Below are 138,660 nucleotides of genomic sequence, written 5' to 3' on the forward strand. Positions count from 1 at the left end.
TCATGTGATTTTCCGACTTTGAGCCCCCTGCAACCAGAGACCTTTCTGTCTCATGCCTGAAGGAAGGCAAGGAATTGGCCATGGAAAAACCTGGGAAATTCCTGGGGGAACTCCCCGAGACAAGACTGCGCCTGGCAATTTGTAAGAAGGGGGCTGGTGCGACCTGAGCAGAGAGCTAACAGGAGATGAGGGAAGGCAAGGGAGATGGGGTGGGAGGTGGGAGGAGTCTTGTGGGACAATGGGAACTCAGGGGAGGCGTTAGAGCAGCGGAGGTGCATCGCGCACTGGGATTTAGGTCCTAGCAAGGTCGCTGGGGGGATGCCTTTTAGGGAATGGACTCTGTGGTCAACTACTCCTACCTGAACTGCCCCCGAAGCATTTGCTTTTCCCTCTCCACAGTCAGGACCAGTGTAACCTTAGACCCCTAATACTGCCATTTTTACTGCTGAGGACACTGAGAAGTAGTAAATGCAGAAAATCTAAAGTATAGTGCCTAAGACAAATTGGCGCCTCGAACCTAATTCCTAAATAAAATTAATAAATAATATTGCAGAAGTGGGGAGCAGGTCAGCCAATCCAGGAGGAGGCACTGGCAGGAGCAAGAGACGGAATTTGAACCTACTCGCGGTTATGAGCCTACTCGCGGTTACGTTTTTGCCAAACTCAATTCCTGGTCTCTCTCAGCCTCGGTTTCCCTACCTGGACTGCGTGGTGTGTGTTAATTTCTCTGCCCCATTTATCTCCCCTCTCCCAGCCCCGCCCCTGCGCCACCAGTGGGACGCAGAGACTCAGGACTAGGAAAGCACTTTTAAAGCGCTAAGGGATTGCGAAGAGCTACGGAGAGGCTTCCTCGGGGCTCTGCTGGGTCCACCTCCCCTCATGGACCGCGGGCGCGCTCTGGCGGCCGGGCCGCTCCAGGCTGAAGCCGCCGGACCACGTCTGTAGTCGCAGCTGCCATCTTTCATCCGGGCATCGGCCATCTTGGTAAAGGCAATGTTCTAGATTTTCGCTTCTGCCCGCCCCTCCTGGTTCATCAATATATTAAATGAGCGTAGGGAATGAGGGCGTATTAAGTGTCCTCTTTTTGAAGAGACAAAGAAGTGGCTGACTACCCTAGCTTGGGTCCGAGGCCCAGCCATCTTTTTCTTTACCAAAATGGCGGCGGTACCGAGGCGCAATGAGTGCGCGCCGCCAGGAGCTCAGCGCGCAGGCCCCGCGGTGACGTCACGGAGGCGCGACCGGGCCGGCGCTGGGGTAAGAAGGTAGGAGCGTCTGCGGCGCGGGCGGAACGCGGGTTCGGGGAGCAGAGGCGCGGGGCGGGGGCTGCTTGGTCTGGGACCATCCCCTGGGAAGGTTGGAGGAGGGGTGCTGGGAGGCGGGAGCACTTCCGGCGTCCAGTCTGAACCGCACCTAGTTGGGGGCAATGCCCATTTCCAGACTAGACGACTGAAGCCCGACGCGACAGCATAGTGTTCGAGGCCACCTGGCCCCGGACTGCCCCGGGCAGCTTCCGGTCTCGAGAGGGACAGAGTCCGGTGCGAGAGGGACAGAGTTGGGCCCCCGGCCTCTTGTAGGGGGATTAGTGGTGGGAGACCTCAAAAGGGATAGCCGGGAGGACTGGTTGGAGGAGGAATTGTTGAATTTTGTATTCTGTTATTTTACCTTCACATCCGTGGGGTCTTAATCCCCGTGGGTCTTGATTCGCTTCTAAGTGTGCCCCTCGCCCAGCCTGAGCCACTCCCTGGGTCCCGCCTGGGCTCCCAGCTCCTGCCATCTGGGGAGTCCACCTCCTCACCAACCCCAGAGGGCTTGTGTGACCCATAGATTGGGCCTCCCGGCTCTAACGCCCTCCACACCTTCCCATCTCCCTGGAATACAAATCACCCCCTTTTCCAGCCTATCTCCTGCATCCCGCATGCGGGCCGGGCTCTCCCCCACTCATTCAGACTTTTCCTTAGATGTCTCTTTTAGGAAGCCCTTTGACCCAGGTTGGATCAGAAGTCCTCTCCGGGCTTCCCCAGCGCCCTGCGTGTCCTTATTAGGACTCTGATTGCATGTGTTGGCTCTTGTCTGGAAGTCCTATGCAGGCAGGAAGCTCATTTGTGCCACCTCTTTCCCCAGTATCGCACACGTATTAGGTGCCCAGTACATATTTGTTGAATGACGTGTGTGCAAGTGAGTGAGTGTTTACCACACAGAGAAAAGTGTCTGTATTTGTCAGCTTGGGCTGTCATAACTAATACCACAGACTGGGTGGCTTAAACAGCAGAAAGTGCCAGGCACTGTGGCTCACGCCTGTAATCCAGGCACTTTGAGAGGCCGAGGCAAGCGGATCACTTGAGGTCAAGAGTTTGAGACCAGCCTGGCCAACATAGTGAAACCCTGTCTCTACTAAAAATACAAAAATCAGATAGGCATGGTGGCACATGCCTGTAGTCCTTGCTACAGGGGAGGCTGAGGCGGGAGAATCACTTGAACCGGGGAGGCGGAGGTTGCAGTGAGCTGAGATCATGCCACTGCACTCCAGCCTGGGTGAGAGAGCAAGACTCCGTCTGAAAATAAATTAAGAAGAGTGCTGAAGTCTCATGCCCTAGATGGCACAACACTGGCATCCTCAGCACCCTGGTGGAGTGCTGTTAATTTCTCAGCTGGTGGCCTTCCCCCCATTCACCTGAAAACAGGCTTTTGAGATAAGGCTCCAGGCTCAGCCCTGTGTGACCTGGCCAGAGACCTCGGCTTCCCCTCCTTAGAATGGGGATAAATGACAGTCTGCACATTTACGGTTTTGGGGACATTCCATTGATTTGGTCCTTGTAAAGCACTTCGCCAAGTGCTAGACATTTGGTGAATGGTGGCACCTACCATTTGCGTGTGCCTTGTCATTTCCTGGCTTCCCGCGTGGGCCTCACACCAGGTAGGGACCAGGTGCCCACGGGCCCGCAGCTTTAGGATTATTATAACATCTCCCAGTGATGCAGGCCCCAAGCCATCAGGAGCAATTTATGGTGGCTTTATTGTTAACCCAGCTCTAGGAAATTTAGGGACTGAAGCCTTCCAGGTGGTAGACAGGGGAGGGGACCCACACAGACCGCCACATGGTCACAGAAGCATGACTTGTAAGAGATCTAACGGGGCCAGGTGCAGTGGCTCACGACTGTAATCCCAGCACTTTGGGAGGCCAAGGCGGGTGGATCACATGAGATCAGGAGTTCGAGACCAGCCTGGCCAACATGGTGAAACCCCATCTCTATAAAAATACAAAAATTAGCCGGGCGTGGTGGCAAGTGCCTGTAATCCCAGCTGCTCAGGAGGCTGAAGCAGGAGAATTGCTTGAACCAGGTGGGTGGAGGTTGCAGTGAGCCGAGATTGTGCCACTGCACTCCAGCCTGGGTGAAAGAGCGAAACTCCATCTCAAAAAAAGCCCCAACGTGGAAACAGCCCAAATGTCTAGCTGTGGACAAATGGATAAACAAAATGTGGCATATCCATGCAGTGGAGGAATATTCAGCCATAAAAAGGAAAGAAGGGCGAGGCGCAGTGGCTCAGGCCTGTAATCCCAGCACTTTGGAAGGCCGAAGCAGGAGGATCACTTGAGCCCAGGAGTTCAAGGCCAGCCTGGGCAACATAGTCAGACCCTGTCTTAAAAAAAAAAAAAAAAAAAGGCTAGGCATGGTGGCCTGCACCTATAGTCCCAGCTACTTAGGAGGCTCAGGTGGGAGGATCGCTTAAGCCCAGGAGGTCAAGGCTGCAGTAAGCCGAGATTTCGCCACTGCACTCCAGCCTGGGTGACAGAGTGAGACCCTGTCTCCAAAATAAATAAATAAATGTACTTTCACACTGTGGCCTTTTGTGTCTGGCTTCTTTCACTCAGTATTGTGTTGAGGTTCAACCACATTGTATCATGTATATATTGGTGCCTCGTTTCCTTGTTTCCTTTTTTTTTTTTCTTTTAAGAGACAGGGTCTTGTTCTGTTGCCCAGGCTGGAGTGCAGTGGCACAATCATAGCTCACTGTGGCCTCAGCCTCCTATGCTCAGGCAGTCCTTCTACCTCAGCCTCCCAAGTAGCTGGAACTACAGGCATAAGCCACTGTGCCTAATTATTTTTTATTTTGTAGAGATGGAGTCTTGCTATGTTGCCCAGGCTGGTCTTGAACTCCTGGCCTCAAGCAGTCCCCCTGCCTCAGCCTCCCAAAGCACGGGGATTACAAACCTGAGCGATTGCACCCGGCCTATGATTCCATTGATATGGACTGAAATGTCCAGAACAGGGAAAGCCATAGAGACAGAAAGCAGATTGGTGGTTACCAGGGGCTAGGGGAAGAGGAATAGGGAGTGACTGCTGATGACGATGTGGCCTCTTTTGTGGGGATGCAAGTGTTCTGGAACTAGACAGAGGTGGTATTTGCACAATGCTGTGAATATACTTAAACACTGAATTGTACACCTTTTTTTTGTTTTGTTTTTTGGGATGGAGTCTCGCTCTGTCGCCTAGGCTGGAGTGCAGTGGTGTGATCTCAGCTCATTGCAACCTCCGCCTCCCGGGTTCAAGTGATTCTCCTGCCTCAGCCTCCTGAGTAGCTGGGATTATAGGCATGCGCCACCACACCCAGGTCTTTTTTTTTTTTTTTTTTTTTTTTTGAGAGGGAGTCTCACTCTGCCGCCCAGGCTGGAGTGTAGTTGCACTATCTCGGCTCACTGCGACCTCTGCCTCCCAGGTTCAAGTGACTTTCCTGCCTCAGCCTCCTAAGTAGCCGGGATTAAAGGCATCCGCCACCACACCCAGCAATTTTTATTTATTTTTAGTTGACACGGGGTTTCACCATGTTGACCAGGCTCGTTTTGAACTCCTGACCTCAGGTGATCCACCCACCTTGGCCTCCCAAAGTGCTAGGATTACAGGCGTGAGCCACCGTGCCTGGCCGGAATTGTACACCTTTAAATTGATTCTTTTTCCTTTCATTGAGACGGAGTCTCACTCTGTCGCCCAGGCTGGAGTGCAGTGGCACGATCTTGGCTCACTTCAACCTCCACCTCCCGGGTTCAAGCGATTCTCCTGCCTCAGCCTCCTGACTGGCTGGGAATACAGGTGCACACCACCATGCCCAGCTAATTTTTGTATTTTTAGTGGAGACGGGGTTTTGCCGTGTTGGCCAGGCTAGTCTCGAACTCCTGACCGCAAGTGATCTGCCCGCCTCGGCCTCCCAAAATGGTGGGATTACGGGTGTGAGCCACCAGACCTGGCCTAAATGAGCTCATTTGGTGTCATGATGTGAATTAATAAACTTTTACAAGGAGAGCGCTAAGTCCAAAGCCCTTGTTTTATACAGAGAAGGCCACGGAGGCCCCAAGAGGGTCCTGGCTGCCCAGGTGTGAGCCTGGGGGTGCTGAGTGCCGATGTCCCCACTGGCCCCTGCTCCCCCATCCCCATCCTCTTCCCACAGCCTGCTGAGGGATGCCCAAGAAGTTCCAGGGTGAGAACACCAAGTCGGCAGCGGCCCGGGCACGGAGGGCAGAGGCCAAGGCGGCCGCTGATGCCAAGAAGCAGAAGGAGCTGGAGGATGCCTACTGGAAGGACGACGACAAACACGTCATGAGGAAGGAGCAGCGCAAGGTGCGTGCACCCCGAGTCCCCGCAGCCCGCATGCCCTGTGGCCAAGGCCAGTGGTCCTAATGTCAATGTGGGTGAATAGCAAGAGGCCCCTCTGAGCTTTGATCTGAAAGGCCAGGAGGGACCGGGCGCTGTGGCTCACGCCTGTCATCCCAGTACTTTGGGAGGCCAAGGCAGGCAGATCACCTGAGATCAGGAGTTCAAGACCAGCCTGGCCAACATGGTGAAACCCCGTCTCTACTAAAAATACAAAAATTAACTGCGTGGTGGCGCACACTTACAGTTCCAGCTACTCTGGAGGCTGAAGCAGGAGAATTGCGTGAACTGGGAGGCGCAGGTTGCAGTGAGCTGAGGTTTCCCCGCTGCACTCCAGCATGGGCAACAGAGCGAGATTCCATCTCAAAAAAAAAAAAAAAGAGGCCGGGCGCAGTGCCTCATACCTGTAATCCCAGCACTTTGGGAGGCCGAGGTGGGCGTATCACCTGAGGTCAGGAGTTCAAGATCAGCCTGGCCAAAATGGTGAAACCCTGACTCTACTCAAAATACAAAAATTAGCCAGGCGTGGTGGCAGGCTCCTGTAATCCCAGCTACTTGGGAGGCTGAGGCAGGAGAATTGCTTGAACCCGGGAGGCGGAGGTTGCAATGAGCTGAGATCGTGCTGTTGCACTCCAACCTGGGCAACAGAGTGAGACGCTGTCTCAGAAAACAAAAAGCAAAACGCCAGGAGGCACTGGAGATGGCAGAGGGGAGGGAGGCAGAGGAAATGGTGTGTGGAAAGGCCCTGGGGTGGCACGGTCTTGCTTGTTTGTGGACAGTGAGGCTGTCATTGCTCTGTGGACATTTGTCTCCTTTGAGTAATGCCAGGGTTGGGCTAGATGGTCATTCTCACCGTGGAGCTACTCTGCCCCTGAGGACGCTTGGCAACACCTGGAGATGTGTTTGGTTGTCATAACTCGGGGAGAGGGGGTGTTGCTGGCATCTAGAAGGTGGAGGCCAGAGATGCTGACACCCTAGAATGCACAGTACGCCCCCACAGCAAAGAATGAGCCAGCCTCAGATGTCAGCGGTGCTGAAGCTGAGAAACGCTGTGATCAGGCCCCCGTTTCCAACCTGTTGACCCAGGTCCACAGGTTCTTCTAGGTGTTTATTTTATTTTTGTTGTTGTTGTTGAGACGGAGTCTCCCTCTGTTGCCCAGGCTGGAGTGCAATGGCGCGATCTCAGCTCACCGCAACCTCTGCCTCCCGGGTTCAAGTGATTCTCCTGCCTCAGCCTCCTGAGTAGCTGGAATTACGGCCATGTGCCACCATGCCCAGCTAATTTTGTATTTTTAGTAGAGACGGGGTTTCTGCAGGTTGGTCAGGCTGGTCTCGAACTCCCAACCTCAGGTGATCCGCCTGCCTTGGCCTCCCAAAGTGCAGAGATCACAGTCATGAACCAATGTGCCCAGCCCAGGTGTTTATTTTTTAAAAGCCGTGGTTTGGCATGGTATCTCATGCCTGTAATCTCAGTACTTTGGGAGGCTGAGGTGAGAAGATTGCTTGAGGCCAGGAGCGCAAGGCCAGCCTGGGCAACATAGCAAGACCCCATCTCCCCAAAACATGTAAAAATTAGCCATGTATGGTAGTGTGTGCCTGTGGTCCCAGCTACTTGGGAGGCTGAGGTGAGAGGATCACTTGAGCCTGGGAGTTCAGGTCTGCAGTAAGCTATGATCGTGCTACTGTACTCCAGCCTGGGCAACAGAATGAGACTGTGACTCAAGATGGATCAAAAAGCCCAGGGCCAAGCACCATGCTTCATTGGTGTCTGGGTTGTGGTTTAGGGCTGATGCTGACGTGCTTGGTCCAGTAGGTGGCGCCAGTGACCCATGCTAGCCGCAGCTCCTGGTTTCCACACCCTGGGTAGCTGAGACACCGGCCCTGTAGGCAACCCCCCAGATTAGGGGCTACTATCCTGACAACATGCCCAGTTCTTGGGGGGAATCTGGACATTTCCACCTGTTTTACCCGTCATCTTTTTTTTTTTTTTTTTTTTTAAAGACGGTCTTGCTCTGTCTCCCAGACTGGAGTGCAGTGGCACGATCACAGCTCAATGCAGTCTTGACCTCCCGAACTCAAGCAAGCCTCCTGCCTCAGCCTCCCAAGTAGCTGGGACTATATGCTTGCACCACCACCCCCAGCTATTGTTTGTATTTTGTGTAGGGGGTGGGGGTCATCTCACTGTCTTGCCCAAGTTGGTCTCAAACTTCTGGGCTCAAGCAATCCTCCCACCTCAGCCTCCCAAAGTGCTGGGATTACATGCATGAGCCACTTCGCCTGGCCTCCCATTGTCTTTCTGTGAAGGGGTAGAGCCTGCCTTGTTTTTAGCACACATTCAATGTCCCTGGCTTCCTTCCAGCCCCACCTCTACCCACCCTGCTGTACTGGGTCCATGGAGATATTTATAGTTTGGGGATTGGGGGATCATCAAAATTTTGACACTATAGAAAACTCAAAAGGAAAAACGATGTCTGTCAAAGATCCAGTATCCATTCGGGTGTGGTGGCTTAACGCCTGTCATCCCAGGACTTTGGGAGGCCGAGGCAGGCGGATCACCTGAGGTCAGGAGTTCAAGACCATCCTGGCCAACATGGTGAAACCCCATCTCTACTAAAAATAAAAAAGTTAGTTGGGCGTGGTGGTACGCACCTGTAGTCCCAGCAACTCAGGAGGCTGAGGCACAAGAATCACTTGTACCTGGGAGATGGAGGTTGCAGTGAGCCGGGATCGCGCCACTGCACTCCAGCCTGGGCGACAAAGCAAGAGTCCATCTCAAAAAAATAAAATAAAAAAAGAAACAAAAAGATCCAGTATCCAGACGGGGAGAATCCAGAGACCTTTCCACCCATAGTGTCAGGATCATTGGCCTAGTCCTCCCTATGGCCTGCATCTTGGCCACTGGGGTTGGCCCCAACCTCTGGATGAGGAAATTGAGGCAGAGAAGGCAGAAAGCCCAGATCACATGGCTATGAGGAAGAGCTGGAGCCAGACTGGCACCTTCTCGTTTGTTAAGAGGCTTTTTTTTTTTTTTTTGAGGCAGAGTTTTACTCTGTCGCACAGGCTGGAGTGCAGTGGCGTGACCTTAGCTCACTGCAACCTCTGCCTCCCAGGTTCAAACAACTCTCCTGCCTCAGCCTCCTGAGTAGCTGGGATTACAGGTGTGCGCCACCATGCCAGGCTAATTTTTGCATTTTTAGTAGAGATGGGGTTTCACCATGTTGGTCAGGCTGGTCTCAAACTCCTGGCCCCAAGTGATCTGTCCACCTCGGCCTCCCAAAGTGCTGGGATTACAGGTGTGAGCCACCGCACCTGGCCTTGTTTTTTTGTTTGTTTGTTTGTTTTAAGACAGTCTCTTTCTGTTGCCCAGGCTGGAATACGGTGGCGTGATCTCAGTTCACTGCAACCTCCACCTCCTAGGTCCAAGTGATTCTTTTGCTTCAGCCTCCCAAGTAGCTGGGATTACAGGCATGGCACCACGCCTGGATAATTTTTGTATTTTTAGTAGAGATGGGGTTTCACCATGTTGGCCAGGCTGGTCTCCAACTCCTTACCTCAAGTGATCCGCCCACCTCGGCCTCCCAAAGTGCTGGAATTACATGCGTGCGCCACTGCCTCTGGCCTGTTAAGAGGTTTGATTAAGGGACAGCAAAGCGTGCCTGTCCTAGGAGTGTGGGTCAGAAAGCATGTACCTCTGAGCACACCTGTATTGCATGCATCCGGGACAAGGTATGGAGCGGGTTGGACAGGCAATTGGGGCCAGGTGATGAATAGCTTAGACTTCACTTAGGGGCCAGACAGGAAGCCACTAGACCCTATCATTGAGCACGAAGGCCACCACTGACAGTAGGTTAGCAAATAGGTGTGGCTGCGTGCCCATAAAACTTTACCAAAGGGGCCGGGCATGATGGCTCACACCTGTAATCCCAACACTTTGGGAGGCCAAGGCAGGTGGATTACGAAGTCAGGCGTTCGAGACCAGCCTGGCCAACATAGTGAAACCCCATTTCTACTAAAAATACAAAAAATTAGCTGGGCGTGGTGATGGGCATGTGTAATCCCAGCTACTCTGGAGGCTGAGGCAGGAGAATCGGTTGAACCTGGGAGGCGGAGGTTGTACCACTGCACTCCAGCCTGGGCGACAGTGCAAGATTCTGCCTAAAAAAAAAGGCCGGGTGCGGTGGCTCACTCCTGTAATCCCAGCACTTTGGGAGGCCGAGGCAGGCAGATCACAAGGTCAGGAGATCGAGACCATCCTGGCTAACATGGTGAAACCCCATCTCTACTAAAAATACAAAAAATTAGCCGGGCATGGTGGTGGGCACCTATAGTCCCAGCTACTCAGGAGGCTGAGGCAGGAGAATGGTGTAAACCCGGGAGGAGGAGCTTGTAGTGAGCCGAGATTGTGCCATTGCACTCCAGCCTGGGCGACAGAGCAAGACTCCGTCTCAAAAAAACAAACAAACAGAAAAACAAAAAACCTCTACCAAAGCAGGCAGTTGTCTAGTTGGCTATAGTTCGTCAACCCTTGCTCTCTAGAACATTCTCAGCCCCCGTGAGTTTCCCTCATACCCCTCCTGGTCAGTCCCCCACCAGTGATACCTCTCCTCACTTCAAACATCATGCATTGGCCAGGCACAGTGGCTCACACCTGTAATCCCAGCACTTTGGGATGCCAAGGCAGGCAGATCACTTGAGGTCAGGAGTTCGAGACCAGCCTGGGCAACATGGTGAAACCCCGTCTCTACTAAAATTACAAAAGATTAGTCAGGCGTGGTGGTGGGCACCTGCAATCCCAGCTATTTGGGAGGCTGAGGCGTGAGAATTTCTTGAACTTGGGAGGCAGAGGTTGCAATGAGCTGAGATCGCACCACTGCACTCCAGCCTGGGTGACTGAGAGAGACTTTGTCTCAGGAAAAAAAAAAAAAAAAAAGGACCCTGTCTGAGGCAGAATGTGTGTGTGACATGCGTCAGTCTGGGAGCCTCAGGACGTTGCCTCTGACTGAGGGGGAAACTGAGGCTCCTCAGCACAGCAATGGGAGCCCAGTTTGTGCGCTCCAACAGCCTTGACTTTAACCGCCCCCTCCACTTTCCTGCTGTGCAGGTGGGGGTGAGGGTCAGGCCCTGGCAGTGTCCTTAGGTGCGTCCACCCCTATTCTGTGACATTCCCTTCTGTCAAATCTATCTGGAGATGCAGTGGTAGTGTCCCAGGGGGACACTGCAGGTGTGCGGATTGTCCCTGGGAAGGCTGAAGGTGTGAGAGTCAGATGATGGAGTCTCAGGCAGTGAGGGGGCAGGCAGGGGTGTCTGAGACCAGGGCCCTGCGGGAGTGCCAGGCAGCGGGCAGAGTACTGCCCTGAGCCTCCAGCAGCACTATATATAAACCATGGACTCGCTCGGCCCCCTGGGGTCCATGCAGGCCAGGGCAAGGGCAAGTACTGTAGCCCAGATGTCCCTCATCCAGCCAGCATCAGGGCTTCCTTGGGCGGCCGATGTGGAATCAGTTTCAGCCTCAGTGACCCACCGCAGGGAAACGTGGACAGTGCTGCCCGACTCATAAGGGCAAAGCCCCTGCCCTAGCCTGAAACGGGTCCAGGCCTCCCACGGCTCTTAGAATCCAACATGAACCCCTCCCTGGCCCCCAGAGGCTCCGCATGGTCCAGCCGTCTCCCTCCCGACCTCTTCCCCCTCCCCCTTCACTCCCACTCCAGCCTCTAAGCTGTTCCAGTTATAACAAATGGCTTCTGCCTCGGCGTCTTTGCACTGATACCCCTGCCGCTAAGGACGCTCCTGTTCCCCAGCTCTCCCCCTTGGCCGGCCCTCTTCGGACCTAGGAGCGTCACTTCTCCTTCAAGAGCCACCCACCCGCCCTGTCCAAGGTTCCCCTGTTGGCCTCACATCCCCCGCCCAGGGCAGCACCGGGACCTGTCTTGTTCCTGGCATGTCCCCTGCACCCAGCACAGAGCCTAAATCCTCGTTGGCTGAGATGAAAACTCGAACCCCAGGCTAGTGGGTGGCGCGGGGGTGTGGGGTCCTCTGCCTGACCATGCACGCGGCCCCCGCAGGAGGAGAAGGAGAAGCGGCGCCTCGACCAGCTGGAACGTAAGAAGGAGACGCAGCGCCTGCTGGAGGAGGAGGACTCCAAGCTCAAGGGCGGCAAGGCGCCGCGGGTGGCCACGTCCAGCAAGGTCACCCGGGCCCAGATCGAGGACACGCTGCGCCGAGACCATCAGCTCAGGGAGGCCCCGGACACAGGTCGGGCGGCATCCCGCTCTGGAGCTGCACTTTTGCTCACTGCAGAGGCAGTGGACCTTGAGTCCATTTGACCCCTCCTGGCCCCCAGAGAAGCTGCCAGGGCTCCACGTGGTGCAGGGTGGGTGGGTAGGCAGCCTTCTGGTAGGCCTGGCCGTGAGCAACTTCAGGGCTTGTGCCCCCGGGGGTCCTCTTGTTTGCAGGGCTGCCGGGAAGTAAGGCAGAGAACTGGGCGCCGGGAGGGTGGGACCTGTCCCAAGAGGGCTTATCAGCTGAAGTCGCGATTCCATACCCCCTCATCTCTCCCGCCTTCCTCCCGCCCCTAGCTTCTCCTGCCAGTCTCTATCTCATCTCCTTGGAACTGTGCATCTTTGCTTATCTCTCTCTGTCTCTGTCACCCACCCACCCGCCCAGCCGAGAAAGCCAAGAGCCATCTGGAGGTGCCGCTGGAGGAGAACGTGAACCGCCGCGTGCTGGAGGAGGGCAGCGTGGAGGCGCGCACCATCGAGGACGCCATTGCGGTGCTCAGGTAACGGGGCGGGGCTTGGGGCTTCCCAGGGATGGAGCTGGTCTTCGGGGGCGGGGCTGCCGGGGGGCGGGGCCGGGCTTTTTGGGGCGAGGCTGCGCCCAAGGCCCCCTGACGCTCATGTCCACCCCCAGCGTGGCGGAGGAGGCGGCCGACCGGCACCCAGAAAGACGCATGCGGGCAGCCTTCACTGCCTTTGAGGAAGCCCAGCTGCCGCGGCTCAAACAAGAGAACCCCAACATGCGGCTGTCGCAGCTGAAACAGCTGCTCAAGAAGGAGTGGCTCCGCTCTCCTGACAACCCCATGAACCAGCGGGCCGTGCCCTTCAATGCCCCCAAGTGAGCCCAGAACTTGGGGAGCCAGTTCACCCACGGGTGGTCCAGGTCACAACTCTGCACGCCCTTAGGCCAGGTCAGCAGCGAGGGTCACAGAGCGTTCCGGGGGCCAAGGCGCCGGGCCCCGGGGCCATGCTCTTATCACCAGCCACCCGTCCTCCCGCCAGAGGGTCCCTGCCCCGAGTGACACCCCATCCCCTCCCATCCCCCAGCGCGTGTGTGTAGAACCTCAGGGCTGAGTGCCCAATAAAGGTGGCGGCAAGGCTGCGGTGAGGCACTTGAAGCCTAAGTGAGTGGGTGGGGAGAGGCGGGCGGAGAAGGGAGAGAGGGAACAGCTTTGGGGACCTGCTGTGAACCGCACTGGGATCATAGCTAGGAAAGACAAGAGCCCCCAACAGCGTGCTCCTTCCTGCTGCCAGCTGTGCCTCATCAGCTCCTGCCAGCACCCCTCCTTGGCTGTGCCACTTGTCCAGTGAGGGACCTGCTGCACTGTCCCCTACACAAGCTCAGACAGGTGGAGGTGGAGGCGCTGGCCACACTTAAGGGGCAAAGCCAGAGAAGAGCTGGAGCCTGTCTGCCTCCTGAGATTCCAGTTCAGGGTGGGCCCTAGGACTTGACTGGGGGTGCCATGCTGTGTTTGGGGTCAGGAAATGCTGGCTGCTCTGCTGTTATTCCTACAGGGAAGGCATCTGGGCCAAATCCTTCTGTGCTGAATCCTGGGCAGGCTTCCCAGTGGAGGATTTCTTCCTTAGTGGGGGATGAGTCAGATCTCATCGCAGAGGGAGGAGGAAGGCACTGGGCCGGGAAAGGCCTGGAGGCTGCAGTGAGCAGGTGGATCTGAGTGGGTGTGAGCAAGCGTCCCGTTGGAGACTGCACATCTGGGAAGGGTGGGGTGGGATTTGAACCTAGTTCTGTCTTCCTAGAACTTAGCCAGCCCGGAAGAATAGAGGAAGGGCAGCTGGGAGATGGGCCTATGAGGCTGTGTGGGCTGAGCAAATTGCTTGGACTCATGAGGGCGGACAGGGGAAAGAGGTGCCCCCAGAAGTTGCAGTGGCCAGGGCCGGGTGCAGTGGCTTATTCCTGTAATCCCAGCACTTTGGGAGGCCAAGGTGGGTGGATCACCTGAGGTCAGGAGTTCGAGACAAGCCTGGCCAACATGGTGAAACCCCTCTCTACTAAAAATACAAAAATTAGCTGGGTGTGGTGACGCATGGTTATAATCCCAGCTACTGGGGAGGCTGAAGCACAAGAATCGCTTGAACCTGGGAGGCAGAGGCTGCAGGGAGTCAAGATCACAGCACTGCACTCCAACCTGGGCAACAGAGCAAGACTGGCAAAAAAAAAAAAAAAAAAAAGTTGCAGTGGTCGGATCATCTGCAGCACTTACCCAGTGGGCTTGGGTAGAGGTTGGAGCAGCCCCTGGTGCAGGAAATGGCCATCAAGGCCCCACTGTGTCATCCATAACAGTTGGAGGAACTGAGGCACAAGGGTAGAGGGTAGGGTTGAAGGGCTTACCAGGCCACTGCTATGGCTCTTGCCCAGGTGACACCCACTTCCTATGCCCACAGGGCTGTTCCCTGACTCCCCATTACCCTCTCAGCTCAATACTTCCAGCCTCCTTACTCTTGGCTTCTCAAGCCTTCAACACAGCAGGCTTGATCCCTCCACCAAGAACGCCATCCTGCTGGGTGAGGTGGCTCATGCCTGTAATCCCAGCACTTTGGGAGGCCGAGGTGGGTGGATCACCTGAGCTCAGGAGTTCGACACTAGCCTGGGAAACACGGTGAAACCCTGTCTCCACTAAAAATACAAAAAGTTAGACGGGCATGGTGGCAAGTGCCTGTAGTCCCAGCTACTCAGAAGGCTGAGGCAGGAGAATCGCTTGACCCTGGGAGGTGGAGGTTGTAGTGAGCCACTGCACTCCAGCCTGGGCAACAGAGTGAGACTCCATCTCAAAAAAAAAAAAAAAAAAATCACTGTCCTCCCAGATCACAAGTCTTAGGTGCATGCAGGTCCCCACAGAGGTCCTCAGCTCTGTGTAATCAGGGCTGGAGGGCTGGGCAGGCTGGAAGGGGCTAGGCTCTGCCCAGAGTTGGGAGATAGAATGTATCATGGAGGACAGGCCTTTCAGGATGCATAGGAGCTCTCCACATAGACAAGGGACAGAAAAGTCAAAGAAATCACACGTGCAAAGGTCTGGAAGTCACACCGCTTCCTGTTCAATGGAGGGCAAAAGGTGCCAGGAATAACTAGGTACAGGTGAGGCACCGTGGCTCATGCCTATCTATAATCGCAGGACTTTGGGAGGCCACAGTGGAAGGATCTTTTGAATCCAGCAGTTTGAGACCAGCCTGGGCAAGAAAGCAAGACTTTTTTTTTTTTTTTTTTTTTTTTTTTTTTTGAGACGGAGTCTTGCTCTGTCGCCCAGGCTGGAGTGCAGTGGCGCAGTCTCGGCTCACTGCAAGCTCCGCCTCCCGGGTTCACGCCATTCTCCTGCCTCAGCCTCTCCGAGTAGCTGGGACTACAGGCGCCCGCCACCGCGCCCGGCTTATTTTTTTTTTTTTTATACATTTAGTAGAGACAGGGTTTCACCATGGTCTCGATCTCCTGACCTCGTGATCCGCCCGCCTCGGCCTCCCAAAGTGCTGGGATTACAAGCGTGAGCCACCGCGCCCGGCGCAAGACTTTGTCTCTACAGAAAAAGTTTAAAATTAGGGCGTGATGGCATGCGCCTGTGGTCCCACCTTCTTCGGAGGCCGAGGTGGGAGAATCCCTTGAGGTTGAGTTAGAGGTTGCAGTGAGGAGGTTGCAGTGAGCCATAACTGTGCCACTGCACTGCAGCCTGGGTGACAGAGCGAGACCCTGTCTCTAAAAAATAAACTGGGTACAGCTGAAGTTAACATAAAAACTAACCAACATATGTTGGGCACTAGCTTAGTTTGGAGGTCCCCCAAGAACCAACCCTGAGACAGTGACTGTAGGAAATGTGGGATATCTGGGAGAGACCTTTGGTGAAGGTTAGGGAAAGGAGAGGAAGGTAAGGCATCCCGCAGGTGGCACCAACAAGCAGAGTCCCCCACGTGGGAGGAGACAGGCACTGGCACCACTGGGTGCCAGGCCTTGGCCAAACGGGTGGCAGCAGCCCCTCACTGAGCCCCGGGGACAGCCCCTATGAGATATTGATCCTCTTTGTATATAAGAAAACTAAGGCTGGGCACAGTGGCTCACGCCTGTAATCCCAACACTTTGGGAGGCCCAGGTGGGTGGATCACCTGAGGTCGGGAGTTCAAGACCGGCCTGACCAACATGGAGAAACCCCGTCTCTACTAAAAATACAAAATTAGCCAGGCATGGTGCTGCATGCCTGTAATCCCAGCTACTCGGGAGCCTGAGGCAGGAGAATCGCTTGCACCCGGGAGGTGGAGGTTGCAGTGAGCCGAAATCATACCAGTGTACTCCAGCCTGGGCAACAGAGAGAGACTCCACCTAAAAAAAAAAAAAAAAGCCGGGCGTGGTGGCAGGTGTCTGTGATCCCAGCTACTCTGGAGGCTGAGGCAGGAGAGTCGCTTGAACCCGGGAGGCAGAGTGAGCCGAGGCCACATCATCGCACTCCAGCCTGGGCAAGGAGAGCAAAACTCTGTCTCAAAAAAAAAAAAAAAAAAAAAAAAAGGAAAAGAAAAAGAAAACTAAGTCACCTACCTGTGTCACATAGCCGGGAAGCACTCAGAGCCGCCAGGAAGGCAGCAGGGGTAGTTTTGGGGCCCAGAATCGGGGCTGAAGATGCCAGCCAGGAAATGAATGGAATAGCCCATATAGCTCCGCACAAATGGAGGCCTGGGTTCGAATCCCGCCTCTGACTCTTCTGAGACCTTAGACAAGGTTCTGAATGATCTAAGCCTCAGTTTGTCCTGTAAAATAGGACTAAAAACCGCGCCCAACCCCAGGCTATCTGGAGAATCAAGGAGATGGTACCTGGGAAGGGTACGTGGGGAAGGGCTTGGCCCACAGGACCATGTTAGAGTCTTTGTGGCTGGGGATGAGAGAAGGTCGGGGACCAATGGCAATCGATCCGAGGGAAGAAGCCGACGGGAGGGCCAGCCAGCCACGACTGGGCACACAGGGCCTTGGACGCCAGGCGAAGGAGTGGGGCTTCACCCCAGGACAATGGGGAGCTCCGGCGGGGTTATGAGCAGGGCAGGGAGCGGATCAGAGCGGCGCGCGGCAGGCTTTTCTGGGCGCCTGCACAGGGACAACTGGTGGACAAGAGTGAGGATGAAACTCAGGACAGGAGCTGAGAGGGTGGTCGTCAGCTCTCGGGCACAAAGACAAGGTGATGACGTTTGTTCCCTGTTACAGAAAGGCCCTTACTCGCTTCGGCCCCTAGCCCGGGCCCCGGCCCCAGCCCCTCTCCCGGCCCCGCCCCCACCCCCACCCCCACCCCCGCCCCCGCGGAATCCCGCGCCCGCGCGTGCGCACTGGCAGCAGGGAATCCCCAGCTCCGCCGCAGAGAGCGGGAGGGGGCGTGAGAGGGGAGTTCCGTGCGCGCCCAGCCCGCCCCGCGTGCGTTGCCAGGACGCCCGGGCGGGGCCGCGGGGCCGCCGGTCGCTCACTGCGCCTGCGCGGGGGTGCTCGCCATTTGCGCCGGGGCTTTCCCGTCGCGCCCCAGCCGAAGAGGGGATGCCGCGCCCAGCGCGCATGCGTCGGCCCCACCCGACCCCCCCCCGCCCCCAACCCACCCACCCTGAGGGCTGGGGATTCCTCACCCGCCGCAGTGCGCATGGGGGCGGGGCGGGGCGGGGAAACCGGCTCAAACCGGAGTGGGGTTTGCCGAGGAGGTGGCGGGGGAGGGAGCGAGAGCGGGGTCTTCCGGAGGTTCCCACTCCGGCCCCCGCCGTTGCCTTAGCAACCGGGCGCGCGGGCGGCAGTGCGCGGGCGGCGGCGGCCTCGGGGAAGCCGGGTGGCTCTGCGCCTGCGCGGGGCTCCGCGCCTGCAGCCGGGGTTCCCCCTCGAGCACCGGGGGGACGGCGGGGGAGTAGAGGATGGGCGCTGGGAAGCGGGTGCTGGGGAGGAAGAGACCGTGGGGGAAGAGACGGCGCGGGAGGGGAGGAGGGGTGGGTGCCGAGGAGGGGGCGGTGGGGGAAAACGCAATGGGTAGGGACTATAGGGAGGGGTGCAGGGAGAGGCGAGCCTGGGGATGCGGGCCAGGGAGGGGGTGACGGGGGAGAGCGTAGAGGGAGGGGGACGACAAAGGCGGAGGGGGATGGGAGGGGGAGCTTAGGGAGTAGAGAAGGGATATGGACAAGGAGAGGGGTACATTGGGGCAGTGGGGGCGATGGGAGGGGGCGCTGGGGGACACCTTAGGTACCTGCAGTCTCCCGCCCAGCAGATTGCTCTGCGAGGGTGGGGGTTGCTGTGCCAGAAAGTCAGGATCTTCGAGTCCGAGCTTAAGGTTTCCAGATTTAGAAAAAAAAAAATTAAAAAAAAAAATACAGGGCGCCCACTTAAACTTGACTTTCAGATAAACGAGCAATTTTTTATTGTAAGTATGTCCCATTCCGTGTTCTCTACTTTATCCCGCAGCCCTAACCTTGGCTATTGTCGTTCCCCCCCACCCCCCAATTTACACACCACCTGTCCCTATCCTTTTCGAAAGCTGTGCGGACCCTCGCGGAAGACGCCTTTGTCTCCCGCCTGCCTAGCGCCCCACAGCCCGGCGTGTGGGGTGTACCCCCGGACCCCGCCATCCCCTCCCCCAGCCATCTGCCGTCCTCCTGGCCTTGAACAACAGCCTGAGTCGAGTCCGGGCTAGGCAGGGGAATGCGCAAAGGTGCAGCACGCACCCTCGGGGATTTTCTAAGCGCTCCTCACCCCCCACGACCTCCAAACCCTCCGCTATGGGCCTGGCCTGCCAAGGCCACATCGCCCCGCGGGTCCCAGACACCCTCACCTTCTCCTCCAGGAACCTCCAGGGCTCTGCTTTCGGGCAGCCTCCCTCGCTCTCTGGGCACAAAAGCACACAGTCACGTAGTAGGTGCTCACGAAGAAAACATTTGAGGGTGATTTTATGGAGGCAAGTGTAGGTGAGGGAGTGTTGCATTTCTCGACACGGACAACTGCGTCCTCATCCCATGGGGACATATACCCTCTCTGGGCCTTTGTCCCCTCCAACAAAGCAATTTCCCTTTTATCCTTCCCTTTGGTTTCAAAAAGTGTAAGATAACAAAACACTTTGTTTTGTTATCAAAACAAAATCAAAGGGGGAAAGGTCAGCCCCCCAGGGGTCCCTGGCCCTCGGCTGCCCCCAGCGTCTCCCCCAACACTTCCCCAACTTGCCACGTTCGCTCCTTTTACTTATTCTCCATCGGAACAGTGGAACATTTGCGCCTCCGGCCTGGCTTCTGCTCAACCGGCCAGGAGCTCGGTCCTTGCGGATCATTTTCCCCAGGGGCATATTATTCCGGAAACGGGCTAAGCGGTCCCGGGTTGGGGACACGTTGGCTCCTGTGTTTTTAGTTTCGCTGGCCTAGGTGACGTCCCTGCAGAAGACGGCTGTGGATCTGCTGTGGCGTGTCTTGGAGGCATTTCTAGGGCGGCTAGCTGGGCAGAGGGTGGTGCTGTCCCATTATTTGGAGCTAGGTAGCTCCTGGGGTGGTGCTGGGTCGGGAGCGGCCCTCTCCTCCCATCAGCCAGGACCAAGTTGCACCTGGCCCCTCATTCCCAGGGGCGGAGAGAGGAGAAGATGAAAGAGCAAGCAAGTTCACACCAGGGGTTGAGGGCAGTGCGAACAGTAAACCAGGGCGAGGTGCCCAGAGAAGGGGCGACTCTAGGGAAGAGGTGACCTTGGATGGAGCCCTGAAGACCACAGGTGGGAACAGGGGGTAAGGAGAGCCAGGAAAGGGCGATCCCGGCCCAAGAAACCGCAAATGCAAAGGCTCTGAGGCTAAACCGGTTAGGGGGAGACGCTGGGCGTGTCCAGAATGTGGTGGGCGGTCCCGGGAGACCGCCGAGGGATTGGAACAAAGGGTGGGCGTTGGGGGGGCAGACTGCGCCGGCCTGTGAGGAGTCAGGGTGCTCCTCTTGGTTCAAGAAGAGAAGGGAGGTGGGGGGAGGGCGGTCATGCGGGACGGGGACGTGACCTGTCACACGGGTTAGGACTGAAGTCTGTGGCTGCGTCAGGGAGAAGGACTGAGGCGGGGACAGGAGGAGCCGCGGGACTGGGGAGGGTTTTCGGGCTCCACTGGGCGATTGTGGGGTCCACGGGGTGTAGGGGAATCCCCTGATCATGGGTGTCCTTGTCACCTCTGCAGCCTGACTCTCCTTCACTGTGTCTGACTAAAGCATGGGTCGCAGCCTTCCCCAACAGGGGCGGGAAGTCCCCCCCAGGGAGGGTGCTGGGTGACACCCCTTGTCCTCGGCTCCTGCGAACCCACCGGCTCTCTGCCTCCACAGTGCAGACCCGAAGGCCTCCTCCCCTTTGTTCTTTTTCCCTCCACACGGTCACGGTCACACCGGCGGCTCCCTCTGAGCGCATCTCACACACAATGGGGGTGGGGGGTGCGCTCCCAATTTCCCCTCCCCTCAGTATCGGCGTCCCCGAGCCCCGCCCGCGCCACGGAATCCCGGCCTCCAGACCCCGCCCGGGAAGCTGGTTACCTTTCCAGAGAGGCTCCCCGCCGGGGGGCTAGGGAGGGGGGAGGGCTATTTTTAGAATGAATGGAAGAAAAGAGAGGAAAAAAAACAAAAAACAAAAACCAGAATGGAGGTTTGTAGAAGCCTCCCTGCTTCCAAGAGGAACCCCCCTCCCTGTCCCCCGCCCCAGACCAAGGCTGAAGGTGGGTGGGGGTTCAGAGACGGGGCGGGGCAGGGGACTTCGAGGAGGAACACGGTGGTCTGAGCTGGAGCCACGCTTTCCTTTGGAGGGGGCAGCTGAAGGAGAACAGCAAGACATATCCGGCGGCCCCACGGACTCGGAGAGCTGGAGGGACCCCGGAGGTGGGCACTTGTCCATTCGCTGAAGGGAAACTGAGGCTCAGAAAGGGGCTTGGCAGGGCCGAGGTCATGGGAAGGGCTTGCCCCTGGACTTCTCCCTCCCATCCGCTACCGAGCCAGACCCCGGGAGCCACACTGTTCTAAGGTGGCAGAGTGACCTTCACAACTCTGCCACCCAAGCCCGGGCCAGTCAGGCTCAAGGGGTCCCTAATCGCGCAGGTTAGGGGGAGGGTGTCACCAGCCCAACAATGAAATAGAGAAGTTTTCTGTGGTTTGGTTCTGGCCACCCAGGCTCCCCTTTCCTAGCTGGGACCTTCCAGCCCGGTCAACGTCGCCAGCTGCCCGAAGCCTCTGGGTCCCCCGATCCTCCCCAGTGGCGTGGTGGGGAGGCTTTAATTGTCTGCCTTCCTCTCTCCCTGTCTTCTTTCCTGGATCTGGGAGAGCGGCCCCCTAGAGTGAGGGGAGCAGCCCTGTTCCGTGCTGCTGGGACACTGGGCCCTGGCCAGGGGCTTCCGCTCTCCGGGCCTCAGTTTCCTCGTCTGTAAGATAACACCTTGGGCCAGAGGCGGCAGAGGGTCCTCCCATCTCTTTGACCGTTTTCTAAGATTTGCTGTCACGCCCCTGGGTGGAGGGGGGAGAATGGGCTTTGGCGAGAGACCTGGAGGGGGATTCCATTCCTGCTTTAGAGGAGACGCCTTGCGGGGGGGAGGGCCCGGGCTGTGGCCGCGACGGACTGCCTCCCTCGGCCTGCGGGGTCCGCGCCCCCTCCCCGGGCGGCGGGGCGGGGCCCAGGTCGGCGGGGAGGGGGTCGGCTCTGCGGCGGCGCGCGCACACCCTCCCGGCTCACACGCCCTTGCCCGGCCGTGCACTTGTCTTCGCGCTCGGGCTGGGCGCAGGGACTCCGGCTGCGGCGGCCGACTCCGGCCGGTGAGTGGCAGTGGGGGGCACGGCGGGGAGCGTTCGGTCCCGGCGGCGGTCCCCTTCTCTTTGGTGGGCGGATTGGTCAAAGCTTGCCCGACTCCGGGAATTCAAAGGGGAGCTGCGGGAGGAGCGGGGCATCCCTTCTTCAACCCCCGTCTCCAACACCGATCCCGGGAGTCAGCTCCTGACCCCACCCCCATGCCCTGTGAGGAGGGGGTTCCTGCTTCCAGGTCTGGGGATGCGCAGACATCGCCCTCCCTCCGCGAGGTGAAGGTGGGGACATGGGGATCCTCCACGCCTGCACCCTCCTCAGTGGTGGGGGGAAAGGAGCGCTGGTTCCCGTTGCCCCCTCCTCCCTTTCTGTCCCCTCAGGTTTCTCCCATTCTCCTTGCGTGGTGGCGGGGATTCCCTGTGCTGGCCCCGCTGCGCAGTAGGAGGGAACCCCCCACCTGCCAGCCTACTGTGCGCTGGGCTCCGGGTTCCTGTTCTTTTCCCTAAGCTCCCTCCCTTCCCCCCTCCCCTCTCCCGGACAGGAGGAGGGGCTGAGGCCCAGAGAGGGTTACCACTCGGCCAAGGTCATCCAGCTGGGCTGGGGCAGAGCAGGTTTCTGGTCAGATCCACGAATCCCGGGACCCAGCTGGTGAGGTCAGCTCTGGGATCCTCTGCCCCCGCCGCCGTTTAACCCTGAGCGTGGGGTGCCAGGGCCCCAGAACTGGGGGGATTCCTTACTTTCTCCAAGTTTCTCCTCCGGCTAGAGACCCAGACAGGACTGAGCCAAGAAGCCCCGGCCTCGCTCTCTTCCGGGGCTCCCAGATCTCACCTCCTCTTGTCCCCCCTGTGCCCCCCCTCCCAGCCTCCTCAGGCTGCCCAAGACCTCATCAAAGGAAATCCCTGGGGGGAAGGGGCTTATAGATGGGGAAGTCAAAGCTTCTGGAGCCACGGAGGAGAGAATTTTTACTCCGACGGAGCAACCCGCTGAGTGACCTTGGACAAGGCCCTGCCCTCCCAAGGCTAGGGTCAGCACCAAGTCCCCCTGGCTGGAACAGGTGGCCCCTGAGCCATCCAAGGTGACCATTGCTCCGATCCCAGGTGCTGGTGAGAGAAAGGGCAGCTGGGAGTTTCCCCTTCAGTCCTGTTCTGGGGTCTGGCATTGCCCCTGCCCACCATGGGGTGTCCTTTTCTGCCCCCTTCTCCAGGATCGGACTTGGGTACCATGTGCTTCTATAAGCCGTCTGCAGACAGCTCTAAATAGATGGAGGGAGTACCCCAAGGGAGCTACAGGCCCCCAGGGCAGCTTCAGAGCTGGGGAGCAAGAGTTCAGCTGGTCTGCCAAGCAAGGTAGTTCACAACTGTAATCCCAATACTTTGGAAGGGCGAGGCAAACTCAGGAGTTCGAGACCAGCCTGGGCAACATACTGAAACCCTGTCTCTACAAAAAATAAAAAAAATTAGCCAGGTGTAGTGGTGCACACTTGTAGTCCAAGCTACTTGGGGGCCGAAGGTGGGAGGATCGCTTGAGCCCAGGAAGTTAAGGCTGCAGTGAGCCATGTTCATGCGACTGCACTCCACCCTGGGTGACAAAATGTCACCTCCCTGAATGTTACCCACCTAGATCTCCCCATGGTGAAGGAACTAGGGGCAATGTGAGGGGGTGAGCAGGAACAGCATTGGGAAAGACAGATAAAGCATTCAGCGTCTGGAGCCCAGTGAAAGGAGGAGTGGCCTTAGGGAGGGGACATGGAAGAGGTGGGGCTAGCCCAGGGCCCCATTGGAGCCATAAAGCCACTGATCTTAAGCTTCCTGAAAGCTTAGGAGATGACCCAGCTCAGCAACACCAAGCTGGAGCACAGATCTGTTCTAAAGACCATTGTATGTAATAGGCTGAAGCAGGTGGGTCACCTCTGGCCAGGACTTCGAGTCCAGCCTGGCCAACACAGCAAAACCCCATCTCTACTAAAAATACAAAAAGTAGCCAGGCATGGTGGCAGTCACCTGTAATCTCAGATACTTGGGAGGCTGAGGCAGGAGAATTGTTTGAACCCTGGAGGCAGCAGTTGCAATGAGCTGAGATCACATCACTACACTCCAGCCTGGGTGACAGAGCAAGACTCTGTCTCAAAAAAATAAAAAATAAAAAAGACCATTGTAGTCCGGGAGCTGTCTGCACCCTAGTCTTTTGGGTCCCCGCCTCCACCCCGCACCCCCTGTCTGATCATTACAGATCTCAAAGGGACAGGAAAGGCAGCAGCAGCCACCCTTTCTCCCAGTCAAGTGGTCACCAGCAGGACTGAAGGGGACAGCCCCTTTGCAGTGGCCCGGCGAGGAGACCCCTGCACCCTAGGGTGAGTGAGTCCCAGACTTGGGTCGCCTTTGGGGGTGGGGGTGGCTCAGGGGTTGGATAGAAAAATTGGTAACTGGGCAGACTAGGTGGCTCACGCCTGTAATCCCAGCACTTTGGGAGGCTGAGGCAGGTGGATCACTTGAGGTCAGGAGTTCGAGGCCAGTTTGGCCAACATGGCGAAACCCCGTCTCTACTAAAAATACAAAAATTACCCGGGGATGGTGGTGGGCACCTGTAATCCTAGCTACTTGGGAGGCTGAGGCAGCAGGACCACTTGAATCCGGGAGGCAGAGGTTACAGTGAGCCAAGATCGCACCACTGCACTCCAGCCTGGGTGACAGAGCAAAGCTCTGTTTCAAAAAAAAAAAAAAAAAAAGGTGACTTGAGGAAAAAGTGCCAGCTTTTGAAATAATAACAAGCTGGGTACAGTGGCATGCACCTGTGGTCCTAGCTACTCGGAAGGCTAAGGTGGGAGTATCAAGAGTCCAGGAGTTCGAGGCTGCCGTGAGCTATGATTATGCTTGTGAATGGCCACTGCACTCCAGCCTAGGCGACAGAGCGAGACCCCCATCTCTTTAATTAAAAAAAAAAAAAAAAAGGCCGGGCGTGGTGGCTTACGCTTGCAATCCCAGCACTTTGGGAGGCCAAGGCAGGCAGATCACCTGAGGTCAGGAGTTCGAGACCAACCTGGCCAACAGGGTGAAACCCCCATCTCTACTAAAAATACAAAATTAGCCAGGCATGGTGCTGCATGCCTGTAATCCCAGCTACTTGGGAGGCTAAGGCAGGAGAATCGCTTGAACCCAGGAGGCGGAAGTTGCAGTGAGCTGAGATTGCGCCATTGCACTCCAGCCTGGGCAACAAGAGTGAAACTCCATCTCCAAAAAAAAAAAAAAAAAAAAAGATAGAAAGAAAAATAATAATAATATAATTATTATTATATCATGTATATCATGATGATGATAGCAAGGACTATGCTTTCTAGAGCCTCCAGGGAGTTACTCTCCACTTTCTTTGATCACTGGAGTTGGGGAACCTATTCAGAGAGGCCAGATGACCTAGAAGTGGGGTGTTGAGCTAGGTTGGAAGAGCTCTGTCCCACCACTCCCGCCCCCCTCCCCCGCCACACACAGTCTCTACCTCCCGGCTCTCGTGGTCTCACTGGAGATAGCCCCCAGGGTAGGCCAGCTTGGTGGAAGGCAGTTCCTGTGCTCCTTTCTCCAGTGAACTTTTTTTTTTTTAGTTTAGTTTTGTTTGTTTGTTTTGAGACAGAGTCTGACTGTCGCCCAGGCTGGAGCCCAGTGGCATGATCTTGGCTCACTGCAACCTCTGCCCCCTACCCCCTGGGTTCAAGCGATTCTCCTGCTTCAGCCTCCCAAGTAGCTGGGATTACAGGCATGCACCACCACGCCCAGCTAATTTTTGTATTTTCAGTAGAGACGGGGTTTCACCATGTTGGCCAGGCTGGTCTCAAACTCCTGACCTCAGGTGATCCACCTGTCTTGGCCTCCCAAAGTGCTGGGATTACAGGCATGAGCCACTGAGCCAGGCCTCCTTGGTGAACATTGACTGACATCCAGGGTCAGCACTAAGCTGCCCATGGGGGTGTAGAGAAAACAGAGGTGGTGGTCATTTAGTCAATCGACAAACACTGAGCAAGCTAGCTACTGTCCGCCAGGCCCTAGGCTGGATGCTGGGATGCAATAAGGACAAAGGCCAGCCCAGGTCAGCCCTTGTGGAATTTCATGGGGCATCAATTAAGCAAGTGTTTTGTGCTGGATACAGTGGCTGATGCCTATGATCCCAGAACTTTGGGAGGCCAAGACAGGAGGATCACTTGAGCTCAGGAGCTTGAGACCAGCCTGGGCAATGTAGCAAGACCCCATCTCTACAGTTTTTTTTTTTTTTAAATTAACCAGTGGGGTGGTGCATGCGTGTGGTCCCCGCTACTCTGGAGGCTGAGATGGGGGGATAACTTGAGCCCAAGAGGTCGAGGATACAGTGGGCTATGATTGCACCACTGTACTGTAGTCTGGGTGACAGTGAGACTCTGCCTCAGAAAGAAAGCGAGAAAGAGAGAAAGGGGGCCGGGTGTGGTGGCTCGTGCCTGTAATCCCAGCACTTTGGGAGGCTGAGGTGGGCGGATCATGAGGTCTGGAGATAGAGACCATCCTGCATGGTGAAACCCCGTCTCTACTAAATACGAAAAATTAGCCAGGGGTGATGTCGGAAGTGCCTGTAATCCTAGCTACTCAGGAGGCTGAGGCAGGCAGGAGAATCACTTGAACCAGGGAGCTGGAGGTTGCAGTGAGCCGAAATCGCGGCACTGCACTCCAGCCTGGCGACAGAGCGAGACCCCGAGACTCTGTCTCAAAAAAAAAAAAAAAAAAACAGAGAAAGGGAGGGAGGGAGGGAAGGAGGAAGGAAAGAAAGGAAAGGAAAGGAAAGGAAAGGAGAGAGAGAAAAAAGGAGAGGAGAGGGGAGGAGAGGGGACGGTGGGGAAGGGGAAAGGGAAAGGGAGAAAAGAGAGAGAGGGAGGGTGGGAGGGAGGGAGAGAGAAAAAAGGAAGGAAGGAAGGGAGGGAGGGAGGTAGGGAAGGAAGAAAATTGTTTTGTTAGGAAGAAAATAGAATATGAGGATGTATTAGTGACCGGGGAGCAGGGAAGCCTCTTGTAAAAGTCAGAGAGGCCTCTCTAGGGCAGTGATCTTGAGCTGAGACCTGAAGGAAGAGGAGGAAGTGGCCCGCTGACAGCTGGGAGAACAGCATACCCAGCAGAGAGAACCACATGTGCAAAGGTCCTGAGGTGGGAATGAGCTTGGCGTGTCTGAGGAACAGTGAGGAGGCTGCTGTGGCTGGAATAGAGTGAGTGGGAGAGAGGAGGAAGATGAAGGCAAGAAGGTCGGCAGGTAGGAGCCAAGCTACAAGGAACTCAGGGGCTGCAGTGAGGGTGTGGACTTCAGAGCAATGGGGAACCATGGCAGGTGTGTGAGCAGGGGAGAGGCATGGTCTCAGTTAAGATTTTCAGAAGCCCTGTGGCTGCTGTGGAGAGCAGGGCAGGAGTGGAGGTGGCAGGAGCCCAGAGTGGAGGCCAGGGAGATGTCTGGTGGTTTCAGCTGGGTTGGTACCAGGGTAGAGCCTCAGATGGAAAAAAGTGGGCACATTCTGGGACTGGGTTGGGGTTGGAGGATGAAATGTGGCCAGGTTTCCATCTCATGCCAAGGCGCTACTGTGAGAGAAGGGAGCACTCATTGTGCTTGGGGAAACCTGGGAAGGCATCCTGGAGGAGGTGCTCTTTGGGCTGAGTCTGGAAGGTCAAGTAGAAGTTTGCCAGCAGATAAGGCTGGGGTCATGTGGGATCTAACTGCTCAAATGCCAGAGGGTCACTGAGCACCCAGAATCTGGGGCAACATGATCAGATTTGTAACTAAGAAAGATCCCTGTAATCCCAGCACTTTGGGAGGCCAAGGTAGGAGGATCACTTGAGGACAGGAGTTCAAGAACAGCCTCAGCAACATGGCAAGACCCCATCTCTGCAAAAGGAAAAAAAAATAGCCAGGCATGGTGGCACATGCATGTAGCCCCAGCTACTCAGGAGGCTGAGATGGGAGGATCACTTGAGGACAGGAGATCGAGGCTGCAGTGAGCTCTGACTGCACTACTGCACTCCAGACTGCTGCAAGACAAAGGGAGACCTTGTCTTTTTTTTTTTTTTTTTTTTTGATACAGGGTCTCGCTCTGTCATCCAGGCTACAGTGCAGTGATGCAATCTCAGCTCACTGCAACCTCCACCTCCCAGGCTCAAGTGATTCTTATACCTTAGCCTCCTGGGTAGCTTGGGACTACAGATAGGTGCCTGCCACCATGCCCGGCTAATTTTTATTTTATTTATTTATTTTTAAATTGTATTTATTTATTTATTTATTTATTTATTTATTTTGAGACGGAGTCTTGCCTCGTCACTCAGGCTGGAGTGCAGTGGTGCTATCTTGGCTCACTGCAAGTTCTGCCTCCCAGGTTCACGCCATTCTCCTGCCTCAGTCTCCCAAGTAGCTGGGACTACAGGTGCCCACCACCATGCCCGGCTAATTTTTTTTGTATTAGTAGAGACGGGGTTTCACCATGTTAGCCAGGATGGTCTCGATCTCCTGAGCTCGTGATCCACCCGCCTCGGCCTCCCAAAGTGCTGGGATTACAGGCATGAGCCACTGCACCTGGCCCTATTTATTTATTTATTTATTTATTTATTTATTTTGGAGATGGAGTCTTGCTCTGTCGCCCAGGCTGGAGTGCAATGACATGATCTCGGCTTACTACAACCTCTGCCTCCCGGGTTCAAGCGATTCTCCTGCCTCCTGCCTCAGCCTCCCAAGTAGCTGGGATTACAGGCATGCGCCACCACGCCCGGCTAATTATTTGTATTTTTAGTAGAAACAGGGTTTCACCATGTTGGCCACGCTGGTCTTGTTTTTTTTTTTTTTTTGAGACAGAGTCTCGCTCTGTCGCCCAGGCTGGAATGCAGTGGTGCAATCTCAGCTCACTGCAACCTCCGCCTCCTAGGTTCAAGTGTTTCTCTGCCTCGGGCTCCCAAGTAGCTGAGATTACAGGCACCTGCCACCACACCTGGCTAATTTTTGTATTTTTAGTAGAGACGGGGTTTCACCATGTTGGCCAGGCTGGTCTTGAACTCCTGGCCTCGTGATACGCCCACCTCGGCCTCCCAAAGTGCTGAGATTACAGGCATGAGCCACCTCACCCGGTTATATTTTTTAAATTTATTATTTATTTTAGTAGAGATGGGGTTTCATCATGTTGCCCAGGCTGGTCTTGAATCCCTGAGCTCAGGCAATCAGCCCAGCTTGGCTTCCCAAAGTGCTAGGATTACAGGCGTGAGCCATGGGACCCTGGCTCTTAAAAATAAAAAAAGATTCCCTGTAGGTGGGGGACTCTGGGGGAGGTTAGACCCCAGTGACAGATTTCAAGAGGTGCTTTTGAAATAGTCCAGATCAGCTGGACGCGGTGGCTCACGCCTATAATCCCAGCACTTTGGGAGGCCGAGGTGGGCGGATCACGAGGTCAGGAGTTTGAGACCAGCCTGGCCACCATGGTGAAACCCCGTCTCTACTAAAAATACAAAAATTAGCCGAGCGTGATGGTGGGCGCCTGTAATCCCAGCTACTCAGGAGGCTGAGGCAGGAGAATTGCTTGAACCCAGGAGGCGGAGGTTGCAGTAAGCGGAGACAGTGCCACTGCACTCCAGCCTGGGCTACAGAGTGAGACTCCCTCTCAAAAAAACAAACAAAAAACAAAACAAAAAAAAGAAAAAGAAATAGTTCGGGTAATGGTCAGGCCAGTAGCAGCCGTAAGCATTCATGGAGTGCTAGCGCTGAACTTCATGCCACTGGCCTCCAATGAGGCCCTAGCATTGCCCTGCAGAAGAAATGGAGGCTCAGAGTTACTAGTCCCTTGTCCACAATCACTGCCTTCATTCCTGTGGCTGCCACCACAAATGACCATGAGTTGGATGGCTTACGACCATAGAAAGTTGGCCGGGCAGGGTGGCTCACGCCTGTTATCCTAGCACTTTGAGAGGCTAAGGTGGGCAGATCACCTGAGGTCAGGAGTTCGAGACCAGCCTGGCCAACATGGTGAAACCCCGTCTTTACTAAAAATACAAAAATTAGCCGGGCGTGGTGGTGGGTGCCTGTAATCCCAGCTACTCGGGAGGCTGAGGCAGGAGAATCGCTTGAACCCGGGAGGCGGAGATTGCAGAGAGCTGGGATCTCACCACTGCACTCCAGCCTGGGTGACAGGAGCAAAACTCTGTCTCAAAAAAAAAAGAAAAGAAAAACACACAAAAAGTTGTGCTCTCACAGTTCTAGAGGCCAGAAGTCCAAAATCAAGGTGTTGGTGGTGTCGCCTTCCTCTGGAGGCTCTCAGGGGGGATCCTTTCCTGCCTCTTCCAGCCTCTGGTGGCTCCTGGTGTTCTTTGGCTGTGTCACCCCCACCTCTGCCTCTGGTTTCACATGACCTTCTCCCTGTTTGTCCATCTGTATCCTCATATGGGCTTCTTATTTAAAAAAAAAAACAAAAAACAGTTGTTAGATCACAGCCGGCCCTAATCTACCATGAGCCCCTCTTCATCAGGTGGGCCGAGGTGGGTAGATCACTTGAGGCCAGGAGTTCAAGACCAACCTGGTCAACATGGTGAAACCCCGTCTCTATTAAAAACATAAAAATTAGCCGGCTGTGGTGGTGCACGTCTGTAGTCTCAGCTACCCAGGAGGCTGAGGCAGGAGAATTGCATGAACCCAGGAGGCGGAGGTTGCAGTGAGCCGAGATTGTACCACTGCACTCCAGCGTGGGCAACAGAGTGAGACTCTGACTCAAAAAAAAAAAAAACCCAGAAACCAGTTATTAGATCAGAGTCAGAACTAACCCACTATGACCTGCTCTTCATTTAACTACATCTGCAAAAACATTTCCAGGCCAGGCACAGTGGCTCACGCTTATGATCCCAGCACTTTGGGAGGCCGAGGTGGGAGCCTCACTTGAGCCTAGGAATTCAAGAGCAGCCTGGGCAACATAATGAGACCTCGTCTCTACATTTAAAAACAAAAAGAAAAGAAAAAGAAACAGGAGGATCCCTTGAGCCCGAGAGACAGAGGCTGCAATGAGCATGATCGTACCACTGCACTCCAGCCTGGCTGAGAGAGTGAGACCCGGCTTCAAAAACAAAAGAAAAGAAAACAAAACAAAACCTTCTTTTCTTTTCTTTCTTTTTTTTTTTTTTTTTGAGACGGAGTCTCGCTCTGTTGCCCAGGCTGGAAGTGCAATGGCACAATCTTGGCTCACTGCAACCTCTTCCTCCTGGGTTCAAGCAATTCTCCTGCCTTAGCACCCCCTAGTAGCTGAGATTACAGGCACATGCTACCATGCTCAGGCTCAGCTAATTTTTATATTTTTAGCAGAAACAGGGTTTCGCCATATTGGCTAGGCTGGTCCTGGTCTCAAATTCCTGACCTCAGGTGATCCACCCGCCACGGCCTCCCAAAGTGCTGGGATTATAGGCATGAGCCTGGCCAAAAAAAACCCTATTTTCAAATAAGGTCTGAGGTTCTGGGGAGGACTCAAATTTTGGAGGCATACCATTCAAACCAGTCCACCTGCGTAGAAAGACATTGGGCTTTGGAGTCAAACCTTTGCTCCTCTAGGGGGCTGCCACAGTGAGGAGAGAGGGGTGCCCTGAAGCAAATTTATGGGATCGGTTGGACCCACTGGATGTGGGGGTGGTAGAGAAAGGAGGCTAGAACCTTCTAGCCTGAGCGTGAGGAGGGAGGGGCGCTCATGTCTGAATGGACAGGACGGGACAGTCCCAGGGTGGGGCTGCTGGTGGGCATGACAGGGGCTCCCTGACAGCCTTGGATGCTTTTGGGGACTCCTTGCTTATGATGGAACTGCTACCCTGCCTGCCTGTCACCCCCAGGCTCCCACCTCCTCCTCTAGGGCTGAGAACATAGCAGGCAGCCCATGGGGAGGACCGGGGAGGATCAGGCCCAGTCCCTCCCTTCCCATCCTGTGCCCCTTTTTCCTCCGTGTTCTGTCTGCAGGGCCCTTGTGTATTTATCATATCAAAGCCGGTCTTGTCTTCTGGCCTGAAACTGGGAGTTTGGGGGGCTTTGTGTGTCTTTATCACCACAGTGTCCCTGCCTTAGAGTACAAGTCCTGCATACAGGAGGTGCTCAGTAGATGCTGGTAGAAGGAATCCCAGGTCCCTGAATCCTGAGAGCTCAGGACAAGCCCTCTGCGACACCTGCCCCAGCTCCCACCCTGGTCTTCCCTCTCCCCTTCCTGCCCCTGCAGTTCCCAGGAGCCCGAGGGAGCCAACACTCCAGATCTTGTTTTTTTTTTTTTTTTTTTTTTTCTTTTTGAGATGATGTCTTGCACTGTCGCCCAGGCTGGAGTTCAGTGGCGTGACCTCGACTCACTGCAACCTCTGCCTCCCAGGTTCAAGCGATCTCCTGCCTTAGCCTCCTGAGTAGCTGGGATTATAGCGCCACCACGCCCGGCTAATTTTTTGTATTTTTAGTAGAGATGGGGTTTCACTATGTTGGCCAGGCTGGTCTTGAACTCCTGACCTCATGATCTGCCTGCCTTGGCCTCCCAAAGTACTGGGATTACAGGCGTGAGCCACCACACCCAGCCTTTTTTTTTTTTTTTTTTTTTTTTTTTGAGACGGAGTCTCGCTCTGTCAAGCCCAGGCTGGAGTGCAGTGGCGCAATCTCGGTTCACTGCAAGCTCCGCCTCCTGGGTTCACGCCATTCTCCTGCCTCAGCCTCCAGAGTAGCTGGGACTACAGGCGCCCGCCACCATGCCTTGCTCGGCTAATTTTTTTATATATTTAGTAGAGATGGGGTTTCACCGTGTTAGCCAGGATGGTCTTGATCTCCTGACCTTGTGATCCGCCTGCCTCAGCCTCCCGAAGTGCTGAGATTGCAGGAGTGAGCCACTGCACCCGGCTGCCTTTTTTTTTTTTTTTTTTGAGACAGAGTCTCACTCTGTCGCCCAGGCTGTAGTGCAGTGGCACACTCTTGGCTCACTGCAACCTCCACCTCCCAAGTTCAAGCAATTCTCCTGCCTCAGCCTCCCAAGTAGCTGGGATTACAGGTGCCCACCACCACGCCCAGTTAATTTTTTGTATTTTTGGTAGAGACAGGGTTTTGCCATGTTGGCCAGGTTGGTCTCGAACTCCTGACCTCAGGTGATCCGCCCTCTTTGTCCTCCCGAAGTGCTGAGATTATAGGCATGAGCCACCACACCCAGCTCAAATTTCTCTTCTAAGAGACCTCCCCAACCACCCTAACTCAAGTCTACCTGTCCTCATTCTTAGTTCTTTCAACTTTATTGGATCTCTTAATGATACTTTTTTTTTTGAGGTAGGGTCTTGCTTTGTTTCCCAGGCTGGAGGGCAGAGGCATGATCACAGCTCACTGCGGTCTCCACCTCCTGGGCTCAAGTGATCTTCCTGCCTCAGCCGCCCCGAGGAGCTGGGACTACAGGCACATGGCTCCACGCCTAGCTAATTTTTAAAAAATTTTTGTAGAGACGGGGTCTCGCTATGTTGCCTAGGCTGGACAGTACTTTTGTGTATCTAAAATTCTCAGTTTTATTTCCCTTTTTGGAGAGGGTTGTCCCCCTCCTTTAGAAAGCCAGCTTCAAGAGGGGCACGGTTTGTATCTCTCTAGGGTGCTGCATTCCCCAGCACCAGGCTCAGAGAAGGGGCTACGTGGATATGTGAGTGAATGAATGAATGAATTAGTGCATGAATGAATGAATCAGTGAATAAATAAATGGCTGAATGAGTGAATATCTTACTCACCCTTGCCATCCTGACACTCACTGGGGCCCAGGTTCCAGCTTCCATCCAGGCAGCCTAGGCTGGGTCCAAGATTTCGGTGGATGCACATGTGGAGGGGTGCTGGGGATGGAGGTGTAGGGAGATGCTCGTGTGGCCAGGCCACTCCCTGCTCAGGCCACTACCTTTGTGTCCCTCAGCTCCTGTGAACATCTTCCAGTTCTCCTGCACCCAAACCCTTAGTCACTGCCCAGAGACCAGAGGCCCAGCCCTCAGGCCCCCTGCGGAGGGGCTTGCTGTCTAGCCACCTCCACCATGCTTGACGTTTGCAGAGGACACAGCCTGTGCACAAGGCAGTTTCCCAGGGCATGAGTCCCGGGGGCGTCTTGGCTGCCTGACAGGCTCACTTGCAGGCTTCTTGGGTCTCTTCCAGCCAACCATGGGCTGGTGAGAGGCTCTGCCTGGAACGGAGACCCAGACGGCCCCCACCAGAAGCCCCACCTCCATCCAACCTTGACTCCCATTCACGCTGCCGACCTTGTCTCTGAGGGGTGGGATTCCAGCAGGTGGCAGGACTGACTAAGGTAGGAGGCAAGGCCGTTGGTCACCAGATTGATTGTCCAAGTTCCATTTCTTGATGGGGGCGGTCCCCGATCCCTCAGGGCAGGTGAATGCAAAGGAGAACAAGCAGAGGTCTTTTCAGAGGGAGAAGGTGGGTACAGGGGCGTGGGCAGGGATGCAGGGGATTGGGGGCAGTGGAGTGCTGTGGCTGATGTTTTTGTGAATTTCAGGACAGTTACATGTTAGACTTGAATTCAAAAAGCATCTGGCCAGGCACGATGGCTCACGCCTGTAATCCCAGCACTTTGGGAGTGGATCGCTTGAGATTAGGAGTTCGAGACCAGCCTGGCCAACATGGTGAAACCGCGTCTCTACTAAAATTACAAAAATTAGCAAGGTTTGGTGGTGCACACCTGTACTCCCAGCTACATTGGAAGGCTGAGGCATGAGAATTGCTTGAACCCAGGAGGTGGAGGTTTAGAGGTTGCAATGAGTGGAGATCATGCTGCTACACTCCAGCCTGGGTGACAGAGTGAGACTCTGTCTCAAAAGAAAAAAAAAGCGTCTGATGCTACAGCCTGTGCAAGCAGACCAGGGTCAGCCTGTGGGCATGGTATGCTTCTTGTGGCTCAGGGACCCCTGCGAGGGCTGGGTTGAGCTGTCAGGGGCCAGGAGCATTGAATGTGGTTCAGGGATGTGCCCAATCCTGAGGGAGCTGTGGGTGGCTCCAACGTTGTGCTTTAGAAAGGGCTCCTGGTGGTCCAGGCAGGGGAACAGCAAGTGCAAAGGCCTGGAGATGGGAACCGTGACAAGGGGAGACTGAGAAGGCTTGGCTGGAGGTCGGAGTGCTGGTGAGTCAGTGGAGAGATGCAAGAGGGGTGGCTGGTTCTCAGGTGTGGCTGAAAACCCGCCCCTTTGGGGTCCCCACGACCCCTTTCTTGCTCTGCAGTGACTCTCAAAGCTGCTTGTGTCTGGTCAGGTCACTGGTGTAACAGTCCCCTGTTACTGATCCTATCTGGCCTCGCCTGGTACCTCTGTGGATCTGACCGGGACCACCCAGGCCTCTATTTCCTGACTGTCACAGCCCTGGGCATTGTCACCACGGCCGGGCCTTGTGCAGAGCAGTCTGGACAGGCTGGGATGAGGAACAAGCTCTCCAGGGGAGGGAACAAAGGTCCTCTCTGAGACTCTGAGCCATCACCTGGCTCCTCTGTGACTCACCGCCACCCTCAGCCCATGCAGCTATCCCTCATTCACGCGTTCCTTCCTTCCTTCCTTCATTCAGTCCAACTGTTTTCTGAGCTCCGCAGAGGAAACACAGAAGACCAGCCTCCCTCAGGAATAAACACTCAGATGTTCCTGACCTGGGCCCAAGCTCTGGGCTGGGAAGAAAACAGATGGAGGGTGTGGGAGAGAGATAGGGGGTGGGATCTGCTGGCTCCAGGAAGCCCCCAGGCTGGTGAGGGACAGAGCTGAACACAGTCACCTCAAGCTTGGTGGGAACAGGGTGAGGCAGAGGCAGAGGCAGTAAGACTGGAAGAGGAGGAAGGAAGAGCTCCCTACCCACTGGTCTCCAAAGCTCCCTGGAGCCGCCATTAACTTTGAATGAATGAGTCGGCCAAGTTCAGCCTGGGTGCTGGGGGAAGGAGCACTGTTTTGGCGACCCCCAGCCCTGGTGATCCCAAACTCCCTGGGGCTCTGGCTTCCTGTCATCCTGGAAATGGGTGTTGGGGGTTAGGACTGGGTGGCCTGATCCAGACGGGCCTCTCTCCTCCCACAGAAGGTGGCCTCTAACCGAGTGCCCCGGCATGTACGCGGTCCCACCCCTGGAAGCCCCTACACCTGGCTCCCAGGCACCCCCCAACTTGCAATCACCCTAGTCCCCCTCAAGGCTCCCCTATGCAGAGCTAGACCCCGGAGGAGGTCGTTTGAGGGGCAGGCATTGAGTCGCTTTGCAAAGTTGTCTTTCAGCTGATGCTTACGGGGAGGACATTCCCAGGCGTGCAAAGGTTGACAGAGCAGCTGAAGTTTGGGACCTAATTTTGGGGAGGGGGTATAGTTAGGAGGCCCGGAGGGCTGTTGGGGGCGGGGGTTGGAGCTTCACCAAGGTCCTCCCCGTCGCACGGGGCAAGAGGGGGAGTTCGAAGACCAGCCGCATGCTGGGGGATTGCAGGGGGCGCCGGGGAATGTGGGATCTTTAAATATGGGCGGGGCTTGCGGGGTCGTCGAAGGCGGTGCCAACCCGGGCTCGGCCAATCGGCGGCGGCTCCCGCGTCGCACCGCCCCCTTCTCTCCCGGCCCGGGCGGGCGCTCGCCCCCCGCCGGGCCCGTGGACTGGGCGGCGGGGGATGCGCCTGCCGCCACCGCCCCCGGCCCCGCCGCCCCCGGGCCCCGCGCCCGCTCGCTGCTGCCCGCCCCGTCCGCGACCCCGGCTCCGGCCCCCGACCGGTTGTCCGCGGCCGCGCGGGACCCTCTCCCCTCCAGCCTTGTCCGCCCGCTCGGGCCGAGCCCCGCAGGTACAGGGTGGGATGGGTGAGGGTGCGGGAGGATCCAGGGTCTGCAGCTCGGGGCGCCCAAGGAGGGAGGCACGTCTCGGAGGGGGACGCGGTTTGGGGCAGGGGCCAAGAGGGAGGGTCTCCGTGCGGTCCGGAGCCTAGGAGACACAGGAAAGGTGGGGGGAATGAATGCATGTACATTGCCCGAGTGAGTGAGGATCCACGCACCCCCATCCTGGGAGGGGGAGGGTGCAGGGTTCACTTTGGGGGAGGGCAGAGCTGTGAGTCTCCAAACTCCATAGATCGGGTTGGATGTCGGGGAGCTCTCAGGGATGGACAGTGACCCGCAATGACTTGGGAATGGGAGGGAGGTGACCCACCACTGGCCCCTGGATCCAGGGGTTGGAGCACTCAGGGAGGGGTCAGGGAACCGGGTCTTCCAGCTCTCCCCGGACAGAAGTCCCGGACCCAGCTCGGGGCACTGCCCCTGCTGTTCTGGAGGGCTGGCCAGCAGATGGGAATTCCCGAGGCTGGGGTCTGAGCGGAAAGGCTGATGGAGATGCATCAGAATGGAGGGCCCCCGAGGGAGGCAGCCTCCGGGAGAGCAGGCTAATTGCACCCTGCTGGCTGCTGGCAGGCTACTGGCAGGTGGTGATGGGGGGATTGGGCGGGCAGCCAGCGCCTTGCTGCACTGGCTCCTGGGCGGCCCATGGGACGGGAGGGCAGGCAGTGTCTGCCTGCCCTGCAGATCTAGGGCCCTAGGATTATTGGGGGAGGAGAGGGGTGGGGGTGGTGGCGGGAAGGGGGATCCTCGGAGACCTTCCTCAACCTCAGCAGGGACACCCGGACTCTGGCTGCACCCGCTGGGGACCCACAACAGGCCCACATGTCCCAGAAGTTTCTGCTGTGTGCTGATCTGGTTGTGGTACCCGGAAGCCCCTGGATGTGCATCTGGGGGGCAGGGGCGGTCTGCCTTGGGGATTGAGGGGCAGGGAGCACCTTCTCTTGGTCCAGTTCTGAAGAACAGAAATCAATGGCACCAAGCTCTTACAGCCTGCAAAGCATTTGCCATGCGAGTTCTCACTCTGTTCTGGACACCAACCCTTGTAGTGGGGGGGTGGGGGGGAGGCACCATGAGGAATCTTTACAAAGCAGGTGGCTGAGGAATAGGCAGTAACTTGCTCCCTGGCAGAGGTACCTAGGGCCCCTCCTCAGTGGCTGCCTCAACCAACCTGTCATTTGTAAAAATGCTCGCTGGAGGGCCCTGGGGGCCTGGCTGGGATTCTGTCTCTCCCCATGTCCTGTTTGGTGGGGAATCTAAAGACCCATCATCCCTGCTCCCTGCTACCCTCATCCTCTCCTCAAGAGCTCTCTTGGGTCCCCCTAGGCCCACCAGATTCCCCCAGAAGTGTGTGTCTCCAGGGATGGTGTGGAAGTGGGTCTCTTCTCATCCCCCCTACCCCAGGCTTCAGGGAAGGGAGCTCTCATGACCAGACAGAATAGTAAAAGTAAAGCAATATCAAAGACCTTCCAACCCAAATACACCCTGTAGGACGTTTGTTTGTTGTTTGTTAGAAACGGGATATTGCTAGTTGTCCAGGCTGGTCTCGAGCTCCTGGGCTCAAGTGATCTCCTGCCTCGGCCTCCCGAATAGCTGGAACTATAGGTGTATACCTAGCTAATAGGGTGGTATTCCTCACTTGGCAAACCCAGGGCTGTTACCCAGAAAAACATACCCTTTCATGGACATCTAAACCTTGGCTGAGGGTTCCCAGGGGCTCCTGAGTCTCTGGGAATCCCTGAGGGTCCCAGGGACTCCAGTGTTAGGCCCAGATTGCAGTGGGGGAGGGGATGTGTACCCAGGAATGGGGAAGGCCCAGGCACTCATCAGTTCTGTGCTCCAAGCTGGTGGCTTCTCGAGGGCAGGACCAGGCCGTTTCCCCTCCCAGAAAGCAGACCCTGCCATCTGCCACGCCTGGATGGCACTAATTTAGTCCCTGCCTTTCCTGGCTGGATGACCTTGTGCAAAAGGTGCTGAGCTTCTCTGAGCTCTGTCTCCCGTCTGTAAAATGGGAATGGGAATGCCACCTTGCTCACCGGTGGTGATAGGGATTAAATGTGATCGTCCTGATCTCAGGCTCAAAGCACAGTAAGAGCCCGGTCCACAGTAACGTGGTAGGTGCCGGGAAAGCCCTCCACCCCTCCACCCCTCCACCCCTCCACCCCTCCATCCCTCCACCCTCTTGGAAGCCACCTGCCATTTCTCTCCTCCTCCCCACCCCCTCCCTGCCCAGGGCACCTTAGGACGCGGCTGCCAGGCGAGGAAGAACATGGCAGACACACGGCTGAATTTGGCCCATGCGTCGGGTGGCTGAGTCACATCCCCAAATTGCATCTTCATTGGTGCGTTTCGGAAGGTCGTTTGCAGAGGCCCTCGGAGGCCTACACCCCCTCTGGGTTCTGTCTGCCAGGCCACCCGCTTCTCATCCCTGTGCCCCCCATCCCCAGCTGGGGAAGTTTTGCACCCTCAGGGATGGTGGAAGGAGTGCCTGGGTTTTCCTGGGCCCCCTGGAGGAGGGCAGGATCTGGGGTCCCTGTGTGCACCCTAGTGCAAGCTCCCAGCCCCACCTGGTAGCCAGCAGATGTTCAGGCGTTAGGCAGGGGTTTGAGCCTTGGAGCAGAAGGCCCACCTAAGTATTTGTGAGGTTAGGAAAAGATCAGGGCCAAGGTCAGCCTCATAAACTGTCAAATGCTGGGCCCACAAGGCCAGGCCTTATAGACTGTGAAGTGCCGGGCCGGCAGGAGGTCAGGCCTGATAAACTGGGAAGTACCAGGCCACATGAGGCTGGGCCTCATAAACTGGGAAGTGCTGGGCCTGCGGGAGGTCAGGCCTTACAAGCTGTGAAGTGCCTGGTCACAGGAAACCACAGCCTGATTGATGTGACGGGTGAGGGTGGGAAGGGGTGGGACAAGTTCTGAGACTCATGAGGTCACCTGACCATTGAAGGAATGATTTTTTTTTTTTTTTTTTGGAGACAGGGTCTCACTCTGTCACCCAGGCTGGAATGCAATGGCATGATCTCGGCTCACTGCAACTTCCACTTCCCAGGTTCAAGTGATTCTTGTGCCTCAGCCTCCCAAGTAGCTGGGATGGCAGGTGCCCACCACCACGCCTGGCTAATTTTTGTATTTTTAGTAAAGACAGGGTTTCACTATGTTGGCCAGGCTGGTCTCAAACTCCTGACCTCAGGTGATCCACCTGCCTCAGTCTCCCAAAGTGCTGGGATTACAGGCATGAGCCACCGCACCCGGCCACGAAGGAATGATTCTTGCACTCCTGTTTGCTGGCACCAGTATCTGGAGACACATGGTGAGGGACAGACAGTGTGAAGGGTGCCGGACAAAGGCATAGGTGGTCCTGCAATGTGTGCGGCGGCCAAAGTCACCCATGTCCCACCCAGCAGTGTAGCTCTTTTTTTTTTTTTTTTTTTTTGAGACAGAGTCTCACTCTGTTGCCCAGGCTGGAGTACAGTGGCATGATCTCAGCTCACTGCAGCCTCCACCTCCGGGGTTCAAGCAATTCTTCTCCCTCAGCCTCCCAAGCAGCTGGGATTACAGGTGCCCACCACCACATCTGGCTAATTTTTGTAGTTTTAGTAGAGACAGGATTTTGCCATGTTGGCCAGGCTGGCCTCAAACTCCTGACCTCAAGTGATCTGCCCACCTCGGCCTCCCAGAGTGCTGGGATTACAGGCGTGAGCCACCGCGCCCAGCCAGTGTGGCTCATCTTGCTGTGTCCTGGAATGATGATCTGTTAGTCTGTCACCCCCAGTGCGTGTGGCAAGTGTCCTGCCTGTGCACACAGCTGCCCCCCAACCCTTCTCCCAGGTCTGGCACATGGGGGACCCCCATTGCATGCTGTTGTGACCATTTCAAAGGGGATAACACTTGGCCCTCCACCCACCCCTGCCCAGCTTGTTGGGAAAATCTCACAAAGGAGCCAGGTCCAGAATCTTCCTTGCAAGGAGAAGGTGTGTCTTCAGGCAGGTTTGTATTTTTTTTTTGAGACAGAGTTTTGCTCTTGTTGCCCAGGCTGGAGTGCAATGGCATGATCTCGGCTCACTGCAACCTCCGCCTCCCGGGTTCAAGCGATTCTCCTGTCTCAACCTCCTGAGTAGCTGGGATTACAGGCATGGGCCACCACGCCCGGCTAATTTTTTGTCTTTTTAGTAGAGACAGGGTTTCACTATGTTGGTCAGGCTGGTCTCGAACTCCTGACCTCAGATGATCTGCCCACCTTGGCCTCCCAAAGTGCTGGGAGTCCAGGCGTGAGCCACTGTGCCCGGCCCAGGCAGGTTCTTTCACAACATCATGCCACAGTTTCCCCATATGTACAACTGATCAAATCCCAGGACCCACTTCTTGGCAGTATTAGGATTCAGGAGAACATTTACCTAAAGAATGGAGCCTGGGACCGGGCACAGTGGCTCATGCCTGTAATCCCAACACTTTGGGAGGACGAGGAGGGAGGATCACTGGAGCCCAGGAGTTCCAGACCAGCCTGGGCATTGTAGCAAGGCCTGATCTCTACTAGAAATAAAAATAAATCATCTATGGCTGTACCACCCTGAACACATCTGATCTCATCCGATCTCGGAAAAATAAATCATTAGCTGGGGGTGGTGGCACATACCTGTAGTCCTGGCTACTTGGGAGGCTGAGGTGGGAGGATCGCTTGAGCCCAGGAGTCCGAGGCTGCAGTGAGCTAGGATTGCCCCACTGCACTCCAGCCTGGGCTACAGAGCAGGCAAGGAGTGCAATTTGAGGGTCTGAGATACTGGGCTGGGCAGGGCAGGGGTGAATCTGACAAGTTGGATCCAGAGACTCATACAGCCTCATCAGTGCTTTGGTGAGCATGATGACTGTGTCACCATCATTGAGGTCCCTGCTCTCACACATGATGCCACAGGACATTGCTCTGTAATCACACAGGGTGCTTTTCAGATAGCCTGGCAGGGAAACAGGCTGGCCTGAGATCATAGAGCCCAGCCAAGCATGTCTTATGTCTTACAAAGCCCTGCAGAATCGATTCCAGATCTTGGAGTTAAATCCTGCATTGCCACACTAGTCCTGGAATCTGTTTGAAGATTATGGATCCCCTCTTGCCCAGGCAGGAGGGAGCCTCAGGATCTCTGTAGCCACAGCCGGGGTCCCTAATGTCCCATAGGCCATAGTGCAGGAGCCTACAAATGCAGGAGGCACAGTGAGGTGAGGTTAACTCATCCAAGAGTCTGAAGGTTGGAAGAGGATGAGCTCAGATGAAAACCACCTTCTAAGCATACCGTTAGCCACCCTATCCTCCCAGGCAAGCCCGTTGGTAGATTTCATCTTCCAGCATTCAGCAAGTGTTTCCTGAGTGTCATCTGTTTGCTAGGCATTGTTCTAGGTGCTTGGATACACAAAAAGTCTGCAGGCAGGGGGCTGGTAGGGGGGTGTTCCAGGTAGAGGGCACAGCCTGTGCAAGGGCTCAGAGAAGGATGAACTTGTTGGAATCTGGTGATTGGGAGACCACTGTGGCTGGAGGGATTGGGTCTGGGGAGAGTAAGAAGGACGAGATAGGTGGGAACCAGATACAGAGGGCCCCTTGGCCATAGTGAAGAGTTTGGTGTTTTATTTTATTTGTTTTTGTTTTTGTTTTTTTTAGAGATCGGGTCTTGTTAATGTTGTCCAGGCTGGATTTAAACTCCCAGGCTCAAGTGATCCTCCAGTTTCAGCCTCTAAGTAGCTGTGATTACAAGTGTGCACCACTAGGCCCAGCTCTGGAGTTTCTTTGTTCTTTTTCTTTTTTTTGCGACATAGTCTCACTCTGCCACCCAGGCTGGGGTGCAATGGCATGATCTTGGCTCACTACAGCCTCTGCTTCCTGGGTTCAAGAGATCCTTCTGCCTCAGCCTCCCAAGTAGCTGGGACTACAGGCATGCCCCACTATGCCTGGCTAATTTTTGTATTTTTAGTAGAGACAGGGTTTCACCATGTTGGCCAGGCCAGTTTCGAACTCCTGACCTCAAGCGGTCCTTCTGCCTTGGCCTCCTAAGTAGCTGCAATTACCAGAGCTGCAGCACCGTGCCCAGCTCTCTGGAGTTGATTTTTTCAATGGGATGGCACTGGGGAGCTGTGGCAGGGCTTTGAGCAGGGGAGGGATTCAGGCTGACTCAGATGTTTCTGGGATGATAAACCCACGTGTCAGCACTCTGGGCCACTCCCAAATTTAGAACGTTCTGGGATGGCCGGGATGGTCCTTGCCTTTCTGGTCAGTAAGCTGGACCCTGCTGTGACCATGTCCCTCTGTGCCCTTGCAGGTCAGTGCAGGAGCCCAGCCACTGAGCCATGCCGGGCCCCGGGTGGCCTGCAGCGAGCCCAACCCCTGCACCCAGGTAGTCATGAACAGCCACAGCTACAATGGCAGCGTGGGGCGGCCGCTGGGCAGCGGGCCGGGCGCCCTGGGACGAGACCCTCCGGACCCCGAGGCCGGCCGCCCCCCACAACCCCCGCATAGCCCGGGCCTCCAGGTGGTAGTGGCCAAGAGTGAGCCAGCCCGGCCCTCACCCGGCAGCCCCCGGGGGCAGCCCCAGGACCAGGACGATGACGAGGACGATGAGGAAGATGAGGCCGGCAGGCAGAGAGCCTCAGGGAAGCCCTCAAATGTGGGCCACCGCCTGGGCCACCGGCGGGCGCTCTTCGAGAAGCGGAAGCGCCTCAGCGACTATGCCCTCATTTTTGGCATGTTTGGCATCGTCGTCATGGTGACGGAGACCGAGCTGTCCTGGGGGGTGTATACCAAGGTAGGCGTGGTCCTCCCCCAGGCACTCCAGGGAGGTTCCACCGAGCCTGCCTAGCTTTCTTGACATGGGGTTGGGGGTGGCAGGGCCCCCCAGGAGATAGGGAGTGTTAGGGGGCTCCTGGAGGTGAGGGCTCCCTGGCCTTCTGCATACCCACCTCCGGGAAGGTAGCAGGGAGGCTGCACATGGGGAGGGAAGGTTCCAGCCCATTCCATGGCCAGGTGTCAAGGGGCTGCACCCTGGCTTAAGGCAGAGGCGGGCTTCCCCCCAGGACAGGGGTTCCCCAGAGTGAGCCTGCTCTGGGGAGCAACAGAAGAGCTTCCTCCCCTTCCGAGAGTGAGTGCGTCCAGGTTACAAGCCTGGCTGTGGGTTCCCTCATGCCACCTAGAATGTGTGAGGATGGAGAGAGATCAGGGCTGTGTCAGCCTATAAACTGTGAAGTGTCGAGGCTGGATGATGTCCGGCCTTGTGAACTGTGATGTGCTGTGCCCATGTGAAGCCAGGCCTTACAAACTGTGATGTGCTCTCCCCATGTAAGGCCAGGCCTTATAAACTGTGAAGTGCTGTGCCCATGTGAGGCCAGGCCTTATAAACTGTGAAGTGCTGTGCCCATGTGAGGCCAGGCCTTATAAACTGTGAAGTGCTGTGCCCAAGTGAGGCCAGGCCTCATAAACTGTGAAGCACTGGACACATCTTGCTGTCAGCCCAGTCCCCAGGAATAAGGACAGGAAAGCACTGCTTCCTGAACATAGCACCTGTTGCACGCCCAGCCCTGATAAGCTGTTTCACACACAGCAGCCCCAGGACTGGGGAACTAGCAGAAATTCGGGGTACAGTGGGAGAAGCCACTGGGAAGAGCCCCATTTGGCTGACTCCCATGTCCGGGAGCCAGGGTAAGGGGATGGGAGGGCCGCCGGCCCACCGCCTCCAGTGTCCATCCGGCTGTGTCCTCTCTCTTTACCAGGAGTCTCTGTACTCATTCGCACTCAAATGCCTCATCAGCCTCTCCACGGCCATCCTGCTGGGTCTCGTTGTCCTCTACCATGCCCGGGAGATCCAGGTCAGTGCTGAATGCTGCAGGAAGCAGCCCCTCTCCTCAAACCCCAGATCCCCCCACACCTGCCCACCTTGGATCCCATCCCCACAAAACATAAAAGGATGAACAATTGGCTTCTGATAGAAAAAAGATCTCCATAAAGACACACAGTTGGGCCGGATGCGGTGGCTCACGCTTGTAATCCCAGCACTTTGGGAGGCCGAGGCGGGCGGATCATGAGGTCAGGAGATCGAGACCATGGTGAAACTCCGTCTCTACTAAAAATACAAAAAATTAGCCAGGCGTGGTGGTGGGCGCCTGTAGTCCCAGCTACTCGGAGAGGCTGAGGCAGGAGAATGGCGTGAACCTGGGAGGCGGAGCTTGCAGTGAGCCGAGATCGCGCCACTGCACTCCAGCCTGGGCGACAGAGCGAGACTCCGTCTCAAAAAAAAAAAAAAAAAAAAAAAAAGACACACAGTTTCCATCATTCTAGATTTCCTTGGAACACACATCTGTGTTTTAATTTTCATTGATTATTTACAAAAAAGAACAGGTAGTGAGAAAGTGAGGAGCTGAGCTGGGACTCTGGGACACACGGGTTGTTTCCAGGCTGGAGTGCAGTGGCACGATCTTGGCTCACTGCAACCTCTGCCTCCCGGATTCAAGCGATTCTTCTGCCTCAGCCTCCCAAGTAGCTGAGATTACAGGCGCATGGCACCACACCTTGCTAATTTTTGTATTTCTAGTAGAGACTGGGTTTCACGATCTTGGCCAGGCTGGTCTTGAACTCCTGACCTCCAGTGATCCACTCATCTCGGCCTCCCAAAGTGCTAGGATTACAGGTGTCAGCCACTGCTCCTGGCCTATTTGTTTAGTTTTCGAGACAGGGTCTCACTCTGTTGCCCAGGCTGGAGTGCTGTGACGCAGTCATAGCTTTGACCTCTTGTGTTCAAGAGATTTTCCTGCCACAGCCTCCCAAGTAGCTGGGACTACAGCTGCGCACCACCACGCCTGGCTAATTTTTGTATTGTCTTGTCGGTGTCTCGCCATATTGCCCAGGCTGGCCTCAAACTCGTGGGCTCAAGTGATCGGCCCACATCACCCTCCCAAAGTGTTGGGACTTTATAGGCATGAGCCACCATGCCCGGCTGCACATGCATGTTGATAACAGCACTGTTCAAAGTAGCCAAAAATCACACCTGTGATCCCAGCACTTTGGGAGGCTGAGGCGGGTGGATCACTTGAGGTCAGGAGTTCAAGACCAGCCTGGTCAACATGGTGAAACTCCGTCTCTACAAAAATACAAAAATTAGCCAGGCATGATATCGGGTGCATGTAATCCCAGCTACTTGGGAGACTGAGGCGGGAGAATCACTTGAACCTGGGAGGCAGATGTTGCAGTGAGCTGAGATCGAAACATTGCACTCCAGCCTGGGCAACAGAGCAAGACTCCGTCTCAAAAAACAAAACTACAAAGTAGCCAAAAAGCAGAAACAACGTCCAAATGTCCAACCAGGCATGAATGGATAAATAAAATGTAGTGCACCTGTACAATGGACAATTATTCAACCTTTTTTTTTTTTTTTTGAGACGGAGTTTCACTCTTGTTGCCCAGGCTAGAGTGCCATGGCACAATCTCCAGCTTACCGCAACTTATGCCTCCTGGGTTCAAGCAATTCTCCTGCTTCAGCCTCCCGAGCAGCTGGGATTACAGGCATGTGCCACCACAGCCGGCTAATTTTGTTTTTTTAGTAGAGATGGGGTTTCTCCATGTTGGTCAGGGTGGTCTTGAACTCCAAACCTCAGGTGATCCACCCGCCTCGGCCTCCCAAGGTGCTGGGATTACAGGTGTGAGCCAACGCGCCCAGCATAACCTTTTTTTTTTTGAGATGGAGTCTCACTCTGTTGCCCAGGCTGGAGTGCAGTGGTGCTATCTTGGCTCACTGCAACTTCCGCCTCCCAGGTTCAAGTGATTCTCCTGCCTCAGTCTCCTGAATGGCTGTGATTACAGGTGCCCGCCACCACGCCTGGCTAATTTTTGTATTTTCAGTAGAGATGGGGGTTTCACATTTTGGCCAGGCTGGTCTCGAACTCCTGACCTCAGGTGATCCTCCCACCTCGGCTTCCCAAAGTGCTGGGATTACAAGCGTGAGCCACCATGCCTGGCCTATTCAACCTTAACAAAAGAACAAAACACCAAAACAGCAGAAATGTATTGTCTGAAAGTTCTGGAGTATAGAAGTCTGAGGATCAAGGTGTTAGCAGGGTTGGTTCCTTCTGAGAGCCATGAGAGAGAATCCGTCCCAGGCCTCTCTCCTAGCTTTTGGTTGCTCCTGGCAATTTTGGGGGTTCTCGACTTAGGAGATGTGTCACTCCAATCTCTGCCTTGAGGATCACATGATGTTCTCCCTTTGAGAGTGTCTGTGTCCAAATTTCCCCTTTTTAAAATAAGAACACCAGTCATTATTGGATTAGGGCCCACTGTAATTAGATGATTCCACTTTTTTTTTTTTGAGACAGAGTTTCGCTCTGTCACCCACACTGGAATGCAGTGGCTTGATCACAAATCACTGCAGCCTCGACATCCTGGGCTTACACAGGTAAGCCCCCAGGTAGCTGGGATTACAAGCACTTGCCACCATGCCCCGCTAATTTTTACATTTTTTGCTTTTTTTTTGTAGAAAGGGGGTCTTACCGTGTTGGCCAGGCTGGTCTTGAACTCCTGGGCTGAAGCGATCCTCCCGCTTCAGCCTCCCAAAGTGCTGGGATTTCAGGCCTGAGCCACTATGCCTGGCCTGATTCCAGCTTAACTTCATTTTAACTAGCCGACCTCGTTACAATGACCTCATTTAACGAGATGACCTCTATAAAGACCTTATCTCCATATAAGAGCACATTCAGAGGTACTAGAGGTCAGGATGCCAACATATCTTTTTCAGGAGAACACAAATCAACCTATAACAATTTCTGATACTGAACATGGATGAACCTCAGAAATATGATGCTCAGCAGAAGAACCCAGACATAAAAGGCCACAAATCGCATGCTTCCATTTATGTGAAATTTTCAGAAGATGCAAATCCGCAGAGACAGAAAGAGATTAGTGGTTGCCGGGGGCTGGGAAAGGAGCGACTGCTAATGGGGACAGGGCTCCCTTTTGGGGTGATGGAAGTGTTCTGAAATTAGATAGAAGAGGTGTACTAAATGCCACTGAATTGTGCACTTTAAATGGGAGAATTGTACGGTTTGTGAATTTCATATATGTATACTTTTTTTTTGTTTTTATTTATTTATTTTTTTTTGAGATGGCGTCTTGCTCTGTCACCAAGGCTGGAGTGCAGTGGTGCAATCTCAGCTCATCGCGACCTCTGCCTCCTGGGTTCAAGTGATTCTCCTGCCTCAGCCTCCCGAGTAGCTGGGATTACAGGCACCTGCCACCACACCTGGCCAATTTTTGTATTTTTCGTAGAGACGGGGTTTCACCATGTTGGCCAGGCTGGTCTTGAACTCCTGACCTCGTGTTCCACCCGCCTCGGACTTCCAAAGTGCTGGGATTACAGGCATGAGCCACTGCCCAGCCTGTTTTTGTTTTTGTTTTTTAAACACAGGATCTCGTTCTGTCGCCCAGGCTGGAGTCCAGTGGTGCAGCCAGAGCTCACTGCAGCATGTACCTCCTGGGATCAAGGAGTCCTTCTGCCTCAGCCTTCCAAGTAGCTGGGACCACAGGCACAGACCACCATGCCCAGCTAAATGTAATACATTATATATACAGATATATAAAACCATACACATATAAAGGCAGGATTTTCCTATGTTGCCCAGGCTGGTCTCGAATTCCTGGGCTAGAGTGATCCTCCTGCCTCGGCCTCCTAAAGTGTTGGGATTATAGGTGTGAGCCACGGACCCGGCTTTTTTTTTTTTTCAACTGTAATTCAGGCTGGACACAGTGGCTCACGCCTGTAATCCCAATACTTCGGAAGGCCGAGGCAGGAGGATCACTCGAGCACAGGAGTTCGAGATCAGCCTGGGCAACGTGGCAAAACACCGTCTCTACACAAAAGTTTTTTCAACAGTTGGCCAGGCATAGTGGTACACATCTGTAGTTCCAGCTACTTGGGAGGTTGAGGTGGGAGGATCACCTGAGCCCAGGGAAGTCAAGGCTGCAGTGAGCCATGATCGCGCCACTGCACACCAGCCTGGGGGACAGAATGAGACTCCCTCTCAAAATAAAAAACAAAACAAAAAACCAAACAAACAAACAAAAAACGGAGGCAGTATGGACGGCAACATAGCAAGGCCCCCTCCTCTTAAAAAAAAGAAAAAAAAAAAAAAAAGGGCCTGGCTCACGACTGTAATCCCAGCACTTTGGGAGGCCGAGGCGGGCGGATCATGAGGTCAGGAGATCGAGACCATCCTGGCTAACATGGTGAAACCCTGTCTCTACTAAAAATACAAAACATTAGCCAGGCGTGGTGGTGGGCGCCTGTAGTCCCAGCTACTCGGGAGGCTGAGGCAGGAGAATGGCGTGAACCCAGGAGTAGGAGCTTGCAGTGAGCCGAGATCGCGCCATTGCACCCCAGCCTGGGCAATGGAGCGAGACTCCGTCTCAAAAAAAAAAAAAAAAAAAAGGAAGGAGTTAGAGGCTGCAGTTAGCTATGATCCCGCCAGAGCAGGTGCAGGTCTCAAAAAAAAAGGGCAGGCGGGGGTGGGGGAGGGGGCGTGGCCATATTACTGATGATAACTTTTGCCTCCAGCTCCAATATGATTGGTCCCGGCTCCGTAACTGACAGATGTTATGTATCTTGGCGCTCTGCTCACCTCCCCTAGGACTGGCCCTGGACATGGCCATGGTACCCCATGGAGGGCCCGGGGGAGCAGTGGCGCTGCAGGGTGTCCTTTATGTCAATGCTTTGCCGATGTGCGAGCGGAGGAGGCCCCTAGAACGCGCGGCCGCCACATTTTAAGGAAGTAACTTTTTTTCTTTTTCTTATTTTAGAATGACTTTATTGCTTCTTATTTTTAAAATGACACGTGAAAAAGAAAAAAAAAGATACTTAGGAGTTATACACACGTTCAGAAGGAAGAGAAAAGTATAGTGAAGGGCTGGGCATGCACACCTGGAATCTCAGCACTTTGGGAGGCTGAGGTGGGAGGACTGTTGGAGCCCAGGAGTTCAAAACCAGCCTGGGCAACAGAGCGAGTCCCCATCTCTGCATAAATTTTCTTTTTCTTTTCTTTTTTTTTTTTTTTTTTATCGAGACAGAGTCTCACTCTGTTGCCCAGGCTGGAGTGCAGTGGCTCAATCTTGGCTCACTGCAACCTCTGCCTCCCAGGTTCAAGTGATTCTTGTGCGTCAGCCTCTCAAGTCTGAGATTACAGGCACCCGCCAACACACCTGGCTAATTTTTTTGTATTTTTAATAGAGACGGGGTTTTGCCATGTTGCCTAGGCTGGTCTCAAACTCTTGGCCTCAAGCAGTCCTCCTGCCTCCCAAAGCACTGGGATTACAGGCAGGAGCCACTGCGCCCATTCTGTTTCCACTTTTGGAGGTTGTGAATAGTGCTGTTGTGAATGTGTCTGTCCAAGGGTTTGCTTAAACACTTGTTTTAATTTCTCTTGAGTCTGTCTAGGAGTGGGATTGCTGGGTCATTAGTAACTCTATGTTGAACTTTTTGGGGAACACTCATCTGATATTTCGTTCGAATTGTGGCCAGTGCTGAGAACTAGAGAGTTTTGCATACAAGGTCACGTTTCTGACTTCTCTTGGAAAAATCTGAAGCTGATGCGATTGCTCACACCTGTGATTCCAGCATTCTGGGAGGCTGAGGCAGGAGGACACTTGAGGCCAGGAGTTTTAGACCAGCCTGGGCAAAATAGGGAGACCCCATCTCTACAGGAAATTTAAAAAATTAGCCAGGCATGGTGTTGCATGCCTGTAATCCCAGCTCCTCAGGAGGAGGCTGAGGCGCGAGGACCACTTGAGCCCAGGAGTTCAAGACTGCAGTGAGCTGTGATTGCACCACTGCACTCCAGTCCAGGCACAGAGCAAGACCTTGTCTCCAAAAAAAGGAAAAAGAAAAGAAAAATCCTCGCCAGGCACAGTGGCTCACACCTGTAATCCCAGCACTTTGGGAGGCCGAGGCGTGCGGATCACTTCAAGTCAGGGGTTTGAGACCAGCCTGGCCAACATGGTGAAACCCTGTGTCTACTAAAAATACAAAAATTAACCAGGTGTGGTGGAGCAAGCCTGTAATTCCGGCTACTCTGGAGGCTGAGACAGGAGAATTGCTTTCATCCAGGAGGCAGAGATTGCAGTGAGCAGAGATCGTGCCATTGCACTCCAGCCTGGGCAATAAGAGCAAAACTCCATCTCAAAAAAAAAAAAAAGAAAGAAAAATCCGAGCCTGTGGGGTTTCAGGCCAGGCTGACATCACTCTCTGTGGGCGCGGTGGGGCTGGGCAGGGAGCGCGGCGCGTGTCTGACACCCATGGCTGGCTCCCTCCCGCCCTCCACAGCTGTTCATGGTGGACAACGGGGCTGATGACTGGCGCATCGCCATGACCTGCGAGCGCGTGTTCCTCATCTCGCTAGAGCTGGCGGTGTGCGCCATTCACCCGGTGCCCGGCCACTACCGCTTCACGTGGACGGCGCGGCTGGCCTTCACGTACGCGCCCTCGGTGGCCGAGGCCGACGTGGACGTGCTGCTGTCCATCCCCATGTTCCTGCGCCTCTACCTGCTGGGCCGGGTGATGCTATTGCACAGCAAAATCTTCACGGACGCCTCGAGCCGCAGCATCGGGGCCCTCAACAAGATCACCTTCAACACGCGCTTCGTCATGAAGACGCTCATGACCATCTGCCCCGGCACCGTGCTGCTGGTCTTCAGCATCTCCTCCTGGATCATCGCAGCCTGGACCGTGCGCGTCTGCGAAAGGTGCGACCCCCGCCCCTGGAGGCCCCCCATCCCCCAGCCCCCGTCTCCCTGGACCTCCGTGCCCATTCATGATTTCACTGACCCCGGGCCCCTCCCGACCCTGGCCATTGCTTCCGTCTCCCCGACTGCAAGACACCCGTGGTGCCTCCTGTCTTCCAGTTTGTGGCTTCAGTAATCATCCTCCCTGGGGACCTAGCCCTGTGTCCCCAGCTGCCCTCAACCAGGGAGGGACCCCAGCTCCCTCTCCCTCATCCTCCCTGCCACGGTCTCCCAAGCCTCCTTCTCCCAGCCCCTCGGCTCCTGGGACGCTGACTCCTGATCTCTGGCCCCGGGGGGCGCAGGCAGCAGGCACAGGGACGTCTCCCCCTCCCCTCTGTCTCCCACGTCTCACGTTTAACCAGCTTTCATTTTCCCCTTTGCCCGCTCCACTGGACTTTAGGGAAAACATGTGAGTCCCACCCTCGGCTGAGCTGTGTGCGCAGAGCAGCCGCTGCCACCGCTGCGGCCATTCCCGACCCGCTAGGAATTTAAGATTAGCTGCCGCAAGGGGAGGGAGGCAGGGAGAACGGGCCCGGCAGGGTGGGCCTGGGTCAGTCCCCCCATCTCGGGGGCAGGCCACTCCACTGGGCGTCCTCTCCGAGCCTCAGGGCCCTTGTGTCCGAAGGGCGGGGGATTAAGGAAGGGCTTGGCTCTGATGTTGTGTTTGGGCAGCTGACCCCTGGGAGCTCCGATGTTTCCTCCCAAGACTTAAATGGATCTGGAGTGGGCTGGGCGTGGTGGTGGTGCCTGTGATCCCAGCTACTCGGGAGGCTGAGGCAGGAGAATCCCTTGAACCTGGGACGTGGAGGTTGCAGTAAGCTGAGATTGCGCCACTGCACTCCAGTCAAAAAAAAAAAAAAAAGACAAATAAATGGGTCTGGGGTGAAGGAAAACCGGCCGCACCTTTGGGACCTCCAAACAGGAGGGAGTCTGTTATGAATACCCCTAAGAGGTGGTGGGCCATCAACCCGATTTACAGAGAGGGAAACTGAGGCTCTGGGGGGCAAAGGGACTTGCCCGGAGGCCTGAGTCCTGGCAGTCTCAGAGGCAGGAGGGGCTCCACCAGGCCTGAGGTGTGATGGTGCCTTATCTGGGAGAGGGTCTCCCTGCCATGCGCCTAGCTGGCAGGGGCCCTGGAGGGGTCCCTGGCTGGACCCCTGCTTGCCCTCAGTACCCCATCCTCATCCCTCCACCCGGCCCCCACCCCCCCATACTCCCACGGGCCCTGCCTGGGTCTGAGGCCTGGCTCTCAGGGATGAAAGGCCCAGTTTCTCCAGCTGTCAAGGCTTCCAGGGGTCTCCTTGGGCCCTTGATGTTCCCCCTTGCAGCTCCCACACCCCTGATGGGTGGGGTCAGAACTAGGGTCAGGGGTATGGGGTGCCCCTCATCAGGTATCCCTGAGGTCCAAGATGGGTCCTTGCAGGGCTCTGGGGGGGTGGGGCACGGGGCAGGGCTGGCAGGCAGCCAATCCTAAATTCTGAGCCTGGCGACAATGCTTGAAGCCCCCTTGCCTGCCTCGCTCTGACCCACCCCCGCCTCCCGCATGTCCCCCAGCCATGCTCCTGGGTGGTCCTGCGGCACCCCCCACCATCGCTCCGTCTGGATCTGGGGCTCACCCACCTACCAGCTAGAGGGCACCCCCCGCCCCTCCTGCCCTCTGGGGGTCAGGCAACTTGGGGATCAGATGTTTTGGTGTAAGATGGGGGTCAGTCAGCTGGGCGCTGTGGCTCATGCTTGTAATCCCAGCACTTTGGGAGGCCCAGGTGGGTGGATCACAAGGTCAAGAGATTGAGACCATCCTGGCTAACATGGTGAAACCCTGTCTCTACTAAAAATACAAAAAAATATATTAGCCAGGCATGATGGTGGGCGCGTGTAGTCCCAGCTACTCGGGAGGCTGGGGCAGGAGAATCGCTTGAACCTGGGAGGTGGAGGTTGCAGTGAGCCAAGATCATGCCACTACACTCCAGCCTGGGCGACAGAGAGAGATATTGTCTCAAAAAAAAAAAAAAAAAAAAGATGGGGTCAGTCCCTGGGCCTTCACCCAGCAAGTGTCTTAGAAGCCCAGACTGGAGGTTCCTGGAGTGGCATTCGACCTCTGCGGGAGCGAAGACCCCCAATTGCCAATCTTGGGAAGCCTCCATCTCCTTCCCTCTGGAGCCTGACCCCAGCCCTGTCCTTGGGCTGTGTCACTCACTGTGCCTGGCACAGGCCTCCCCTGAAGATCCTGCTCTGTCCAGGCCACTTCCTCGGTGCTACCCTAGTTGGCCTCTGACCTTGAACCCCCCAGAGGCTGGCTTGGGGCTCAGATGATCTAAGCCCTGGGAAGGAGTAGGTTAGCTGGAAGCCAGGTCAGAGGGGGCCCAGTCCCCAGAGAAAGGCCAAGGGGATTTGGGGACTGAGAGCTGAGTGGGAACAGATCCCAAAGCCACCCCCAGACCCAGAGAGCCAAGCCCTCGGCCCCCTGGCATGGCCACAGGCAGAACCTCTTTGTGACCCCTCTGGCCGAAGTCCCAAGCCCAGCTGTGACCAGGACTAAGTTCTGTCAGTCTTGGGGCCTGTCTCCCTGGGTCCCAAATATAGCCCGAGGCATCTCCCCAGCACCAAAGCCGATGCCCCTCTCTTCCCAACCCCCAGATGCAACATAGGCTGAGTTGGGGGACTCATGCTGTCCTCCAGTCTGTCCTTCATATACGGGCGTCCCTTCTTCGCTCGAGCCCCAGGTGGTGATCCTCCAGCCTCCCACCTCCTCCAGTCCTCCTCCCTCCTTGGGGCATTGCTGGCTGGGGAAGTTCTTCCTGGTGTCTGACCTGAATCCTTGCCTCCACCTCCTGCCGCTTCTGGTGCTGTGGTCACCCGTCCCCCGGTCTGTGTGTGTCTGTCGTTGGGAGGGGGATTGTATGTTCATACAACCTCACCTGGGCCCCTCTCTGCCCCATCCAGGGAAGCAGCCTGGGGGGCAGGCAAAGGGAAAGTGGAAGGGCTGTAGGAGGAAGAGAATGAGCCTGTCCTGTACCCACAGGACATGGCCCCAACGCAGCGAGGTGGACTCAGGGCCTTCCAGCCCTGGCGCCGCCCCAGGGGGTGTGATGGAAGCAGAGGGGATGGTGTAGACTGAGCCCTCCCTCTTCCCCAGGTACCACGACAAGCAGGAAGTGACCAGCAACTTCCTGGGGGCCATGTGGCTGATTTCCATCACCTTCCTCTCCATCGGCTACGGCGACATGGTGCCCCACACCTACTGCGGGAAGGGTGTGTGCCTGCTCACTGGCATCATGGTAAGGGTGAGGGTCCACGTGTATGATCCTAGGAGGTCCAGCCAGCCGCCCGCTCCACCAGCCCTTGCATACGCCTTGCTGACAGGGTGTTCGCCCCATCACGAGCTGTGCCTGATCAGCGTCCCTCCATCAGTCCACCCCTCCTCTGCTCTGCCGTTTTCCTCTGAGGTCACGTGGAAGCCACACCCACAGGACATCTCCCTGCGGCCCTTCCAGGCCTAGATATGCAGCTCCCACCATGCCTGCCCAGTAAGAAGCTGTGGTCCACTCTGACCAGAGAGTCACTGTCACCCCTTTATTCTCTACAGCCCGATTTATCCACAGCCTTTGGATCCAGGGCAAGGGGCTTAATGCTGATGTGCCTTAGTTTCCTCAGCTGTGACCAGTGCTACTTCCTCTGCTTTGCAAGGGCTAAGTCGGTTATCTATGTGAGAATCCCAGAACTGTGAATGCCATGGACACGCTATAAATACCTGCTGGGGGCCGGGCATGGTAGCTCACGCCTATAATCCCAGCACTTTGGGAGGCCAAGGTGAGCAGATCACCTGAAGTTGGGAGTTTGAGATCAGCCTGTGACCAACGTGGAGAAACCCTGTCTCTACTAAAAATACAAAAATAGCCGGGAGTGGTGGCTCACACCTGTAATCCCAGTACTTTGGGAGGCCAAGGCGGGTGTATCACGAGGTCAGGAGTTCGAGACCAGCCTGGCCAACATGGTGAGAGCCTGTGTCTACTAAAAATACAAAATTAGCCAGGCATGGTGGCGGATACCTGTAATCCCAGCTCCTAGGGAGGCTGAGGCATGAGAATTGCTTGAACCCAGGAGGCGGAGGTTGCAGTGAGTAGAGATCACGTCATTGCACTCCAGCCTGGGCAACCAGAGTGAAGTAAATCTCAAAAAAAAAAAAAAAACCTGCTGGGCTGTGTCCTCTGCAGCCCAAACCCCCTTCCTTGGCTGACTTTTGGGGTGTTCCCTGAGTTTTTCGTGACTCATGGGCACCCTGTCTCCCCGAAGGATTCTCAAGTCTGCCGTGGGTGCCTGTGAACATACTTTCATGCTCACTGCTTTCTCTTTTCCCTGATTCAATCATCGGGGTCCCTGTCCATCCCCTCTTTCCAGAACCTTCTTTCTCTCCAGACATGTTTTATGCCCATGCCAACAAATGCTTTTCCATGTTTTATTTTATTTTTATGTTTTTATAAAGATGGGGTCTCACTATGTTGTCCAGGCTGGTCATGAACTCCTGGGCTCAAGTGATCCTCCTGCTTGGGCCTCCCAAGGTGCTGGAGTTACAGGCCTAAGCAACTGCACCTGGCCCATGTCCGACTTTTTTTTTTTTTTTTTTTTTTTTTTTTTTTTTTTTTTTTTTTTTTTTTTTTGAGACAGAGTCTCGCTCTGTCGCCCAGGCTGGAGTGCAGTGGCGCAATCTCGGCTCACTGCAAGCTCCACCTCCCGGGTTCACGCCATTCTTCTGCCTCAGCCTCTCCGAGTAGCTGGGACTACAGGCGCCCGCCACCACGCCCGGCTAATTTTTTGTATTTTTTGTAGAGACGGGGTTTCACCGTGGTCTCGATCTCCTGACCTCGTGATCCGCCCGCCTCGGCCTCCCAAAGTGCTGGGATTACAAGCGTGAGCCACCGCGCCTGGCCGACTTTTTTTTTTTTTTTTTCATTGAGATGGAGTCTCACTCTGTTGCCCGGCCTGGAGTGCAATGGCGCGATCTCAACTCACTGCAACCTCCGCCTCCCGGGTTCAAGCCATTCTCCTGCCTCAGCTTCCTGAGTAGCTGGAATTACAGGCGCCTGCCACCAGGCTCGGCTAATTTTTCTATTTTTAGTAGAGACAGGGTTTCATCATGCTGGCCAGTCTGGTCTTGAACTCCCAACCTCAGATAATTCACCTGCCTCAGCCTCCCAAAGTGCTGGGATTACAGGCATGACGCCACCACGCCAGCCCTTTTTTTTTTTTTTGAGATGGAGTCTCGCTCTGTCTCCCAGGCTGGAATGCAGTGGCGTGATCTCAGCTCACTGCAACCTTCCCCTCCCAGGTTCAAGCGATTCTCCTGCCTCAGCCTCCCGAGTAGCTGGGATGACAGGCACCCGCCACCAGGCCCGGCTAATTTTTGTATTTTTAGTAGAGACAGGGTTTCACCATGTTGACCAGGCTGGTCTCGAACTCTTGACCTCAGGTGATCCGCCCACCTTGGCGTCCCAAAGTGCTGGGATCACAGGCACAAGTCACTGCACCTGGTCCATGTCTGGCTTTTTGCTGGCAGCCCAGCGTGGGTCCCTCCCTGCACCATCTGTGTGGTGCATCGTGCTGTTGCAGGGCCATTGTCCATTCCTTTTCCTTGCTGTCTAGTATTCTAGGTGTAGGTTTCCAGCAAGTCGCTCTGTCCCAGTTGACAAGGCTTTTCGTGAGAACAGGCTTCTGGGTCGTCTCAAAACCTTTGTCCCGGCCTGGAAACCGAGACGGGTTTCCTCCAGGAGCCCCTGCTTGTGCTCTAGGCCAACCCTGCTCAGGCTCAGGGTGTTGGCATCTAAACCTGCTTGGGGCTGGGCATGGTAATGGCTCATGCCTGTAATCGCAGCACTTTGGGAGGCCAAGGTGGGTGGATCACCTGTCAGGAGTTTGAGACTAGCCTGACCAACATGGTGAAAGCCCCTCTCTACTAAACACAGACACACGGCCAGGCGCGGTGTAATCCCAGCTTGGTGGGATTCCCAGCTTGTAATCCCAGAACTTTGGGAGGCCGAGGTGGGCGGATCACGAGGTCAGGAGATCGAGACCACGGTGAAACCCCGTCTCTACTAAAAATACAAAAAAATTAGCCGGGCGTGGTGGCGGGCGCCTGTAGTCCCAGCTACTCGGAGAGGCTAAGGCAGGAGAATAGCGTGAACCCGGGAGGCGGAGCTTGCAGTGAGCCGAGATTGCGCCACTGCACTCCAGCCTGGGCGACAGAGAGAGACTCTTGTCTCGAAAAAAAAAAAAAAACACACACACACACACAATTAGCGGGATGTGGTGGTGCACGCTTCTAGTTCCAGCTACTCAGGAGGCTGAGGCAGGAGAATCGCTTGAACCTGGAAGGTGGAGGTTGCAGTGAGCTGAGATTGTGCCACTGCACTCCAGCCTGGGTGACAGAGCGAGACTCCATCTCAAAAAAAAAAAAAAAAAAAAAGAATCGTCCTACCTCCTGGAGTTGTTGGGGGTCGAATGAGCTAATGTGTGGGACGTGGTTCCACCTGACATTTGATGAATAGGAAACGAGTAGACCTGGAGTCAGTGAGCTCAGCAGATGGAATCCGCTCACACTGCTGACTCGGAGAATGGGGAGGCTGCAATCTGGGCAGGCTTCCTGGAGGAGGGAGTGACCTCAAGACAGGACGCTGATGTGCCCCCTCTGCCCTGCACACAGGGAGCTGGCTGTACCGCGCTCGTGGTGGCTGTGGTGGCCCGGAAGCTGGAGCTCACCAAGGCTGAGAAGCACGTGCACAACTTCATGATGGACACTCAGCTCACCAAGCGGGTGAGGACTGCGGTTCCCATGGAGGCCGCCTCCTGGCCTTGTCAGCGAGCGTAGAACTTCCCTGCTTTCCCTCTGTATGTGCCGGGCATGCTCATGTGCCCATGGGTTACCATGCAGCCCCGTGTCAAGACTGTGCTGGCTTTGGGAGGCCAAGGCGGGTGGATCACCTAAGGTCAGGAGTTCGAGACCAGCCTGGCATGGTGGCAGTTGCCTGTAGTCCCATCCACTTGGGAGTCTGAGGCAGGAGAATCGCTTGAGCCTGGGAAGCGGAGGCTGCAGAAAGCCAAGATGGCACCACTGCACTCGAGCCTGGGTGACAGAGCAAGTCTTCGTCTTAAAAAAAAAAAAATGACTGTGCTTGGCTCTGCCACCACGCACCCATCTGTGAGTAATGCATAGAGAGACATCGTGGCATCTACCCTTGTGCCCAGTCATGTCCAGCCATGGGCACTCAGTAAGAGGCTTGGGCCAGACTGCCATATGCAATTTGAGAGCTACCTGACCCTGGCGGGTTGACTGCTCTGTACCTCAGCTTTCCCATATAGAAAATCAGGGAAATAAAAACACATGCTGATTCACTGAGTTAACATCTGCATCATGGCCGGGCGCGGTGGCTCATGCCTGTAATCCCAGCACTTTAGGAGGCCGAGGCAGGCGGATCACTTGAGGTCAGAAGTTCAAAACCAGCCTGGCCAACATGATGAAACCCCATCTCTAGTAAAAATACAAAAATTAGCTGAGTGTGATCATAGGCGCCTGTAATCCCAGCTACTAGGGAGAGTGAGGCAGGAGAATCACTTGAACCCGGGAGGTGGAGGTTGCAGTGAGGCAAGATCATGCCACTGCATTCCAGTCTGGGCCACAGAGCCTCAAAAAACAAACAAACAAAAAACATAAAAAACATTTGCAAGGTGCATAGAAGGGGCCTGGCCCATCATGAGTGATGTGTGTTAGGTATACACACACTGCACAAACATTGTGCAAGCATGGCCCTGCCTTATAGCCCAGGGACCCTGAGAGGCATTTCCAGAAGTTTCTAGAGGTTTCTGGAAGATTCTAGACATTTCTGGAGCCTTTTGGAATTTCGTGCCAACCCTGAGGAATTGTTCTTTTTCTGGCCCCAGGTAAAAAACGCCGCTGCTAACGTTCTCAGGGAGACGTGGCTCATCTACAAACACACCAGGCTGGTGAAGAAGCCAGACCAAGCCCGGGTTCGGAAACACCAGCGTAAGTTCCTCCAAGCCATCCATCAGTAAGTCTAGCACCTTTCCAGCTCACGTTTCTGTGTCCACATGGCGCGGAGGCAGCCCTTGCAGCTCTGTGTGGCCTCTTCACGGCTCCCTGCCAGGGACGGGTGGTCAGTTGGTTGGGGCCTGCATCTTCCAAGCTGGGTGGATGGGAGGATCTTCAGAGGGAGGCAGATGATGGGGTCTGCTAAGTCATGGACATGACTCAGTAAGTGGCAGGACATATATTTTATTCTCTGGAATAACCAGGATAATTCTTACCCTTTAGACTTTGAAGCGATTTCCTCTTTTTGCTTTGTCTGCCGGGAAGCTCATAGTTAAATCCATGGTCTGATCCATGGGATCATGTGGGGTAACTAGAAGTGAATTGGGCCAGGTGTGGTGGCTCATGTCTGTAATCCCAGCACTTTGGGTGGCAGGGAAGATCGCTTGAGTCCAGGAGTTCAACACCATCCTTGGCAATACAGGGAGACCCCATCTCTACAAAAACTAAGAACTTAGCTGGGTGTGGTGGTGTGCCTCTGTGGTCCCAGATACTCGGGAGGCTGAGGTGGAAGGATCACTTGAGTGTGCAGGGTCAAGGCTGCAGTGAGCCATGATTGCGCCACTGCACTCAGCCGGGTTACGGAGTGAGACCTTGTCTCAAAAAAAAAAGAAAGAAAGAAAAGGAAAGAAAAAGAAAAAAAAGGCCGGGCATGGTGGCTCATGCCTGTAGTCCCAGCACTTTGGGAGGCCGAGGCGGGTGGATCACACGGTCAGGAGATCAAGACCATCCTGGCTAACAAAGTGAAACCCCGTCTGTACTAAAAATACAAAAAATTAGCCAGGCATAGTGGTGGACGCCTGTAGTCCCAGCTACTCGGGAGGCTGAGGCAGGAGAATGGCATGAACCCAGGAGGCAGAGCTTGCAGTGAGCCGAGATTGTGCCACTGCACTCCAGCCTGGGCGACAGAATGAGACCCCGTCTCATAAAAAAAAAAAAAAAAAAGAAAAAAGAAAAAAAAAGAAGAAAGAAATTGCTTGATTTCCTATGTTGTTTCTTTGCCCGAGAATTATTTAATAAAGTAGCTCTAAATCCTTGGCTGCTCACTGAAGTCACCAGGAGGCTTTTTAAAAATCCCAAGAGCCACATCCAACATCAGTTACTTAGTAGAGTTTGGGTTGCAGTCTGGGTTTACATTTAAATTCCTCAAATGACTGCTTGGTTGGGCATGGTGGCTCACACTTATAATCCCTGCACTTTGGGAGGCCAAGGAGGGAAGACTGATTGAGGCCAAGATTTGGAAACCAGCCTGGGCTACATAGTGAGACCCCACTCTATGTAAAAATTAAAAAATAAAGCTGGGTGTGGTGACTCATACCTCGTAATCCCAGCACTTTGGGAGGCTGAGCCAGGGGACCGCTTGAGGCTAGGAGTTTGCAACCAGCCTGGGCAACAAAGTGAGACCCTGTCTCTACAAAAATAAAAAAATTAGCCCAGTGTGGTGGCACATGTCTGTGGTCCCAGCTACCCAGGAGGCTGAGGTGGGAGGATAACTTGAGCCCAGAAGGTCAAGGTTGCAGTGAGCTGTGATTGCACCACTGCACTCCAGCCTGGGCCACAGAGCAAGACCTTGCCTTAAAAAACTATATATGGCTGGGCGCAGTGGCTCACGCCTGTAATCCCAGCACTTTGGGAGGCCAAGGCAGGTTGATCACCTGATGTCAGCCTGGCCAACATGGCGAAACCTTGTCTCTACTAAAAATATAAAAATTAGCCGGGCGTGGTGGCACATGCCTGTAGGTTGCAGTGAGCTGAGATCACACCACTGCACTCCAGCCTGGGTGACAGAGTAAGACTCAGTCTCAAAAAATAAAAAATAAAATATATTAAAATAAGTAAATAAATAAAATTTCCTCAGGTGAGTCCAATATGCAGCCAGTCAACAAACTTTCTCTGTAAAAGCCAGATGGTGAATCTTTCAGGTTTTATGGGCCAGACTGCTTCTGTCCCACTCTTCAACTCTCTGCTGCTGAGGCAGGGAAGCAGTGAGGATAACCTGGTGTGGCCATGTTCCAAAGAAACCTTATTTTCCAAGACAGGCAGCCGGCTAGATTTGACCCACAGGCCATAATATGCTGGCGACGATGCTGTCCACTAGAATATCACGTGAACAACATACATAATTTTAAATTTGCTAACAGCCACATTAGAAAAAAGTACAAAAGGCTGGGCGTGCTCACTCACGCCTGTAATCCCAGCACTTTGGGAGGCCAAGATGGGTGGATCATTTGAGGTCAGGAGTTCAAGACCAGCCTGACCAACATGGTGAAACCCCATCTCTACTAAAAGTACAAAAAAATTAGCTGAGCTTGGTGGCACATGCCTGTAGTCCCAGCTACTCGGGAGGCTGAGGCAGGAGAATCACATGAACCTGGGAAGCTGAAGTTGCAGTGAGCCAAGATCACGCTGAGACAGTCCCCTGGACTGGCTTAGGTACAGAAGGGAGTGCCAGCGGGTGCAGTGGCTCACGCCTGTAATCCTTTTGGAGGCTGAGACGGGCAGATCACATGAGGTCAGGAGTTTGAGACCAGCCTGACCAACCTGGTGAAACCCCATCTCTGCTAAAAATACAAAAATTAAACCAGGTGTGCTGGTTGAGCGCCTGTAATCCCAGCCACTCAGAAGGCTGAGCCAGGAGAATCGCTTGAACCGGGGAAGCGGAGGTTGCAGTGAGCTGAGACTGCACCACTGCACTCCCGCCTGGGCGACAGAGTGAGACTCCGTCTCAAAAAAAAAAAAAACAAAGGGATGGCCAAAAGGGGCGAGGGCATACACTAACCAACTACCCCTGTGGCCAGCTGTCCAGAGACCAGGGTCACCAGTGCCAACACCAACACCAAGTAGCAAGTGTGGGTTCAAATCCTGCTGGGGTGCAGATGGGCAGTGGCTTTACCCCTCTGAGCCTCAGTTTCCCCCGCAGGAGATGGTGTGGGCATAGTTTTCTGAATGAAACACTGCCTCTGGGACAGGACAGAGGACAGGCCTGCCCCTGAGCGGCTGGCACAGAACCCTCAGAGGCTGGGCACCTCCCCAGAGCAAGGGCAGCCCCTCGGCCATCTGGGAACCCCACGCGGGGCTCTGGGGTGGCACCCCCGGGAGGTGGGTAGGGCTGGGTACATGCCGCACAACTGTGCTGAGGTTAAAATTGCCTTGTGATTTTTCTCCTGCTCTGCCCGGTCCTGCCAGGGCTCAGAAGTAAGTCTTCTCCCAGGGGCTTGGTGGGGCTGGGAAATCGGGGGTGCATGGTGGTCACAGACGGGGGTATACCCGGGGCATGCCAACCCCAGCCTCAGGCGGGCAGGGTTCACATCTGCTGCATGGCTTGGTGCAGGCTTCACCTTGGTCTGGGATCCAACTTCCTGTGGCAGTCCTGAGTTGGGCCGGAGACAGGACCAGCCAATGGGTGGTGTGGGCAGTGGCCAGGCTGACTTCTGGCCCTGGCGCACCCGCTGTGTGTTGAGAGGGAATAGACCACAGGGAATTGGCCTCCAAACTCCCACCTCATCCTCTGATGCATGTCCCATAGGTGACCCCGAGTGGGTGCATGAAAGTCCCTGCCCCCACTGCAGCCTCCATGGGAACCTGCCTAACCCCCTCCCCCAACCCCGTGTCCCCACAGGCTTAGGAGTGTGAAGATCGAGCAAGGGAAGCTGAATGACCAGGCTAACACGCTTACCGACCTGGCCAAGGTGAGTGGGTTGGGGCAGGGTGGGCCGGACAGGGCAGGTGGGGCCCCAGAGCAGATGGGATGGGGCTCAGCTCCTGCCAGAAGAGGGCACAAGGACCCACCGTGGGCTGAGGACAGTGGCGGGCAGATCGCTTGAGCTCAGGAGTTTGAGACCAGCCTGGGCAACATGGTGAAACCCCGTCTCTACAAAAAGTACAACAATTAGCCAAGTGTGGTGGCAGGCGCCTTTAATCCCAGCTACTTGGCGGCTGAGGCAGGAGAATCGCTTGAACTTGGGGGGTTGAGGCTGCAGTGAGCTGAGATGGCACCACTGCACTCCAGCCTGGGTGACAGAGTGACACTCTGTCTCAAAAAAATGATAATAATTTTAAAAATAATTTAAAAATTTAAAAGGAGTATACAGTTAGGGGGCTAAGTGGGTGAAGAGGTATTTCTAGATTTAGGCATACCACCTCAATTCAAGCTCTGAAATGGAAGAGAAAAACAAAATTCCTTTGCTATGGGTATAAATTCAAATGATAGCCTTGGGAGAAAGCTTATTTGTATAGCAATTAAACATCTGTCAGGAAATTTAAATTGATTGCAAGAGAAATTGGGGCCGGGTGCCGTGGGTCATGCCTATAATCCCTGTACTTTGGGAGGCCGAGGCAGGCAGATCACTTGAGCCCAAGAATTTGAGACCAGCCTGGGCAACACAGAGACTCCATCTGTACAAAAAGAATAAAATAATTAACCAGGCATGGTGGTGAGTGCCTGTAGTCCCAGCTATTAGGGAGGCTGAGGCGGGAGAATCACTTGAGCCCAGGAGGTCAAGGCTGCTGTGAGGTATGATCACTCTGCTGCACTCTAGCTTGGGCAACAGAGCGAGACCCTGTCTCAAAAAAAAAAAAAAGCAAGAAAGAAATCAGTTTATGTTATACATGGATCTGTGTGTTGATTCGAATATCAAGTCATCTCCCACTTTTTTTTTTTAGCTTTATTTATTTATTTTTTGAGACAGAGTCTTGCTCTGTCACCCAGGCTGGAGTGCAGTGGCGCGATCTCGGCTCACTGCAACTTCCACCTCCCAGGTTCAAGCAATTCTCATGCCTCAGCCTCCAGAGTAGCTGGGATTACAGGCATGCACCAACATGCCCGGCTAATTTTTGTACTTTTAGTAGAGACGGGGTTTCGCCATGTTGGCCAGACTGGTCTCGAGCTCCTGACCTTAAGTGATCCACCCCCCTCAGCCTCCCAAAGTGTTGGGATTACAGGCGTGGGCCACCGTGCCCAGCCCATTTCCCGCTTTTTGAATTCTTCCACTGGAAGGTGTGTCATTGGACCAGTTGCAATTAATCAAGTGCTTGAGATCTTTGCAACACTGATTTGAATTCCCTTCTGACCAATGACATAGTTTCAGAAAATAGCTTTTGTTCAGTGGCTACATCCCCTGATCTATCAGTCAGCCTGAGGCTAATTTCATGTTATCTTTAGAAAATGTTAAGTCCCATTCTATTTTATTTCTTGTCCCCAGTGCATTTTGGACTCACTTCCTCCATCACTAGGAAGAGAATGCAATCTAGCTTAATATTAACCTACAATAAATTTAATTTGGAAGGGAATCTTTTTTTTTTTTTTTTTCTGAGACAGAGTCTTGCTCTGTGGTACAGGCTAGAGTGCAGTGGCAAAATCATGGCTCACCGCAGCCTCAACCTCCACAGGCTCAAGCAATCCTCCCACCTCATCCTCCCAAGTAGCTGAGACTACAGGCGCACACCATCAGGTCCTGCTAATTTTTGTATTTTTTGTAGAGATGGGGTTTCACCATGTTGCCTAGGCTGGTCTCAAACTCCTGAGCTCAAGTGATCCTCCCACCTTGGCCTCCCAAAGTGCTGGGAATACAGGCGTGAGCCACCGCGCCCAGAAAAGAATCTTACAGAGAGAAAAACATATTCTAGACCCCTGAAGATACACAGTTAACTCTCGAACAACACGGGGGTTACGGGGTGCTGACCCCTTAAAAGTCAAATATTCCCATATAACTTCTTTTTTTCTTTTTGAGACAAAGTCTCACTCTGTTGCCCAGGCTGGAGTGCAGAGGTGCGATCTCAGCTCACTGCAGCCTCCCTCCTAGGTTTAAGGTATTCTCCTGCCTCAGCCTCCTGAGTAGCTAGGATTACAGGTGCATGCCACCACGCCTGGCTACTTTTTGTACTTTTAGTAGAGATGGGGTTTCACCACGTTGGCCAGGCTGGTCTCGAACTCCTGACTTCAAGTAATCCACCTGCTTTGGCCTCCCAAAGTGCTGGGATTACAGGCATAAGCCACTGTGCCCAGCCTCATATAACTTTTGACGCCCCCTCACCCCAAATTTAACTACTGATAGCCTACCATTGACCAAAAGCCTTATTGATAAACAGTTGATTCACGTGTGTTTTGTATATATATTATATACTGTATTCTTACAATAAGGTATGGTAGAGAAAGGAAAATATTAAGAAAATCACGCCAGATGCAGTGGCTCATGCCTGTAATCCTAGCACTTTGGGAAGTTCAGGAGGGAGGATCACTTGAGCTCAGGAATTCAAGACCAGCCTGGGCAACATGGCAAAACTCCATCGCTACAAAAAAAAAAAAAAAAAAATTAGCAGGAGGCTGAGGTGGGAGGATCGCTTGAGCCGGGGGTGTAAAGGCTGCAGTGAGCTGTGATTGCGCCACCGCACTCCAGCCTGGGAGACAGAGCAAGACTCTGTCTCAAAGAAATAAAATTTTAAGGCTGAGTGTAGTGGCTCATCCCTGTAATCCGAGCACTTTGGGAGGCAAAGGCGGGCGGATCACCTGAGGTCAGGAGTTCAAGACCAGTCTGGCCAACGTGGTGAAACTTTGTCTCCACTAAAAGTACAAAAATTAGCCGGGTGTGGTGGCGGGCACCTGTAATCCCAGCTACTCGGGAGGCTGAGGCAGGAGAGTCACTTGAACCCAGGAGGTGGAGGTTGCAGTGAGCCGAGATCATGCCTCTGCACTCCAGCCTAGATGACAAGAGCGAGACTCCGTCTCAAAAATAAAAATAAAAATAAAAATTTTAAACCTTAGAAAAGACTAAAAAGAACCACCCGAAGGCTGGATGATGCTCTGGCCTCCAGGTGTCACCCTCTGGCTCTGGGGACTGTGGCGCCTGAGAGAGGCCAGGGTGAGGTCAGTGGTGCTAAGAGGGGCAGCCCCCACGAGGTGTTTGCATTCGGAGTGGGGTCTGCCTTGCAGTGATGGAGGGAAAAGGGTAGGGGGCACAGTGGGGGAAGCTGGGAGGAAGAGGCTGGGGGTGAGAGGACAGAGGAGCTGGGGTGGGCACCTCGTCCTGTCCTGTCTTCCTTCCACCACTGCGTCCATCCTCCCATGGAGGCCGCCGTGGGGTGGCAAACCGGTGTCCTGACCCAGCTGCGCTCAGAGCCGTGGAGTGATGTTCTAGTGCCACCTGGTGGCCAGAGTGGTGTCTGCACCCAGGACTGTCCCTGCCTGGCCGGCCTCCCCTGCGCATAGGGGGACAGTGCCAGAACCGGGCAGTTGAGGTGGTGGGGACGCCCCACTGGCTGCTGTAACAGTAATTGTGGCTGTCGTGTTCCCAGTCTGTGATTGTGTCAGATTCTCAAGGCAGTCACCTTCCTCATCAGACCCCTGTGCCCTCCCCAGCCTAATGGGAGAGGTGGCAGTTCACGACTGAGCAGGGTCCCCCCTACCTCTTCCTCCTAGGCGGCCATGTCCCCAGGCTCTTGCTGTTCCCCAGCCTGGAGCAACGTCAGCCCCAAACATCCCCCAGGTCTGTGGGTACCACTTGAGCACCGCCTGTGGCTGTGTGTGCCCTGTGGCCACTAGACCCCCAGGGCAGCTCTGGCCATGTCCCTCCACCCAGGACCTCACTAGGCCTTTCCCAGGCCTGCCAGCCCTGAACTTGGCTTTCTTTCTTTCTTTTTTTTTGAGACGGATTTCCCTGTCACTCAGGCTCACTGAAACCTCCACCTCCTGGGTTCAAGCGATTCTCCTGCCTCAGCCTCCCGAGTAGCTGGGATTACAGGCTCCCACCACCACGACCCGGCTAAATTTTGTATTTTTAGTAGAGATGGGGTTTCACCATGTTGACCAAACTGGTCTCAAACTCCTGACCTCGGGCGATTCGCCTGCCTCGGCCTCCCAAAGTGCTGGGATTATAGGAGTGAGCCACCACACCCAGCTGAGCTTGGCATTTAAGACCTGTCTTTTAGGCTGGGCACCTCCCAGGAAGAGGAGGTTGTAGTGAGCCGAGATTGGGCCACTGCACTCCAGTGTAGGTGACAGAGAGAGTCTCTGTCTCAAAGAAAAAAAAAAAAAGAAAAGACCAGTCTCTCCCCTCATCCACTCTCCAATCCTTCCCTGGGCCCAGCAAGGGACCTCTGGGGCTGGGGGTGTCCTCCCAGCCACCCCTCACATGGGCCCCATTAGCGGCCGCCACCCACCTGGAGCATGTGGGCTGTCCCTCTCTGTCATTGGTGTCGTGGTATCGTCCTTTCCTCTCTCACTCAGCGGCGCCTCTCTCCTGCCCCTCTCTGTCTCCGGCAGACCCAGAGCGTTATGTACGACCTTGTATCGGAGCTGCACGCTCAGCACGAGGAGCTGGAGGCCCGCCTGGCCACCCTGGAAAGCCGCCTGGATGCGCTGGGTGCCTCTCTACAGGCCCTGCCCGGCCTCATCGCCCAAGCCATACGCCCGCCCCCGCCTCCCCTGCCTCCCCGGCCCGGCCCCGGCCCCCAAGACCAGGCAGCCCGGAGCTCCCCCTGCCAGTGGACGCCCGTGGCCCCCTCGGACTGCGGGTGACGGCCCTGCCCGCCACCAGACCCCTAAATCTTGGCCATCGTGTGGCCGCCACCTCCGGGAAGCCTTGTACAGTGGCGCCTCTTGGAGTTCAAGAAGCCGACGCTGAGTCAGGCTGAGTGGACTGAGGCCTGCCCCGCCCAGACTGCCCAGGCAGAGGGCAGGGCTGGACCATGGGTGAGGGCAGGGGAGCCCGGAGCTTCCTCTGGTCACCTGGTCCCCCGACTCTCCCCAGGCCCCTGGTGGGCATGGAGCAGCCCGGGGAGGGGTCCGTGCTGGTTCTGAATAAAGCAGGACCCGCCTAGTGGCTGCCTGTGTGCATGGCTGGAAGGCACTGGTGATGTCCCAGGAGGCAGACCCCCAGCCCCGGGTACCAAGATGAATGTGGGAATCAAAAAAACCTGTTCCCATCACCGGCCTAGCCTAGAATCCTAGCCTAGAAGCCCCCTCTCCCTCTGGGCTGGAGCTCAGTGAGGGACAACTCTAGGGACACCTGTACCAGCCCCATCTGGTGCTGAGATCCCTCAGAGAGCGTGGCCCAGCCCTGGCCGGAAGCATCTCTCCCCTTCAACCAACCGCGTTGATGGACACCCACTGTGTGCCAGGCCCCAGCAGGGCCCATGGGGGAGGTGACCTCGGTGAGCAAGGTCATTTGGGTTTTTGTGAGATTTGTATTGAGCACCTGCTGTCTACAGAGAATGTGATGATGTCAATTACCACACTGATTCCTCATCAGAACTTGACCACGGTGGGATGGGGGGGAACTGAGGCCCAGAGAGGTGAATCTACTTACCTGGGACCACACTGCGAGAAGGGATGGTGCATTCAAACTGGAAATCCCCTAGGCCAAAGTAAAGAACCGGACTGGCTGGGCGCAGTGGCTCACACCTGTAATCCCAGCACTTTGGGACGGTAAGGCGGGCGGATCACCAGAGGTCAGGATTTCAAGACCAGCCTGGGCAACATGGTGAAACCCTGTCTCTACTAAAAATATAAAAATTGGCTGGGCATGGTGGTGCACGCCTGTAATTCCAGCTACTCGGGAGGCTGAGGCAGGAGACTCACTTGAACCCAGGAGGTGGAGGTTGCAGTGAGAAAAAAACCTGGACTTCGTGGAAGGGACTCCATGGAGGAGCCATGGGGATGTCAGGAGGAGGGGGTATTTGGTGACATCCAAAGATCAGAGAGATCCTTCGGGGTGGGCTAGAGGGGAGGGTTCCAGACACAAGTAGAATCAGAAAGGTCCCTGGAGGCCATGGGCTTGGGTGCTGGAAGCTGCAGGCACTTACTTGACAGATGCTGAGCCCTGGGTGGGGCGAGGAGGCCTGGCTCCTGGGGAGACGATGCTGTGCATAGCCGAGGAGCCCCAGGTCCTGGCAGCCTCTGATAAGGTCATCCATCGCCTGGCTCAATGAGATAACTAGGCCGTGGCTGGTGCATGAATGACCAGCTTGGGCCCAAGCACGAGAAGGGTATGAGGAGGTGCTGGTCAGACTGGGGTTCAAGTCCTGACTCTGCCAACTGCTGGGTGACTCTGGGCAGTGGCTGCCCCTCTGGGGCCTCGGTTATTTCATCTGTAAAATGGGGTGACAGTCTATTTAACTAGAACTCCCTAAAAAGGGCCAGGCAACTGGTAGGTGCTCAATAAATGTTCCTTCCCGCCTGAGGGATCACATCAGAGTCTTTGGCAGGACTCATCCTTTCTACCCTGTTGTCTGGCTGGGGAAACTAAGGCGTGAGAAGGAAAGGGGCTGTACCTCAGGGTGAGAACCCAGGGCTCAGTTAAGGAACATCTGTGGGTGTAACTTCCGTGCCAGTGGTAGCTCCCAGGTCTGATGGCAGAGGCACAGTAAACCCATAGTACTTAAAAAAAAAAAAAAAAAACCCAAAGCCATAAAGTTATAAACAGGCCGGGCGTGGTAGTTCACGCCTGTAATCCCAGTACTTCGGGAGGCTGAGGTGGGAGGATCACCTGAGGTCAGGAGTTGGAGACCAGCCTGGCCAACATGATGAAACCCCATCTCTACTAAAAATACAAAAATGAGCTGGGCGTGGATGACTCCTGTCGTCCCAGGTACTCAGGAGACTTGAGAATTGCTAGAAACAGGGAGGTGGAGATTGCAGTGAGCCAGGATCACGCTACTGCGCCCTGGCCTGGGCGACAGAGCGAGACTCTGTCTTTAAAAAAGAGAGAGAAAGAAAGAGAAAGAAAAGTAAACAAGGCAAGAAAGAAAGAAAGAAAAGAAAAAGAAAGAAAAAAGAAAAAGAAAAGGAAGGAAGAAAGAAAGAGGAAGGAGGGAAGGAAGCAAGGAAGGAAGGAAAAAACAGAGAAAAGTAAACAAGGCCAGAGGTGGCAAGGGGACTCTGAGGAAGTGGCATTTGGGCGTGGGCGAGATGGGTGGGAGAACGGATCTGGTAGCGGAACAGCCCAGTGCGGAGGCGAAGAGGGCTACTCTAGGCGGATTTTGTTTTGGGGGACAGCCAAGAAGTGACAATGACAGGGAGACTGAGGCGGTGCCGGGTTCTGGGCGTGGCAGGGGGGTGCGAATGAGACCATAGGGCTGAGATCTGCGGCCGCCTCGGTGCCTCCCCAGCCACCTCCGCCCCTGCCTGCCTCTGATTCAACAGCGCCGACCCTACAAAAACAGGGCCCTCCCATCTCCGAGGATGGCAAAGTCAACAGCGCGGGTACGCGGGCGGCCAGTCCCCGGCGGCCCGCGTGCGTCACGGGGGCGGATGCAGAGGACCAGGAAGTTCGCCGACTACGCGCCCGCCCTGGGACACCGGCGCCGGCCCAAGTTCGCCGGGGGGGGCCCGGAGGAAGCTCAGGGGACGCGACGGGGGAACGCGGAAACCCCGGGGATCTGCAGGCGCGCCCCGGCCGTGCGCCTCCTCGCCGCGTGTCCAGGCCGTGTCCCCAGCCGCGCGCCATGCGCCGTGGGGGCGTGCGCAGCTTTGCGCTGGAGCTGGCGCGGGGCCCGGGCGGCGCCTACCGCGGCGGGGAGCAGCTGTGCGGCCGGGTGCTGCTGGAGGCGGCGGCGCCGCTGCGGGTGCGAGCGCTCGAGGTGAAGGCGCGCGGCGGGGCGGCCACCCACTGGTTGGAGGGTCGCAGCGTGGGCGTCAACGCCGTATCCAGCGACTACGCGGCCGCGGAGACCTACCTGCGGCGTCGGCAGCTGCTGCTCCGAGGTGAGACACTAGTCGCGCCGCCCCCGTAGCAGCCAGGACCCCCTCGGCCGGGACCCTCTTCAGGGCCAAAAGCCTCTCAACTTAGAACCTCTGCGGTCGGGTGATCCTTTTCAAGGACCCTTCCCGGGGTCCTGACCCTCCCACAGGTCAGGAGTTCAAGACTAGCCTGGGCGACTTGGTGAAACCCCATGTGTCCAAAAACTACAAAAATTAGCCAGGCTTAGTGGCGCGCGCCTGGAGTCCCAGCTACAGGCTGAAGTGGGAAGGAAGATCGCTTGAGCCTGGGAGGTAGAGGTTGTAATGGGCTGAGATCGCACCACTGCACTACAGCCTGGACACCCACCGCGCCCTGGTCAGGACCCCCACTAACCGGGAACGTCTACCCAGGGTCTGGGTGTTCGCTTCTCTGGAGCCAGACGCCCTCGACTTAGAGGCTGTGCGGTGGGGAGACCCCTTTCAAAGCAGGGGGACCCTCCTATTAGAGTCCAGGAAACCCCTGGGAAATAGAATGGGAGATCTCCCTGGTGGACCCCAGTGTCTCCGTTGATCCCAGGCCTGGAGTCCCTGATTCTCAGAGAAGGCCCCCAACTCGTGTTACCCAGGGCCCCACCTCAGTTTACCCCACAGGGTCTCCAGCGCTGAGTTTTTCCCTGGGGTAGGGTTGGGGGTCTGGTAGCATTTCCCGGTGAGGAGATGGAAATGCATCCCAGAGGGGAAGAGATGAAGTGGGGTCACATTCTCCTGGGAGTCTGGGTCTTGGGCAGGTCCCTACTCTTCCCCGAACCTCAGTCCTTCTCGCACCCCAAGCACCCGGAGGCCACACAGCTGGTCACCAGCGAGCCAGTGGTCACAGAAGGAGGCGGTCCATAGCCTCACACCCTACTGTGTGGCTGCGGGAGGGCATCATCCTCTCTAGGCCGCCCTGACTATTCCTCCGGGCCAAGCCAGAACTCACTATACCCGTCTGTAAAATGGGCCGGGAGGGAGGCAGCTCAGATTCCCGACAGCCCCACTTTTTTCCCAGCGCTGCGGGCAATAGAAGCTTTGGGCACACAGGAGCCACAGGTGCGGGGGACCCTTCCCTCCCCAGCAGTGGAAACAAGAGCAAGTGTGGTGAGGGGGGGCAGGAAGGGGCGCTGGAGGCACTTCCCTTCCCCGGCGACTCAGAACTATTGGGACCGCTTTCACCCGAAGGCCGGCCGTCCCAGACACTCAACGGCGACTTCCTTAAAACACTGGAGAGGCAGCCGGGTGCAGTGGCTCACGCCTGTAATCCCAGCACTTTGGGAGGCTGAGGCGGGCAGATTACCTGAGGTCAGGAGTTCGCGACCAGCCTGGCCAACATGGTGAAACTTTGTCTCCACTAAAAATAAAAAAATTAGCCGGGCGTTCTGGTGGGCGCCTGAAATCCCAGCTACTGGGGAGGCTGAGGCAGAAGAATTGCTTGAACCCGGCAGCGGAGGTTGCAGTGAGCTGAGATGGCACCACTGCACTCCAGCCTGGGCAACAGAGCAAAACTCCGTCTCAAAAACAAAAACAAAAACAAACAAACAAAAAACACTGGCGAGGCGAGCCTGGTGAGTCCACCTGTGGTCCCAGCTACCACAGAGGCTGAAGCGGAAGGATTGCTTGAGCTAAGTTAGAGGCCAGCCTGGGCAACATAGCAAGACCTCCCACCCCCCACCCTGTTTTTGTGTTTGTTTGTTTTTGTTTTTGAGACAGGGTCTTACTCTGTTGCTCAGGCTGGAGTGCAGTGGCACGATCTTGGCTCACTGCAACCTCTGCCTCCCGTGTTCAAGCGATTCTGCAACCTCAGCCTCCTGAGTAGCTGGGACTACAGGTGGCCACCACCACACCCAGCTAACTTTTTTTTTTTTTTTTTTTTTTTTTTCTGAGACAGAGTCTCGCTCTGTCACCCAGGCTGGAGTGCAGTGGCACCGGCGCAATCTCGGCTCACTGCAACCTCTGCCTCCCGGGTTCCAGTGATTCTCCTGCCTCAGCCTCCGGAGTAGCTGGGATTATAGGCACCCGCCAACACGCTGGCTAATTTTTTTTTTTTTTTATTTGTTTGAGATGGAGTCTCCCTCTGTTGCCCAGGCTGGAGTGCAGTGGCGCCATCTGGGCTCACTGCAAGCTCTGCCTCCCGGGTTCACGCCATTCTCCTGCCTCAGCCTCCTGAGTAGCTGGGACTACAGGCACCCGCCACCACGCCCAGCTAATTTTTTGTATTTTTAGTAGAGCCACCATGCCCGGCCAATATTTGTATTTTTAGTAGAGACGGGTTTCTCCACGTTGGCCAGGCTGGTCATGAATTCCTGACCTCAGGTGATCCACCCGCCTCGGCCTTCCAAAATGCTTGGCTTACAGGCATGAGCCACCATGCCCGGCCCCCATCTCTTAAAATACATAAAAATTGGCTGGGCGCAGTGGCTTATGCCTGTAATCCCAGTACTTTGGGAGGCCGAGGCAGGAGGATCACTTGAGGTCAGGCGTTCAAGACCAGCCTGGCCAACATGGTGAAGCCCCGTCTCTACTAAAAATACAAAAATTAGCCGGGCTAACTTTTTTTTTTTTTTAGGTGGAATTTCACTCTTGTTGCCCGGGCTGGAGTGCAATGGCGTGATCTCTCCTCACTGCAACCTCCACCTCCCAGGTTCAAGTGATTCTCCTGCCTCAGCCTCCCAAATAGCTGGGATTACAGGCATGCACACCCGGCTAATTTTGTATTTTTAGTAGAGATGGGGTGTCTCCATGTTGGTCAGGCTGGTCTCGAACTCCTGACCTCAGGTGATCCGCCTGCCTCGGCCTCTCAAAGTGCTGGGATTACAGGCGTGAGCCACTGCGCCCGGCCAAGCTGGGCTGATTTTTAAATTCTCCCAGCTACCCAGGGGGCTAAGGCAGGAGAATCGCTGGAACCCGGAAGGTGGAGGTTGCAGTGAGCCGAGATGGCGCCACTGCAGTACAGCCTGGGTGTCAGAGCAGAGTGAAACCCTGTCTCAAAAAATAAATAAATTAATTAATTAATTAAAATTTTGGCTGGGTGCAGTGGCTCACACCTGTAATCCCAGCACTTTGGGAGGCTGAGGCGGGCAGATCGCTTGAGCTCAAGAGTTCAAGACCAGCCTGGGCAACATGGTGAAACCCCATCTCTACAAAAAATACAAAAATTAGTCGGGCGTGGTGGTACACACCTGTAATCCCGGCTACTTGGGAGGCTGAGGTGGAAGGGAGGCAGAGGTTGCAGTGAACCTAGATGGCGCCACTGCACTCCAGCCTGGGCGACAGAGTGAGATCCTGTCTCAAAAAAAAAAAAAAAAAAGAAAAGAAAATTAAAAAATTGTAAAACATTTGGCGGCCGGGCGCGGTGGCTCACGCTTGTAATCCCAGCACTTTGGGAGGCCAAGGCGGGCGGATCACGAGGTCAGGAGATCGAGACCACGGTGAAACCCCGTCTCTACTAAAAATACAAAAAAATTAGACGGGCGTGGTGGCGGGCACCTGTAGTCCCAGCTACTCGGAGAGGCTGAGGCAGGAGAATGGCGTGAACCTGGGAGGCGGAGCTTGCAGTGAGCCGAGATTGTGCCACTGCACTCCAGCCTGGGCGACAGAGCGAGACTCCGTCTCAAAAAAAAAAAAAAAAAAATTGTTAAACATTTAAGGAAAAAAAAGTGACACTGGAGGAGTGAGGCCAGTGGAGCTGCTGTGTGACCTCGGGCAGAACGCCGCCCCTCTCTGGGCCTCTGGGGTCCATCTGTGAAATGAATTGAGGGAGGCGCTGGCTCAGTATTCCCTTCAGGGTTACCTCATCCCGCTTATCCTCCCGGACTTAACGGCCTACTGTCTCCCCTCTAGTATCCACTGAAACCTGGCCTAAGGTCCCAGGCCTTCCTTTCAATTCCAAAGACCCATCCTCCCAGGCAGCCTTCCAGGCTGATCACTGTGCCTCCAACTCCTTCGTTCCTGTTCTGATCCCCATCACGGACTGCGGGTGTCCGTGTTTGTTTATGACCGCCCCCTCCACACCCACACACCTCACTGAGGTGGTGGAAGTCTCGTGGTCTCCTGAGCCAGGCTCAGTCAGAGGCGGACAGTCAGGGCAGGGGATGGGTTCAGCGGCAGCGCACTCCGCTGCCACGAGAGGGCGACAGCGTCCCGCAGACGACGCAGAGGCAACTACCGCTGGAGAAACTCCATGCGACTTTTCTTTGGGGAAACTGAAGCCCAGAGAGAGGTCACGCCGTCCCGAGGCCACACCGCAGCTGTGGACCTGGGGGTGCCCGAGCGTCCCCTGCATTCAGCTCTGTGGCGGGACGGGGGCTGAGGATGACTGGAGCAGGCACAAGGGCTGCGGGGAAGGTAGGGTTTGCCAGAGGCTGAAAATTGGGAAGGGAACATCAGGTATGTCAAGAGCTGGTTGATGACCGGGGAGCGAGGCTCTTGGAGGAGTCCAGCTGGGGCTGCACGATGATCCATGCACAACCTTCTGAGGTCAGGACTGATTATTACTTTCTCCCGGCTCTACAGAGGTGGAAACTGAGGCTCCAAGAGGTTGTCATTTGCCCAGAGCCACCAGCTAAGCGGGACTTGAATCAGGGAAGGGGTGCAGCAGGCACCAGTGTGGAGGGCGGTCCCACCCACCTCCTCCACTTCTCCCTTTGCATAGCGGGGGAAACAGGCCTGGAACAGTCATAGGCTCTCTGGCCCTCAACTGGGGCGAAAGTCCCCCGCCCCAAATCGGGCTGGACGTGCCTCGAGTCACGTCTACGAGGGGCGGCTGGTGAGCGAATTAAGCCGAGAGGCTGAAGGCTCTGCTAGGTGACCTCAGGCCTAGGCTCTGCCTCTGGACCTCTTTTTCCCCTCTTTGCCCCCGAGGTCCGCGAGAGGCCAGCTCTGGCCGCCTAAGGGCTTCAGTTTCTCCCCCGGGTCCGCAAGGGAAGGGGGCAGCCGACGGTGAGCAGGGGCGTTTGTTATTTTGCTCCACGCCTGGGCAGAGCCACGCCCCTTGTCGCGCTATTGGTGGAGTCCCTTCCGGGGGCGGGGGAGAGACGGTGACCCCACCCCCCCGCCCTGCCGTATAAAAGCGGCGCCGACGCACGGCGCGGGGATTTTCTGCTCTGGTTTGTGAGCGCGCTTGCGCGTTGACGGCGATTTTGCGTTCTGAGGCTCTAGCGTCGGCTTCTTGAGCTGCTGGTTCGCGGGTTCGAGACCAGGTTCCGCGTGTCGTGGGTTCGCACCCTGGGCGCGATGCTATTCGACAAGGTGAAAGTGTTCTCAGTGCAGTTGGACGGCGCGACCGCGGGCGTCGAGCCCGTGTTTAGCGGCGGCCAGGCCGTGGCGGGCCGGGTGCTGCTGGAGCTGGCAAGCGCTGCGCGCGTGGGTGCCCTGAGGCTGCGCGCGCGGGGCCGCGCCCACGTGCACTGGACCGAGTCGCGCAGCGCGGGCTCGAGCACGGCTTACACGCAGAGCTACAGTGAACGCGTGGAGGTCGTGAGCCACCGTGCCACGCTCCTGGCGCCAGGTACGGATGGGGGACCCCTGCTGGGTGCACCGGTTGTGTGCCTCCCACCACCTGGACGGCGGTACCTCCGTCAGCCCTGGGACCCCAGCGCAACCGCTCAGTCGCCTCATTTTGCTCCCACCCGCAGATACCGGGACGACCACGACGCTGCCTCCTGGGCGCCATGAGTTCCTGTTCAGCTTCCAGCTGCCCCCGTAAGCCCTCTGGGGTGCAGGGTTGCCCTAAGCCTGCAGCCCCTTCCAGATTTGTACCTCCAATACTGGGTATCTGGGCACCTCTGAGCCCCAAGACTCTCCCCGTGGGAGGCCCTCTGAGTGTCTGTGTCTCCTTCTCCCTGCCTGCTTATCTCTGTATCTTGCCCCCTGAAGTCTCATCCCTCCACCCTAGAACCCTGGTGACATCCTTCGAGGGCAAACACGGTAGTGTCCGCTACTGTATCAAGGCCACCCTGCACCGGCCCTGGGTCCCAGCACGCCGGGCAAGGAAGGTGTTCACTGTCATCGAGCCTGTGGACATCAACACGCCAGCCCTGCTGGTGAGTGGCCACCCTTGGGGAGGTGGGATAGGAGTATTGTAGGAAGGGGCTTGGCTGCTAGGTGACACCAACCATTAAGATGGAAGTCATAGGTGGGCCCTGGCAGGGAGGGAGGCAGGTGTGGGAATGCGTGTGGAATCCACTGGGATCTGCACCCATTTGCCGTGTGACTCTGGGCAAGTGTCTTGAAGCCCTCTCTGAGCCTCAGATGCCTCTTCTGTGAAATAGACCACAGCTAGGGCTTACCAAGTGCGAATTACACACCAAACACTTGGCTTATACATTTCAGTTCTGGCTTTATAAGATGAGTTGTGTCCCTGGCTCTATTTAACGGATAGTTCCTGGATTGTTAAAAAGAAACTAAGCCCTGCCCAAAGTCCTCCCTCAGCTGGGGGTGGTTTGGAAGCTCCACAGCGGCTGTGGTTTGCACAAAGTGACTCATCCATGTCACTTTCCTCTACACCGACAGGCACCTCAAGCGGGGGCTCGGGAAAAGGTTGCCCGATCCTGGTACTGTAACCGTGGCCTTGTCTCCCTTTCGGCCAAGATCGACCGCAAGGGCTACACCCCGGGTAGGCAGACCGGACTGGGTCGAGACGGGGGCTGGTGTTGGGGCTGCAGGAGGGGAAACTGAGGCCCCACTGCTCCTTGCTGCAGGAGAGGTCATCCCTGTCTTTGCCGAGATCGACAATGGCTCCACACGTCCTGTGCTGCCTCGGGCAGCCGTGGTGCAGACACAGACGTTCATGGCCCGAGGCGCCCGAAAGCAGAAACGGGCGGTGGTGGCCAGCCTCGCGGGTGAGCCAGTGGGCCCCGGGCAGCGGGCGCTGTGGCAGGGCCGGGCACTGCGGATCCCCCCAGTGGGTCCTTCCATCCTGCACTGCCGTGTTCTACACGTGGACTACGCACTCAAGGTAGGGCATTCTGCTGGCCCTGGGGGACATTGGCTACATTCACCCTGTATTCCCTCAGACTGGGGGAAGCTGAGGCCTTAGTCTCCCCAGGCATAGGAGGGAGGTGGGGGTGGGGGAGGCTGCCTGGGCACCCTCCCTTATGGTTCCTTCCTCCAGGTCTGTGTGGATATCCCGGGAACGTCCAAGCTGCTGCTGGAGCTGCCACTGGTGATCGGCACCATTCCCTTGCACCCTTTTGGCAGCCGTTCCTCCAGTGTGGGCAGCCACGCCAGCTTCCTGCTGGACTGGAGGCTGGGGGCCTTGCCGGAGCGGCCTGAGGGTAAGCTCCCACCCTGCTTGCATGCAGAGGGTGGGTGGATACATGGAGAGGTGGATGCCGGGTCAACTCTCTCACCACGAGTCTCCTGGAATCCCAACCAAAGGACATACAGCCTGGCAGCCCCAGAGCTGGCATAAGCCAGCTCCTGGCCCCTGGTCCCTTGGAGCAGGGCTGTCTCCTGCCAACCTCACCCACCCTGTCTCTCGCTTCCAGCTCCTCCTGAGTACTCGGAGGTGGTAGCCGACACCGAGGAAGCAGCCTTGGGGCAGAGCCCCTTCCCACTTCCGCAGGACCCCGACATGAGCCTTGAAGGCCCGTTCTTTGCCTACATCCAAGAGTTCCGCTACCGCCCGCCACCCCTGTACTCTGAGGTGAGCTCAGGGGTCTGAGAACCATCCATGCCTCTCTGGACCGTGGGGGCCTTGGTGGGGTGGCAGACATAGTAGATGGCTTTTTTGTTTTTTGTTTTTTTAGACAGGGTCTTGCTCTGTTACCCAGGCTGGAGTGCAGTGGCATAATCATAGCTCACTGCAGCCTCGACCTCCCGGGCTCAAGCAATCCTTTCACCTCAGCCTCTTGACTAGCTGGGACTACAGGCGCATGCCACCACGTCCTGCTAATTTTTGTGCTTTGTTTTGTTTTGCTTTGCTTTTTGGGATGGAGTTTCAGTCTTGTCACCCAGGCTGGAGTGCAATGGTGCGATCTCAGCTCATTTCAACCTCCGCATCCCTGGTACAAGCGATTCTCCTGCCTTAGCCTTCCGAGTAGCTGGGATTACAGGTGTTAGCCACCACGTGCGGCTAATTTTTGTATTTTTAGTAGAGACGGGGTTTCACCATGTTGGTCAGGCTGGTCTCGAACTCCTGACCTCAGGTGATCGCCTGCCTCAGCATCCCAAAGTGCTGGGATTATATGCGTGAGCTACCACGCCCGGCCAATTTTTGTATTTTTTGTAGAAATGGGGTCTCACTATGTTGTCCAGGCTGGTCTTGAACTCCTGGGCTCAAATGATCCTCCCACCTTGGCCTCGCCAAAGTGCTGGGATTACAGGCGTGAGCCACTGCGCCTGACTGGCAGTGGATTTTAATTGTCGATGGAATTTCTCTACATACAGTCGGCCCTCTACGTTAGCTGGTTTGGAATCTGCAGATTCAACCAAACATGGGTCAGAGACATTTGAAAAATAAATACATACATGGATAATACAGATTAAAAATATGATAGGCTGGGTGCGGTGGCTCATGCCTATAATCCCAGCACTTTGAGAGGCCAAGATGGGAGGACTGCTTGAGGCCAGGAGTATAAGACCAACCTGGGTAACATAGCAAGACCCCCATCTCTACTGCAAATAATACAAAATTACCCAGGCATGGTGGAGCCCATCTATGGTCAGGAGGCTGAGGCAGGAGGATCGCTTGAGCCCAGGAGTTTGAGGCTGCAGTGAGCAATGATTGTGCTACTACACACTCCAGTCTGGGAGACAAAACAAGACCTCATCTCAATACTACTACTAATAGTAATAATGCAGTATAACAGTGATTAAATAGCATTTATATTGTGTGTGTGTGTGTGTGTGTGTGTGTGTGTATATATATATATATATTTTTTTTTTTTTTTTTTTTTTTGAGATGGAGTCTTGCTGTGTCACCCAGGCTGGAGTGCAATGGCACAATCTCGGCTCACTGCAATCTGCACCTCCCGGGTTCAAGCGATTCTCCCTGTCTCAGCCTCCCGAGTAGCTGGGATTACAGGCATCCACCACCATGCCCAGCTAATTTTTGTATTTTTTAGTAGAGACGGGGTTTTGCCATGTTGGCCAGGCTGGTCTCGAACTCCTGACCTCAGGTGATCTGCCTGCCTTGGCCTCCCAGAATGCTGGGATTACAGGCGTGAGCCACCACACCCGGCCATAAAGTATTATAGGTAATCTAGAAGAGATTTAAAGTACACGGGAGGGCTGGACGCAGTGGCTCATGCCTGTAATCCCAGCACTTTGGGAGGCTGAGGTGGGCAGATCACTTGAGGTCAGGAGTTTGAGACCAGCCTGGCCAACATGGTGAAACCAGGTCTCTACCAAAAATACAAAAATTAGCCAGGCGTGGTGGCGTCCACCTGTGATCCCAGCTACTCAGGAGGCTGAGGCAGGAGAATCCCTTGAACCCAGGAGGTAGAGGTTGCAGTGAGCCAAGATCGTGCCACTGCATTCCAGCCTGGGTGAGAAAGCAAGACTCTGTCTCGAAAAATAAAATGAAATAAAAATAAAGTACACAGGAGGATGGGCTTAGACTATTTGCAAATATTATGCCATTTTATATCAGGGACCTGAGCATCTGTGGATTTTGGTATCCACAGGGTTCCTGGAACCAATCCCCTGTGGATACCAAGGGACAGTATACACTCAGCTCCAAAACCCTCCTTGCACCCCAGTCTGCCATAGACACCACCTCCCGATGGCCTCTTCCCTGGTCAAGGGTGGGAGTTGGGAGATGGCTGGATGGGGAGCGGTATTTCTGAATTTCTGTTTCCAGTGTCCCCTGAGGCTTAATGGGAACATTTCTCTTAGGAGGATCCAAACCCACCCTCGGGGGACATGAGGCCGCGCTGCATGACTTGCTGAACGGCACAGGGACCCCTCGAGGAATGAGGTTGCACACCAGCTTTCAGCCACCGTGACTGTGGGGGAGCGGCTGGACCAAGGGCTGACCTCCCCGACTGCATCGAAGTTGGGGAACCAAGTCTCAGAGTGAGGCGGGGCCTTTCGGATATCACATGGGACAGAGGAAGAGCCCGGCTGGAATCTGGCTTATCTGGACCACTGTCCTTGTGAGGCATTGAATGCCCAGTGCAGTATCCGAGAGACTGTTTAATAACCTGTCTTGCCAGCCTGTTGGCGGTGCTGGAATCCCCCAGGAGCCTTCAGTCTGGGAGAAACAGAGCCAGACATAGACAGTTCCAGCATCACAGAACCAGAAGAAGAGACCTGCAGCTGTGAGTCCAGACAGGAAGCAGAGAAGGCGTCCTTGCAGAAAGGGCATTTTAGCTGAAGCTTTGGAGTACGAATAGGAGCTCAGCAGGCAGATGAATGAGGAAGAAAGGTCAGAGAAGGTCAGAGCTGAGTGACGTTTGGAATCCACCCCGTTTATTGTTGAATTGGGGGTTCAGAGGGCAGGTGCCTCAGAGTTGAGGCCACACAGTGAGGTCCGGTGGGTGAAAGGACCCAGGGATGAGGCGTTCAGGAAAGCAGGTTGTCAGAGCCATGTGGAGTCTGTGGGTGGCAGGGGCAGCCGCTCCAGCCTTTGAAGACTGAAAGCCAGAGATTCCTGGCGCAGGCTTGGACTTCCTGGGAGCTCCTCCAAGTACCCAGGGGCATCAGAGCTGCCTGGGTGTTACATGGCCCAGGGAACCCAGGTTCAGGGTAGGACAGGCAAGACCAGATACCTAATGTGCAAAGTGAAAACACTAGGCTCCCTGTTAAATGATGAAGAATTCAAGACGGTGACAGCATTATGTCACCCCTGGGTACAGAAGTCAGCCTAAGGTGACACACGGGGACTACTGTGCTTCCGGAGGCTCCCCGTGTCCGGGAGGAGAAGAGCATTAGAGGGGGCAGCTGGACAAGCTCCCAACTGCAGAGTCCCAGCCCTGGCTGGGGCAGGGCCCCGGCCTGGGACTCAGCATTTCTGATATGCCTTAAGAATTCATTCTGTTTTGTACAATTATTTTTTCAAAGTAAACGTGTGGAGAAAGAATCCAGGCTTCTTGGTTTATTTCCCCGCCATCTGGCTGCTGAGGGAACTGGGACTGCCACCCTTAGTCACTATCTTGGAGACTAAATTCCTGGCCAAGGAAGGCAAAGGGGCCCATGATTCAGAAGGGGAAACTGAGGCCCAGGACTGGGAGGGGGTTGGCCCAAGGATACATGAGGAGGCTGAGCTGGGGTGGGAGCCAAGCCCTGGGCCCCATACCTGCACTCTCTGTGGGAGTCTCAGAGGCTGGCGGGGGCTGAACAGTGGAGGACAAGCAGAGAACTCTATCCTCAAAGAGTGGGGAGCAGGGGGCTGGGGCTGGGAGGAGCCGCCTGAGTACGGGAACATCCTGTCACCTGAGTCTACGTTTGGTTTTCGTGGGGTTTTTTCTGTTCGTTTTTGTTTTTTAGCAGGAGTCTTGCTGTGTCGCTCAGGCATAGTGTAGAGTGTAGTGGTGCGATCTCAGCTCACTACAACCTCCGCCTCTTGGGTTCAAGTGATTCTCCTGCCTCAGCCTCCCAAGTAGCTGGGATTACAGGTGCCTGCCACCACACCGGCTAATTTTTGAATTTTTAGTAGAGATAGGGTTTATTTATTTTTTTCTTTTTATTTTTTTTTAAGACAGAGTTTCGCTCTGTCACCCAGGCTGGAGTGCAATGGCTTGGTCTCGGCTCACTGCAACCTCTGCCTCCCAGGTTCAAACGATTCTCCTGTTTCAGCCTCGAAAGTAGCTGGAATTACAGGCATGTGCCACCATGCCTGGCTAATTTTTCTATTTTTTAATAGAGACAGGGTTTTACCATGTTGGCCAGGCTGGTCTCAAACTCCTGACCTCAGGTGATCTGCCTGCCTCAGCCTCCCAAAGTGCTGGGATTACAGGTGTGAGCCACCATGCCTAGCCCTGGACTTGTTTTTATTGAGGTGAAATTCACATATTATAAAATTCACCATTTGAAAGTGTTCAATTTCGTACACTTCACAATGTAGCATTTAGTACATTCATAATGTTTCTTTTGTTTGGTTTTGAGATGGTCTCACTCTGTTGCCCAGGCTGGAGTGCAATGGCCCGATCACAGCAGCCTCAAGAGATCCTGGGCTCAAGAGATCCACTTGCCTCAGCCCCGCAAGTAGTTGGGACCACAAGTGTGTACCACCACACCCAGCTAATTATTTTTTTGTAGAGACATGATCTCCCTTTGCTTCTCAGGTGGGTCTTGAACTCCTGGGCTCAAGCGGTCCTCCCGCCTCAGCCTCCCAAAGTGCTGGGATTACAGGCGTGAACCACCACAACCGACCTGGCTATTTACAATGTTATGCAACCATCACCACCATCTATTTCCAGAACATTTCTATCCCTGCCAAAGGAAACCCAGTCCCCACTAGTGAGCAATCCCCATTCCCCGCCCCCACCTCCGGCAACCACTTTCTGTCTCTGGATTTGCCTATTTTGAACATTTCACATCAATGGAATCATGCGGCCTTTTGTGTCTGGCTTTTATCACTCAGCATGTTTTCCGGGTCCATCCACATTGTACCATGTATCAGAACTTCCTTCCTTTTTCTGGTTGAATAATATTCCATTGTGTGCATAGACCACACTGTGTTTCGCCATTCACCCGCGGATGGACATCTGGGTTGTTTCCGTGGCTTGGCTATAGTGAATCTTGCTGCTAAGAACACGCATGTTCAAGGATTACTTTGAAAACCCATGGAGCTGTCAGGTGGCCCTAGTGGAGTGGGGCTGTTACTCTTCTGGAGTTACAGGTGGGGATAGTGAGCTCAAGAGAAAGAGACTAGCCTGGCCGACATGGTGAAATCCTGTCTCTTCTAAAAAGAATACAAAAATTAGCCAGGCGTGGTGCAGGCACCTGTAATCTCGGCTACTCCGGAGGCTGAGGCAGAAGAATCACTTGGACCCGGGAGGCAGAGACTGCAGTGAGCTGAGATCATGCCACTGTACTCCAGCCTGGGTGACAGAGTAGTGAGACTCTTTCTCAAAAAAAAAAAAAAAAAAAAAAGGAAAGAAGAAAGAAAGAAGCAGCCGGGCGCGGTGGCTCACGCCTGTAATCCCAGCACTTTGGGAGGCCAAGGCGGGCGGATCACGAGGTCAGGAGATCGAGACCATCCTGGCTAACACGGTGAAACCCCGTCTCTACTAAAAATACAAAAAAAAAAAAAATTAGCTGGGCGAGGTGGCGGGCGCCTGTAGTCCCAGCTACGCGGGAGGCTGAGGCAGGAGAATGGCGTGAACCCCGGGGGGCGGAGCCTTCAGTGAGCCGAGATCGCGCCACTGCACTCCAGCCTGGGTGAAAGAGCGAGACTCCTTCTCAAAAAAAAAAAAAAAAAAGGAAGGAAGGGAGGGAGGGAGGAGAAGAGAAAAGAGAAGAGAAGAAGAAAAGAAAAAAGAGAAAAGAAAAGGGGGAGGGAGGGAGAGAGAGAGAAACGGAAGAGGAGGGAAGGAAGGAAGGAAGGCAGGAAGGCAGGCAGGCAGGCAGGCAGGCAGGAAGGAAGGAAGGAAGGAAGGAAAGGAGGGAGGGAGGGAGGGAAGGAGGGAGATGCCCCACTCAGGGTCTCACAGTCAGGACTGAGACAGCCAGCACTCAAAACTGCCCCTTGGGCCAGGCACAGTGGCTCACACCTGTAAATCCCAGCACTTTGGGAGGCTGAAGCAGGAGGATCGCTTGAGCCTAGGAGTTTGAGACCAGCCTGGGCAACATAGCAAGATCCAGACTCTACAAAAAAATATAAAAAATTAACCAGGTGTGGTAGTGTGGACCTGTAGTTCTAGCTACTCGGGGGATGAGGTTAGGAGGATCACCTGAGTCTGGGAAGTTGCAGCTGCAGCGAGCTATGATCGCACCACTACACTCTAGCCTGGGTGACAGAGTGAGATCCTGTCTCAAAAAAATATATAAACACTGCCTCTTAGACTCCAGAGTCCATGCCGCCCTCAGGCCACATGATACTGTGCCCCTCAAGCTCCCGCTGAAGCTCCGCCTGTCTCACTTAAGCCCTCATGCCCGTCCAAGGTTGGGCAAGGCCCTATTGAAACCCTAGTCTGGGCCGGGCGTGGTGGCTCACGCCTGTAATCCCAGCACTTTGGGAGGCCGAGATGGGCGGGTCACGAGGTCAGGAGACCGAGACCATCCTGACTGACACAGTGAAACCCCATCTCTCCTAAAAATAGAAAAAAATGAGCCAGTCGTGGTGGCGCGTGCCTGTAGTCCCAGCTACTCGGGAGGCTGAGGCAGAATGGTGTGAACTCAGGAGGCAGAGATTGCAGTGAGCCGAGATCGTGCCACTGCACTCCAGCCTGGGCAACAGAGCAAGACTCCATCTAAAAAAAAACAAAAACAAACAAACAAACAAAAAGAAACCCTAATCTGATAGCCCAGGCTGTCCACCTGCCCAAGGCAGCAGAAATTAACTGGCAGGCTGGAGGCTGGAGTGGCCATTGTCACGGCCAGGAGCCAGGGATGAGGACTGGGGGACCCAGGGGCTGGACACGAGGAGATCTGGGTTAGGGCTTGGCTCTCTGTGTGACTACAGGCAGGTCACCTTGTGTCTGAGCCTGTTTTGCCATCTGAGATTCTGGGAGACAGCCCATCCCCACACCTTACCACAGTCCTCAATCACGTCCTTCCTCTGGCCTGAAGGTGAGCCCTCCTTTCCTGCTACCCCTGGTCCTAAGGTCCACCAAGACCTCCTTTGACCTGGCATCAAGCTTGGAGCATGCCATACATGGGAGGTCCCTGGGGCCAGGCAGAGGGGAAGCATTCCCACAGCACAGTCACTAGAAGCCGAACTGACAGTCTCAGTAGGAAATGAGTTATTTGTCATGCGGGGTGTGCAAGACATATCAGTTTCCAGATCCATGTTCCCAAACAGAGGAGAGTCTAAGGTATTATTCCAGCAAGGGATGTGGGTACAGTGCGACGGAAAGATTCCACCCAGAGGGGGTGGGAGGACAAGACGCCCCGTGTCCTCAGGACTCCTGAGTCTGCAACTATGGGGAACTTGATCCCGACAGAAGGAGAACTTTCCGGTTCAGATGATCGACAACCAGGACAAAGCTGGCCCAGGTAGTCCCAATTCAGGAAACTTCCTGAACACGGGGAGGGGCCCAGGGAGCCCAAAGGCAGGTGGTCAATTTCTGTCAAACATGAAATGACGCCAAGCGCGGTGGCTCACGCCTGTGATCCCAGCACTTTGAGAGGCTGAGGTGGGAGGATCACGTGAGGCCAGGAGTTTGAGACCAGCCTGGGCAACAGAGCGAGACCCCATCTCTAAAAAAAAAAAATGTAAACATTAGCCAGGCCTGGTGGCATGTGCCTATGGTCCCAGCTACTCAGGAGGTTGAGGTGGGAGGATCACTTGGCCCAGGAGGTCTAGCCTGCAGTGAGCTGTGATCAAACCACTGTACTCCAGCCTGGGTGACACGGCAAGAATTTTTCTCAAATAATAATAATAATAACAACAACAACAACAACAGGCCGGGCGCGGTAATCCCAGCACTTTGGGAGGCCGAGGCGGGTGGATCACGAGGTCAGGAGATCAAGACCATCCTGGTTAACACGGTGAAACCCAGTCTCCACTAAAAATACAAAAAATTCTCCGGGCGTGTTGGTGGGCGCCTGTAGTCCCAGCTACTCCGGAGGCTGAGGCAGGAGAATGGCATAAGCCTGAGAGGCAGAGCTTGCAGTGAGTGGAGATTGTGCCACTGCACTCCAGCCTGGGCGACACAGTGAGACTCCATCTCAAAAAAATAAAAATAAAAAATAACGACAAACGTCAACCCTCTCTAGGCCCATAAGACCCCCTGCCCACCTCTCCCTCCAGCTTCCCATCCCTCCCTGTCTGCTACACAAATGCTCCAAGCTGATTTTTATTTTTATTATTTTTATTTTTTAGACAGAGCCTCACTCTGTTGCCCAGGCTGGAGTGCAGTGGCTCGATCTCGGCTCACTGCAATCTCTGCCTCCCAGGTTCAAGTGATTCTGCCTCAGCCTCCCAAGTAGCTGCAACTACAGGTGCCCACCACCATGCTCAGCTAATTTTTGTATTTTTAGTAAATACAGGGTTTCACCATACTGGCCAGGCTGGTCTCGAACACCTGAACTCAAATGATCCACCTGCTTCGGCCTCCCAAAGTGCTGGGATTACAGGCGTGAGCCACCGCACCTGGCCCTCCAAGCTGATTTTTACCTTGAGGACTTCTCATATACTATTCCCCCTGCGAAAAGGCTCTTCTCCCATTGATGGTTTCTCTTTACCCTCTGGCCTCACTTTTTCAGAGCCACTCCAACCTCCTGGCCAAAGTTGCCACCCCCTCCATCACTCCCTCTCCTATCTCTCTGTTCTGTAGTCTTCCTAGCCCTCATCAAGCTCTGAAATTACTACTTAGATGTTCATTTGTTTGTCTGACCCTTTGTGGGCAGGGCCAGATCCAGGCTCTGACCCCCGCCCCAGCATACAGCAGGCATGAGGGTGGTTGACTAAGTGATTGGGGGACCCCTACTCTGCCTACTTTCGTATGGATGAAGACTCCTCTTTTTTTTTTTTTTGAGACGGAGTCTCACTCTGTTGCCCAGGCTAGAGTGCAGTGGGGCGATCTCTGCTCACTGCAAGCTCTGCCCCCCGGGTTCATGCCATTCTCCTGCCTCAGCCTCCCAAGTAGCTGGGACTACAGGCCCCAGCTACCACGCCTGGCTAATTTTTCTTTTTTTTCGTATTTTTAGTAGAGACGGGGTTTCACAGTGTTCGCCAGGATGGTCTCAATCTCCTGACCTCGTGATCTGCCCACCTCAGCCTCCCAAAGTGCTGGGATTACAGGCGTGAGCCACCACGCCGGGCCTTTTTTTTTTTTGAGACAGAGTCTCGCTCCATTGCCCAAGCTGGAGTGGAGAGCCTCGATCTCGGTTCACTGCAAACTCTGCCACTCGAGTTCAAGCAATTCTCGTGCCGCCTCGGCCTCCTGAGTAGCTGGGATTACAGGCACCCGTCACCACGCCCAGCTAATTTTTGTATTTTTAGTAGAGACAGGGTTTCACCATGTTGCCCAGGCTGGTCTTGAACTTCCGACCTCAGGTGATCTGCCCACCTTGGCCTCCCAAAGTGCTGGGATTACAGGCGTGAGCCACCGCGCCCAGCTCGGATGAAGATTCTGATGGGGGTGGATGTGTCACCCCTTGCACTTGCTCCCAAGACCCCCTAGAGTCAGACGTGTCCCCCATGCAGAGTCAAATGCTGGGTCTCTATCTCTCAGTGTCTCCGTCTGTTTCATTCTGACTCTCACCATCTTTTCTTTCCCATCTTGGTCTCTCTCTCAATGTCTCTCTTGCTTACTGTCTCTGTCTCTGTCTCTCAGTCTTGTTGCCTCTGTACTTCTCTCTCTTTCTCCCTGTCTCTGTCTCCCTCTGCCTCTGACTCTCTCACTATCTCTCTTGGCTACCATCTCTCTGTCTCTCTGGGTCCCTGACTCTCTCACCATCTCTGCCTCCTGCCCTGGCCCGGCCAGCTGGGGGACAAGGGGTAACAAGCCGTCAGGGCGCCCGCTGCTTGTTTTCCCGCCCATGCTGGCAGGGAGCCCAGCCCAGCCAGGCCACTGTTCAGGAATCCTCCAGCCTCCCCGCTCCAGCCACCAGGCGCGGCCACCGCCAGCCTCTCCTCCCAGCACATTCTGTCCCAAGCAAAGAGCGCCAGGGGTGGGGTGGGGTGGGGGTGAGGGTGGGAGGGGGACGCATTCCTGCTGAGCTCCAGTTACAGGACAGCTTGTCCTAGTGGCCCCACCAGCACAGCCTCCTGATGTTTCCCCGTCCTGCTCTGGGGTTAGACCTTCCTGAATGAGGCCAAAGCCCCTCTGCTAGTTCATGCCCACCTCAGGGCCTTTGCACCAGCCATGCCTTCCACCTGGCACTCTGTCTCCCTAGATCTCCCCAAGACCTCCTCCGCCTGCACATCTGAGACGTCACATCACCTTCTCAGCAAGTCCCCTCTGTCCCTAGGCCCGGGCACCCCGAATTCCCCTCCTGCTGCCCCAGTGTATTTAACTTCCTGGTCCTCCCCACCTCCCGGGGGTTACATATTCACTTGTTTGTTGATGTGGTGTCTATTACACCAGGTCCCCACTGTGTTCCAGCACCCCGAACACACAGTAGGTGGCTCAGTGAAGGTTTTTACAATTGACATCTTTTCCTCCCAAAGCTCAGCCCACCCAGGCTCATCCATGTGGCTCCCCAGTTCTTGACCTACCCCACCCCCATCTCGCCCTGCCTCCGCCACCCCTGCACCCCAATGCACCAGGATTTTCCAAGCCCCCCTGCCTTGGCCCAGGGAGTTCTCTCCACCAGATGCACCTTTCTGAGCGAGGGGCTGGGTGCATTGAGGGGCAGGGGCGGCTGGAGTTCAGATGCACCTTTTGAGCGAGGTGCTGGGCCTCTCTGTCGCTGGGCTCCAGGCACAGGGCAGTCATGATGTACACACACACGTGCAAACACACACGCACACACATAAGCCTGTCAGCAACACAGAAACACCAGCCAGTGAACTTGGGCACAAGCAGCCGGGCACATGGTGTTCACCGGGTGCTCACATGTGGAGTCCCCCAACTCCTAGGGGGATGCGGTTATGGCCTGGATCCTACAGGTGGGGCCCAGACGTGGGCTTTGAACCCACGCCAGGGTATGCACAAACCTATCCAAACACACGCGTCTTTGCCCTCGCTTCCCCCACCCGGGAGTCACCCCCCCACCTTGTTTTTGATGTTCAGGAAAGTCCCCAGAAAGCACTGGGCCCGGGCAAGGGGCCAGGAGGAAATGGTGACTCAGCCGGTGGCCATCAGTGCCTGCCACGCTGGGCTGGGTGGCCTGATCCGGACTGCGCGGCCCGATCTGGGAGGATCCACAGAAAACAACAATAAAAGATGAGGGCGTGGGTGCGGGGTAAAAAGGACTCAGCCCAAGAACGATCAGAGAGGGGATGGATCCCCCTGTGCTCCAACACTTCAACCCTGCTGGGCCTGATTGACAAGTGGGGAAACTGAGACACAGGAAACAAGTGACTTGGCCAAGGCCCCCCAGCCAAGATGGTACAGGCAAGGGGATCCCTAAGTCCTTAACACAGGGGTCTGGAAGAATGTCTACCTGCGCTTTTTTTTTTTTTTTTTTTTTGAGACAGGGTCTCACTCTGTCCGTCAGGCTGGAATGCAGCGGCATGATCTCAGCTCACTGCAATCTCCGCCTCCTGGGTTCAAGTGATTCTCCTGCCTCAGCCTCCCAAGTAGCTGGGATTACAGGCGCCTGTCCCCACGCCCAGGTAATTTTTGTATTTTTAGTACAGACGGGGTTTCACCATGTTGGCCAGGCTGGTCTCAAACTCCTGACCTGAGGTGATCTGCCCACCTCGGCCTGCCAAAGTGCTGGGATTACGGGCGTCAACTGCCCCCACTTTCTGAGACCCAGATCCACTTCCTGGTTTCCTGTGTGGTCATGTGACCAGGCTTGGCCAATTAGAGCCTTTTGTTATCCCAGACACAGGGATTGGTTCAGGGCTGGGCAGGTGATCCTGGCTGGGCCAGTCATGCTACGAGTTTGGAGACTCCCTGGAAGAAGGCCTGGAAGTAAGGAAAACCATCTTGGACGCTTGATGTGGGCAGTGGATCAGAGTCCCAAGGACACTGGTGAAGAGCAGAGCAGGACTCACACAACCCCAGATCCCTGTGGAGTCAGAGTGGAGCCAGAGGGAAGGCTGAAGTCTGGAGGGTCCTGAGAGGCCTTGCAGAAAGAGAGGACATTGGAGTTGGGGCTTTGATGGTTGAAGAGGAACTAGGGAAAGGCATTCCAAGCAGAGGGAACAGCCTGTGCAACCACAGCAGGCAGGTGGGAGCTAGGCGTGTCCTCAGCCACCCCAGTGGCCCCATGGGGCTGGAGCGTAGAGAGGCATCTGCAAATTTGTTTATTTGTTTATTGAGACGGAGTTTTGCTCTTGTTGCCCAGGCTGGAGTGCAGTGGCACGATCTTGGCTCACTGCAACCTCCGCCTCCCGGGTTCAAGCGATTCTCTTGTCTCAGTCTCCTGAGTAGCTGGGATTACAGGCGCACGCCACCACGCCCACCTAATTTTTTGTATTTTTAGTAGAGACAGGGTTTCACCATGTTGGCCAAGCTGGTGTTGAACTCCTGACCTCAGATTGTTAGGTAACAGGGGTACCTTAATGGCGCGGGTTCCGGGTTCTTCTCCCCTCCTTGACTGGGCACTGTCTGAACCCGCCAAAGGAGGGCCAGTCAGAAAGAAGCATCTCCCAGGCCAGGCGCGGTGGCTCACGCTTGTAATCCCAGCACTTTGGGAGGCCGAGGCGGGTGGATCACGAGGTCAGGAGTTCGAGACCACGGTGAAACCCCGTCTCTACTAAAAAAATAGAAAAAATTAGCCGGGCGTGGTGGCGGGCGCCTGTAGTCCCAGCTACTCGGAGAGGCTGAGGCAGGAGAATGGCGTGAACCCGGGAGGCGGAGCTTGCAGTGAGCCGAGATTGTGCCACTGCACTCCAGCCTGGGCGACAGAGCGAGACTCCATCTTAAAAAAAAAAAAAAAAAAAAAAGAAGCATCTCCCGCCTTCCCTTGGGCCCACCCCTAGCCCAATCCACGTAGGCCCAAGGGATATAAAACCCAGCACACCAGCAGCTCTCTCTCTCCTCTTCTCTTCTCTTCCTTCTCCACTCGATACCTCCAATAAAGATCTCTTGACCGCGACTGGTGTAGTCTGATCCTTGCCCGACCTCTTTCACAGATGATCTACCCGCCTTGGCCTCCCAAAGTGCTGGGATTACAGGCGTGAGCCACTGCGCCCGGCTATTTACTTTTTTAGATGGAGTCTCACTCTATTGCCCAGGCTAGAGTGCAGTGGCACGATCTTGGCTCACTGCAACCTCTGCCTCCCAGGTTCAAGCGATTCCCCTGCCTCTGCCTCCCAGGTTCAAGCGATTCTCCTGCCTCAGCCTCCCGAGTAGCTGGGATTACAGGTGCCTGCCACCACGCCCGGCTAATTTTTGTATTTTAATAGAGACGGGGTTTCACCATGTTGGCCAGGCTGGTCTTGAACTCCTGACCTCAAGTGAGCTGCCTGCCTCAGCCTCCCAAAGTGCTGGGATTACAGACGTGAGCCACCGTGCCCGGTTTAAATGTGTTTATTTGTCTCTGTGCTCAATTTTCCCACCTACAAGCCCCCTAAGGGCAGGACCGGGTTTGCTTTGTTGGTGGCCAGCAGTTGTCCATTAATATTTGTGATACAGGTGAACCAGGCCACGTGAAGCCTTGAACCAGGGCTGAGAGCCAGCGCTTTCTTTTGGGGACACAAAACAGGCAGGATGGGCAGGGGGTGGTGAATAGGAAGGATTGGGTACATGAGGCAGAAGAGCCTGGGGCCTTATGGGGGTGGCCCCTGAAGTCTGTAACCCAGGAGGGACCAGGCCCAGGCCACAGTCCAGGCAGGAGAGGGCACGTCCCCATCTGTGAACCCCTGCCCCCAGACCCCAGCCATGGTGCTTAGGTGGGAGGCAGGGTGGAGCTTCGGGTCTGGGCTCTGGGACCACCTCTTCCTCCCTGTGTGACCGTGGACAAACGACAGCGCCCCTCTGAGCCTCAGTTTCCTCATCTGGAGATTGACTTCACTGTACGTCAGTGTCAGGACTGGGCACAGAGTGGGTGCAGCGTCTGTGGGGCAACATGGGGGTGCTGAGGCAGCGGGTGAGGGGTAGGCTCCTCTGGAACATGCTGTTAGCAGTTCCCAGCCTCTTTGAAAACAGGAAACCGACTTCTCGTGGGAGCCCCCAGCTGCGCTTCCTGAGTCTCCACGTGATGTGCGTGTGCTGGGGCAGTGTAGGCAGGCATATGTGTGTTTGCGTGTTTGCAGGCGGCCTGGAATATAGGTGGACCTGCCTGCGTGTGCATATGTATGTGTGTGTGTGTCGGGCTGCCCATGGCATTGCCCAGAGGCGTGTGCACACACAACTGTTACCTGTGCTCGAATGTGGATCTATGGATCTCAGCCAATGTGGGAAGCAGACAGTGGGTTGGTTGGGGCACTTTTGAGTCTGGGTCTAAGTGTTAAGCCTGTGTGTCCGTCAGCAGCGGCGACTGGTGTGTGCTGGTACTGACTTGGGCCGGCAGAGCCTGTATGGCGGCCCTAAGGCCTCTGAAACCCCAGATCAGCCCTGATTCAGCTGCTGATGTTGGCTTTGTTTATTTATTTATTTTGAGACAGGGTCTTGCTGTGTTGTCCAGGCTGGAGTGCAGTGGTGCCCTGATAGCTCACTGTGGTCTCGACCTCCTAGGCTCAAGCTATCCTTCTACCTCATCCTCCTGAGTAGCTGGAACTACAGACACACACACCACCACACCCAGCTAATTTTTGTATTTTTTGTAGACACGGAATCTTACTATGTTGCCCAGGCTGGTCTCCAACTCCTGAACTCAAGCGATCCTCCTGTCTCAGGCTCCAAAAACACTGAGATTACAGACATGAGCAGCAGCCACTTTTTTTTTTTTTTTTTTTTTTTGAGACAGTCTCATTCTGTTGCCCAGACTGGAGTGCAGTGGTGCAATCATATCTCACTGCAGCCTCGACCTCCCAGGCTCAAGTGGTCCTCCTCCTTCAGCCTCCCAACCATCTGGGACCACAGACACAAGCCACCTCGCCCAGCTAACTTTTTTTTTTTTTTTTTTTTGGGATGGAGTCTCACTCTGTCACCCAGGCTGGAGTGCAGTGGCAAGATCTTGGCTCCCTGCAACCTCTGCCTCCCAGATTCAAGTGATTCTCCTGCCTCAGCCTCTAGAGTAGCTGGGATTACAGGCATGCACCACCACATCTGGCCAATTTTTTATATTTTTGGTAGAGATGGGGTTTCACCATGTTGGCCAGGCTGGTCTCAAACTCTTGAACTCAAGTGATCATCCTGCCTCAGTTTCCCAAAGTGCTGGGATTACAGGCGTGAGCCACCATGCCTGTAATTTTATTTTTTTAATTATTTTTATTTTTGTAGAGAAACATAGGTTTCCCTATGTTTCCAGGGCTGATCTCAAAATGCAATCCTCCTGCCTCAGTTTCCCAAAGTGCTGGGATTACAGGAGTGAGCCACCACGCCTGGTCTACAACAGGTTCATTGTCACCTCAGGGCCTTTTTTTTTTTTTTTTTGAGACAGAGTTTTGCTCTCGTTGCCCAGGCTGGAGTGCAATGGCACAATCTTGGCTCACCTCAACCTCTGCCTCCAGGGTTCAAGCAATTCTCCTGCCTCAGCTGGGATTCCAAATAGTTGAGATTACAGGCATGTGCCACCACACCCAGCTAATTTTGTATTTTTAGTAGAGATGGTTGTTCTCCATGTTGGTCAGGCTGGTCTCGAACTCCCGACCTCAGGTGATCTGCCCGCCTGGGCCTCCCAAAGTGCTGGGATTACAGGCGTGAGCCACCACTCCCGGCACCTCAGGGCCTTTCTACGTGTTGTTCTTTCTGTCCAGATAGCTCTTCCTCTTGCTCATTACAAAGCCTGCACTTTCTCTTCCTGAAGATGTCAGTTTAATCATCCCCTCCTTAGAGACCTTTCCACCTCTTCTTGTTTTTTGTTTTTTAATTTTTTGACAGAGTCTTGCAGGCTGGAGTGCAGTAGCGTGATCTTGGCTCACTGCAGCATCTGCCTCCCGGGTTCAAGCAATTCTCCAGCCTCAGCCCCCCAAGTACCTGGGACTACAGGCATGCGTCACCACAGCCAGCTAATTTTTTTTTTTTTTCGAGACAGAGTCTCGCTCTGTTGCCCAGGCTGGAGTGCAGTGGCGCAATCTCGGCTCACTGCAAGCTCCGCCTCCCAGGTTCATGCCATTCTCCTGCCTCAGCCTCCCGAGTAGCTGGGACTATAGGCGCCCGCCACCACGCCCGGCTAATTTTTTGTATTTTTTTGTAGAGGTGGGGTTTCACCGTGTTAGCCAGGATAGTCTCAATCTCCTGACCTCGTGATCCGCCCGCCTCGGTCTCCCAAAGTGCTGGGATTACAGGCGTGAGCCACCGCGCCCAGCCTAATTTTTGTATTTTTAATAGAGACGGGATTTCAACGTGTTGGCGAGGCTGGTCTCAAACTCCTGACCTCCAGTGATCCACCCACCTCGGCCTCCCAAAGTACTAGGATTACAGGTGTGAACCACTGTGCTCAGCCCCTTTCACCTCTTTCACAAAAGCTGCCCTATTCTCTCTCTCAGTTCCTTTCAATTTCTTGCTTTGCCTTTCTCACAGTTTGTAATTACAATGTATTGACAGGTTCACGGCCTGTCTTCCACCTCCCCTCTGTACTGGGAGCTCCAAGAGGGCGGGTCATAGCATGCAGTAGGTGCTCGATAAATTTACTGGCTGGGTGTGGTGGCTCACGCCTGTATAAAGCGCTTTGGGAGGCTGAGATGGGAGGATCGCTTGAGGCCAGGACTTTGAGACCAGCCTGAGCAACATGGTGAAGCCCCATCTCTACTAAAAATAAAAATAAAATAATTTAGCCAGGCATGGTGGCACACACCTGTAGTCCTAGCTACTGGGGAGACTGAGGTGGGAGGATTGCTTGAGCCCAGGAGGTTGAGGCCGCAGTGAGCCGCGATTGCACCGCTGCACTCCAGCAGAACGGGACCCTATCTCTAAAATAAATAAATAATATAAAAATAAATGCAGTATGCTAAATGAGAGTGCGGAGCCTGCACAAGATGCAGAGAGTGGCGAGGTGGAAGACAAGGGCCCTCCCTCAGTAGCTGCTCAATTAGTGTATGATGGATTAATGAAGCTCAGAGTGAGACCTTGACCCACTGGTCCTGGCCTCCTAAAGAGGAGTCTTCTGGCCTCATCCCTAGCCTCCTGGCCCCAGATCACACTGTGTGAGCAGCCCCTGGAGCCTGCTTGGCAGGGGAGGAACAGAAATCCCTGCTCAGTTATTTGCACACTGGCTTCTCCCACGAAGTCCTAACATCACAACTTCAAGTGCCCTTTCCTTTCAGACCCCAGGCCTGGAAAGGTCTTTATTTTGGCCACCTCAGCCCATTACACAGAAGGGATATCCAAGGTCAGAAGCAATCCCGTCCCTGTGTCCAGGTTGAGCATGTCCCTCCTCTGCTCACACACCCTCCATGGCTCCCTATTACCCTCAGGAGAAAGTCCAGCTCCTCAGCTCAGCAGTCACAGTCCAGCCTGAGTGTGGCAAGATCTTTTTTCCTTTATCTAATTCTCAGTCACTCTTTGGGTCTCATCTTGGTTATGTTTCCCAGTTTTGACCATTGACACAGTCCCAGGACAAACTAACTGCTGTCAGAAACCGAATGTTCGTTGCATTTATCATGTCACAACATCAGGCTGAATGTGACTTTTATTGTTGTTGTTGAGAGACTGTGTCTGGCTCTTTCACCCAGGCTGGAGTACAGTGGTGCAGTCATGGTTCACTGCAGCCTCAACCTCTGGGCTCAAGCGATCCTCCCACCTTAGCCTCCCGAGTAGCTGGGACTACACACACTACCACACTCAGCTCATTTATTTATTTTTTATAGAGATGAGGTCTCAGTCTGTCACCCAAGTTGGAGTGCAGTGGTACAGTCATGGCTCATGCAGCCTCGACCTCTGGGCTCATGCGATCCTCCTATCTCAGCCTCCTGAGTAGCTGGGACTACAGGCACAGAGCACCACACCTGACTAAGTTTTTTTTTTTTTTTTTTAAATTTTTTTTTTTTTTTTTTGAGACGGAGTCTCGCTCTGTCACCCAGGCACCCAGGCTGGAGTGCAGTGGCGCGATCTCGGCTCACTGCAAGCTCCGCCTCCCGGGGTCACGCCATTCTCCTGCCTCAGCCTCTCCGAGTAGCTGGGACTACAGGCACCCACCACCACGCCCGGCTAATTTTTTGTATTTTTAGTAGAGACGGGGTTTCACCGTGGTCTTGATCTCCTGACCTCGTGATCCACCCGCCTCGGCCTCCCAAAGTGCTGGGATTACAAGCGTGAGCCACCGCGCCCGGCCTTTTTTTTTTTTAACTTTTTGTAGAGACAGGTCTCACTGTGTTGACCACCAGCCTGGTCTCGAACTCCTGGACTCAAATGATTCCTCCCCACTCTGCCTCCCAACGTGCTGGATTACAGGCATGAGCTGCCATGCCCATTAGGATATGACTTTTGTTTGTTTGTTTTGTTTTTTGAGACGGAATTTCGCTCTTGTTGCCCAGGCTGGAGTGCAATGGTGCAATCTCAGCTCACTGCAACCTCCGCCTACCGGGTTCAAGAGATTCTCCTGTCTCAGCCTCCCGAGTAGCTGGGATTACAGGCATGTGCCACCACGCCCGTCTAATTTTGTATTTATTTTGAATAGAGACGATGTTTCTCCATGTTGATCAGGCTGGTCTCAAACTCCCGACCTCAGGTGATCCACCCGCCTTGGCCTCCCAAAGTGCTGGGATTACAGGCGTGAGCCACCGTGCCTGGTCTAGGATATGACTTTTACAAAGTAAAAAGACTTACAGTTTGCATTGCATGTGAACACTGTGGACCATTGACTATTAACAGAGTATTAAATTCAATATAAAGAGCAGTGACTGCCCAAGAGCTTAGATCAGTAATTGGCAAGCATTTTCTATAAAGGGCCAGATAGGAAATATTTGAAGCTTTGAAAGCTACACAGTCTCTTTTGCGATTACTCTACTCTGCGGCTGTTTGAAAGCATTCATATACACAAATAAGTGAGCATGGCTGTATCCCAGGAAAACTTTGTTCATGGACACTGAAGTGTGAATTTCATGTAATTTTCACATGTCATCAAATAGTCTTCCTCTGGTAGTTTTTCAGTCATTTTAAAATGCAGGCCAGGCATGGTGGTTCTTGCCTGTAATCCCAGTGCTTGGGGAAGCTGAAGTGAGAGGACCATTTGAGGCCAGGAGTTCAAGACCAGCCTAGGTAACACAGGGAGGACCCCCCCACCCCAATCCTTACAAAAAGTTTTAAAAATTAGCTGGGATGCCTGTAGTCTCAGCTATTCAGTAGGCTGAGGTGGGAGGATCACTTAAGCCTGGGAGTTCGAAGCTGCAGTGAGCTATGATCCCGCCACTGCACTCTAGCTTGGGTGACTGAGAGAGATCTTGTCTCTAAAAAAAAGGAGGGAGCCAGGGCCGGTCATGGAGACCAGCCTGGCCAACGTGGTGAAACCCTGTCTCCACTGAAAATACAAAAAAGAAAAAAAAAAAACCCAAACTAGCCGGGCGTGGTGGCAGGCGCCTGTAATCCCAGCTACTCGGGAGGCTGAGGCAGGAGAATCACTTGAACCCAGGAGGTGGAGGTTGCAGTGAGCCGAGATGAAGGCATTGCACTCCAGCCTGGGAGACAAGAGTGAAACCCATCTCAAAAAAAAAAAAAAAAAAAAGGAGCCAGGAGTGGTGGCTCACACCTATAATCCCAGCAGCACTTTGGGAGGCTGGGGCGGGCGGATCACTTGAGGCCAGGAGTTCTAGACCAGCCTGGCCAACATGGTGAAACCCTGTCTCTACTAAAAATACAGTACTTATCTGGGTGTGGTCCCAGCTACTCAGGAGGCTGAGGTGGGAGATTCGCTTGAACCTGGGAGGCAGAGGTTGCAGTGAGCCGAGATTATGCTGCTGCACTCCAGCCTGGGCGACAGAGTGAGACTCTGTCTCAAAAAAAAAAAAAAAAAAGAGAAAAAAAGGGAATACTGTTTTGGGGTCATGGTTAAAGCTGAAGTTTGCCAACCCCTGATGGGTCATAAGTGTCACAATTTGTGTTTACAGAGTATCAGAACTTTGTTTAAAATTACCAGCTGATAAAATATGGGGACAGGTTTATGGCTAACAGGGTTTCATCATTGACAGATAGCAAGTATCAGGATTAGTCTTTTTTTACAAACTTTCAGAACACAGCAAGCGCTGATGGCTAATCAGGTGTCAGGACCTGGGTTTAAGTCCAACCCTGCCTGGAGGCCCCCGGCACCGCGTTAACCACCAACTACTGTCCACTCTCAGAACACTGTTTACTAAGTATCGAGTGACAGGCTGATGGCAAAGTATCGGGTCACGGATAAGTCACACTGTGAGTTGGGCACTGTGACAGCGTCTCTAGATGCCAGCTGTTTACAGTGACAGGAGACTGACTGTTTACAGGGGATGAGTCAGCCCCACTTCCAGATACCCATGTCCAGATGGCGGGTAGGATTGGCACCTCTCCAGGTGTTTACAGGATACTGAAGTCCTGGCAAGCTGGGCTTCTCTCCTGCGGCCACCTCTAGCCAGGGTGGGGAATGAGGCAACCCTGAAGGCTGTGGGACCCATGATCCTGGTTAGATTCTCCTTCTGCTCATCCCTGGCTGTGCTGCCTCAGGCATATTACTTAACCTTTCTGGGCCTCTGCCTCCTCATCTGTAAAATGGGCGTGATGATGAAGCTAGTTTGCCAGATAAAATATAGGCTACTCAGCTAAATGTGAAGTTCAGATCAATATTGAATTTGGTTTTAGTGTAAATATATCCCATGCAACATTTGGGATATACTTATACTAAAAAAAATTATTCATTGTTGCTGTGGTTTGAATGGTCCCCCAAAGTTCATATGTTTGAAACTTAATCCTCAAAGCAATAGTGTTGAGAGGTGGGACCTTTAAGAGGTGATTCAATCACTGGAGTGGGTTCATCATTGTGAGAATGGATTTGTTATAAAAGTGAGATTGGAGGCAGGGCATGGTGGCTCACACTTCTTGTAATCCCAGCACTTTGAGAGGCTGAGGCGGGCAGATCACTTGAGGTCAGGAGTTTGAGACCAGCTTGGCCAACATGGTGAAACCCCATGTCTACTAAAAATACAAAAATGAGCTGGGCGTGGTGGCGGACGCCTGTAATCCCAGCTACTCGGGAAACTGAGGCAGGAGAATTGCTTGAACCTAGGAGGCAGAGGTTGTAGTGAACCAAAATCGTGCCATTGCACTCCAGCTTGGGGGACAGAGTGAGACTCTGTCTCAAAAAAAAAAAAAAAAGTGAGATTGGAGGCTGGGCACAGTGGCTCATGTCTGTAATCCCAGCACTTTGGGAGGCCAAGGCAAGCAGATCACCTGAGGTCAGGAGTTCAAGACCAGCCTGGCCAACATAGTGAAACCCCGCCTCTACTAAAAAAAACAAAAATTACCCAGGCATGGTGGCACATGCCTTTAATCCTAGTTACTCAAGAGGCTGAGGCAGGAGAATTGTCTGAGCCAGGGAGGCGGAGGTTGCAATGAGCCGAGATCGTGCCACTGCACTCCAGCCTGGGTGACAGGACGAGACTCCGTCTCAAAAAAAAAAGAAAAGTGAAATTGGGCTGGACACAGTGGCTCACACCAGTAACCCCAGTGCAAGGCAGGAGGATCACTTGAGCCCAGGGGTTTGAGAACAGCCTGGGCAACATAGTGAGACTCCATCTCTACAAAAAATTTAAAAATTAGCTCAGTGTGGTGGTATGCACCTGTAGTCCCAGCTACTTAGGAGGCTGAGGCGGGAGGATCGCTTGAGCCTAGGAGTTCAAGGCTGCAGTGAGTTATGATTGCACCACTGTACCCCAGCCTGAGAGACAGAGCAAGACCCTGTCTCTGTTTTAGAGACAAATGCATGTCTCTAAAATATATATAACATATGAAAATATATATCATACATATAGATACATACATGCATATATATTATATATTTATAGTATATATGTATAGTGAGACCCCATCTCTACAAAAAGGAACAAAATTAGCTGGGTGTGGTTGTGTGGGCCTATGGTCCCAGCTACTCAAGAGGCTGAGGCAGGAGGATTGTTTGAGCCCGGGAGGATGTCAAGGCGGCAGTGAGCCGAGATTGCACCACTGTACTCCAGCCTGGGCAACGGAGTAATAACCTATTTTTAAATTTTTTTTTTTTTTTTTTTTTTTGAGGCAGAGTCTCGCTGTCGCCCAGGCTGGAGTGCAGTGGCGCGATCTCGGCTCACTGCAGGCTCCGCCCCCCGGGGTTCACGCCATTCTCCTGCCTCAGCCTCCAGAGTAGCTGGGACTACAGGCGCCCGCCACCTCGCCCGGCTAATTTTTTGTATTTTTAGTAGAGACGGGGTTTCACTGTGTTAGCCAGGATGGTCTCGATCTCCTGACCTCGTGATCCGCCCGCCTCGGCCTCCCAAAGTGCTGGGATTACAGGCATGAGCCACTGTGCCCGGCCTAAATTTTTTTAATGTAAAAATAAATAAAAATTTAAAGGAAAAGCCTGGCCAGGTGCCATGGCTCATGCCTGTAATCCCAGCACTTTGGGAGACCGAGGCGGGAGGATCATGAGGTCAAGAGATCGAGACCATCCTGGTTAACACGGTGAAACCCTGTCTCTACTAAAAATACAAAAAATTAGCTGAGCATGGTGGCACGTGCCTGTAATCCCAGCTACTTGGGAGGCTGAGGCAGGAAAGTAGCTTCAACCCAGGAGGCGGAGGTTGCAGTGAGCCAAGATCATACCACTGCACTCCTGGGCGACAGAGCAAGACTCTTTCTAGAGAAAAAGGCAAGGCAAGGCAGGGCAGGGCAGGGCAGGGCCGGGCAGGGCAGGGCAGGGCAGGGCAGGGCAAGGCAGGGCAAGGCAGGGCAAGGCAGGGCAAGGCAGGGCAAGGCAGGGCTGTTTGGGGCTTCCCTTGCTCTCTGGCGTGTTTCTCTTACCAGATGATGCCTGCACCACGTCATAACACAGCAAGGAGACCCTCGCCGGATATGGCCCAATCTTGGACTTCCTAGCCTCCAGAACCACAAGCCAAATAAACTTCAATTGTTTATAGATTACCCAGCCTGTGGTATTCTGTTATCGCAAAGCAGAAAGCTGACTAAGACAGTTGTTTCTCTGAAATTCAAAGTTAACGGGGTGCCTGGATGTATATTTGCTAAACCTGATTCCCCTGTGATGAAGCCTGCTACATCACAAAAAAAATCTTAGAAATTTAAAACTTAGTCAGGTATGGTGGTGCACACCTATAGTCCCAAACTCGGGAGGCTGAGGCAGGAGAATCCCTTGAGCACAGAAGGTCAAGGCTGCAGTGAGCCATGATCGCACCACTGCATTCCAGCCTGAGTGACAGAACAAGACCTTGTCTCTGTCTTTTTTTTTTTTTAGACAGAGTCTTGTTCTGTCGGCCAGGCTGGAGTGCAGTGGTGCGATCTCAGCTCATTGCAACCTCTGCTTCCTGGGTTCAAATGATTCTCCTGCCTCAGCCTCCTGAGTGGATGGGATTATAGGCGTGTGCCACCATACCTGGCTAATTTTTGTATTTTTAGTACAGATGGGGTTTCACCATGTTGGGCAGGCTGGTCTTGAACTTCTGACCTCAAGTGATCCACCTGCCTCAGCCTCCCAAAGTGCTGGAATTACAGGTGTGAGCCACCACATCTGGCCAAGACCTTTTCTCTAAAATATATATATATGTGTGTGTGTGTGTGTGTGTGTGTGTGTGTGTGTGTGTAACCTAGACAAGATCTACCAAAGGGAGACACTCATTGCCAGGACCCTGTCCCCATTTATTCAAATGAATGAATTGTGGGGTCAATCCAAGAGGGCTTCCTGGTGGAGGTGATTCCTTACTGAGTCCTAAAGGCAGAGGTTTTGTAGCTACAATCAGGAGACAGAGCATCCCAGGCAGAGGGCACGGCATGTGCTAAGGCCCTGGGTGGGAGGCATTGTGACGATTTCAGGAGCTGTCTTCGTGCCACCTCCAGCTCTCTTCACAATTTGCCAGCTCACAGTTGACGAGGCTGAAGATAAGTCTGGGATGGCCTGGGTCACCTGGCAAGTCAGGCGGATGTGGCATCGTCACTGCCCACTCTGGGGGAAAGAACGCAAGGTCCCACCGTATTCTCAGCCCAGGCAGAGGCAGGATGATCAGTGAGGCTGCAGAACCAGGCACCACCTCTGCCCTGGAATTTCCTGAGCTGCTGGCCAGGTATATTCTCCCCTATCACACTGCAGTGCAAGAGGAACAAGACTTGGCCTTGGGCTGCTGGGCGGAGTGGGGAAGCAGAAAGCAGAGCTTCGGGTCACCTGGCTGAGCCCATTCAAGACCAAGAACCAGGGCTGGGATGACAGTCATAGCAACAAAAGCCCCACCAGGCCGGTTCTGTAAACATCCCCATTTTACAGACAGGGAAATAGAGGTCCAGACGGACAAAATTGCTTGCTGAGGACTCCTGGTGACCTATGAACACCACCTTTTCCCTTTTATCCTTTCTTCTTCTTTCTTCTTTCTCTCTTCTTCTTCTTCTTCTTCTTCTTCTTCTTCTTCTTCTTCTTCTTCTTCTTCTTCTTCTTCTTCTTCTTCTTCTTCTTTCTTCTTCTTCTTCTTCCTTCTTCTTCCTTCTTCTTCTTTCTTCTTTTTTCTTTCTTCTTCATTTGAGACAGAGTCTCTCTCTATGGCCCAGGCTGGAGTGCAGTGGTGTGATCTTGGCTTGCTGCAACCTCCACCTCCTGGATTCCAGTGATTCTCCTGCCTCAGCCTCCTAAGTAGCTGGGATTACAGGTGCGCACCACCATGCCTGGCTAATTTTTATATTTTTGGTAGAGACAGGGTTTCACCATGTTGAGCAGGCTGGTCTTGAACTCCTGGCCTCAAGTGATCAGCCCGCCTCAGCCTCCCAAAGTGCTGGGGTGACAGGCGTGAGCCACTGCATCTGGCCTTCACCTTTCTCTTTTATCCTTACTTTTTTTTTTTTTAGACCGGATCTTGCTCTGTCGCCCAGGCTGGAGTGCAGTGGCGCGATCGCAGCTCACTGCAACCTGGACTTCCCAGGTGCAAGTGATCCTCCTGCCTCAGCCTCTCGAGTAGCTGGGACTACAGGTGCATGTCACCATGCAAGGCTAATAACTTTTTTTTTTTAAGAGATGGGATCTTGCCACGTTGCCCAGGCTGGTCTCAAACTCCTGGGCTCAAGCGATCCTCCTGCCTCAGCTTCCCAAAGTGTTGAGATTACAAGTGTGAGCCACTGCGCCTGGCCTTATCCTTGCTTTTGAGGTGAGAAGATGGAGGTCCAGCATCCAGGGCCAGGTTTGAGCCCACTGGGTCCTTTGTCTCTAGCCTCAGTAGCACTGGCCATGAAATGGGACTTTAGCCAACTGCAGGTGACCAAGAGCCAACCTTGCATCTCAGGCTGCTGGGCCCCTCTGAGCTCAGCCCCGGGGGCTTGTTGCAGGAAGGCCCCTCACTTTTATTTATCCCCCCACCCCCATTGTATATGTAACTGTCTGAAACTCACTGTGAACCCCATAAGGAAAAATGTGCTTGGCTGGGCACCATGGCTTATGCCTGTAATCCCAACACTTTGAGAGGCTGAGGTGGGAGGATCACTTGAGGTCAGGAGTTCGAGACCAGCCTGGGCAACATGGTGAAACCCCCGTCTCTACTGAAAATACCAAAATCAGCCATACATGGTGGCGTGTGCCTGTAATCCCAGCGTCTCAGGAGGCTGAGGCGGGAGAATCGCTTGAACCCGGGAGGCAGGGGTTGCAGTGAGCCAAGATCACACGACTGCATTCCAGCCTGGGTGACAGAGTGAGACTCCGTCTCAAAAAAACAAAACAAAACTCATTCAACTGTACTTTATTGGATATAAGTTACACCTTAATACACTTGACTCAAAATTTATGTATTTAATATTTTATTTTGAGAACATGAGAAAAAAAAAGTAACATGAGAATAAAATCCAGGCCAGGAGTAGTGGTTCACGCCTGTAGTCCCAGCACTTTGGGAGGTGGAAGGATCACGAGCCCAGGAGTTTGAGACCAGCCTGGGCAACGTAGGGAGACCCCCCATCTCTATAAAAAAAAAACTTTTTTAAATTAACCAGGTGTGGCAGTGGACACTCAGAATGTTACAGAATGGTTCTTGTGACTAGGCCTTTAGTCACAGCTACCTGAGAGGCTGAGATGGAAGGATTACTTGAGTCCAGAAAGCTGAGCCTGCAGTGAGCTGTGATGGTGCCACTGCACTCCAGCCTGGGCAACGGAGTGAGACTGTCTCAAGAAAAAAAAAGAAGGCCGGGCACGGTGGCTCACGCCTGTAATCCTAGCACTTTGGGAGGCCGAGGCAGGTGGATCACGAGGTCAGGAGTTTGAGACCAGCCTGGCCATCATGGTGACTCCCCATCTCTACTAAAAATACAAAAATTAGCCGGGCATGGTGATGGGCACCTGTCCTACCAGCTACTTGGGAGGCTGAGGCAGGAGAATCACTTGAACCCAGGAGATGGAGGTTGCAGTGAGCCGAGATCGCGCCATTGCACTCCAGCCTGGGTGACAGAGCAAAACTCTGTCTCAAAAAAAAAAAAAAAGAAAAAGAAAAAAAAAAAATTCAAATGCTTTATACAAAGTCTTCTGTTTTGGAAAACTCATGTGATTAGTTCCAGCTCTGGAATGATGAAGAGTGGTCTCTTGCTACATACCCTAGCTATCCAGATGTGTCTGTTCACGTTCTTTTTTTTTTTTTTTTTGAGATGGAGTCTCGCTCTGTCACTCAGGCTGGAGTGCAGTGGCGTGATCTCGGCTCACTGCAAGCTCTGCCTCCCTGGTTCACGCCATTCTCCTCCCTCAGCCTCCCGAATAGCTGGGACTATAGGTGCCTGCCACCATGCCTGGCTAATTTTTTTCTATTTTCAGTAGAGATTGGGTTTCACCGTGTTAGCCAAGATGGTCTCGAACTCCTGACCTTGTGATCCTCCCGCCTCGGCCTCCCAAAGTGCTGGGATTACAGGCGTGAGCCACCGCACCCGGGCTTCTTTTTCTTGCTTCAAAATAAAACACATCTGTGTTTTAAGTTACAAGTATTAATTTGCTATATTCAAAGTATTCATGAAACGTGAGCATACCATTAAAGAAACACAGAAAAAAAGGAGAAAACAGTCAATTTATTTATTTATTATTGAGACAGGGTCTCAGTCTGTCACCCAGGCTGGAGGGCAGTGGTGCAATCATGGCTCACTGCAGCCTCGACTTCCTGTCCTCAAGTGATCCTCCCGCCTCAGCCTCCCAAAGTGCTGGGATTACAGGAATGAGCCACCACACCCAGCCTTAAAGCAGTCAGTTTAGAAGTGGAGATAGTGTGGCGGTTACAGCCATACTGAATCAGGCACCATGGCTCCGGTTCCACGCGTAATAGCCCTGGAACTATCAGTCTGGATAAAACAGTCCTTTTTATTGATTTTTTTTTTTGGTAGAGATGGGATCTTGCTATGTTGCCCAGGCTGGATTTTTTTTTTTTTTTGAGACAGAGTCTCGCTCTGTCGCCCAGGCTGGAGTGCAGTGGCATGATCTCGGCTCACTGCAAGCTCCACCTCCCAGATTCACGCCATTCTTCTACCTCAGCTGCTCCAGCAGCTGGGACTACAGGTGCCCACCACCACGCTCAGCTAATTTTTTGTATTTTTAGTAGAGACGGGGTTTCACCGTGGTCTCGATCACCTGACCTCATGATCCACCCACCTCGGCCTCCCAAAGTGCTGGGATTACAAGTGTGAGCCACCATGCCTGGCCTGCCCAGGCTGGTCTTGAACTCATGGACTCATGCAATCCTCCTGCCTCAGCCTCCCAAAGAGCTGGGATTACAGGTGTGAGTCATGGTGCCCATCATTCTGAGACATACAGATGTGTGCCTCAGTTTTCTCATCTGTACAATGAGGTTGTACAGATGAGAAGGTACAATGACCCCCTTGCGCATGGGGTCATTGTGAGGACAGGGTGGGTTGGGCCTGGTGCAGTGGGCATTGTCAGAGTGGGAGAAATAAGCCCCAGGTTGGATTTAGTGTCTTTTGTCTTCTCAGCTGCGTTCATTTGTTTTACACTGGTGTGAGCCAACCTAAAGTCTCACTCTGACATCTTGTCATCATCCAAATGGCCAACTGCTAATCATCAAGCACTTCCCTGCCAACGCAGCGAGGCAGCAGCAGCGATGTCCCAGGATCAGCCAGTTCCTGGTCACATCCCATTGCACACCTGCCCCTTTGAAATGTCCAGTCCTGGGGCTGCTTAGATTCTAGAACAATCTTGGGAGCGAGGAGCCCAGGCCAGGGTGGCGTCCTGTGGTCTTGATCCCGATACCTGCTGTTCCAGGGTCACTTGGAAGCTGGACTCAGTGTCCCAGTCGGGGAGCTGGTGGCTCAGGCAAAGGGATGCAGAGGAGCCCCGTTGGGGACTCAGCAATGTGCCCCTAAGGGAGCTGGGTGCAGCACAGTGGCCCACGCCTGTAATCTCAGCACTTTAGGAGGCCGAGTGGGAGGATCACTTGAGCCCAGGAGTTCGAGACCAGCCTGGGCAACATGGCGAAACCTCATTGCTACAAAAATACAATATAGAGCCGGGTGTCGTGGTTCACCCCTGTAATCCCAGCACTTTGGGAGGCTGAGGAGAGTGGATCGCCTGAGGTCAGGAGTTGGAGACCAGCCTGGCCAACACAGTGAAACCCCGTCTCTAATAAAAATACAAAATATTAGCTGGGCGTGGTGGTGGGTGCCTGTACTTTCAGCTACTTGGGAGGCTGAGGCAGGAGAATCGCTTGAACTCGGGAGGCAGAAGTTGCAGTGATCTGAGATCGCGCCACTGCACTCCAGTCTGGATGACAAAGCGAGACTCCATCACAAAAAAAAAAAAAAAAAAAATTAGCCAGGCATGGTGGCATGCACCTGTGATCCTAGCTACTTGGAAGGCTGAGGCAGGAGAATAGCTTGAACCTAGGAGGTGAAGGCTGCAGTGAGCCATGACTGTGCCACTGCACTCCAGCCTGGGCAACAGAGAGAGACTCCGTTTCAAAAAAAAAAAAAAAAAGAAAGAAAAGAAAGAGGAATAAAGGAATCAAAAAGTGTTTTCAACTCTGCAGGGAAACAGACACAAACTGTATTAAGAGAGATTAATGATGCAAGATGGATGTCCAGGACACACCTGCTGGGGGCCACAGTGGCTTAACTCCACTGTCTGTGGGGGCTTGGAGGTCATGGCAAGCACAGCAGTGAAATTCCTGCACCAGGAGGGGGCCCGGGCCATGGATGAGGAGTTGTTTCATGAGTACCAGCACGGCCCAACTTACAGAATTGGCTGGGCTCAGCTGTTCCACTGTCATTGCCAAGGCATATCCTGCCATATCCATGTCCAGGGCCCCTGCTACTGTTCCGATCATCCATGGCCCAGGGAATAATGGAGAAGGTAGCCTGCTCTGTGCTTGACACTCCAAACATTTTGGTCACCAGCCAATCATCTTTGACCCCAAAAGACCCAACAAGCCACTCTACACTATGCTGGTGACCCATCGTCAGGAAAGGGACACTCTCTTGCTTGGTGAAGTGCCCCCAGAGCCCATGCTGATCAATGAGCTGTATGGGCTGGGGGTGTATGCCATCTTTGCTTCAGCTTCAAGGGCAATGTTTGAAAGCCATTCTGTAACATTCTGAGTGTCCTGAATGGACTCACTGTGCCACTGCCAATGCTGACATTCCCTTGGAATGGGACTTGGAGAAGGAAAACTCTGGAGGGATCCAGCCAGACCTGCTTCTCTCCCTGATAGCACCCAAAAAGTCTGAAACCTAGTTTACAGATTGTTACCACTACTTGAGGGGTTGTTGACTGCCACCTGCTTTGGAAAAGAAGTACCAGCTAAAACCTACCATTGTACCCTAACCCTGAGTATGTCTCATCATCTGCAGTAAGGGAAGGTGGATGGACATTCTTCCCAATAAAGACTTAGTGCCTCTGTCTCCCAGAAAACACACACACACGCATACACACACACACACACACACACACAACGCGGAGAGAGACTACTGAGACTAAAGAGATGGTGGGCATACCATGTTCATGGACAGGAAAGCTGAGGTTCGTAAAGATGCTGATTAATTCATTTAATAGTCCCAACGCACCAGAAAGAACCAATCTTGCAGATACCTTGATTTCAGACTTCTAGCTTCCAAAGCTGTGAGAGAATAAACATATTAAATTAATTTCCCCCTCTGTAGTTTCGACACAATCCCAATTAAAGTCATGTCAGAGCTTTCCCTGGAACTCAATATGATAATCGAAACATTTAACTGGAGCAGCAGAGGGTTGCAAATTGTTGGGACATTACTGCAGAAGAACAGGGCGGTCCTACCTGACATACCAGATATTGGAACCCATGACAAAGCCTGTAATTAAGTCAGCAAAATACTGGCACAGAAAGAAGCACATTGACCAATGGATTAGAATTAAATGCCCACAGACAGCCCTATGCAGGTCAGGAATTTTGCTTCAAGAAGGAGACAGTCTGTCCCAGCAGTGGGGAGGGGAGGCTATCCCATAAAAGGATCTGGGAAATGGGAGACCATGTCGAAAACAATATTGGTTCTCTACTTTACACAATATGCAAAACAAAACTCCACATGGGTTAAGGAGTTACACACAAAAATATAACAAAATTAACCTTTTTATTTTATTTTTTTACACACGGTCTTGCTTTGTCACCCAGGTTGGAGTACACTCACTGCAGCCTCAAACTTACAGGCGCACATTACCACGCCTGACTATTCTTTTTTAATTTTTTTTGTAGAGACAGGGTCTTGCCATGTTGCACAGGCTAGTCTTGAACTCCTGGTCTCAAGTGATTCTCCTGCCTCAGCCTCCCAAAGTGCTGGGACTACAGGCATGAGCCACTGTGCCTGGCCCAAAAGAAAGCTTTAATGTCTTGGTAGAAAATATAGGTGAACTTGAGGGCAAGGCTTGGTGGCTCATGCCTGTAATCCCAACATTTTGAGAGGCCAAGAAGGGAGGATCAATTGAGCCTAGGAGTTTGAGACCAGCCTGGGCAACATAGGGAGACTCCATCTCTACAAAATAAAATTTAAAAATTAGCTGAGTGTGGTGGTGCATCCTGTAGTCCCAGCTACTAGAGAGGGTAAGGTGAGAGGACTGCTTGAGCTTGGAAGGTTGAGGCTGCAGTCAGCCATGGTCACACCACTCTACTCCAGGCTGGGCAATAAAGTGAGACCCTGTCTCACAGAAAAAAAAAAAAAGAGAGAGAGAGAGAGAGAGAAAAGTAAATATTGGCAAACTTGGGGTAAGAAAAGACTTTCCAGGCCAGGCGCAGTGGCTCACGCCTGTAATCCCAGCACTTTGGGAGGCCGAGGTGGGTGGATCACGAGGTCAGGAGATTGAGACCATCCTGGCTACACGGTGAAACCCCGTCTCTACTAAAAATACAAAAAATTAGCCAGGCGTGGTGGCGGTCGCCTGTAGTCCCAGCTACTTGGGAGGCTGAGGCAGGAGAATGGCAGGAGCCTGGGAGGCGGAGCTTGCAGTGAGCTGAGATCCCGCCACTGCACTCCAGCCTGGGTGACAGGGTGAGACTCTGTCTCAAAAAAAAAAAAAAGAGAGAAAAAAGAAAAGACTTTCCACATAAGAGCCAATGGGCATTGTCTAAATAAAAAAAAAATACTTAATTTGCATATATTAAGGAGAGGACTTTTTATTCATCAAAAGGCACACCGAAGGAAGTGAAAAGACAAGTTACCAGCCAGCCACAGTGGTCCACATATGTAATCTCAGAGCTTTGGGAGGCTGAGGCTGGAGGAATGCTTGAGCCCAGGAGTTCTAGACCAGCTTGGGCAACATAGGGAGACCCCATCTCTACAAATTAAAAAATTAGCTGGACATGGAAGTGTGTACCTGTAGTCTCAGCTACTCAGGAGGCTGAGGCAGGAGAATTGCTTGAGCACAGGAGTTTGAGGCTGCAGTGAGCTATGATCATGCCACTGCACTCCAGCCTGGGCCATACAGTGAGACCCTGTCTCAAAAAAAAAAAAAAAATCCAGGTGCAGTGGCTTACGCCTGTAATCCCAGTACTTTAGGAGGCCGAGGCAGGCAGATCTCCTGAGTTCAGTAGTTCAAGACCAGCCTGGCCAACATGGTGAAACCCCATGTCTACTAAAAATACAAAAATTAGCTGGGTATGGTGGCGGGCACCTGTAATCCCAGCTACTCGGGAGGCTGAAGCAGGAGAATCTCTTGAATCTGGGAGGTGGAGGTTGCAGTGAGCCGAGATGACGCCACTGCACTCCAGCCAGACCACAGAGGGAGTTTTCACCTCAAAACAAAACAAGGCCAGGTGCGGTGGCTCATGCTTGTAATCCCAGCACTTTGGGAGGCCGAGGCGGGCAGACCACGAGGTCAGGAGATCGAGACCACGGTGAAACCCCATCTCTACTAAAAATACAAAAAAAAAAAAAAAAATTAGCCAGGTGTGGTGGCGGGCGCCTGTAGTCCCAGCTACTTGGAGAGGCTGAGGCAGGAGAATGGTGTGAACCCGGGAGGCAGAGCTTGCAGTGAGCCAAGATTGCGCCACTGCACTCCAGCCTGGGCGACAGAGCAAGACTCCGTCTCAAAAAAAAAAAAACAAAAACAAAAACAAAAAGACTAGTTACAAATTAGGGAAAGATATTTGCAATATACTCAACAGATGGAGGAATACTATCAAACCTACATAAATAATTCCTATAATGCCGTCCAGGCATGGTGGCTCACGCCTGTAATCTCAGCACTTTGGGAGGCTGAGGTGGGTGAATCACCTGAGGTCAGGAGTTCAGGACCAGCCTGGCCAACATGGTGAAACCCCATCTCTATTAAAAATACAAAAATTAGCCAGGCATGATGGCAGGCACCTGTAATCCCAACTACTCAGGTGGCTGAGGCAGGAGAATCACTTGAACCCAGGAGGCAGAGATTGCAGTGAGCTGAGATCATGCCACTACACTCCAGCCTGGGTGACAGAGTGAGACTCGGTCTCAAAACAAAACAAAAAGACAAGTTACAAATTAGGGGAAGATATTTGCAATATACCCAACAGATGGAGGAATACTATCAAACATATATAAAGAATTCCCATAATGAACACCGCAAAGAACACAGAGTAGGATTTAACAAAGGAGGAAACACAAGGGGCAAAGAGATGATCAGCTTCTACTGGGGATCAGGAAGATGCAAATTAAAACATCAGGTAGATGGCCAGGCGCGGTGGCTCACGCTTGTAATCCCAGCACTTCGGGAGGCTGAGGCAGGCGGATCACGAGGTCAGGAGATGGAGACCACGGTGAAACCCCATCTCTACTAAAAATACAAAAAAAAATTAGCCGAGCGTGGTGGCGGGCACCTGTAGTCCCAGCTACTTGGAGAGGCTGAGGCAGGAGAATGGCGTGAACCCGGGAGGCTGAGCTTACAGTGAGCCGAGATTGCGCCACTGCACTCCAGCCTGGGCGACAGAGTGAGACTCTGTCTCAAAAAAAAAAAAAAAAAAAAAACACATCAGATAGATGCCATTTGATTGGCAAAAGCTACAAAATCCACCAATACCAAGTGTTTCCCAAGATGTATTCATGAGAAACTCACAAATGGCTGTGGGAGGGTGCATGGTGCTGACACTTGGGAAAAACCTCTGGAGTTTCTAAGTGTCTCTGAGTCCACAACCCACATGCTCCAGAAATCCCCAAAGAGAAATACATACCTTCCTGCTCCTGGACAGAGTGCTGGAGGTAGGCACTACCCTCTCAGACCTGGAGGACCTGCAGGAGGACAGGGGAGTTTTTACTTGGGGTTGGAGAGGGGACTGTGTAAGTTTCCTGGGGCTAATGTAACAAATTTGCACAACCTGGGGGACTCCAGACAACAGAAATTTATTCTCTCACAGTTTTGGAGAGAAGTCTGAAATCAAGATAATTGCCAGGGTTGATTCTTTCCAGTGGCTTGAGATGTTTAAATGAGCTAATACCTGGTACACACTAAACACTTAGTATATGCTCGCTGGGAGAATAATAAAATGCAGGAATACAGCAAAGCATAAAATAAGCATTGATTGTTTGCATAATCTTTTTTTTTTTTTTTTTTTTTTTTTTTGAGACGGAGTCTTGCTCTGTCGCCCAGGCTGGAGTGCAGTGGCGCAATCTCGGCTCACTGCAAGCTCCGCCTCCCGGGTTCACGCCATTCTCCTGCCTCAGCCTCTCCAAGTAGCTGGGACTACAGGCGCCCGCCACCACGCCCGGCTAATTTTTTATATTTTTAGTAGAGACAGGGTTTCACCGTGGTCTCGATCTCCTGACCTGGTGATCCGCCCGCCTCGGCCTCCCAAAGTGCTAGGATTACAAGCGTGAGCCACCGCGCCAGGCCTAAGCATTGATTGTTGATTGGATGAGTGATTAAGACTAAGTGAAGGGCCGGGTGCTGTGGCTGATGCCTATAATCCCAGCACTTTGGGAGGCCGAAGAGGCCAGTTCAGCTGAGGTCAGGGGTTCGAGACCAGCCTGGCCAACATGGCAAAATCCCATCTCTACCAAAAATACAAAAATTAGCTGGGCGTAGTGGCGCATGCCTGTAATCCCAGCTACTCAGGAGGCTGAGGCAGGAGAATCGCTTGAACTCAGGAGGCAGAGGTTGCAGTGAGCCAAGATCACGCCACTGCACTCCAGCCTGGGCGATGGAGTGAGACTCTGTTTCACAAAAAATAAAATAAAATAAAAAATAAGTGGAGGCCGCAGGCACAGTGGCTCATGTCTGTAATCCTGGCACCTTGGGAGGCTGAGGCGGGCGGATCACTTGAGGTCAGGAGTTTGAGACCAGCCTGGGCAACATCGTGAAACCCTGTCTCTACTAAAAATACAAAAATTAGCCAAGCATGGTGGCTCATGCCTGTAGTCCTAGCTACTTTGGAGGGTGAGGCTGCAGTGAGTTTGAACCTGGGAGGCAGAGGTTGCAGTGAGCTGAGATTGCGCCACTGTACTCCAGCCTAAGCAACAGAGCAAGACTCTGTCTCAAAAAAAAAAAACAAAAACAAAAACAAAAAACAAGACTAAGTGGAGATGAGGGTTCAGTGCACCCCCATCCCCTGGCCCTGCTGCCCACGAGCCAGACCCTGAGCTGACAGATTGGTGCCCATTTCCTCTTATGGATTGATACGGGACTCTTACCTCTGGGTTTGCTCAGCCCAGCAGCAGGCAGTCAGTGCCAGAAGCTGTTTGCAAACCGAAACCGGTCTGCGGCTTGGGCCACCTACTTGTGAAACCAGCTGTCGCTGTTTCCTCCCTGTGAGAAAGTCCCCCAGTAAAGCTGCGCGGCGGAGAAGGAGGGTGGAGGAGGGCCGAGTAGCTTCCTGGGAGACCTTGGGGCGTGGCGGCGCTGCTCTGGACTTTGGTTTGCCCATCTGCAACTGGCACCATGGGGAAAGGGGATTGCAGGCTCCTCGCTGGGGAGTTTGGATTTGGGGATGCTGGACAAGTGACTTCACCTCTCTGAGCCTCAGTTTCCTTATCTGTGAACTAGCGAGAAACACATGGCCACCAGAGCTGCTGCAAAAGGGCATGTCCCTCTCTTCATTCAGGCCTTGGCCCCAAATGTCACCTATTCCAGGAAGCCCTCCAGGACTGCCAGATCAGGAAACACGCTCCCTCTGCTGCATCTGATCATGTATTCTACTTTATTCATCGCACTTTTCAACACCTGATTCCACATTACAGATGCATCGCTTCAGGTGCATAACGTCCTCTGGGTCCCACCTTTGTCCCCAGACCATGAGTCCTACAAGGGCAAGATTGCTCTCAATTGTCCCCGGCTGTGTCCCCAGACCACAGCCTAGGGCCTAAAGCACAGCAGGCATCTGGGGAAACACTTCTTTTTATCAGCATATGATTATTTGTGAGCACACTCATTAAGCCCCAGCTGTGTACAGGAGCCGGAGACACCACCATGAATGAAATACAAATTCCTTTTTTTTTTGGACGGAGTCTCATTCTGTTGCCCAGGCTGGAGTGCAGTGGCACCATCTCAGCTCACTGCAACCTCCACCTCCCAGGCTGAAGTGATTCTCCTGCCTCAGCCTCCCAAGTAGCTGGGATTGGTAGCTGGGACTACAGGCTCCCACCACCACACAGTTAATTTTTGTATTTTCAGCAGAGATGAGATTTCACCATGTCGGCCAGGCTGGTCTTGAACTCCTGACCTCAAGTGATTTGCTCACCTCAGCCTCCCAAAGTGCTGAGATTACAGGCATGAGCCACCGCGCCTGGCAGAGATACAAATTCCCAATGGCAGAGGAGGGAGAGAGAGTGTGGGTGACGATGATATTTGAACTGAGACCCAAAGGAGGTAAGGGAGACATACGGGCGTCTCTGGGAAGATGGTCCTGGGAAAGCACAGCCTTTGGACAGGCCCCGAGGCAGGAGCCTGTCTGACTCACTGGAGGAGCTTGGAGGAGGCTGAGGTGGCCTAAGTCGATTAAGCAGGGTGCGGAGGGAAGAGGCGATGGTGCCGTGAGACCAAGCAGGGCCTTGAGGTCTAGGGGAGAACTTTGGCTTTTACTCTGAGGAAGGTGGGAGCCACAGAGGTTTCTAGACAGAAGAAAGACAAGCTGGACTCAGGATACCAGAGTGGGGGTATCTGTGGGGGATAAAGGGAGAAGCGAGGAGACCACAGAGGGGTGCCTGTGCCGGTCCTAAGGAGCAATGATAGTCTGGACCAGGGAGGAGGGACCTTCATGAGAAGGGATCGGATGTGGGAGCAATTTTGACAGTGGATGGATGGAGGAAGAAGATTCAGGGGCACCAGTGTGAGCCCATCTCATAAGGGAGGAAACTGAGACTCTGGGGGCAGAGGGATCTCAGTAAAGGAGAAACTGGAAGAAACCGGTGGGACGTTCAGAGGTGACCAGGGTCCAGGAGGGAGCCCCCGCACCTCCCTGAGTCACAGAGATTGCCAGCTTCCTCCTGATGCAACCTGACCTTCCATCTCTCTGTTTTTTTTTGTTTGTTTGTTTTATTGTTTGTTTGTTTGTTTTTTGAGATAGAGTCTCACTCTGTCACCCAGGCTGGGGTGCAGTGGCACGATCCCAGCTCACTGCAACCTCCACCTTCCATGTTCAAGCAATTCTACTGCTTCAGCCTCCAAAGTAGCTGGGATTACAGACGCACACCACCATGCCCGGCTAATTTTTGTATTTTTAGTCGAGACGGGGTTTTGCCATGTTGGCCAGGCTGATCTTGAACCCCTGACCTCAAGTGATCTGCCTGTCTTGGCCTCCCAAAGTGCTGGGATTACAGGCGTGAGCCACCGCACCCGGCCTCTCTTTGATTTTATCTCTATAATTTCCATCCCTGTCAGAGGGAAGAGGCTCCATCACCTACAGACACCGATAGGCCTGACTCAGCTTCCCACAGATTCATTTACTAACCCCCAAACCCCAAGACATGGGCACCAACCCTGTTTTACAGATGGGGAAACTGAGGCTCATATAGGCGAAGTGGTTTTCTAGGTTGACTAGTGGCAGAGTCAGGGTTAGAACTCCGAGCCTTGGCTCTAGACCCCTGCTCTTGAGATGGCACTCTGCTGGGGGTCATCAAACATTCCACCCCGAGATGCATTATTCAGTTCCCAGCTTCTGAGAACTTGGGCTTGGGTGGGAGGCCCCTGCAACGTGCTAAACATCCAGGTTTAGGCATTTTTTCTTTTTTTTTTTTTTTTTGAGACGGAGTCTCGCTCTGTCTCCCAGGCTGGGGTGCAGTGGCACAATCTCGGCTCACTGCAAGCTCCGCCTCCCGGGTTCACGCCATTCTCCTGCCTCAGCCTCTCTGAGTAGCTGGGACTACAGGCGCCCGCCACCACGCCCGGCTAATTTTTTGTATTTTTTAGTAGAGACGGGGTTTCACCGTGGTCTTGATCTCCTGACCTCGTGATCCGCCCGCCTCGGCCTCCCAAAGTGCTGGGATTACAAGCGTGAGCCACCGCGCCCGGCCCTAGGCATTTTTTTAATTAAAAAAATATTTACTTATCATCCAGGCACGGTGGTTTACGCCTGTAATCCCAGCACTTTAGAAGGCCAAGGTGGGCAGATCATTTGAGGTCAGGAGTTCAAGACCAGTCTGGACAACATGGCGAAACCTCATCTCTACTAAAAATACAAAAATTAGCCAGGTGTGGTGGCACAGGCCTGTAATCTCAGCTACTACAGAGGCTGAGGCAGGAGAAATCGCTTGAACCCAGGAGGCGGAGGTTACGGTGAGCCGAGATCCTGCCACTGCACTCCAGCCTGGGCAACAGAGCAAGACTTCATCACAAACAAATGAACAAACAAAACTTATTTATTTATTTTCTAGAAACAAGGTCTGTCTTGTTCTATCACCCAGGCTGGAGTGCATTGGCATGATCACAGCTCATTGCAGCCTCAAACTCCTGGACTCAAGCAATCCTCCTACCTCAGCCTCCCCGAGTAGCTGGGACTACAGGCACCTGCCACCATGCCCAGCTACATTTTTTCAATTTTTTGTAGAGACAGGATCTCACTATGTTGCCCAGGCTAGCCTCAAACTCCTGGGTTCATGCAATCCTATAGCCTCGGCCTCCCAAACTGCTGGGATTACAGCCTTGAGCCACCAACCTTAGCCAGATTTAGATTTGTATGGCCTTACGTTTCTGAGTTTGTAAGATTATATACGATTCATTTGTTCATTCATGTTCATTCATTCCTGGCCACCTCCAGGTGCCTGCCTTATTTGGGGTGATGCTTGAGGCCAAAGCTTGGGAAGGTCCAGGCTGGATAGAGATATTCTTGTTCCCATAGGGTCAAGGCTAGGCTGGAGGGAGGTGCCCAGGGCTGGGGGTCCCCAGCGATCCAGGAAGTGGGGAGCTTGCTGAAGAAGGGAACCTCATGTCAAGGGCCTGGGTCCCTTCCTCCTCATGCCCACCACCCCCATGACGAAAGCCAGAGAGGATGAGGGCAATGTGGGGCTTCCAGACCCCAAATCTGATCCTGGTGCCTGTGGAACCCCAGAGCCTGCCACAGTGTCTCTAGTGATCCTTGAAAAGTTCCAGCATATTTTGGGAGTACTCAACACCAACATCGATGGGTGGCGGAAAATAGCCTTTGCTATCACTGCCATTAAGGGTGTGGATGGAAGATATGCTCATGTGGTGTTGAGGAAAGCAGACATTGACCTCACCAAGAGGGCGGGAGACTCACGGAGGATGAGGTGGAATGGGTGATAACCATTGTGCAGAATCCACAGCAGTACAAGATCCCAGACTGGCTCTTGAACAGATAGAAGGATGTAAAGGATGGAAAATATAGCCAGGTCCTAGCCAAGGGTCTGGACAACAAGCTCCGTGAAGACCTGGAGCAACCGAAGAAGATTCCGGCCCATAGAGGGCTGTGCCGCTTCTGGGGCCTTCGTGTCTGAGGCCAGCACACCGAGACCATTGGCCGCCGTGGCCGTAGCCGTACCGTGGGTGTGTCTAAGAAGAAATAAGTCTGTAGGCCTTGTCTGTTAATAAATAGTTTATGGCCGGGCGCGGTGGCTCATGCCTGTAATCCCAGCACTTTGGGAGGCCGAGGTGGGCGGATCATGAGGTCAGGAGATTGAGACCATCTTGCTAACATGGTGAAACCCTGTCTCTACTAAAAATACAAATAATTAGCCAGGCATGGTGGCACACGCCTGTAGACCCAGCTACTCTGGAGGCTGAGGCAGGAGAATCTCTTGAACCCGGAAGGCAGACGTTGCAGTGAGCTGAGATCGTGCCACTCACTGCACTCCAGCCTGGGCAAAAGAGCAAGACTCTGTCTCAAAAAAACAAATAGTTTATAACCAAAAAAAAAAAGGAAAAGAAAAAAAACCTGAGCCCAAAGCCTCGCCCTAAACGTCACCTCCGGTCCCCATTCCCGGCTTGCACCGGGCAGCAGCCAACACCACAGGGACGTGGCCTGGGCTTCCCGCCAGACTGCCTGCTGGAAAACCAGCTCTGGGAGGTGGGGGTGTCACCATCCAGTATGTGAGGGTGGAACCTTCTGGACTGACCATTTATGGGACAGGCCCCTAGAACGGGAGGCCCAGGACAGCCGGAGAGCCACAGAGCCCAGCAGCTGGACCAAGGTGACCGTGATGCCACTGGGGCTGGACACCTGCACGAGACTCTTCAGGAATAAGCCCCTATTTCCCCACCTAAAAATGGAAGTGGGGCCAGGCACAGTGGCTCACGCCTGTAATCCCAGCACTTTGGGAGGCCGAGGCGGGTGGATCAGTTGAGGTCAGGAGTTCGAGATCAGCCTGACCAACATGGTGAAACCCCGTGTCTACAAAAATACAAAAATTAGCCAGGCATGATGGTGGGGGGCCTGTAATCCCAGCTACTCAGGAAGCTGAGGGAGGAGAATCACTTGAACTGGGAAACAGAGGTTGCAGTGAGCAGAGATTGTGCCACTGCTCTCCAGCCTGGGCCACAGAGCAAGACTCTGTCTCCAAAAATAAAAAAAGAGACAAAGAAACAGAGAAACAAGGAGAGACAGAGGCAGTGAGAGACAGAGACACAGAAAGATACACAGGGAGAGTCAGAGAGAGATGAGACAGAGACAGAGAGAGATGAGACAGAGACACACAGAGAGACAGAGACACAGAGAAACAGGGAAAGAGACAAAGGGAGACACAGGGAGACAGAGATAGAGAGAGACAGAGACAGAAGTGAGACAGAGAGATGGGACAAAGAGACAGAGAGAGAGACAGGGAGAGAGATGAGAAATGAGACAGACAAAGAGAAAGATGACACAAATATTTTGGGAGGCTGAGGGGGGAGGATTGCTGGAGGCCAGGAATTAGAGACCAGCCTGGGCAACATAATGAGACCCTTATCTCTACAAAAAGAAAAAGAAAAAAAAAATGGCATAGAAAGAGACAAGGAGAGAGACAGAGAGACAAGACACACAGAGAGAGAGAGAGAGAGAGAGAGAGGCACAGGGAGAAAGAGACAAAGAGAGGCAAGACAAGCCAGGTGCAGTAGCTCACTCCTGTAATCCCAGCACTTTGGGAGGCTGAGGAGGGTGGATCACCTGAGGCCAGGAGTTCAAGATCAGCCTGACCAACATGGTGAAACCCTGTCTCTACTAAAAATACAAAAATTAGCATAGTAGGGTGGTGCACGCCTGTAATCTCAACTACTCGGGAGGCTGAGGTGGGAGAATCACTTGAACCTGGAAGGTGGAGGTTGCAGTGAGCCAAGATCATGCCATTGCACTCTAGCCTGGGCAATAGAGTGAGACTCTGTCTCAAAAAAAAAGCAAGACAAAGAAATAGAGACAGACAGAGAGACAGGAGGAGATGAGAAATGAGAGATAGGGAGAGACAGGGAGGGAGGGAGGAAATAGGAAGCTGGGGGTGGGGCCAGGGCACAGTGGCTCATGCTTGTAATCCCAGCACTTTGGGAGGCTGAGATGGGAGGACTGCTTGAGGCCAGGAACCTGAGACCAGCCTGAGCAGCAGAGTGAGCGCTCTTTCTACAAAAAATGCAAAAATTAGCTGGGCTTGGTGGCACACATCTGCGGTCTCAGTTACTTGGGAGGCTGAGGTGGGAGGATTGCTTGAGCCCGGGAGGCTGCAGTGAGCTATGATCACACTACTGCACTCCAGCCTGGGTGACAGACAGAGACAGTGTCTCAAAATAAAACAAAATGAACACGGCCGGGCGCGGTGGCTCACGCTTGTAATCCCAGCACTTTGGGAGGCCGAGGCGGGCGGATCACGAGGTCAGGAGATCGAGACCACGGTGAAACCCCGTCTCTACTAAAAATACAAAAAATTAGCCGGGCGTGGTGGCGGGCGCCTGTAGTCCCAGCTACTCGGAGAGGCTGAGGCAGGAGAATGGCGTGAACCCGGGAGGCGGAGCTTGCAGTGAGCCGAGATCGCGCCACTGCACTCCAGCCTGGGCGACAGAGCGAGACTCTGTCTCAAAAAAAAACAAAAACAAAAACAAAAACAAAACAAAACAAAAAAAAAATGAACACTAGCCAGGCATGGTGGCGGGCACTTGTAATCCCAGCAACTCAGGAGGCTGAGGCAGGAGAATTGCTTGAACCCGGGAGGCGGAGGTTGCAGTGAGCTGAGATCGCACCGGCCTGGGAAAGGAGAGCAAAACTCCGTCTCAAAATAATAATAAAATAAAATAAAGATCACTCCTGTTTAGTTGGTTACGAAGAAAAAAAAAAAGAGGTTAGGGGTACAGGACCAGCCACTGGGAGAAGAGGGCCCTCCTACCCGGCCAGAGGAGCCCCTGCCTGGAGCTCCTGATCCTAGCATATAAGGTTTAATATTATTAAAGGTGATGATATCTTGGAGGGTTGGGCACCTCGTTCACCTAGCTCCCTCTCACCTCTCATAGCCCCCCCCGGGGGTTAACTACCCCATTGCACCGATGGGGAAACTGAGGCTCAGAGAAGCCCTGGCTGCACAGCTAGTTGGAAGCAGAGCCAGGACTCGGCTGGATCCTTGAGAGGTTTGTCGACTGACTGTGTGATCCCTGGCCCCTCCAGTCTCCAACCCGGAGGAGAAACCCGCCCCTCTTCCCGTCCCCCACCCCCAGCCCGCCTGGCGGGTGTTTTTTTTTTTCCCTCCTCCTGGGTATTTTCGTTTCGGCAGGAACCGCACGGGGGAGCAGGCGGTTCCCGCTGGCAGGGTCAGCCCGGGGCGGGGACCGGAGCCAGGAGCAGCTCCAGGCCAGGGAAGGTGAGGATGACTCGGGGAGGGAGCCTGGCCGTGGTCCCGACCACTGGGACCAGGCTCGCGTCCCCATCCCAAACTTGCGGTGCCTCAGTTTCCCCACCTGGAAAGCGGGGCACTGCGTGATCGCGGCATGGCCCGTGGAGACGCGTCGCGCATGGGGCCGCGCGGGGTTTCCCCGTCTCCACCAAGGTTCTGTCCGCTCAGTTATTAAACATTGATGGAGGCCTCCGATTCAGGGAGGGAGCCAGAGGCCAGTGCCCCAAACCGGGGCGGGAGGTGGGGAGGGGAGGAGGGGGGAGGGACAGGCCAGAGGTGGGGGCTGGGGGCGGGGAGGATGGAGAGAGGTGCCCGCAAGAGGGGTTTATCAAGATCAGGAGGATTCTTAGGTGGCACACCCAAAGCACAAGCCAGCAAAGGAAAATAGATCAACCCGACTCCATACAATGTAAGACTTTTCTTCTGCAAAGGCTACTATTAAGAGAGGCCGGGCACAGTGGCTCACACCTGTAATCCCAGCACTTCGGGAGGTTGAGGCAGGAGGATCGCTTGAGCCCAGGAGTTCAGGATCAGTCTAGACAACATAGTGAGATGAGACCTTGTCTATCCAAAAAAATATTTAAAAATTAACCAGATGTGGTGGTGTGTGCTTGTATAGTCCCAGCTATTGGGAGGCTGAGGTGGGAGGATCGTTTGAACCCAGGAGTTCGAGGCTGCAGTGAGCTATGATTGCATCACTGCACTCCAGCCTGGGGCAACAGAGGGAAGCTATCTAAAAAAAAAAAAAAGGAAAGAAAGAATGACAACCCACAGAATGGGAGAAAATATATGCAAATTATGCATCTGATAAGGGTCAAAAAGATAAATAATCCAGCCAGACATGGTGGCTCACGCCTGTAATCCCAGCACTTTGGAAGGCTGAAGCAGGCAGATCACTCAAAGTCAGGAGTTCAAGACCAGCCTGGCCAAAATGGTGAAACCCCGTTTCTACTAAAAATACAAAAATTAGCCGGGCATGGTGGCTAACACCTGTAATCCCAGCTACTCGGGAGGCTGAGGCAGGAGAATCACTTGAATCTGGGAAGCAGAGATTGTGGTGAGCCAAGATAGCACTACTGCACTCCAGCCTTGGCAACAGAACAAGACACCATCAGGTGAAGGAGGAGGAGGAGGAGGAGAAGAAGAAGAAAAAGGAGGCCAGGTGCAGTGGCTCACACCTGTAATCTCAACACTTTGGGAGGCTCAGGTGGGAGGGTCACTTGAGCTCAGGAGTTCCAGAAAAGCCTGGCCAACATGGTGAAACTCCGTCTCTACTAAACATACAAAAATCAGCCGGGCATGGTGGCAAGAGCCTATAATACCAGCTACTTGGGAAGCTGAGGCACAAGGATGATCGCTTGAACCCAGGAGGCAGAGGTTGCAGTGATCCGAGATCACGCCACTGCACTGCAGCCTGGGTGACAGAGCGAGATCCTGTCTCAAAAAAAAAAAAAAAAAAGGAAAAGAAAAAGGAAAATAGCAAGTGTTGATGAGGATGTGGAGAAATTTGAACCCTCATGCCTTGCTGGAGGGAATGTGAAATGGTACAGCTGACGTGTGGAAAAGTTTGGCAGATCCTCCAGAAGTTAAACACAGAATTACCATATGACTCTGTGATTCCACTCCTAGATATATACGGAGAAAAATGAAAACAGGTGTTTATGCCAAAACTTGTACACAAACGCTCAGAGCTGCGCTATCCACAACAGCCAGAAAATGGAAACCACCCAAGTGTCCACTGATGGCTGAGTGGATAAATAAATAGTGACACATCTACACAATGGAATGCTATTCAGCCACCAAAAAGAATGAAACCCTGACACACACTATAACGAGGATGGGTTTCAAAAACATCTGAGTTTCTTTCACAAAAGAACAGACAGAAAGGCCACATATTGTATGATTTCATTGATATGAAATGCCCAGAACAGGCAAATCCATAGAGACAGGAAGCAGATTAGTGGTTGCCAGGGGCTGGGGGAGGGGAATGGGGAGTGGCTACTGATGGCACGAGGTTTTCTCTTTGGGGAGATGAAAATGTTCTAGAACTAGGTATGAGTGATGGCTGCACAACCTTGTGATTGTACAAAAACCACTGAATTGTACTTTTTTTTTTTTTTGAGACAGGGTCTCACTCTGTCACTCAGGCTGGAGTGCAGTGGTGCAGTTATGGTTCACTGCAGCCTTAACCTCTTGGGCTCAAGTGATCCTCCCGCCTCAGCTTCTCAAAATGCTGGGATTGCAGGCATGAGCCACCATGCTCAGTGTCAACTGTACACTTTAAGAGGGTGAATTGTTGGCCGGGCGCGGTGGCTCACGCTTGTAATCCCAGCACTTTGGGAGGCCGAGGCGGGCGGATCATGAGGTCAGGAGATCGAGACCACGGTGAAACCCCGTCTCTACTAAAAATACAAAAAATTGGCCGGGCGTGGTGGCGGGCGCCTGTAGTCCCAGCTACTAGGAGAGGCTGAGACAGGAGAATGGCGTGAACCCGGGAGGCGGAGCTTGCAGTGAGCCGAGATCGCGCCACTGCACTCCAGCCTGGGTGACAGAGCGAGACTCCATCTCAAAAAAAAAAAAAAAAAGGAGGAATGGATGGGCGCAGTGACTCACGCTTGTAATCCCATCACTTTTGGAGGCCGAGATGGGCAGATCGCCTGAGGTCAGGAGTTTGAGACCAGCCTGGCCAACATGGTGAAACTCCATCCCTAGCAAAAATACAGAAATTAGCCATGCATGCATGGTGGTGGGTGCCTGCAGTCCCAGCTACTCCGGAGGCTGAGGCAGAAGAATTGCTTGAACCCAGGAGATGGGGTTGCAGTGAGCCGAGATCACTCCATTGCACTCCAGCCCCCTGGGCGACAGAGTGAGAGTCCATCTTAAAAAAAAAAAAAGGAATAAGGCTGGGGCTCAGTGGCTTGTGCCTGTAATCTCAGCACTTTGGGAGGCTGAGACAGGAGGATCGCTTGAGCCCAGGAGTTCAAGATCGGTCTGGACAACATAGCAAGACTCTGTCTCTAATTTAAATTTTTTTTTAAAAGAAAGAAATGAGTTAAAAAAGAGAGAGAGAGAAATGGGCAGAGGGCAGAGTTGGAAGAAGGGCCTTCCTAGGCAGAGGGCCTGGCATCTGGGGCACAGATAATAAAGTATCAGGGGCCAGGCCAGGGGCTACCCTGAGTCCAGGGGTCATCTCCTTGCAGCTCATGGTCCCCAGAAACCTGACACCTCAGTCCCATCCTGGGTTAAGGGCAGAGGCAGAGACAACATCTGTTTCTGACCAAACCCAGAGGCTACTGGAGATATAGAGAAGGTACCTGGGGAGGTAAACTGAGGCAGCCTATCTCCCTGATAAGGACACGCTTCCCACCCAATAGGTGGGAGCCATGGAGAAGGGAAAAGATGGATCAGGAAAGCCAGAGACAGAGTAGGGAAGGTGGGAAGAGGGGCAGGGGCTCTGGAAACGCTGCCTGACCACATCCATTTTATGGACCAGAAAACTGAGGCCCACAAGATGAATCACTTACTCCCAGCTGAACTGCAGCCAGAATAAACTCTGAACCTCTCACCAGTCAGGCCCTGACTCTCCAGCTCCAGGACCCCACAACCCAAGCATAAAACCCTAGCCCACTGGGCATGGTGGCTCACGCCTGTAATCCCAGCACTTTGGGAGGCCGAGGCAGGCGGATCACTAGGTCAGGAGATTGAGACCATCCTGGTCAACATGGTGAAACACCGTCTCTACTAAAAATAGAAAAAGATTAGCTGGGCATAGTGGCGGGCGCCTGTAGTCCCAGCTACTCGGGAGGCTGAGGCAGGAGAATGGCGTGAACCCGGGAGGCGGAACTTGCAGTGAGCCTAGATTGCGCCACTGCACTCCAGCCTGGGTGACAGAGCGAGACTGCATCTCAAAAAAAAAAAAAACCTTGGCCCACGGGTACAGTGGCTCATGCCTGTAATCCCAGCACGTTGAGAGGCCAAGACAGGAGGATCACTTGAGCCTAGGAGTTTGAGACAAGCCTGGGCAATATGGTGAGACCCTGTCTCTACAAATAATCAAATAAACTAAGCTGAGCGTAGTGGCACATGCCTGTGGTTCTAGCTACACAGGAGGCTAAGAAGGAGAAACAGTTGAGCCCGAGAGGTCGAGGCTGCAGTGCGCTGTGGTCACGCCACTGCACTCCAGCCTGGGCGACAGAATGAGATCCCATCTCAAAAGAAAAAAACAACTCTGGCCCATATGCTCCCAGCCTCACGTAGGCTACAACCTCTTCCCCCATCCCCCGTCCATTCCCCACCAGCAACCTCAGGGCCTTTGCACTTCCTCTTCTGGCCCCTCTTTACCACCTTGGTCCTAGCATTGCCTCCTCCAGGAAGCCCTCCCTCACTCGCTACTCCTCACATCCCCACTCGTCACTCTTACGGTTTCTCATAACTCTCTGAATGATAATTAGATTAGTGTCTGCCTTCCCCAACCAGCTAAGAGCCCCTCATGACCAGGAAGATCCTGACTTGTGCAAGATGGGGCCTGGTATACAGTGGGCACTCAATGCTGGCTTTTTTTTTTTTTTTTGAGACAGGGTCTCACCTTGTCACCCAGGCTGGAGTGCAGTGGCGCGATCTCAGCTCACTGCAACTTTGACCTCCCCAGGCTCAAGTGATTCTCCCACCTCAGCCCTCAGCCTCCCAAGTAGCTGAGACTACAGGCGTGTGCCACCAAACCTGGCTAATTTTTGTATTTTTAGTAGAGACGGGGTTTCACCATGTTGGCCAGGCTGGTCTCGAACTGCTGAGCTCAAATGATCCACCTGCCTTGGCCTCCCAAAATGCTGGGATTACAGGTGTGAGCCACTGCACCAGACCCTGATTTCTTAAGTGAATGAATGAAACTGAGCTGTGAAATGGGGGCTAACACCGTCCTGACCCCTGGAGCTGCTGGGAGAAGCTGAGGCATGGCTGCTCTGAGGAGCCCTGGAGTAATAGCTGCATAGCAGTTGCTCAATAAATACCAGGCCAGGGCCCTGCTAAGCAAATTTCCTGGGCCCATTGAGAAAAGGACTCCAAACCCCTTCCTATTTTATAGACGGGTAAGCAGAGGCCCAGAAAGAACCTCCTGCTGGTCATTTTCTAGGGACAGAAGAAGGACTCAAAGTGGCTTCATCAAACAGGGAACCGAGGCCGGGTGCAGTGGCTCATGCCTGTAATCCCAGCACTTTGGGAGGCCAAGGCAGGTGGATCATTTGAGCTCAGCAGTTCGAGACCAGCCTGGGCAACATGGCAAAACCCCGTCTCTACAAAAAATACAAAAAAATTAGCTGAGCATGGTGGCTTGAGCCTGAGGCTGAAGCTGGAGGATCACTCGATCCTAGGAGGTGGAGGTTGCAGTGAGCCAAGATGGCGCTACTGCACTCCAGCCTAGGCGACAGAGTGAGACTCCATCTCAAAAAAGAAATAATAAATAAATAATAAAAATAAAATATTTATTATTTATTTATTTTTTGAGACGGAGTCTCGCTCTGTCACCCAGGCTGGAGTGTAGTGGCACAATCTCGGCTCACTGCAACCACCACCTTCCAAGTTCAAGCGATTCTCCTGCCTCAGCCTCCCAAGTAGCTGGGATTATAGGCGCTTGCCACCACACGCGGCTAATTTTTGTATTTTTAGTAGAGACAGGGTTTCGCCATGTTGGCCAGGCTAGTCTCAAACTCCTGACCTCAGGTGATCAGCAAACCTCTGCCTCCCAAAGTGCTGGGGTTACAGGCATGAGCCACCGCACCCGGCCTAAAATATTTTTTTAAAAAGAGGAACTGGATGGAAAAATATTGGGTTTCAGGTATGGCTGGATCCAGGAACTAATGCGTCATCTCGGTGCTGTTGTCCTCCCTGCGGCCTCCTCTCTCAGACAGGCGTCCCTACGGTGGGAAGGAAAGAGGCTCCAAGCTCCAGGCTTCCCTCTGTCCAGCTCAGTCTCCCGCTAGTGGAAGCAGGGTGTGCATCTTCCCCATGCACTCTGGCAAAAGTCCCAGCTGCTCTCCTACTTCTCGCACCCAAGGGACTGTGCATAGGGGTGGGTTTGCGGCCAACTCCAGGGGCCTCCAGGGCTCACACCTGCAATCCCAGCACTTTGGGAGGCCGAGGCGGGTGGATCACTTGAGGTCTGGAGTTCAAGACAAGCCTGGCCAACATGGTGAAACCCTGTTTCTACTAAAAATACAAAAAAACTTTAGCTGGTCATGGTGGCAGGCGCCTGTAATCCCAGGAGAATCGCTTGAACCTGGGAGGTGCAGGTTGCAGTGAGTCGAGATCGCGCCATTGCACTCCAGCTTGGAAAACAAGAGCGAAACTCCGTCTCAAAAAAAACAAAAAAAGGAGGATAAACGCTCAAGGGAGGGCATGCCTGGTGGAGGGAACGGCTTGAGCAGAAGCTGGGATGTGGCAGATCTGGAGCGGGGCGGGGGACATTTGCAGAACTCTGACCAGCCACCGTGTGGCTGGGGCACCGGGATCCAGGCCTCTGTTTCCCTATCTAGATGCATCGATGGGGAAAGGGAGGCCCCCCCCACCAAAGGGGCGGGGCCTGGGCCTCTTGCCTCTTGGCCCTATTGGCTGCCAGGGGTCTCTCCCCAAGAGGTCTCATCCTTTTTTTGCCACAAAATTCAGTAGTTCTTGGCTTTTTAACTCCCCTCCTCTGTCTGAAACCGGAAAAGTCTGTTTAGCAAACGCGGTGAGAGGAGGCAGGGCGGGCCCGGCCGGGGAAACACGCGCCGCTGTTGCCACCTGGTGGCCATGGCGGGAATCTGGACTACCCGCTAATCTCCAGGGCTGGGGTGGGATTTCAGGAGCCCCCTCACACCTCGACTCAGACCGCAGTGGGGATCAGGGGGAGGCGGCTGCAGAACGCGAGGGAGGTGGGGCAGTGTGGGCAGAAAGAGGGAGGATTCAGGGTGTGTAAGGGGGGCAAGGGTCCTGCTGTGAGTTGGTGGGCGTGAGGAGGAAGGAGCGTGGGGGCAAACCACGGTTCCTGTTACGGGAGTGCCCGGCTGCTCCACTCCCCTTAGGCCGTCCCTTCCCCTGCTCAGTCCTAACTTAGTAGGGTTCCAAGCTCTCATCCGGCTCTGTCTCCCCCAGATTAGGTGCTCCTGGAGGAGACCCAGAGGAAGAGATTAATAAATATATGTGGAATGAATGAATGAATGAATGAATGAATTCCAAGGCTCGTGTTTTGAGATTTTGAGCAGGACATTCAAGCTTCAAACGGGAAAAAAATACCCACGAGGAGGCTCATTTACGATGATTTTGAACAGCTGTGTAAGGTCATTATCATCACCCCCATTTTATAGGGGGGTGAGGGTGGGGTGGGGGTGGGATGGGAGGACCATCATTTTTTCCACAATGTTTACAGCCCCCTTCCCCATATGCCTGGATCCTCCAAGCTACAAGACCCCGCAATGCTGCAGGGAGCCCTTGAGTCCAGACTCCCCATCCAGTGCTCCTGGGGGTGGATGCCCAGCCCAGGGTCCGGGGATCCATCTGAGCCCCCTTTGCCCCCATTCCCAGTCTATTCTATTCCAGAACAGGTCAATGGCAGAGTCTGCTCCTGCCCCACGGATGCCAGGCCCAGCAGGGTGCAGCAGCTTCCATTTCATGGCAGCATCTAGGGTTCCCCCCGCAGGATGTGTGGCAACAGGCGCGGGGCAGAGAGGAGGCAAGTGCACTGCAGCCTGGAGGAGCTCTGGGTTATTTGGGTCCAAATTTGACTCCTGTGTGTGCTACGTAGCCTCGGGCGAGTCACTCACCCTCTCTGAGCCTCAGCGATCACATCTGTAAAGTACAACAGTCATGGTTCCTTTCAGGGGGTGGTTGTGGGGATTTGATAGGGAATCATGTGAGTGGATGGAATGGGCTGGGTATGCCATAAGCGCTTAATAACCAGCCGTTGTGATTGAGATAGTCGCTCTTCCTGTCTGTAAGACAAAGTGGATGTTCTCGTTTCTCCCTGAGGCCTCCAGGCCCTGATATCCCAGGAGCGATGGATGTCTAGCCCCCCCACCCCCCGGGCAGGGTTGCACCCCTGACCGTCTGGCCCATTGGGCCCCAGGACCTTGGCCTTGCACCTATCTCCATCCTCCAAGGACAACTCTGTATCCAGGGCCAGCTCAGGGGCACCCTCTGGTAGCTCTGTCTTCTTGAGAGGCTCAGTCCTCTCGCCTTTGTCCCAGGACATCTCCACCACCAGGGCCTCCTGCAGGGATGCCTCTTCCTGGAAGTCCACCGGGTTGATCCACTGCCAAGTCTGCAGAGGGAGGGTAGGGCCACAGCTGTGAGCAGAGCTCTACTTCCCATCCACAGCAGGATGGAACGGACCAGGTCACTGCTGGCTAAATTCTCTAAAATCCTGAGACCTGGACGGGCACTGTGGCTCACACCTGTTATCCCAGCACTTTGGGAGGCTGAGGTGGGTGGATCACTTGAGGTCAGCAGTTTGAGACCAGCCTGGTGAACATGGCCAAACCCCATCTCTGCTAAAAATACAAAAATTAGCTGAGCTTGGTTGCGCATGCCTGTAATCCCAGCTACTTGGGAGGCTGAGGCAGGAGAATTGTTTAAACCCGGGAGGCAGAGGTTGCAGTGAGCCGAGATGGCGCCACTGCACTCCAGGCTGGGTGACAGAGCGAGACTCCATATACCCTGAGACCGATTTGAGGATGGAGTCTGCCACACTGACTCCCATTCAACACCTCTTAGGAAGAGCATCCCATCTGTCTTTGGGAAATTTCCCTCCCTCTTTTCACAGATGGTGTGGTTGACAGTGCAGTGACCCCACCTCAGCTCTAGCAATAGTCATGTGACCCTGGCCAGCCCACCCATCAGACCCTTCCCTACCCCTCTGGTTCTAGCCCTAGGCTCAGGGAAGGGCATGTGACCCAAGCTGGACCAATCAGTGATGGCCCTGAGATTTTGCCCCAGTTAATGGGGAGAATGGACACCCTGCTTCCAATCAGAGAAGGCTCAGCCTGCCTGGGGGAGAACCCTGAACGGACAGCTCCGAGATAGACCCCAGTCGCTGGATTCAGCCACATCTGAAGGCCACTCCCTTGGGATTTTTCCATCAGGTGCCCTTTATAATAAAGCCACTTTGAGTTCTGTTTCTAGTGCCAGGAAATGGACCTCTGCTTGCCTGTCTTTAAAATGGGAAGGGGTTTGGAGCACTGGTTTTGGAGTCCTTACCTTGATGGATTGGGGGAGAATAAAATGAGCTAATGCGTGACCCTTGTCCATCGTGTGCACCCAATAAAAAGACTTACAATTAGAAAAGGAATCCTTACCTCCTTCCCTCCGAACTCAATGGCGGAGCTGGCACAGGGTGTGGGCAGTGGAGGGCACAGGTGCCGTGCAGCCCTGGGGAGGAAAGGGGGCCGGTGAGAGGAGCTGAGGTTTTTTCTTTTTTTTTTTTTTTGGAGATGGAGTCTCGCTCTGTTGCCCAGGTGGGAGTGCAGTGGCGTGATCTCGGCTCACTGCAACCTCTGCCTCCTGGGTTCAATCAATTCTCCTGCCTCAGCCTCCTGAGTAGCTGAGATTACAAACATGTGCCACCACACCCGGCTAATTTTTGTATTTTTAGTAGAGACAGGTTTTGCCATGTTGGCCAGGCTGGTGTCCAACTCCTGGCCTAAAGCGATCTGCCTGCCTCGGCCTCCCAAAGTGCTGGGATTACAGGCGTGAACCACTGTGCCCGGCTCGAAAGCAGCTTTCAATCAGACATGCCCACCAGTGTCGCCGCCCCTTTCCATGGGAATGACCAAGGACCCAAAAGTTACTGCCCCTTCCCTAGAAATTTCTGCATAGGATCACCTGAGGCCAGGAGTTCAAGACCAGCCTGGCCAACATGGTGAAACCCTGTCTCTACTGAAAATACAAAAGAAATAGCTGGGTGTGATGGCACGCACCTGTAGTCCCAGCTACTTGGGAGGCTGAGACGGGAGAATGGCTTGAACCCGGGATGGGGAGGTTGCAGTGAGCCAGGATCGTGCCACTGCACTCTAGCCTGAGTAACAGAGTAAGACTCCATCTCAAAAAAAAAAAAAAAAAGAAAGAAAGACAAAAAGAAAGAAAGAAAAAGAAATTTTGCATAAACTGCCCCCCTTAATCTGCATGCAGTTAAAAGTAAGTATAAATCTGACTGCAAAACCGCTCTCAGCGGCTACTCTCCACCTACAGGGAAGCCCTGCTCTGCAGAGGCAGTCATGGAGCTATAACTGCTGCCTCAGTAAAGCTGTTTTCTTCTACCTCTGGCTTGCCCTTGAATTATTTCCTGGGCAAAGCCAAGGACCCCATCTGTGGGCTAAGCTCCACTTTGGGGCTCCCCTGCCCAGCATCATTACCATCGCTATGGTAATGGTAAGAGGTGTCAGTTACCTGTTCAGGCCAAGGTAGCCAAGGACGCCCACGAAAAGGATGCTCAGGAAACTCCCCAGGGAGGCGAAGAAGATGAGCCAATCAGAAACCTGCACTTCTGGGGTGGGAGAGCGTGGGTTGGCAGAGGGCTACCTCCTGCCTCTTCCTCAGGGAAGGAGCTGGGAGGGCCTGGTTTCTCCATGAACTTTGCTGCTGACCCTGGTGCACATGCCACGGGCTTCTCACTGGGAGACCACAGAACCCACATGCCCGGTAGCTGTCAAGGAATAAAGGCCTGGCATGCAGGAAGTGTTCAAGACTCTGTAATTCCAGGCCGGGCACAGTGACTCAGGCCTGTTATCCCAGCACTTTGGGAGGCCAAGGCGGGCTGATCACCTGAGGTCAGGAGTTCGAGACCAGCCTGACCAATATGATGAAACCTGTCTCTAATAAAAACGCAAAAATTAGCCGGGCGTGGTGGTGTGCACCTGTAATCCCAGCTACTCGAGAGAGTGAGACAGAAGAATCGTTTGAACCCGGGAGGCGGAGGTTGCAGTGAGCCGAGATCACATCATTGCACTCCAGCCTGGGCAACAAGAGGGAAAATCTGTCTCAAAAAGAAAAAAAAAGACTCCGTAATTCCAGAAGCCTGTACATAGGGCACATATGGCTGCCCCTGGACCCAGGCCTGCCTGCCCCACACCAACCCTGACTCTTTTGTTCTCTGGGTTCCAGTTGGTTCTCTTGGAACTGAAAGGACACCGTGGCATGAACAGGGATCATTTGATCTCTGAATCTCTTATAACCATGCACCCCAGACAACAGAGCCTGTGTTGTTCTCTTCCTCCTCCTCCTTCTCCTCCTCCCTCTTCTTCTATTCCTCTTCCTCTTCTTCTTCTTTCTTCTCCTTCTTCTTTTTTTTTTTTTTTTTTTTTTTTTTTTTTTTTTTTGAGACAGGGTCTTGCTCCGTCGCCCAGGCCAGAGTGCAGTGGTGCAGTCACGACTCACTGCAACCTTGAACTCCTGATCTCAAGCCATCCTCCCACCTCAGCCTCCTGAGCAGCTGAGACTACAGGTGTGCACCACCATACCCCGCTATTTTTAAAATATTTTTTGTAGAGATGAGGTCTCACCATGTTGCCTAGGCTGGTCTTGAACTCCTGGGCTCAAGCAATCCTCCAGCTTCAGCCTTCCAAAGTTCTGGGATTACAGGAGTGAGCCACCACACCGGGCTTTGCCTGTGTCCTCCTTGTTTTTGCATTCATTTATTTGTTGCTCAATGAACAGATTCCTGCATCTTCCTCCTCCCCAAGAGCCCCCAGATACCTTGACACATCTACCCCCAACCCCGCAGTGTCAGACCAGGGAGGAGGGACAGTTGTAGACAAGGGCATGGCCAGAAGGAGGCAGAGAAGGCTTGCTGGAGGAGGGAACTTTTGAGCTGAGTTTTGAAGGATGAATAGGAGTTGGACTGTGTGGAAAACAAACATTCCAGGCAGGAGGGAGGGAAGGGCCTGCATGGGCAAGGCTCCTGGAGTGTGAGAGGAAGCTGCGAGAGAAGACAATGGGAGCAGGTTGAGCTGCTACTTTCTCCTGAGGGCAGTAGGAAGCCATGGAGGGAGTAAGAGTGAGGGCAGGGCTGCTAAGATCATTATGGGAAGCTCGGTGCAGTGCATGCTGGGTAAATAACTGGGTCCCACCCCCTCCACTCACCGATGCTGAAGCGCTGGGGCTGGCTCCAGACACCCCTCAGCCATGCTGTGTCTGCTCGCACCTGCACTGTGTAGGCTACACCAGCCCGCAGGCCACTGAGGGTAACTTGGGTCTCTGTGGGCTGCACGGGATGCTCTGCAGTAGGAGAGGCAATCCTGAGTCCTGGGACCTCTTTACTCCTCAGAGGCCAGGCTGGGCTACCACAGCCTGTGGGTGGGGTGGGGATTCATAGGCATTTTGCTAAAATCTCTACTCTCTGTCTCTTTTTTTTTTTTTTTTTTTTGAGAAGGAGTCTTGCCCTGTCGCCCAGGCAAGCTCTGCCTCCCAGGTTCATGCCATTCTCCTGCCTCAGCCTCCCGAGTAGCTGAGAGTAGAGGCGCCCGCCACCATGCCTGGCTAATTTTTTGTATTTTTAGTAAAGACGGGATTTCACTGTGTTAGCCAGGATGGTCTCGATCTCCTGACCTCGTGATCCGCCCACCTTGGCCTCCCAAAGTGCTGGGATTATAGGCGTGAGCCACCGTGCCCAGCCTAAAATCTCCTTTTAATGCGCCCATTCATCTCAAGATTTTTTTTTTTTTTTTTGAGGTGGAGTCTCACTCTGTTGCCCAGGCTGGAGTGCAGTGGCACGATCTCAGCTCACTGCAACCTCTACCTCTCAGGTTCAAGCGATTCGTGTGCCTCAGCCTCCTGAGTAGCTGGGATTACAGGCGCCCACCACCACAGCCAGCTAATTTGTATTTTTAATATACATGAGGTTTCACCATGTTGGCCAGGCTGATCTTGAACTCCTGGCCTCAAGTGATCTGCCCGCCTCAGCCTCCCAAAGTGCTGGGATTACAGGCGTGAGCCACTGCGCCCGGCTGACTTGTTGGATCTTTGGGCAGGTGGATCTGAGGTTGGAGGCAGGATTGGACTCTGGAGGCAGGGCTTGGACACAGGACCAAATCGAGGACTAGCTAAAGCAGGTCCTGGGCTTTCCGTAAGACGCGCCCACCAGTGTGCCATGTCAGTTTACCATTACCATGGCAACACCCGGAAATTACCACCCCTCTCCATGGCAATGATCCCACAACCCGGAAGTTACCACCTTCATCCTAGATATTTCTGCATAAACCATCCCTTCATTTGCATATAATTAAAAGTGGGTATAAATATGAGAGGTAGCTGCCCTGCCTGTGGGGTGTCCCCGCTCTGCAAGGAGCAGGACTTCTGCTGCTGCTCTACTCGGCCACTTCAGTAAAAGTTTCTAACACCACCGACATGCGCTTGAGCTCTTTCCTGGGGAAAGCCGAAAACCCTCCTGGCTAAACCCCATTTTGTGGGCTTTCCTGTCCCTCATCAGATCCCCCCTCCGGGCCTCGGTTTCCTCATCTGTGGAATGGAGACAGTCATCCCTGCTTGATGAGAGTTCAGCTGCTGCTACATGTGAGGAGCAGCTTCCCATGGATGAACCCAACACACCATAAGCACTTGACTGGTGCCCACCCAGCCTTCTCCAGTGTCTGCAAGGGGTGATCAAGACCCTCAAGTTCAGCTGGGTGCTCATGACTAATCCCAGCACTTTGGGAGGCCAAGGTGGGAGGATAGTTTGAGGCCAGAAGTTTGAAACCAGCTTGGGTGAGGCCGGACACAGTGGCTCACACCTGTAATCCCAGCACTTTGGGAGGCCAAGGCAGGTGATTCACCTGAGGTCAAGAGTTCGAGACCAGCCTGGTCAACATGGTGAAACCCCGTCTCTGCTAAAAATACAAAAATTTGCCAGGCATGGTGGTGGGTGCCTGTAATCCCAGCTACTTGGGAGGCTGAGCCAGGAGAATTGCCTGAACCCGGGAGGCAGAGGTTGCAGTGAGCTGAGATGGCGCCACTGCACTCCAGCCTGGATGACAGAGCCAGACTCCCTCTCAAAAAGAAAAAAAGAAAAAATCCCAGCCTGGGCAATATAGCAAGACCTCATTTCCACAAAAAATAAAATATTAACTGTGCATGGTGGTGTGCACCTGTGTTTCCAGCTACTAGGGAGGCTGAGGCGGGAGGATCGCTTGAGCCCAGGAGGTTGAGGCTGCAGTGAACTATGATGGCACCACTGCACTCCAGCCTGGGCACAGAGTGAGTCCTTGTCTATAAAATTAAAAAAAAAAAAAAAAGACTCTCAAGTCTAATTATCTTGTCTTTGTTTTTTGTTTGTTTGTTTTTGTTTTTGTTTTTTTGAGACAGAGTCTCACTCTGTCACCCAGGCTGGAGTGCAGTGGTACAATCTCAGCTCACTGCAATCTCCGCCTCCTGGGTTCAAGCAATTATCCTGCCTCAGCCTCCCGTGTAGCTGGGATTACAGGCATGTGCCACCATGCCCGACTAATTTTGTATTTTTAGGAGAGACGAGGTTTCTCCAAGTTGGTCAGGCTGGTCTTGAACTCCTGACCTCAGGTGATCCGCCCGTCTTGGCCTCCCAAAGTGCTGGGATTACAGGCGTGAGCCACTGCGCCCGGCCAATTCTCTTGTTTTAAGGGTTTGATAACCAAGGCCCAGAGAAGGACAGCAAGGTGCCCAGGGTCACACAGCAAGAGAGATCTCAGGCCAGGATCCTCCCTTCCTCCCCGAGCCAGGTCTGCACCACCTCACGTACCTGACACCTGGTTGCTGTCTTCATCTCGGCAGCGGACAACATACTCCTTTAGGACGCCGGGACAGGTGCTCAGCAGGGATGGTGCCCAGTTCACAGACACAGAGTCCAAGCTATGATTCTTCACCGAGACATGGTGCGGTGTCCCAGCCGCTGAGGCTGCAACCAGTACCACTGTTATAGTCAACTCCAAGAGTGCTGGTCGAGGCCTGGCACAGTGGCTTGCACCTGTAATCCCAGCACTTTGGGAGGCCGAGGTGGGTGAGTCATTTGAGGCCAGGAGTTCGAGACCAGCCTGGCCAACATGGCAAAACTCCTTCTCTACTAAAAATACAAAAATTAGCCAGGCATGGTGGCAGGCACCTGTAATCCCAGCTACTCAGAGGCTGAGGCAGGAGAATCACTTGAGCCCAGGAGGCAGAGGTTGCAGTGAGCCGAGATGGTACCACTGCATTCCAGCCTGGGCAACAGAGCAAGACCCTGTCTTTAAAAAAAAAAAAAAAAAAAAAAAAGGCCAGCCACCATGGCTCATGCCTGTAATCCCAGCATATTGGGAGGCCAAGGTGGGCAGATCACTTAAGATCAGAAGTTCAAGACTAGCCTGAGCAACATGGGGAAACCCTGTTTCTTTTTTTTTTTTTTGAGATGGAGTCTTGCTCTGTCGCCCAGGCTGGAGTGCAGTGGCGCAATCTCGGCTCACTGCAAGCTCCGCCTCCCAGGTTCATGCCATTCTCCTGCCTCAGCCTCTCCGAGTAGCTGGGACTACAGGCGCCCGCCACCACGCCCGGCTAATTTTTTGTATTTTTAGTAGAGACAGGGTTTCACCGTGGTCTCGATCTCCTGACCTCGTGATCCTCCCGCCTCGGCCTCCCAAAGTGCTGGGATTACAAGCGTGAGCCACCGCGCCCGGCCTGGGAAACCCTGTTTCTACTAAAACTACAAAAATTAGCCGGGCATGGTGGTGGGCGCCTGTAATCCCAGCTACTCGGGAGGCTGAGGCACGAGAATCGCTTGAACCCGGGAGGCGGGGGTTTCAGTGAGCCAAGATCGTGCCACTGCACTCCAGCCTGGGCCACAGAGAGAGACTCTGTCTCAAGAAAAAAAAAAAAAAAGGAGTGCTGGTTGAGTACTTCTTGAATGCCCCGCCTCCCACTGTCCAGAGACGGGGGTAGCATTGGCCACAGAGTCAGGTGGGCTGGGTTTTAATTCTGGTTCTGCCACTCAGTCACTGTCATTTCCCTTCCCTGGGCCTCAGTTTTCTTATCTATAAAATGGACAATGCTGGCCGGGCGCAGTGGCTCACACCTGTAATCCCAGCACTTTGGGAGGCCAAGACAGGTGGATCATGAGATTAGGAGTTTGAGACCAGCCTGGCCAACATGCTGAAACCCTGTCTCTACTAAAGATACAAAAAATTATCCAAGCATGGTAGTGCACACCTATAATCCCAGCTACTCAGGAGGCTGAGGCAGGAGAATGGCTTGAACCCAGGAGGCGGAGGTTGTATGATTGCAGTGAGCAATCACAGCTCACTGCAGCCTCGAACTCCTAGGATCAAGTGATCTTCCCATCTCGGCCTCCTGAGTAGTTGGGACTACAGGCACATGCCACCATGGCTGGCAAATTTTTTTCTTTCTGTAGAGACAGCGTCTCGCTATGTTGCCCAGGCTGGTCTTGAACCCCTGGGTTCAAGTGATCCACTAGCGTCAGCCTCCCAAAGTGCCAAAGTGCTGGGATTACAGGGGTGAGCCATTCTGTCTGCCTTAACAGCATTGTCCTTTTTTTTTTTTTTTTTTTTTTTTGAGACATAGTCTTGCTCTGTCACCCAGGCTGGAGTACAGTGGCATGATCTCGGCTCACTGCAACCTCTGCCTCCTGGGTTCAAGCGATTCTCTTGCCTCAGCCTCCCAAGTATCTGGAATTACAGGTGTGTGCCACCACACCCGGCTAATTTTTGTATTTTTAGTAGAGACAGGGTTTCGCCATGTTGGCCAGGCTGGTTTCAAATTCCTGAGCTCAGGTGATCCACCCACCTTGACTTCCCAAAGTGCTGGGATTACATGCGTGAGTCACCATGCCCAGCCTCTATTTTTTTTAATTATTTAAAAAGAAAAAATAATGTAAGCCTGCAGGTTTGGGTCACTTACCATTGCCCCCAAAGTGGTAGGTGGACAGGACCGTAGACCACAAGGTGAGCTTCTCGGGGTGCGCAGAGGCGAAGATGGTAATGTAGTAACACTTTT

The 138,660-nt window shown here is 53.9% G+C and overlaps 4 protein-coding genes and 2 pseudogenes across 38 annotated transcripts in view; 5 read left to right on the forward strand and 1 right to left on the reverse strand.

The window, feature by feature from the left end:
- The first annotated feature begins 1,197 nt into the window (after positions 1 to 1,197).
- CCDC124 (coiled-coil domain containing 124) lies at positions 1,198 to 13,032 on the forward strand. Its single transcript, XM_055239337.2, has 5 exons — positions 1,198 to 1,262; positions 5,443 to 5,612; positions 11,708 to 11,897; positions 12,309 to 12,423; positions 12,555 to 13,032. Exons 2-5 carry the CDS (start codon positions 5,454 to 5,456, stop codon positions 12,760 to 12,762), a joined length of 672 nt encoding a protein of 223 aa, XP_055095312.1. The 5' UTR covers positions 1,198 to 1,262; positions 5,443 to 5,453; the 3' UTR covers positions 12,763 to 13,032.
- Positions 13,033 to 21,508: 8,476 nt separating this feature from the next.
- On the forward strand, positions 21,509 to 68,586 carry KCNN1 (potassium calcium-activated channel subfamily N member 1). 4 transcript variants are annotated; one of them, XM_055236700.2, is made up of 11 exons: positions 36,216 to 36,436; positions 42,775 to 43,257; positions 44,219 to 44,314; positions 50,806 to 51,224; positions 51,664 to 51,672; positions 54,400 to 54,541; positions 57,961 to 58,071; positions 59,196 to 59,323; positions 62,548 to 62,556; positions 62,981 to 63,050; positions 67,619 to 68,586. In XM_055236700.2, the coding sequence occupies exons 1-11, from the start codon at positions 36,269 to 36,271 to the stop codon at positions 67,871 to 67,873; spliced, it is 1,890 nt and encodes a 629-aa protein (XP_055092675.1). In that variant the 5' UTR covers positions 36,216 to 36,268; the 3' UTR covers positions 67,874 to 68,586. The 4 variants fall into 4 exon arrangements, with proteins under 4 accessions (XP_063472427.1, XP_055092675.1, XP_055092676.1 ...); XM_055236701.2 differs by lacking the exon at positions 51,664 to 51,672; XM_063616357.1 differs by lacking the exons at positions 36,216 to 36,436; positions 51,664 to 51,672; positions 62,548 to 62,556 and adding an exon at positions 21,509 to 21,671.
- A 1,950-nt stretch (positions 68,587 to 70,536) lies between these two features.
- On the forward strand, positions 70,537 to 82,094 carry ARRDC2 (arrestin domain containing 2). 3 transcript variants are annotated; one of them, XM_055236706.2, is made up of 8 exons: positions 70,537 to 71,059; positions 76,705 to 76,771; positions 76,965 to 77,112; positions 77,582 to 77,684; positions 77,770 to 78,026; positions 78,183 to 78,345; positions 78,559 to 78,716; positions 80,909 to 82,094. In XM_055236706.2, the coding sequence occupies exons 1-8, from the start codon at positions 70,801 to 70,803 to the stop codon at positions 80,960 to 80,962; spliced, it is 1,209 nt and encodes a 402-aa protein (XP_055092681.1). In that variant the 5' UTR covers positions 70,537 to 70,800; the 3' UTR covers positions 80,963 to 82,094. The 3 variants fall into 3 exon arrangements, with proteins under 3 accessions (XP_055092681.1, XP_055092680.1, XP_055092679.1); XM_055236705.2 differs by lacking the exon at positions 70,537 to 71,059 and adding an exon at positions 74,720 to 76,577 and having other exon boundaries at positions 80,912 to 82,094; XM_055236704.2 differs by lacking the exon at positions 70,537 to 71,059 and adding an exon at positions 74,725 to 76,577.
- A 26,007-nt stretch (positions 82,095 to 108,101) lies between these two features.
- Positions 108,102 to 108,848, forward strand: LOC129460204 (NAD(P)H-hydrate epimerase-like; annotated as a pseudogene).
- Positions 108,849 to 117,859: 9,011 nt separating this feature from the next.
- On the forward strand, positions 117,860 to 118,413 carry LOC129460205 (small ribosomal subunit protein uS13-like; annotated as a pseudogene).
- A 10,475-nt stretch (positions 118,414 to 128,888) lies between these two features.
- IL12RB1 (interleukin 12 receptor subunit beta 1) overlaps positions 128,889 to 138,660 on the reverse strand; it is a 28,743-nt gene continuing 18,971 nt past the window's right edge. For 4 of the 30 annotated variants that reach the window (XM_063616284.1, XM_063616278.1, XM_063616277.1 and 1 more), the window contains 6 exons: positions 138,565 to 138,660; positions 136,421 to 136,576; positions 133,795 to 134,001; positions 132,103 to 132,199; positions 131,013 to 131,085; positions 128,889 to 129,979 (listed from right to left, as the gene is read on the reverse strand). The exon at positions 138,565 to 138,660 is cut by the window's right edge and continues 42 nt beyond it. In XM_063616284.1, the coding sequence (XP_063472354.1) occupies positions 129,536 to 129,979; positions 131,013 to 131,085; positions 132,103 to 132,199; positions 133,795 to 134,001; positions 136,421 to 136,576; positions 138,565 to 138,660 (1,073 nt within the window). In that variant the 3' untranslated portion in view covers positions 128,889 to 129,535. The remainder of the gene's footprint in view (positions 129,980 to 131,012; positions 131,086 to 132,102; positions 132,200 to 133,794; positions 134,002 to 136,420; positions 136,577 to 138,564) is intronic. The other 26 variants (XM_063616300.1, XM_063616288.1, XM_055237892.2 and 23 more) reach the window with 17 other exon arrangements.

Source organism: Symphalangus syndactylus, chromosome 13, assembly GCF_028878055.3.
Source record: "Symphalangus syndactylus isolate Jambi chromosome 13, NHGRI_mSymSyn1-v2.1_pri, whole genome shotgun sequence".
Lineage (NCBI taxonomy): Eukaryota > Metazoa > Chordata > Mammalia > Primates > Hylobatidae > Symphalangus > Symphalangus syndactylus.

Excerpts from the sequence above, each read along its gene's own strand:
- CCDC124 (XM_055239337.2), top strand. The coding sequence starts at position 5,454 with ATGCCCAAGAAGTTCCAGGGTGAGAACACCAAGTCGGCAGCGGCCCGG. Across the intron at positions 5,613-11,707 it reads TGAGGAAGGAGCAGCGCAAG|GAGGAGAAGGAGAAGCGGCG; the intron begins GTGCGTGCACCC and ends CGGCCCCCGCAG. Across the intron at positions 11,898-12,308 it reads CAGGGAGGCCCCGGACACAG|CCGAGAAAGCCAAGAGCCAT; the intron begins GTCGGGCGGCAT and ends CCACCCGCCCAG.
- KCNN1 (XM_055236700.2), top strand. The coding sequence starts at position 36,269 with ATGCGCCTGCCGCCACCGCCCCCGGCCCCGCCGCCCCCGGGCCCCGCG. Across the intron at positions 36,437-42,774 it reads GCTCGGGCCGAGCCCCGCAG|GTCAGTGCAGGAGCCCAGCC; the intron begins GTACAGGGTGGG and ends GTGCCCTTGCAG. Across the intron at positions 43,258-44,218 it reads CCTGGGGGGTGTATACCAAG|GAGTCTCTGTACTCATTCGC; the intron begins GTAGGCGTGGTC and ends TCTCTTTACCAG.
- ARRDC2 (XM_055236704.2), top strand. The coding sequence starts at position 76,304 with ATGCTATTCGACAAGGTGAAAGTGTTCTCAGTGCAGTTGGACGGCGCG. Across the intron at positions 77,113-77,581 it reads TCAACACGCCAGCCCTGCTG|GCACCTCAAGCGGGGGCTCG; the intron begins GTGAGTGGCCAC and ends CTACACCGACAG. Across the intron at positions 77,685-77,769 it reads CCGCAAGGGCTACACCCCGG|GAGAGGTCATCCCTGTCTTT; the intron begins GTAGGCAGACCG and ends TCCTTGCTGCAG.